This window comes from Saimiri boliviensis, chromosome 12, assembly GCF_048565385.1.
Source record: "Saimiri boliviensis isolate mSaiBol1 chromosome 12, mSaiBol1.pri, whole genome shotgun sequence".
Classification (NCBI taxonomy): Eukaryota; Metazoa; Chordata; class Mammalia; order Primates; family Cebidae; genus Saimiri; species Saimiri boliviensis.
The window spans coordinates 96784714-96928333 of NC_133460.1; the positions used below are offsets into that span (position 1 = coordinate 96784714).

Genomic DNA, 143620 nt, shown 5'->3' on the forward strand with positions numbered 1-143620 from the left:
GAAAACACTCAGAGTTCACATGAGAACACTACGGACATGTCCTTCCAGCCTGAGGATACCAACCTCAAATGAATACCCTTTAGGGCAGCAAGTCTTCATAGAGTACTTACTGTGTCCAGGCACCGTGCCGAGCAATTTGCATGCCTTATTTCATTCTATCTTTGCAAAAGTCATAGGTGATGAGAAGCCCCATTTTACAGATTTGAAAACTGTAGGCTTAGAATGGTCAAGTTACAAACCCAAGAGAACACCATTGGAAATGTGACAGAGCCATGACCTCTAATTTCAGAACCTGTGATCTTAGTTACATCTGATGTAATCCAGGGCTGATGACAATAATGTATGTTATCTAGGGGTGACCTATTCCTACTAGCCTTTCCTCTTTGGATTTGTCAAGTAGAGCTGAGCATAGAAACAAAAGGCTTTCCTGGTACTTTGCCCTGATCAGGGAAAATAAGCCATGTCTATGCTAGTAGATATACATCTCATTTAATATTCTGAGTAACACTGTGTCATAGATATTAGTATATCCTTTCAGGACAGGAGGAAACTAAAACTCCCAGAAGCTAAATAAATCTGCCCAACAACACACAACTGGTAATGACCGAGGTGGGTTTTGGATTCCAGGCAGACAGCAGAGTCCAACTGCCCAGGCTTCTCCTATCACATCTCACAGTATCTTGCTAGCACCCATCAGACAGTTCTGCTGGGAGAGTAGAAAGACGTCTATATCCACTGCAATCCTGTCCATGAGTGACCCCTTCCCTGCTAAGTCAGAGATAAGATGACACTGTTGACCTGCCTGGGCCAAAGTTGGTTGAAAAGAGATGTATCTGTAGAATCCTCTTGAAACGGGAACAAGTACTCCAACCCACGTTAAAAGGCAATACTGAGGCCGGATACAGTGGCTCACGTGTATCATCCCAGCACTTTGGGAAGCTGAGGCGGGCAGATCCCTTGAGCTCAGGAGTTCGAGACCAGCCTGGCCAACATGATGAAACCCCATCTCTACCAAAACTACAAAAATTAGCCAGGTGTGGTGGTGTGTGCCTGTAATCCCAGCTACTCTGGAAGTTGAGCCAGGAGAATCACTTGAACCTGGGAAGGAGAGGTTGCTGTGAACTGAGATCACACCACTGCACTCCAGCCCGGGTGACAGAGTGAGACTCAGTCCGAATTTTAAAAAATAAACAAATAACAAGCAATACTGAATTGCCAGTGATGAATAATCATTTATGTCACATCGAAGCCCTTCCTTATACAGTTGGGCTGTTGCACTCTTCTGTGGCTTGACTTACCTGCCAAGCATTCTGATCATGCATTTTTCCTCCCCTCCATCTCACAGTTCCATCTCTGCACTCTCCTCCCATCGTTCCTCAGGGAACAAAACTACCTGAAGTGCATGCATCTTCCCAGGGCCTGGTCCAGTATACCACAGGGGCTCAATAAATGTTTACTAAAAAAGAGGGAGAAAGAAACATAGAGAGTCAGTGCTAAGCTCCAGGAAAGAGGAACTCAGAAAATTCACATATATTTTCGAGATTCAAGTGTCTTTTTTTTTTTTGAGACAGGGTCTTGCTCTGTTACCCAGGCTGGAGAGCAGTGGTGCAATCTTGGCTCATTGCAACCTCTGCCTCCTGGGTGCAAGTGATTCTCCTGCCTCAGCCTCCCAAGTAGCTGGGACTGCAGGCACATACCACCACGCCTAGCTAATAAACTGTCTTTTTTCTGCTCAGAACTGAACTATAGAGAACAGTAGAAACATGCCAGTGTTTCCAGGCCACAATAAACTTGGTCCTACTGTTTAAAAAAATTCTTTTAATATATTCTTTATCTTCTCTCTTTCAGCCCATTTGTTCATCATCTATAAAATATTTTTCATATGTCTTAGACAGTATAGATCTGCCTCCTGTTACATGAATCATAAATCTACAATGAGTCACTTTGAGGTGCATCATCTAAGGAAAGGAAAAGTAACTCATGGGACACATACATGTTACCAGAAAATGTTAGTTGACTTTTCAGGTAATCTGCAGTTTACAAGAACCTTCACATCATTGCCCCCTACTCTGTAAGTTCAGCCCAGAACCACAGCCACCATTTTACAGAGAAGGAAACTGAGTGACAGAAATTGTTAATGGCTTGCCGCATGGCTATTTCCTTCATTCTTTGACACCATCATTATAACCATCCCATCAATTTAAGAATAGGTTTTGAAGTAAAAAGGAAATTTTACTGTATTATATATGCATGTTGCTTATAAGACACCACCCAATGTTTTGAAACATTAAATTATGAGCATTATCAATAATATATCTGGAACCTTCATGGGAGTCACATGTTACCTGTTGTTTTCAGTTGGATCTTGTCAGGTGACTAAGGATTGAATTATAAGAGAGGATTTCTAAGATTCTTCTTCAATGCCGTTGTTCTGGGATACTAATAAAGCTTTAGACAGCTCAAGGGTGTGCAATTAAAAGTTGTTCTTCAGGATGAAGTTCAAGACACTAGCATTTTTTTTTAATTAGAGGGAAAAAATCCTTTAAAATGTTTACACTCACACAAATAGCATATATATATTTAGTTATCAGGTGCAACAATGTTAAACTTGAGTTTTCTTAAGTTCAAAGTTTAGTGCACCTACATACAAAATAAGAAAGCAAGACAAAATAATTAAAGTCATCACCTGGAATTGTGCAGAAATAGTTTACCTCCAATCAAAGTTACTGTGTGTAAAAAGGGGGAAAAAACAACTTTCATTTCAATCTTGGTTGAAACGGTTAAAAAAAAAAACTTTTTCCAACTCTGTAAAGCAAAAGAAATTAGACTCAAGTAACCGAGCTTCCCATCGGATTACTGTGCAAGCCCCCCTTTTATTCCCCCACACAGTGGATAATGCATGCTCATTGTGACTTATCTGGAACTGGTTTCTTTTACATCCTCGGGCTATATAAAGTCAAACTAGGACTGGGGCAGCAGATCTGGGGAGCATCCAGCAGGCAGCCTCCACAGTCCGGAGAGCATGAAACAGTCGGGAACATAAACAACTCCATGTGCCACTGACACTGCCAACGGTATGAGCCCCACTGTTCGCCTCTTAGCGCTAAGAAGAAACAATTAGAAACGACACAACATCGTTGATCTTCCTTGAGAATGTCCCCAGGACTGTGTGTGCCGCTTTGTTCTTCCCTTGATTTTAACCTTTCATTCATGTTTCCGACTTAGAATGATCAAGGCTCAGGCCCTGAAAGGACCAACATTTGACCAGCTTGGTTTGGACACCTGGCAAAGACCAGGTTCTGAGAAGCAACGGTGATGAAGGCCTTTGTCCTGCTGGTCATCTTTGCAGAAGCCTCTGCGAAATCGTGCACGCCAAATAAAGCAGGTATGCCCTCGGCACAGTCCATTTTCCTGGAAGGAAAGTTTCCTGAAGTTTTCTTTTACAAAGCCCAGTGCTCTATGCTTAACTTGTTGTAAAAATACAATAATTTAGCCAAGTAGAAAAGTACTTGAATTCTCCCAATGCCAATCAGACTTTTCCCAAAGGGAGCAAAAATGTATTGGATAAACTTGGACTTTTTTTTTTTTTTAATTAGAGAATCCTTGCTCAATTTCACTCTCTGACTTACTCGCTCTCTCCCTTGTCCCATTTATATATATATGAAACATCTCCCCCTTTTTTTTCCATTTGACTACTGAATTTCTATCCTGTGCCCTAAATCAGTATTTCACAATATTATGCATGAAATTGCCATTTAAAGTGTTTAAGTTATGGGCTCATTTTATGGAGATTTTAATATGTATTTATATATCTCTTATACATTCGATCTGTGGTTTCACAGATATATTCCTTAAAATAAATTTTCAAATGGGCTAATTTTAATTCCGTGTTAAATGCAGTGTAGTCATCAAATAGATGCAGCAAAAACTGTAGGAGTGGCTCTTCAATAACTGAAGTTTGGGGAAAACTTTCATCACAGGTGCTGAAGAATACCAGGGAAGGTGTTTTTCATCAACTGCTTTTGCATGTTCAGGTGTGGCTAGAATCCACTGTTCTATATGTAGACATTAATGTGATTACCATAACTAATTTTAAACTGTATGTGTACTCTGTCCAGATGTCATTCTTGTGTTTTGTTATCCCAAAACCATCATCACCAAGATCCCCGAGTGTCCCTATGGATGGGAAGTTCATCAGCTGGCTCTCGGAGGCCTGTGCTACAATGGGGTCCACGAAGGAGGTTACTACCAATTTGTGATTCCAGATTTATCACCTAAAAACAAGTCCTATTGTGGAACCCAGTCTGAGGTAAGACCACGCCACACAGTGTAGAGTTGCTTAAGGTAAGGCAACTAGACCCAAGAATGAGATGTTTGCCATCCGTCCTTGGAAGTATTCAGAATTTACCAGTTTCCTTTTAAAGGTTAATCCTGATTCCCAAATACCCTGGAATGTTCATGCTATTTAAAATCTTCTCTTCTGCCTAGTTTAGATAACTCTTTTGGCTTGATCCTTATCCTTGTAATTTGTTACCAAAGCCAGCGAAGCTACCTTCTCGTAGAACAAAGTACTTCCCACCTTCAAGTTCTAAGCCTGTGCTCACAGGCTGCCATCCTTCCTGGGTTTGATGAGTGGATGGACGAGCCATTCTCTGCCTGAGACTTCAAAGAGGTGATAAAGAGCATTTAGAAGGGCAGTTTAGGGAGTGACCAATGTGTAACACAATTTCTAACTCGGTCTTGTGCAGTGCCCAGGGTGGGGTATCATAAGGTAATTATTAGGAAACAGACATCCTCTTACCAAGTATCATGTGACAGATGAGAAATCAGACTTTCCAATAAAGTCACTCATTCAGGGTCCCAGTGCCTGTAGGGATGAATCATGAAAGGAGGTTAGGTGCCCAACCCTCCCACCAAGGTCTAGCACTCCTACTACCCTACCTGCCAGAAGGCTGTGCATCTATCCATCTCAGAGGATGAGAGCAAAGAGCTTCCAGGAACAGCTCCTCTTTCTAAAGACTTCACAACGATTCAGTGATTTCTTGGGAAGAGTCATGAGCATGATTAACAAAACATCATGTCTCTGAGTATATCCTGGTGAACTAGAAATCATCTGTGTGGTCTCAGGTGGGTCACTTCTCCAGTAGATGTTCAAGATCCCCTCTAGCTCTAATATTCTGTGATTTTAGAGCCCAAAAAATCAGAGGAAAGAGTCTCAGAAATCACGCTTATAGTCGGAAGAAGGAAAGTGCAAAGAACCAGAAGGGAACATTCTAGAAATTGGAGATGGGCGAAGCATTTATTTAGGATACTTGGACAGGAGAAATGGATGACCAACTCGATCTTGGGAAATAAAGATTCTTGAGCCAGTTCTTTTTGGCCAGAAGCCCAGTGGGCACATAGAGATTTTTAAGCATGCAACATCAACCTAGATTATTTTTAAACATTCTTAGTTGAATAAACTAAGGAAACCTTTACAAAATTATCAGCTCACTCACAAACAAGAAGAGTGGATGCCACTGTCAGTGGAAGACATTCATGTCTCCCCACTAGACTTGTTTCTGAGCCGTCTTCTTCCACTTTTTCCAGAAACTTCATTCCCATCACGGGGACACAGATTCATTCTCACTGTCTCCTTTCTTTGTCCAGTACAAGCCACCTATCTACCACTTCTACAGTCACATCGTTTCCAATGACAGCACAGTGATTGTGAAAAACCAGCCTGTCAACTACTCCTTCTCCTGCACCTACCACTCCACCTACTTGGTGAACCAGGCTGCCTTTGACCAGAGGTAAGTTGTTGTGCAGCATGGAGGGCTGACTGCCTTGTGTGTGTGCTGCAGTCCCTATCAATCAGTGTGTTTCAGTCCTTATGCAAAATTCTCTCCCCTTTTCAGAGTGGCCACTGTTCACGTGAAGAACGGGAGCATGGGCACATTTGAAAGCCAATTGTCTCTCAACTTCTACACTGTAAGTAGTCTCCAGGTTCCCATGACTTCCCTGTGGCCTTTCTAGGAGATGATGGGATGCTTCCTTGGGATTCACTTTCCCCCATGCTCTGTGCAGAGCCCCATTCTTAAATTCAAATTGAACCATAAGCTTCAGTTTAGCATTGAACCTCTTTAAAAACAAAGTATCACAGAAAGTCAGATTCATAGACTGGATAGAAGAGTTGAAAAGTATAAGATAGAACATATAAGACCTACCTTCTGTAAAGCTATAAGACCAATCTTCCTATTTTACAGATGGGAAAATTGAGGCCAGGTCAACAGACAATAAGATAGCCAATATCTGATTCTTAATCAAGTTTAGTTTTCATTACGACCCACTCCAGAGGTTTATATTTAAGATCTAGCCCTTAAAATATTTGGTACAAGGTATTGAGCTTCCTGACTAGAACAGGGCTAAAGAGAAGGATTGGGGTCGGCCTTCGCTCCCTAATTCTTTGGTCTCTGAAGCCTTTCAATTAGTGTTTCCTCCTTGCCTAATTTGGGCAGGCTGCCTATGTTGACATAGAAGTTAAAGGCACACTTTGGTCTCCCTCAAAATAAAGTGCTCCAGAGAAGCTAAATATGCAATGGCCATTTGCCCAGCTGCCCTCCTCTTTAGAAGGGGTGCTTTGTTTCTTCAAACCTGCAGCTTCCATTGAGGACACATGCACACAGAGACACTGTCCCAGCAGGCTAAAGGAAGATGTGGGTAGAAAAACAAACCTTTGCATAGAACATTAGAGCCAGAGGACCTCCTTGGAAGGACATCATGTCCAACCTGTTCACTTCTCAAAGGAGAAAAATCGTACTACCTGTAACTGCATTAACTTTGAACTCTTTAAACTTGCTTAACCTGGGACCTGGAAGCTATTAGGCCTCCTGAACTCAGAAGGTGAGGGCTGAAAGGGATTCTAGAACAACCTAGTCTATTTTACAGATGAGGACCAGAAGCCCAGAGGGAGGAAGGGATTAACCTGAGAGCCCACAGGTAGTTCAGAGCGGTGGCCAGTCTTGAACACAGATCTCCTAGATATGGCCATTTTACTTACTGAGAAGGGAATGAAACTCATTTCAAGGCCCTTTCAAGGCCTTATGTCCAATTCTGTATTCAAAAAGTTGATTCTTTTCATTAAAGAGGGCTTTCCAGATTGTAGAAATTTCAAGATCCCACAAAATCTGCCCCTAGCCACACACCACTGGTGGTTAACTACTAAGAAAAGGAATCCATAAAGCCCTTGACCTATAATCAGGGGGATAAATCCAGCATGAGCCACCAGGGTGATGAAAAGGTGAAGAAACCACTACAGTCACTGATGAAAGCCCTCCGGAGAGGAAAATAGGTTTCCACACACTGTCAGCAGTCTCAGGGGACTCCCTGATGACAGGCTGCCTTTGCTATTGAGTCCCTGTCTGGAAGTGGATAATTGTTATTTTAACCAGATAAAATTATAGATATGATCCCATGAAGGTTTTACAATAGCTGGCAACACAGAGACATCAGGATTGTCAAAAATCATCACTCACCATCAGCCATGTAGAGCTGAGCTTGAGGCATAAACAAAACATCAAGTCTTAGAACTGAAAGGAGTTTCTTTTCTTTAAAAAAAAAAAAAAAAAATTAAGAGACATGTCCTCAGCATCATCCAGGCCATCCTCTGTGCTGGATAGACAGATAACAGGACATTCCCTTTAACAAATATAGAAGTAAGGGTCAAGCCTCCCCTGAGGCCCACCAAGATCCTTCCAGGACAAATGGACCTCAGCAAAGAGGGGACTCTGCTGTCCTAACACGTTGGTACTGATTAATATTCCCACCATGGGCTCAGTTCCCTATGCCTGACCCATGTGGTTGGTATTTTTTTCTCCTCTCCTCTTCCACTTTGAGAGCATTCTTATGTGTTTCTGAAGCAACAACTGCTCCCTGCATATATTTCCATCAAATTACCAGAAAGAGAGCTGTGCCCTAGATAACACAATGGAATCCATGCACTGCTAATTGCTTAGGATTCTGAAAGCTTCAAATGCTGGGCTCTAAAATCACTAGTTCTACTCAGCAGACTTCCTCTTTCTTTTCTCTCCATCCCCCTCCCACTCACTCTGGACAATATCCCATGGTTGGTATTCCTAGTGAAAAGTTATTTTGACCCCCAATGCAAAATAAAGGAAGGTAGTGGGCTTACAGAAATATCCTAGTGCTGTAGTTAGGAAAATGGGTCATCTCAGCAGACCACAAGTTTGAAGCCTTGTTCTATCATTTACTAGCTGTGTGATTTGGGGCAAGTCACTTAAGCTCTCTGGGCTTCTATCTTTGCATTTGTTAAACGGGGATACTAATAGCACTTACCCCAAAGGTTTGTTATAGGATTAAATGAAATAATCTTTAAGAAGCACTTAGCGCAGTACCTGGCACAAGTTAAGTGCCCCAGAAAGTAGCCATTCTCGTCATTGTAGACTTTGGCCCTATTTAAAGTGGAAACTCTGAGGACTTCTGGCATTGTTACCTTTACAAGGCTGAACAGTGATGTCAGTGTGAAGTTATATTGACTTTCATTCCATCAAAACAGTACTGATCATTCCTCTTAGAGAGAGAAAAATGAAAAAGCTTAAGATAGAAAAAAAAAAAATGCAAGCATTAGAGGCCAAAATCATAGACTCCAAGAGTCAGAACAAACCTCGAAGGTAGCGAACCTTGACTTTCCACCCAAAGCCCAAAACCCTTCTATAAGATTGCTGTGGGGCGGCTTCCCCACCTCTTCCAAAGACAATGATACTTGGGCCTTCTCGTTTTAGATCAGCTATCATATCTGACACCCTGAACTCTCGCCCATGTGTCCTGGTTTTGTCTTCTGAAATAATACCATATAATTAGGGGGCTGACAGCCCTTCAAATATCTCCACCTTCTCCAGCCTAAACATTGTGTCACTGCTGGTGCTTCATTCATCACTCTAGTCACTCATCTCTTAATATGATCCAGTTGCTCTGTGCCCCTGTAATAAATAAAGCCCAGAGTTGAAATGTTATATTATAGACTTCGTCAGACCTGTGCAGGCGAGGATGGGTCAGAGGTGACCTTCTAGGTTCTAGAAGACTCTAGGAATGTGTCCTAGGAAAATAACTTTAGGGCAGTTTGGGTTTTTTTTTTCCACCACTGTCTCACATGGAGCTTATAAGCAAAAGCAACTCCGGGATTTTTCCACATGAACTATTGTTAAGCCAGGTGTACTCATCCTTAACTTGGGACACCAGTTAGTTGTGACTCAAACTTTTGGTAAAGTAGTCCCTTCTTACCCACAGTTTTGCTTTCCATGGTTTCAGTTACCCGTGGTAAACTGTGGTCCAAAAATATTAAATGGAAAATTCTGGAAATAAACAATTCATAAGTTTTAAATTGCACACCTATTCTGAGTAGCGTGATGAAATCTTGCACCACTAGCTCTGTTCCTGAAATGTAAATCATCCCTTTGTCTAGAATATCCACTCCATAGCCATCGATGTTATCAGATCAACAACAAAAAAGGCAGCACTTACCCCATAGGTTTGTTATAGGATTAAATGAAATAATCTTAGGATTATATATAGGGTTTGGTACCATCTGCAGTTTCAGGCATCCACTGGGGATCTTGAAACATATCTCCTATGGATAAAGGGGGGTTACTAGATCTGGAATAGGTTTCTAATTTTCACTTTATAGAGGAAATAGAGGAAAAATTATTCCAAGCATTGCCTGAGCTGTCGGTTGAGAATATAGAGAACCCAATCATGAAGTGTTCTATTTCAGAAATTAAATTAATGATGAGAGCTCTGTTCTTCACTTTGTAACAGAATCAGGCAGATTCTTCCATGAGGAGAAGTGTTATTCCAATATTCTAACATTCTTCTGGCTGGTCCCTGACAGAAAGAGTTGGGAGTAATACCTCTGACACATTTGGGGACTACATCAGGGTCCCCATATGAGTTCCCATATTTGAAAATGGCCCCTTGAAATATGACAAATCTCAGAAAATAACAAGGAACATTAAAAACCACTGTAAATCTGCCCCTTCAACCTGCATATTAAGCCAGTGGATCCCTTATTACTAAGAACATTAATACCCAATTATTGTAGCCATTTAAGTGGTGCAGGGGCTGGCAAATGGGAGGAAATAACTGACTTCTGGGTGACTGGATCAGGAAACCCTTGCTGGGCTTCCCGTCAGTAACATAATGTCAGAGGTGCTGGGAAATGAAACAGATTCTGAATCCTCTCAGCAAAGTGCCTGTGTGTTTGACATTTGAGGGGTAAAGTCCGTTTTATTTTATTTTATGTTGATTTGTTATTTTTATTTTAAGTTCTGGGGTACATGTGCAGGATGTGTAGGTTTGTTACATAGGTAAATGTGTGTCATGGTGGTTTGCTGCACATAGCAACCCAACATCTAGGTATTAAGCCCAGCGTGCATTAGCTATTTTTCCTAATGCTCTCCGTCCCCCACCACCACCCACCAATAGGCCACAGTGTATGATGTTCCCCTCCCTGTGTCCATGTGTTCTCATTATTCAGCTTCCACTTATAAGTGAGAACATGTAGCGTTTGGTTTTCTGTTCCTGCGTTAGTTTGCTGAGGATAATGCCTTCGAGCTCCATCCATGTCTTTGCAAAGGACCAGAAAGACCATTTCACCCAGCAAATTACTGGGTATATACCTATAGAATATAAATCATTCTATTACAAAAACACATGCATGCATATGTTCATTGCAACGCTATTCACAGTAGCAAAGCCATGGAATCAACCCAAATGCCCATCAGTGATAAGGTGGATAAAGAAAATGTGGTACATATACACTGTGGAATACTATAAAGTCCATTTTCACTAGACATCCGTGTTGAAATCCCTTTCTCCTGCCACTGTCTACCTCTTGCAGTTCTGCAAATCTCCAGCTCTATGAAACTCAGTCTTTCAAAGAATAACTTGGTCTAAGCTTTACTTTTCTATTACATAAAGTCACAAAGGTTATGTGCATTTTGCACAGGAAGAAACAGGCCTGAAAGGCTGACTTGCCTATAGTGTGTCCCAAGTTAGCAGTGAGAGCTCGGGTTAGCCCAGGATCTTTGCCCTTCCATGGTAACGCTTTTGTCTCTGGAAGCTAATCCAGAGAGCAGTTCAAGATTGTTCCTAGAGTTGAATGAACTCGAGACTCAGAGCATGGAGAAATCAGCCTCCTTTGAATAAGTCAGACAGAAACACTGCTGTTACTTCTAACAGCTTACCCAGAATGTCTTGATGAGAAAGGCAGGCAAACATCACACGTGCCAGACCAGTGATCAGAACCTGCTGATCAGAGTGATCAGAGTATGAGACCCCGTGTTTATTTTTTCTGAGTTTTTGTTGTTGTTGCTGTTTTTGTTTTGTTTGTTTTTGTTTTGTTTCGTTTTGAAACAGAGTCTGACTCTCTCACCCAGGCTGGAGTACAATGGCCCACTGCAAACTCCACCTCCCGGGTTCAAGAGATCTACCTGCCTTAGCCTCCAGAGTAGCTAGGACTACAGGGCCTACAGGTACCTGCCACTGCACTGGCTAATTTTTGTATTTTTAATGGAGATGGGGTTTCGCCATGTTGGCCAGTCTGATCTCGAACTTGTGGCCTCAAGTGATCTGCCCACCTTGGCCTCCCAAAGTGCTGGGACTACAAGTGTGAGCCACAATGCCTGGCTGGCTCCAGTCTTCTTGATCAGCCCCCATAGCTTCTCTAACCTCACCCCCACTTCGCTCCCCACTCTCCACCCTCCTGCCTCGCTTACTTGCTGCACCCACACTGGCCTCATGGCCACACTCCAACCCCATGGCCTTTGTCCTGACTCAAGCATTCTTCTGTGGGTGGCTGCATGGCCCCCTTCCTCACTGTCTCCAAGGCTTGCTCAAATGTCACATCCTCAGTGAGGCCTCCCCAACCATTGTATTTAAAACTGTAACCTGCTCTTCCTCATACTCCTGATCTTCCTTATCCTGCTCTACATGTTTTATGGCTTTTCCAGATAATGTCCTATGGTCTATGGTAACATACTATATCGTTTCCTTACTTACTGTCTGTCTCCCGTTAGAATGCCAGATCGCTGGAGACAGATATCTTTGCTTCGTTCACTAGCAATATCCTGACATAGAGCCCATCCTAATACATAGAACAGTGCTCAACACACAGCAGTTGATCAATATATTGTGGCTGTGATTGTTATTGTTGCTGACGATTGTACTGGGAATCAAATCCTATACTTCCCAAACCATGCTGAAATCTGCTCAGGCAAAAAGTAGAGACGAGTGAGGGCAGAGGGAGGTGTTGTATGTGCTCAGATCCTGTGTCCTTGGGTGATTCCGTATCACACAGTGCCTCAGTATCTCTCTGAATTTCACTTGTTTTTAATTAGTCAAATCTCACTGGAGTAAATGAGACATACAGTGTGTGTCTCATCATGATGAGCAAATCTAGAAGATAACATGATTATATGATGTCCTCATCCCTTCTAAGATGGCATAGAGTCCTAAGAAATAGAGTTTCTCTGGTCTTGGAGGATCACTCTGTGGCCTCATGTGCTTATGTTTTTGGGTTGATTCTCATCCCCATCCCATCCCAATTCATCTGCTCCTGGCAGACCCAGCTGCTCAATTTGAGAGATCATAATGCCCAGTGTCAATTTCCTTCCAAAGAATGCCAAGTTCTCCACCAAGAAAGAAGCTCCCTTTGTCCTGGAGACATCCGAAATCGGTTCAGATCTGTTTGCAGGAGTAGAAGCCAAAGGGTTAAGCATCAGGTAAGTACATTTCCTCCATGTGTGTATGTTTAAATGCAGAGACACAAAAAAAAGACTAGCTAACACACTTCTTAATCATCAGATGTTTCGAGGCATAAGATCCTGTTTCAAAGTGATGACATTTTGTTTTATTTCCAGGTTTAAAGTGGTGTTGAACAGCTGCTGGGCCACTCCCTCTGCTGACTTCATGTATCCCTTGCAGTGGCAGCTGATCAACAAGGGGTAGGTACACTATCCAGAGACAGGGCTGAGCAGTGGAGTTGGGCATTTAGTGGGCTACTTTGCCCTGACTTGGGAAAGCTTGGAAGAAAGAGGTGAAGCCTGCTGGGGTTACATCAGCGACATCCTCTGTGGTTCCAGGCAAAGGACAAATACTAAGAAACATTACATAGTGCATTCTAGGAACCAGATACCGTTCTGAGAGTTTTACCCTATATTAACTCCTTTAAGCCTTACAACAAGGAAGGTAGTGTTACTATCATCCCCATTTTACAGATGAGGATACTGAGGCCCACGAGAGGGTAAGGTCTCATAGTAAATGTGTGTGTGCATGCATGCGTGAATGTGTGTGCATGTGTGTATGTGTGAAAAGGGAAGTGAGCAGGCTGAATTCAAATCCAGTTAGTCTGACAACAGAGCCATCGTAATGATGACTAAATTAAATAATCCATATCAAAAGCTTAACAGATGGTACCTGCTAGATAGTCCAATCATTTTAAATAAGATCATTGCTTTTGTTACTAATTAAGTGGTAACCAGGAGCTTTTAAAATTTGGAGCAAAGCACTGAAGTAGTACTAGAAGCACACCCTAGAAAAGCAATTCTGGAAGTCACACACAGGATGATTTAGAAACATGCATGGAAGGTAGAAAGACCAGATCAGAGACCCTGGCAGCTTTGTGCAAGGGTGATAAGACATGTGCCAAGTGAATGGAAAAAGGTAATAAAAAGGAGGGAAAAGCTTCTAGAGAAATGAGAAAATTTAGGAACAAATCAGATAGGAGGTAGAGGAATGGACAGCACAAGAAATCTGGGGAATAGGGGACAAAGATGGCTTTGTGTTCTTAAATCTGTGGTCTACGAAGCTGATGGAGAGTGTATTTGGCTGTTGGAGAAGGAGGCTTTTGGATGAGGAAATATGGATCCTAGCTGAGTTTACTAATGGACTTGTTAAGCATCAAATGATGATTGTCCAGAAGTACTTAGAATTGTACCTTTGGAAATCAGTGGAGAGGTAGAGCTAGATAAGAGACATGGACATCATCTCCATAATTAGCAGTAAACAAAGAAGAGATCGTTCTCTAAACAAAGTACCTAACAGACCAATGAGCCTGTGTTATCCTCAGAACCCATCAGGCCAAGAAAAAATTAATCCCAAGGATAAAGATAATTAGATAACAAAAGTGGAGCTACTCTGGACTTTTATTTTTATTTAACAAACACTTACACAGCTCGTACAACATACCAAACATTGTTCTAGATAGGTGTTTTACAAACATTAATTTATTTACATGTCATTAAACCCTCTATAACATAGATAGTATAATAATCATTATTTTATAGATGAGGAAACTGAGGCACAGACAGATCCAAAAACTTGCAGCTATGGAGCTAGTAAGGAGAAGATGTGGGATTCAGACTCAGTCCGTGTTGCCTCCTGAGTGACCTGCACAGGACAGGCTGGCCAAAGCACACCTACTCAGCCCAGCAAAGCCTCCTGCAGAGATGACAGCTTAATCTGAGTGTTTACTTCACATCTGTCATTGAATGATTCCCTTTATTTAGCCTCTGTTAGCAATGGTGCAATCAAATGACTTCAGGAATTCTGAAATAACTTATTGACCTATAGGGACCTGAAACTGCTATCTGGCACTGGGAACCTCCCTCAGGCAATGGTCACACCAGGCAAAGGCTTCTGCCGCCCCGGCATCATCTCCCTGCAGGGAGGTCTGGTGCTGTTGTTCCCATCCAGCAGATATACGATGTGGCCGAAAAAGGGATGCCTGTGGCTTTGGGTGGTCTGCACAATTTCCTCAAGCTCTAGTGTACATGCAAACTGCCTAGACTGCCTATTACATATGTAGGTGCACTGCAAACCTGCCAGGTCAGAAGGACTCTGCGGAAACCCAGGGAATCTGCATTTCAACACAGCCAGATGTAAGACATCCTGATACATTTCTATATTCTTCCTTGTTGACATGGCATCTCGAGGTTGGAGATACATGCACAAAGATCAGTGCCAAAGGGGAGAATGGAAAATTCCACTCCCACAATCTCCAGGTAATGTTTGCACACACTGGGACCCTCTGAAAAACCCAGCTTACAAAAGTGCCAGGAGAGATGACAGGAGAGGCGACGGGAGATATGCACGTAGATGCCCCTAAAGCAGCATTCTTATCTCAAAGAGCAATCCCACGTGGGAAAGGAGGCTCCTGCAGAGGGGGCATAAAAGCTTCCTGTGGGCTTCCACCATCTGGATGCAGCTGCCACTCAAGTGGGGGTGCTGCAGCTGGTGCCAAGAAGCAGCAGTGCCAAGGCATCTAGACCTGCCCATGTTTTGCCTCCTCCCCACCCCCTGACAAAGCTCTGCTTACATTATTTTCCACAGGCTGACACCAGGCCTGAGGCACTCTGGCTGCAAAGAGCTATTTTAAGAACTCCCATCTGGAGTTCATACAAGGCTCTCGAGTTTATTGACCAAATGATCCTACAGGAGTCTTGTTTCACAACTTGGAAAATGCCACAGTTTCCTCACTGTTCAGAGCCCACCACCCACAGAACTGGCTCTGACCCCTTGTCCAGATACAAAGGCACAGCCTTCCCTCACTTCACTCTCTCACTCTCACACTTGACTTCCTTAGCTCCTACCGTTAGCTGAGCCCCCCACTGTCTGTTTCTGAGGGAATGGGGGGGAGGATAGAGAACATCATGGAGGTTCCCTGGGGTAACTGGATCACTAGCTGGCACGAGTGCTGAGTTTACAGTACAGGAAGAGAGATGCCTCAGAGTAGCATTAATCTGGGGCCTGCTGGGGTGCTGTTCAGGGGTCTGAAGGTTTTGAAACATAGACCTTTTCCCACAGAGGGACAGACCCTGATACACTTTGTTACCTGCAGATAACAAACCCCTACGATAGTTCTCTCTGTATAGTCCCAAGAATGACTGTGTCTGCTTCTAACACCTAGTTCAAGGAATGGCACTGAGGTAATCAGTCTTTGTTCAGTGAAAAAGTATGTTTGCTGAAACCAGGGTTTCTCAATGTTGACACCTTGACATGTGGGGTGGGACCATTCTCCACTGTGGGGGTTGTGCTGTGCACTGCAGGGTGTTCAGCAACAGCCCCGGTCTCTGCCCACTCACTAGAGGCCAGTACACTTCCCCAATCTGGATGACCAGTGCCAAATGTCCCCTGGGGAACAAAGTGGACCCCCAAGTGAGAATCACTAGCTTAGATAAATGACCATCTGTGTCTTTTTTTCTTTTTGAGATGGAATCTCACTCTGTCTCCCAGGCTGGAGTGCAGTGGTGTGATCTCCCCTCACTGCAACCTCTGCCTCTGGGATTTAAGCAATTCTCCTGCCTCAGTCTCTTGAGTAGCTGGGATTACAGGCACATGCCACCACGCCCAACTCATTTTTGTATTTTTGGTAGAGACAGGGTTTCACCATGTTGGTCAGGCTAGTCTCGAACTCCTGACCTCATGATCCGTCTGCCTCCCAAAGTGCTGAGATTACAGACATGAGCCACCGCGCCTGGCCCAGTGTCATTTTTTTAACTGAATTATTACCTTCGAGACTTTGGAATTTTATACAAATATTGTATTCTCATTATAGAGAATTTGGAAAAATACATAAAAATTAAAAGAAAAAACAAAAATGCCCATAATTTTGCCACTTTGTATCAGCCAGTGTTAATATTTAGACTGTATCCTTCAGTCAGTTTTTTTCTGCGCTTATATTAGAAGTGTGGCCACGTTTTTTACAAAGGTAACTATGTAGATACATATAATTTAAGTAATATTTCTTTCTTTCTTTTTTTTTTTTTTTTTTTTTTGAGACAGAGTCTCACTCTGTTGCCAGGCCCCAGGCTGGAGTGCAGTGGCACAATCTTGGCTCATTGCAACCTCCGCCTCCTGGGTTCAAGCAATTCTTCTGCCTCAGCCTCCCAAGTAGCTGGGACTACAGGCGCACACCACCATACCCAGCTAATTTTTTTATTTTTAGTAGAGACCAGGTTTCACCATGTTGGCCAGGATGGTCTCGATCTCTTGACCTCATGATCCGCCCGCCTCAGCCTCCCAAAGTGCTGGGATTACAGGCTTGAGCCACCACGCCCGGCCACAATAATATTTCTTAAATACAAATTTCGGATGGCAAAACCTCATAATACACACACAGAAATGTGTTGGGTGTGTCTTGAGCTTAGGCAGCTGTGGCAACATTGGCAATGCTGCTCTGGGTGCCATGGCCCCTACCTTGCATGTCCCTCAAGCGCTGGACATATCCCAGTCCTCGGAGGGCTTTCTCTCCTAGGGAGTGTCTTTCTCTGGGACAGAGGTGCAACTTACTAAAAATGTGGCTCCTTACAAGTTGCTCCCCTCCCACTGTACCTTGTCTGTAGAATGGGGACAGTCATACCCATCTCCTAGCTCATCAACCTGACCTCACAGTTGTGAGGGTCAAGTGAGGTGCTGCTAATCCAAATGCCTGGGGAGGTTATAGCAACCTCGGGGAGCCTTGTATGTAAATTGCTCAGCAGCTTTTACTGGAGTTCAAGGAGGTGACAGCTCACTCTTCTTTCCCCATCTGCCTCAGCTGCCCCACGGATGAAACCGTCCTCGTGCATGAGAATGGGAAAGATCACAGGGCAACCTTCCAATTTAATGCTTTCCGGTTCCAGAACATCCCCAAACTCTCCAAGGTGTGGTTACACTGTGAGACGTTCATCTGCGACAGCGAGAAACTCTCCTGCCCAGTGGTGAGCCGCCTCTCTCCAGAAGGACGATGTTACTCAAAGGGCCCCGGTATTGGAGGCACTGTAGTTTGAGTGGGGAAATTAACCAGGCCAGTGCAGCTGCGTGCTGAGAGCATCTGGAGGAGATGGCAGTGGGTATAAGGGCAGACACTTGTTGGGAAAGACACTACGGGTCCTATCCGCCCTGCCCCCACAAGTGTCATCTAAGCTGCTGGGACCTGCTTTTCTCGTCCTTAAGCAGGGTGTAATAAGTAATGATGTCCCTTCCCTTATCAAAGAGCAGTGTAGGTAAATGAAAGTGATCACAGACATGGAAACACTTTGAAGAAGTGAAAAGGGCAAGGGAAATTCAAGGTCTAAGTGGCAGGGACAGGCTGTGAACATAACTCAAAAGGTTGGTGTTTTTAGTCTTGACTGAACAGCCTGAGGGTTCACCTCTGTGACTTCAGAGAGCTGCGGCAGAAATTCCCAACACTGGGCTGTGGCTGATATGATCGTGTGAGAGGAAGGCCTGGAAGGCTGTGCTTTAACAAGCCATCAGTAAAGCTGATGCTCACTCAAGCTGAATCTTAAACTTAGATGCACCGAATCTCAAACTGTTCTCCTTTCTGGTCTCTTTCAACTGGAGACCTCAGTGTTTCCAAAGAGGCTGCTACCTACATAGCCCATAGTAACCAACAAAAATAAGGTCATCATCTCCATGACTATTGATTCATTTGGCCAGAAAATGGTTCTTTATGAGCCCAAATAGAAAAACGAAAAAAACCCAGAGAGTGCAGAGCCAGGGAGAGGAGGGGAGAGACACTGTACAGTTGATCAAAGGATGAGTATTGATGCCACATGTTGAAAAAGAAAATGAACCAGAATACATTTCCAAGTGTCCAAGTCTCTAATTACTGTGCTGAGAGTGATAGTAAGTAAAAGCCTTATCAAAGGAAACCAAGTCAATCCCTTCCACACTCAACGACCTCTTCCAGCAGGATTCCCTCTGGCTCGAAGAGTTAACAAAGTAAACCTTTCTTTTTGTATTCAAGTTGGAGAAGGGATAAAACAGTGTGTCTCTGGGTTATTTTTTTTAAAGGTAGCTAATATCTGTTGATTGTGGAATTTTGATTCCATCCCATTTGTGACCTTTTAAACATCTCTTTCCTTTCTCTTTTCTCCCCTTTGCTCACTCGTCATCCCACATTCCCCGCTCCTCTTCCTCTGCCTCTCTGGGTCATCAGACCTGCGATAAGCGGCAGCGCCTCCTGCGAGACCAGACCGGGGGAGTCCTGGTGGTGGAGCTCTCCCTGCGGAGTAAGCGTCTCTGTTTCCCAAATAGTTGAGTTCACTCTAGGCTGCGTCCACAGGCACAGCCGGTTTGAGCATTTTCACTGAATTGCCAAACCAGTTGTGCCTGTGGGCACAACCTTCACCTGCTCCTGGAGTCTTCCAGCCGGGAGTGGGAACAGCACAAGCCAAATGAAGGAGTTGAGGTTTGTTATTTACTTTACAATTTTTATCTGCACCCTAAATTCAAATACCCACGAGGAATGAGAAAGTGCTGAGCTTCCAAACAGAACTTGCGGTGAACAATAATAATAGAAAATGAGATGTCATGGGGCTGGGTGTGGTGGCTCAAGCCTATAATCCCAGCACTTTGGGAGGCCTAGGTGGGCAGATCACTTGAGGTCAAGAGTTCGAGACCTGCCTGACCAACATGGGAAACACCGTCTCTACTAAAAATATATAATTATCCTGGCTTGGTGGGATACGCCTGTAATCCCAGCTACTGGGGAGGCCAAGACAGGAGAATCACTGGAACCTGGGAGGTGGAGGTTGCAGTGAGCCAAGATCACATATTGTACTCCAGCCTGGGCAACAAGAGCAAAACTCCATCGAAAGAAAAGAAAAGAAGAGAAGAAAGAAGGAAGAAGAGAGAGGAAAGAAAGAAAAGAAAGAAAGAAAGAAAGAAAGAAAGAAAGAAAGAAAGAAAGAAAGAAAGAGAAAGAGAAAGAAGAAAAAAAGAAAGAAATAGAGAAAGAGAGAGAGGGAGGGAGGAAGGAAGGAAGGAAGGAAATTAGATGTCATGAGAATATCATGTGCAAATCAAAAAACCTTTACTGAGTATTCATCACTGTCTGGCCTGGGCAGGGCACTAGGAATAAGTGTGAGCCACGCAGGCCCTGTCCTCACGGGAATTACTGTCTAGCAAGGAGAGAGATGTTAAGACAGTAAGGGAAAGGAAAATTACTGTGAAGCAGGGTGACAGTGGGCTGGTGCCACGGGAGTATAGTTGATCATCACTAATGTGAAAACCCAAAGCCTGTGGGAAGGCGGGAAGCTAGAGCGTCTCTATCTTAGAGGACACTCACCAAGCTATGGCCAAGGGCCAAGGCCCCAGTGACTCCTGGTTTTATGGTCTGCAAAATAAGAACAGTTTTCACATTTTTATGTGGTTCAAGAAAAGAATCAAAACAATATTCATGACACATAAAAATTATATGAAATTCAGGGCCAGGTGCAGTGGCTCACGCCTTTAATCCCAGAACTTTGGGAGGTCGAGGTAAGTGGATCTCCTGAGATCAGGAGTTCAAGACTAGCCTGGCCAACACGGTGAAACCCCGTCCTTACTAAAAATACAAAAGGTAGCCAGGAGTGGTGGTGCGAACCTGTAGTCCCAGCTACTGGAGAGGCTGAGGCCAGAGAATTGCTTGAACCTGGGAGGTGGAGGTTGCAGTGAGCTGAGATCACACCACTACACTCCAGCCTGGGCAACAAGAATGAAACTCCATCTCAAAAAAAAAAGTATATAAAATTCAAATTTCAGTGCCTTTAAAGAAAGTTTTATTAGAACACAGCAACACTCATTCATGAAGATATTGTCTACAGCTGCGCACTGCAACTACAGGGTAGATTGGTGGCAGCAGAGATGGGATGGCCTGCAAAGCTGATAATATTTACTATCTGGTTCTTTCCAGAAAGCTTACCAACCCCTGCCTTGGAGAGAAAGTGTTGTGAGATGAAACTTTGTAAACTCCCAGTATAAACTGTCTGAAAGGCAATGGGGCACCTGATGGTTTAATCAGGGGAGGGTTATGGTTAGGTTTTGCGTTTTGATTGATTGATTGATTGATTGAGACAGAGTTTCAGTCTGTCACCCAGGTTGGAGTACAACGGCATGATCTCAGCTTCAAAGAAGTCTCTTGACTCAGCCTACCAATTAGCTGGGATTACAGGCACGTGCCACCACACCCCATTCATTTTTGTATTTTTGGTAGAGACAGAGTTTCACCATGTTGGCCAGGCTGGTATCAAACTCCCAACCTCAAGTGATTCACCCACCTCGGCCTCCCAAAGTGCTGGGATTACAAAGTGCTCAGCCTCCCAAAGTGCTGGTGGTCGGGTGAGCCACCACACCCAACCAGGGTTTGTGTTTTAGAAACATCACTCTGAGACGTTTCCTTTCCACGATCTTTTCTTAAACTTTCTCCGTTCTCTCTCTTTCCTCACTACAGGCAAGGGATTTTCCAGTCTCTATAGCTTCTCAGGTAAGGAAAAGAGACACTTCTGAGATTTTGTGGGACTGTGCTGCTAAAAGGCAGAGAGTGTTTTAAATGAAGCCTAACTTTGGCCCCAGCAAAATTTTTAAGGATTGAAAATTATACTTTAAAGCACACCTGAGTGGGGCAGACGGGGCGCGATCAAGAGGTCTCCCTCTGACCAGCCCCTGAACTCAGAAGAGAGGGAGAAACGGAAGGTAAATTGGACGAAGCAGAACTGGACCTCACTTCCGCTAGTCTCAGTAAAGCCATCACCAGATGGCTTCCCTTGGATTCTAACATTTGGAGAACAAGATTTTCAGTGATCTGTTCATTCAACAAATATTTGAATTCTTATTATGGTTCTGTCTCTCATTACCTGAGTGACCTTGGCCAATGACCTCACCCCTCCATACCCCAGTTCCCTCTGTGAAATTGGGCTAATGATTGTCCCTATCTACACGGCAAATGTGTTTGCAAATGCAAACTCAGCCAATGAAATTACACAGTAGCACATCTTGGTAACTGGCCACCCCAGTGATCCAGATTTACGTTGTCGACAAAATAAAATGCATAGATATTTAATTTCAACTAAGGGCACTGAACGATGTCCAGCAAACACCCAGTCAGCGTGAGCCATGATTATGATGACTGTACCAGGAAGTGGTCTTGTGGGTACTGCCATGAGCAAGACAGACAAGGCTCCTTAATACGTGTAAAGTATTGGGAGCGATCGGAGATGTGATTTAGAGAGTAGCCAGGGAATCCCCTTAGAGGAAGAAACATTTCAGCTAAGACCCAAGATCTCACCTGAATGATGAGAAGGAAGCAACTACACAAGGAAATGGGGTAAGACAGTTCAATTTATTAATAATCTCGCAGACATAGATTTTGCTCTCATCATTACAGGAAAATCGTGCAAATCAACTTTTAAAACGCCGATCCCAGATTCTCACCTTTTTTAAGTTCTACAGTGAAAGCCCTACAGTGCAATGCACCATCACTGTATTATGAAAGTTCTTATTTCTATCTGTTGGAGGTTTACCGCCTAGGTTATCTGTCAGGTTCTTTATGCTGATAAACGTGAGCTACAGAATCCCCAAGGGATCAACAAAATTGACTTTGTCTAAAATGTGTGGAATTTTATGAAGACCCCTGAGTTGATCCTGTTGCGTTAACTCTTTTGCTGAGTTGGCTTTACCCTTGTAGAACTGTCTCTGAGTGCCATCTCCCTCCCCTTCTGGTCCACAGTTGTTCTGCACCACCTCATCGTGATGTTGGGGATTTGTGCTGTGTTATAGGAGTTAGCCGGGCAGCTCCACTCCTCCACCCACAAACATCCTCAGCGAATGACAAACACGTTTCTTGTGCTGCCAAAAGAACAAACAGAAGAGCAGAGAATAGCACTTTGCCAAATATGCGTTCCAATCATTTCTGTGAATTCGGTGATGGTTTTCTCTTCCTAAGGAAAACTGAGACCACTTCCTGTGGCCCTTAGCTCCCACAGTCCTTCTAAAGCTGGGGAGGAGCCTCCTTTCTCTATACTCAAGTCAGGGTTGCAGTGAATTCCTTTGAAAGCTATTTTAACTTTAAAAGGTTAGCAGATCCAGCCAAGTACTGCTGAGCATTTTGAAGAGAATGTAGGGTGCAACTACAAAGTCAATGCTAAATATAGAACGCACATTAATAGCCGACTTTGCCTCCAAAGGGGCTTTGTCATTGAGGCAGTATCATTCTACCTAAGGACCAGAGCTGAGTCCCCCGGCAGGGGGTTCCAGCCTTTTGATTGATGACGTGGGAGATGACATGGGAATCGGTGAAATACATTAGCTTTGCTCAAACCTAATGATAAAAAGGAAATGGATTCTTGAAAGCCCCTAGTACTGACCTAATGTGTTTCTATTATACAGTTTGTTAAATACAGAAGTATAATATAGGTATAAACTCCTTGTTTTTATAGCTGATATGTACTTCTAAAGTCAGAAGGAAATCACAAATTAAATAGGAATATTTGCAAAAAGAATAACCACAAGAAGAATACGACTCACATTAATTTAACCTAATAATGTGGCATTGCCCCAGTGAAACTGCTGCTGGAAACATGACCATGAAGTGACTCCTATGACACAGGTGCTATGAGTTTGGTGACCCAGTCCTACAAATAAATGCCTTGTGACGCTCAATGCTCACTATTTTTTCTCTGTTTGCTTTACTACAAAGTTTCCATTTATAAGAAATGGTCTGACCTCATTTAGCTTTTACTTAAACATGGAAGCTGACATCTGCGTTTGTCTCTTTCACTTATGATCATTGGAATGAAGCCCACACACAATCAGAAACGCAAATGCAAAAACAGCCAATGAAACTATGCAGCAGCACATATTGGTAACTGGCCACCTCAGTGATCCAGAATATGCCCATATAAATGATTTACATTGTCAGCAAAATTAAAACTGTATCAACCAATTCTGGTAGAGAATGGGCTGGATTGTGATCAGAAAAGGCAGAGTTCTAAGTTCTTTTCTTAGTTATGTAAAGAGTTAATTTAGTGAGCTTATGATTTGAAAACAACACATCGGTTTGTCTCTCAGTATTTAATATATTTGAGAAGTTTTGCCATCTGCAGTTTGATGATTCTTTTACAACTTGTTTTAGTGAACTCAGAAATTAAACTAGTTATGAAATCTCCGGATACATGAAGTGTATGTTCGTTTAGCAATAGGCTACGGTAAAAGGACTCAATATAGTCTAGACTTGGTCTCTAAGCTGGAGTTCCAACCAGTTTAGAATCTCTTCTTTCTGTAAATTTAGAGTTTTTGTAGTCAGGAGAAACAGAAGATACATTTTATTGGTTCTAGTAGAAAACTCTTAAATAGCATATGCATAGCCATATTCAAATCCTTGGCTGTCAGAATAAACCAATGTGGTATTAGTTTTGCTGTATTTTATCATGGTGTTTTATGATCTTGTACATCTACCTGGTGCTGTGGAATAAATAAAATGCCTTCAAATAAATAACCTATGACCACAGTTTACAGTGTTAATACATCATGTTGATAGCCAATTCCTCAATTCTCCCAGGGCTCTCTATAGCTTGAGCGTCTCAGACTTGCATATATGCCACAGACTTTTAATAATTCTATCCTACATCTACATGTGAAAATCTCCAGTACTGGGTTTCTGGTGCAAGGAGGTAAAGCCAGTCTGTATGATTAACCTTTTGAGGAAAAGGACTCTTGGGTCAGCCCTGACTATAAAGCCCTCATGTCTCTCAACAGCGACTGGATGTGTTTCGACTTGTCTAACAGCCTCATGATGTTTCATTACCCTTCTTGTATCATAACTTCTCCTTTGAGAAAATAAGAGAAAGTACTCACAGAACAATCTCTTGTAAATTTTCATTAGTTCTAAACATAATAGGAACATTAAGAAAAAGAAGAAATGTCATTCTATCCTAGGTATCCTTAGTTGATATAGAAAAAGTACTGAATATAGATTAAGGAAAGTGCTTTTATCAAAATTCTTAGTTGTGATCCATAAAGACATGCTCCCTCCCTCTCTCTCTCTCTCTCTCTCACCAGGTACATGTGTGTGTGTGTGTGTGTGTGTGTGTGTATGGGGGTGTGCACATATATGTATATATGTGCATGTATGTGCACGTGGATGTCTGTGTATGCGCACATGTGTGTGTATGTTTTTGGATGTATGTGTGTCTAGAGGCCAAATGTTTATGTTATCATGTTCAATGAGAGAGGCAGAACAAATAAATCTGTTGAACATAACTTATGTAAGCACATGGGCTAAGGCTGGAAGAAAAACATACACACACACACACACACACACACACATTACAAATACATGATAATAATAGACAACTGCCTTATCTGGCTCCATTCCTTCATCTGTGTATTATTTTCTAATGTTCTTTTAATGTCACAGTAACGAATCGCTTAGTTACTGCTATGATTTTGTATATAGCTCTATTAGTCCTTAATACTGCTTTGCTAATATTTATGCTTTCTTCTCCCTGACTAGACTGCAAGCTAAAGATCAAGGGAAAGTTCATATTCTCTTGTGTACCCCAGAGTGGCACAGAGGAAGTGCTTAATAAATGCACTCCTTGGATTAAAGGAATGTTCATGTGAATAGATGAATGGCTGGATGGAAGAATGGATGGACAGATGGATGGACGGATGGATGGACAGACGGACGGACGAACGGATGGATGGATGGATGGATGGATGGACAGACGGACAGACGGACGGACAGACGGACGGACGGACGGACGGACGGACGGATGGATGGATGGACAGACGGACAGACGGACGGACAGATGGACGGACGGATGGATGGAGGGACGGATGGACGGATGGACGGACGGATGGACAGATGGATGGATGGATGGATGGAGACTACCCCAGCTCCCTAGGAGGCCTCATAGTAGAGGTGGCCTTGTTTTCCTTCATGGTTGAACAAGGTGTTTGGGATCCAGAGCCATTATTTCAAACAAGAAAAGAAGTTATGGGGAATGAGAAGATAAATTTGGCCTACTATCTCCATGTTAAAGTAGCAGAAGAAAGCTTTCCCCTCCTCTTCACATAAATGCCTTCTACCTCCTCTCCTTCTAAGCATCGGTCTAAAGCCTTTGGTCCTCCTCAGTGCTGAAGGCCTCTGGGGAGGAGTGAAGCCTACCACAATGAAAACAGAATTGTCATATAGAAAACGGAGCCTGTGGTAGATGTAGAATTCAGTCATCCCTCTCTAGGCAGAAGAAAATACTGCTACTGGAAATGCTTAGGAGCTCAATGAAGACTGGATTATTTGGGAGTGGAAATGCTTTTGTGTCCCTCTTCCTAAAGAAAGGCAAGAATTCCACCAAACCTTTTATATAATTTGTGTCAAAAGCCTTCAATAAAACAAAAAGTAGTTTATTTCCCATACAGGTCTCAAAATTATCTCCACAAAGGCAGCTCAGAGGCTTGGCAAGAAAGAAGCAATTCCCGGTCTCATTTGTTTTCGCTCCTATGACCATGGGAAGTTCAACAGGAAAAGGTCTCAAACATATTATTTCATTCAAATGGCTCTGCCAGATTCAGTAGCAGCCACACGAAAGATATCTGGATGTGAGGTGTTACAAGAGATGAAGAAAGAAGTACTATAAATGCATTAGTGGTTCAGTAAATCTATTAAAAGATCCACTCAAACAACATGGAATCCTATTCATTATGTAGAAGGGAAAACCATCATAACCAGAATGGATGGGTTCATCTTTGTCTACTGGAACTTTTTTAAAATTAAACTCTTCACAAATGACTGAGAAATTCTATTTAAAATTCAGGGCTTGCCTGCCGGAGTTTTTGCTCAGTGAGCAGGAAAGAAATTAGGCCATACATTGGGAAGAGGACGTTATGCATTTGGGAGCTGCCTGGCTCACAGTAACTCAGGGCTCAGAACCAGGCTTTCCCATAACTGCAGAGGGCCTAGCTGCTTGCAATAGCAATAGCCTCCGCCCTGTTGGATTTCAGAGGCTGTTCATGCCTTTAGAGCATTTTCTCCCAGAACACATTCTCAGATAGGGGCTCCTATCTCCTTGCAGGCTGATTAGCTGATAAGGAAAATAAGCACCAAAGGTTTAGAGAGCAGGCACCTTGCACAGGAAAGACAGGCTCATCCTCTCCACTTTCCCCTCCTGCAGAATGAAACTGGGGGTCACTACAAATTCATGAGTTAATGGGCTGTAAATACCTGGCAGCTAGGGCAGTCGCACAGGGCTGGGAGCCACAGGCTACAGGAAATGAGTTCACCGTCTTCAGCTCCTCCAAGTCTGCATTTGCTGGAGGCACAGGCTGGGAGCAAACACAGGGGTTGGAAGAGGAGGCTGGCTAGACGGCTCCCCCTAGTGGGAGACTCTTTCAATGCCCCGGAAACACCCCTCTTAAATGGGATACTGACTGCGTCCCAAAGAAGGGTCGGCAAAGACTTTCCTGTGACTCCACAAACATCTTGAAAGAAAATAGTCACCTCACAATATCTCTGGGACTTTGGCTTCTTCCTCAGCAAATTCGGGGAGTGGGAGAGTGAAGCCTTCTTTACCTTTTAACCAGAAAGCTGTTTTCTCTCCTTTGCCCTGTGGGAGACGGAAGGCGGCCCTGGGGCATCACTGGCAGGGTTGGGTGGGGCTGGAGGGCTGCCTGCAATGCAGGGCCTCTGGGCACACGTCTGAGGTCTGGCTGGCTGGCTGGGACTTTGGGCTTTGCTGATAAGCCTGTATGGACAGGCAGCAATATCCTAGGGGGTGGCAGTCCATGGAGACTAAAGCTTGTTGCAAAGAAAATCTTTTAAAAATAATAATAAGGCGAGGTGCTATATCTGACGTCTATAATCCCAGCACTTTGGGAGGCCAAGGCAGGCGGATCACCTGAGGTGACCAACATGGTGAAACTCTGTCTCTACTAAAAATTCCAAAAATTAGCTGGGCAGGGTGGTGGGCACCTGTAATCCCAGCCACTCGGGAGGCTGAGGCAGAGAATTGCTTGAACCCAGGAGGTGGAGGTTGCAGTGAGTCGAAATGGCAGCACTGTGCTGGGCAATGATATCAAAACTCTGTCTCAATAATAATAATAAAAGCTATTGCACCCAGTATGAGTGGGGCACCCAGCGAAGCACCTCACATACCTGTCCACATTTACTCCTCACATCCACCCTTCAAGGACGGTATTATCACCACCCCCATTTTGCAGATGACAAAAACAAGCCCTCAAACTCAGGCAGCAGGTCAGTAGCAAGAATGAGGTCCAAGCTATGTTTAAATGCTGCCTTCTAGGAAAGTCTTCCTGTTACTGAAGTCAGTTGATTGAATACAGAATGCCAAGGCCAGGCTAAGCAAAACTGGGGAGTTGATGCCACTGCCTTCCCTTCGACTTCTTTATCTGGACTGGGGCATTCAAGAGGACACTAGGGGACCATTCGTTACAAAAAAAAAAAAAAAAAAGAAAGAAAGAAAGAAAAAGAAAAAGAAAAAGAAAAGCATCACTTAAAGGGTTGGTTTAGGTGGGAGTTCAGATGCTCTCTGTTGAAGATTCCACATTTGCTCATTCGAGGGAACTTCTTCCTTCAGAGAAGGAAGAAGATCTGGCAGTCATGAGCGCCTCCAGAGAAACCTTAGGGGTCTCCATGGATCACTCCATGGAGATGCTTCCATCCCACTAAGTTCCTCGTCATCTCTATCAGAGACCCAAACAGGGCAGGTGGGGCAGAGTTGACCTGGTCTCACCTTGACCAGAATGGTGCCTCTTTTTGACAAGCTGTACCCTCCCCATGCTTGCAGTGCTCTGAGAGCCGTGAATCCGGAGAGCTGCCATAAACCAGTCACTGCTTAGTTACCAGCTTGTCAATGGAGTGTTAGTGGGGTAGGGGCTGCTTTGGAGAGGGAAGCTACATGGCTCGAATTCTCTGATCACCAGGACTTTTCATTAAGCAAATTACAGACAACTTCTCCGAAGTCTGAAACTCTGAGACTGGAATTCTCAACCATTCTGGCATTGCTCCGACACTGCTGAGTCCTGCTCAAAACCTTAGTATGTTCAGAAGGGAACAGAAGGCAGAACTTATTTAGCATACAAGGTAATCACCATGGAGGGTGGTTTACTGGCTCCTTAGCTAGGACATTATACTGAAAACGGTGTTTGTAACCGGAAGTCCAATTAGAATCAGATCTAGATCCTTTATAAGCAGTTCTACCTTCAAAGTTTGTCCTAAAAACATGTACTTACAAGCTAAGAGAGAGGTTTAAAATTCTTGTTTGAAGGCCAGATGTGATGGCTCATGCCTGTAATCCCAACACTTTGGGAGGCTGAGGCAGGCAGATCACCTGAGGTCAGGGGTTCAGGACTAGCCTGGCCAACATGGTGAAACCCAGACTCTACTAAAAATACAAAAATTAGCTGGGCATGGTGGTGGGTGCGTGTAATCCCAGCTACTGGGGAGGGTGAGGCAAGAGAATCACTTAACTTGGAAGGCAGAGATTGCTGTGAGCCAAGATGATGCCATTGCACTCCAGCCTGGGCAACGAAAACAAAACTCCATCTCAAAAAAAAAAAGTTCTTATTTGAGACTCTGTTAACTTAGACAACAAATGTGTTTTCATATATTATGGGAAATTTACAAATTCAAAACAATGTTAATCTAATTTTTTTTTTGAAACTTACATCACTGAGTAATTCTTTTTTTAACATGTCTCAAACTGATAAACAGCATACAAGAGTCTGTCAATGGTCATTGCAATAAAATTACTAAAAGCAAAAGAATGTGAAATTCCCTGGAGGTCCTGGCTAGAGATTTCCTCCTTACCACCAAGAATACACTCTACCTCAGGAAAGGGCAGATTACCATCTATGGGCCAAATGCAGCCTACCACTTGTGTTTGCAAATAAAGTTTTATTGGAAGATGGCCGTGCCCATTGATTGACATATTGTCTATTGCTGCTTTTGAGCTATGAGAGCAGTTAAGTAGTTGCAACAAAGACCCTATGGCCCCTGAAGCCTGAAATATTTACTGTGTGGCCCTATATAGAAAAGGTTTTCCAGGCCAGGTGCAGTGGCTCACGGCTGTAATCCCAGCACTTTAAGGAGTCAAAGTGGCTGGATCGTTTGAGGTCAGGAGTTCAAGACCAGCCTGACCAACATGGTGAAACCCAGTCTTACTAAAAATACACACACACACAAAAGTTAGCCAGGTGTGGTGGTGCACACCTGTAATCCCAACTACTCTGGAGACTGAGGCAGGAGAATCGCTTGAACCCAGGAGGCAGAGATTGCAGTGAACTGAAATCACACCACTGCCCTCCTGCCTGGATGACATGGTGAGACTTCACCACAAAAAAAAAAAAAAAAAAAAAAAAAAAGTTTTCCAACTGCTACTCCTCATTTAAATGATTTTATCATATGTGCATGTGATTGTTTAGAATGGAAAGTCATAGAAGCGAGGAGGCCACATGTATTTGCATGGTTCTAACAAGAGCACAGTGCAAAACCCTGTCTATAAAGCGTGTGATCAGCGTTGTCTGACGCGGATAATGATCTTATTCTCCAGATGGAAAACAGTAGGCAAAATCCAAATGCATCTTCTAAAAGTATTCCCTGGTCAAAGATCGGGGCCTGGAGGGATAACGAGATTGTATTTACAAAGTGTCGTCAGTGATACCCACGCAAACTGCTGCGTCTCCGAACAGACAGTATCTGGGCATGGTAATTCCCACCACACCAGCCACCACAGGACCTGAAGAATGAAGACCCAAAGACCATAACCACTCTGCATTGCCCAAGGCCGGGCTCCACAATGCTCGGCAAATCAACAAATGCAGTGATCCACCCTCTTGGGGCAAAGTTTGGAAGTAGGTCTTAGGGTTTTCAAAAAGGAAACTGACGGAACCCCCAGACTTCTGGAAAGTGACATCGTCATTAAATGACCATGTCACTCATGAACTAGAGCTGAAAACAAAGCCAACAGCACCACAAAAGTGGGAGCAATTCATTCTGACTGAGGATCAGGTTTTATTTTTGTTGAGCCTGGGAAGATAGGTAGCAAAATGGCTACAAAATTTCCTGGAACAGGTACAGTGTGAAAAAAAGGGACCCTTTGTTCAAAGATTATTAAGAATTTCCAGACAGTGTCAGAAGAGAGTGAAACCAAGCATGGACCACTTCTGCACAGATCACATGCCCATGAGTTGACAGACACAGAGCACATCAAAGGGCATTTGCTGCTGAGGCATGGAGGAAAAATATTCCTGGATTTGGGGCTTTGGTCTCTTTTTTTTTTTTTTTTTTTTTTTTTTGACAGAGTTTTGCTTTGTTGCCCAGGCTGAAATGCAGTGGCATGATGTCGGCTCACTGCAACCTCCACCTCCCAGGTTCAAGCAATGTCTCATGCATCAGCCTCCTAAGTAGCTGGGATTACAGGTGCCCACCACCACGCCCGGCTGGCTTTTTGTATTTTACTAGAGATAGGGTTTCACCATGTTGCCCAGGTTGGTTTCAAATTCCTGAGCTCATGCAATCTGCGCATCTCAGCCTCCCCAAGTGCTAGGATTTCAGGCGTGAGCCATGGCTCCCAGTCCTTACTTTTGGTTCAACAGCTTGAAGCCATTGTGTGTCTTTATTGTTGCCAAGCAATCTGGCTAAATAGAAACACACATGAGAGACAGTTTAATAGCTTGTTTCCCCTAAAGATGTTACCTTCAATGTCCAGGTTCCCAAAAGCCTTGGATCTAGGGGTGGAACCCAGACCTCCCTGCCACCATCCCTGGCCCATGAGGCCATCAGTTTTTCTACCTGTGTGGAGGCCAGTCTGAAGCTTGAGCTTCTCCTTGGGTATGTGGCCAATCTGGAAGCAGATGATGTCACTGAGGAATGGCAGGGACGTGGTGGCAATCTCAGCCACCTGCTGGCTTCCACTGCGGAGAGCGAGTCCACTAGCCACCATGTATGCATCTCCAATGGTCTCAACCTGAAAACAAAGCAACGGAGTGGCCTTTGTTTTCCACGAAGGAGGCCAAGGTAGGGGTGGGGTCAGAAATTAAGGCCCCTCATTTGTCCCCAGCCTTGAGGCCCAGTGTTTGGATGCATCCCGCTCCCTGACCTCCACCCCATGCAAATTCCAGCATTTCTTCAGTTCCTGTTCTCGTCAAGGCTCTTCCACAAAGCCCCTCTCATCTTCCTCCCCAAGCCTCCTTCCCCACAGTCACTGCTTCCTCCTCTGAAATCCGGTAGTAATGGTGGCTATTTCCTCAGCCCAAATTCAGAACCAGCAAGACAGAGAGCAGTGTGCTCATGGAGTCAGCCTTGAAGGATGAGGAGGATTCGTCAAGCGAAGACCATCTCACCCAACCTGAAATGCTCTCACCCCACGCAAGGGCTCTTACACATTTATACATGAGGATGCATTACACATTATACAAAATGTATTCATTCATACATATATATATATATATATATATATATATATATATATATATATATATATAATGTATGTATCTGCCTGTCTATCCTCTTCCCCCTCCATCCGCCTAATAAAATCAGCTTTCAGATCTGTAATTCACAATAGAGAAATAAATGACAAGTAGAAGCTTAAAGTTATAGCCCTTTCCAGATACATTTTCATTTTAACAGAATCCAAAGATGATGTGGTAAAGACTGAATGTCAGGCATTAGCCAGACGGTAAGAATACCTCTGTCCTGGCAACCCCAAAATTACTCAAAATCAACTAGTCCACAAGCCTCACCTGCTTCTGGGTTACCTCTTCCCACCGTGATAATGTCCTTTAGAAATATAAACTAAGTTTTAATATGAGCTCAACTAAAACACAACTGAGAAAGTAATAAGAGGAAAATCCCAGAAGACATCCTCCTAAGCAGGACAGGTTCTGGTTTTGTTGGGTGTGTGTGATCTGCTCATAAAGGTTATCTATACCAGCTGGGTGTGGTGGCTCATGTCTGTAATCCCAGCACTTTGGGAGGCAGAGGTGAGTGAATTACAAGGTCAGGAGTTCGAGACCAGCCTGGCCAACATGGTGAGACCCCCGTCTCTACTAAAAATACAAAAAATTAGCCAGGTGTGGTGGTGGACACCTGTAATCCCAGATACTAGGGAGGCTGAGGCAGGAGAATTGCTTGAACTTAGGAGGTAGAGGTTGCGGTGAGCCAAGATTGTGCCACTGCAATCCAGCCTGGGCAACAAAAGCAAGATTCCACCTCAAAAAAGAAGAAAAAAAGGTTATCTATACCATCCTTTCTTTCATCCTTGAACAGAGGCATCATTTGTGGAGATAAACGTTGAAGATGCGTCACTGAGATATGTGACCATCTGACCACACTGTCCCCCAACCTCGCTGTCCCAGGTCCACAGACAGAGGCAGGGCCCTGGGATTGTGGTCAGAGCTGCTGCACTTGTGGCTGCTCACAGGTATGTATGAGGACAGGCACACGGCGCTGTCCCTGGAGTCATGATCTGACCCCATCTAAAGAGTCAGTACACACAGAAAATGGTCATCATCGCCACCACCACCCAGCAGCCCTGAACAGCCAGATTACTACTGTTTTTTTTTTCGATTTTCCCTATCAAAAATGGTTTTCATTCTAGGTGACCGTGTCCTTCTAGCTCCCAGAGTATCATTAGATAGGTAATTGTTGGTGTCCCCCTTTTAGCCACGAGTCTGGTAATCTAAAATTGGGAGTCTTTCTTCACTCTGAATTGCTAAGGATCAGGACAACGAAGTGAGACCCACACAAGATCCAAGGACAACCTTTGAGGGAGAGTAAACAAGAGCATCTGAAGGAAATAAATATATTCAGGAAAGATGGGAAGGAATTAGCCAGTGGAAGGTCAGTGACTCTTTTTAAAAATTGGGCACAGTGGTTCACACTTGTGATCCCAGCACTTCGGGAGGCCAAGGCAGGGGGATCACAAGGTCAGGAGATCAAGACCATCCTGGCCAACATGGTGAAACCCAACCTCTACTAAAAATACAAAATGGAGAACCAAAAATGGAGCCACAATTAGCTGGGCGTGGTGGCCCATCCCTGTAGTCCCCACTACTTGGGAGGCTAAGGCAAGAGAATTGCTTGAACCTGGGAGGCAGAGGTTGCAGTGAGCTGCGCTCACACCAATGCACTCCAGCCTGGCAACAGAGTGAGACTCCATCTCAAAAAAAAAAAAAAAAAAAAAAAAAAAAAAGTGGCTAGGCATGGTGGCTCATGCCTATAATCCCAGCACTTTGGGAGGGCAGATCACCTGAGGTCAGGAGTTCAAGACCAGCCTGGCCAACATGGTGAAGCCCTGTCTCTACTAAAAATACAAAAATCAGCCAGGCATGGTGGCAAGCACCTGTAATCCCAACTACTTGGGAGGCTGAGGCAGGGGAATCCCTTGAACCCTGGAGGCGGAAGTTGCAGTCACCTGAGATCGAACCACTGCACTCCAGCCTGGGCAACAAAGAGCAAAATTCCATCTAAAATAAATAAATAAATAAATAAATAAATAAAAAATAAAAGTGCTACTGTGAGGTAAAATAATGGAAGGAAACAGAGGAAACTGGTGGTCTTTGACAAGCACATACATCTGTGACTAATCCAGACCTCTTCCAAGAAAGCAAAAGGAAATAAAATATTGAGTTTCTGCCATGAAGTGACATATGCAGAAACAGAGCTTCCTCCTGGCTGATGTCTGGGGTCAGTTCCATCCTCAGTCATGCCCCGGAGACAGCTGGCAAGGAGCACTGTGACCTCACAGCCAGGATGAGGAGTCTCACCTTATACATATCATAAGTTGTGATTGAATCAGCTGTACAGGCCACTGAGGAGCTTGATGGCTTGGAAGGGGGGAGCTGAGCCAACACCGCTTTGTGAATCCAACAACGTCAGAGAAAAAGACTGTCACAGACTCAAACTGTTCTTGTCCCATGGAGCTGCCTGCTAGGAGCTGTTCTCCAGTGAAGCTGAAACCAGAGAAAGGATCATTTTCGAATAGGATCTTATTTATCTCATCTCCTACAGACTCCTGCGAAGTTGTCCTCATTGGTCCTCTTGCTTCAATGGCTAAGCTTTTGGTTAACAACGTTCATTATCTAGAGGAATTCTTTTAACATCCGCTTCTCCACTTGCATTCTCTCTAAAGAGATATTTTAATTGATGGGTATAAATGGTGGGGGAATTAGGGGAAAGGGTCACATAATGCCTTTACAAAAAGGATTTTCTTTATGCATATAAGTTATAAAGTTAGGGTATAAAGACTGTGAAATTGTGGAAGTGAATATAATCATTCACCAATCCACAAATCAATTTTATTTCAGTCAACCAATCTCATTAAAAATCCCTGCCCCCGCTTCTGTGCAAGAAGTGCAGGGGAATTTTAACAGCAAATACTTCTGCCAAGTGTTGAGGGAGTGAACATGTAGAAAAAGAACCAAAAATGGAGCAATATTTGAATGTGAAGCCGCAGGTACATATTATATACTGTGCAGAGATTTTGAATCTACAAATACCGGAGAGGTAGCAAGAAGTCGGACTCGTGAAATGAGGGCGCCATCTAGTGGCTGCTCTCCTGATGCTGCAACCATCACCTTCCACGTGAAAGACGAACTTACAGCCTCGACTCCTATGGATTCAGGAGAGTTTGCCTCTATCTCCCTTTACAGGTGTACCAAACTGCACAAAACATGCTGGACCCGTTTTAGAAGAACCTGACCTCCTCTTAGAAAAGTAATCATGGAAATAATCCCCCTTTGTGGGGCTGCTTAGATGGCAACGATACAGCTTCATCAACGCCCCAGTGTTTCCAAATACCTGGGCACCAACGTGGACAGAAGCTTCTCCACCTTCCTCTTCTCTGCGGTCAGCTGGCTGGTCCTCTCCTGCACCACGTCGTCCAGGTGATTGGCATACACTTCCAGCTTGCTCATCATACTGGCCAGTATGCTCACATGGCTTTAAAAAAAAACAAACAGACATTCATGTTTTCTCCCAAGACCCTTAAGGCCTCAGTGGAACGCAGCTTCCAACTACAGATTCCAGGAAAACATCTCTTGCCTCTAAGGTGTCCTAGTTAAGGGTTGCCCATGGACATTGGGGAAGTGACAATGGCAATACAGCCACATGACAGGACAGAGCCTGCCTTTCACCAGTCCTCTGAGCCTAAGCTGCCTCCTTCATTTCTCTGAGCCTTGCTTTACTCATTTGGAAAATGAAGATAATCATATGGATCTCATAACATTGAGGTCATGTTTTCTAAGTAAAAAGTCAGGATGTATCTTAAGCTTACTTAAGATGTACCATTAGGTTAATTACCTTGATTTAATCATTCCACACAGTATACATATGCTGAAACATCACATGGTATAACATAAATATAAACAATGTTTCACTTATTAATTTTATTTTTTAATTTTTATTTATTTTATTGTATTTTTGAGACAGGGTCTTGCTCTGCCGCCCAGGCTGGAGTGCAGTGACACAATCTCAGCTCACTGCAACCTCTACCTCCCTGGTTCAAGCGATTCTCCTGTCTCAGCCTGCCAAGTAGCTGGGATTACAGACATGCACCATCACGCCTGACTAATTTCTGTATTTTTAGTAGAGACAGAGTTTTACCGTGTTGGTCAGGCTGGTCTCAATCTCCTGACCTCAGGTGATCCACCTGCCTCGGCCTCATTTGTTAATTTTAAAAATAATTTTTAAAAATTTTTAAATGTCTGAGCTGAGAAATGCAGAACACAGGGCTATTGTGTTAAGAATGCATAGCTGAGGCCAGGTGTGGTGGCTCACACCTGTAATCCCAGCACTCTGGGAGGCTAAGGCAGGCAGATCACTTGAGGTCAGGAGTTCAAGACCAGCCTGGTCAACATGGTAAAACCCCGTCTCTACTAAAAATGCAAAAATTAGCCAGGAATAATGGCACATACCTGCAGTCCTAGCTACTCAGAAGTCTGAGGCATGAGAATCACTTGAACCGGGGAGGCAGAGATTGCAGTGAGCCAAGATCACACCACTACACTCCAGCCTGGGTAACAGAGCAAGACCCTGTGTTGAAAAAAAATTGTTTTGTTTAATTTTTATTTTTTTTAAAAAAAGCATAGCTGAAGGTCCAAATTGAGAGTAGACATCTGCCAGGCACAGGGGCTCACACCTGTGATCCTAGCATTTTGGGAGGCCAAGGTGGGCAGATCACGAGGTCAGGAGATCGAGACCATCCTGGCCAACATGTGAAAACCTCTCTCTACTAAAATTGTAAAAATTAGCTGGGCATGGTTGTGGATGCCCATAGTCCTAGCTACTCAGGAGGCTGAGGCTGGCGAATCACTTGAACCCAGGAGGCAGAGGTTGCAGTGAGCCAAGACTGCACCACTGCACTCCAGCCTGGCAATAGAGCAAGACTTCATCTCAAAAAAATAAAAGAGTAGACACCTGACTCCCAGCCTGGGGCTCTTTCTACCAACTCAAGCTACCTCTGACATGGTCATGTCTTCCTATATTCGTGTACTAAAAAATGATACAATTATCCTGGTGTATAGGAAGCTGCTATTGAGAAAGTTGTTGGAGAGGCTTGCATAATTGAAGTTATACCTACTAGGAGTGGTGAGTAATTTGTATCGCATAGTCCAGTCCAAATTGATTAGCTTAACTCTTGGAATGCTGATTTGAAAAAGATTCTGAAGCCATGTCAAAAACGAGGCAGTGATGGAGCTGAGGGACTGTCAGTGGGCTGGGCTCAGTCTGGGAATATTTGTGTATTTGCTTGATGCCAAAGTCAGATGCACTCAGATTTCGAGTTACCCTTTTTGGATTAATCTCACCTCTGTCTTATTTCGCCAGAAATTAAAACTGGAATCTGGTCTAAAAGCGATTGCATATCCTTACAATAGGCTCCTGACTCAAAAAGTCTCCAGGTAATAACGTAATGATCTAAAGATGAGATACACCACTGGGGAGAGGCTGGAAATGGTAGGCAAGGGAAGAAAACAAAATGAAGAGCAAAAGTGGGCTGAATTTACTGAAACTCACACTCACGTGCCTGCACACACATGCTGGTATCCTCTCTCCAAGCAGCCCGAGCTGCTACATGTTACAATCACCCCAGGAGCTTTGAAACCCTGCCACTGAGGCAGCACCCCAAACCAATGGTATCAGAATCTCAGGCTGAGATCCAAGCATCCACCATTAAGAGACAACGCAGCAAAAACAAATAAGCTGGAAAATAACCTTTGTAAGTGGACAACTGAACAGCATTTATCATGAATTTTAAACATATTTATCTCCTCAATTTAATGGCTAGAAATCGAGCCGGAAGAAACATTCACCCACGTGTGCAAAGATACAGAGCTGAGCATTGCAGCACCTTCCAAAATGTGTATCAAGGTACCATTTATGGCATATTCTCACAATGAACAATTTTGTAGCCCTTAAGAAAGAATGGGGCAAATACGTATGTAGGAATATGAGGTAAGAGGTGCACAGGCAAAGGGAACAGTACACACAAAGGGTCTGCGGTAGAAATCTGTCTTTTTTTTTTTTTTTTTTTTTTTGGAGACAGATGCTGGCTCTGTTGGCCAAGCTGGAGTGCAGTGGCACAATCTCGGTTCACTGCAACCTCCCACTCCCGGGTTCAAGCAATTCTTCCGCCTCAGCCTCCCAAGTAGCTGGGACTACAAACGTGCCACCAAGCCTGGCTAAATTTTTTTTGTATTTTCAGTAGAGATGGGATTTCACTGTATTGGCCACCTGTTCTCAAACTCCTAACCTCGTGATCCGCCCACTTCGGCCTCCCAAAGTGCTGGGATTACAAGTGTGAGCTACCGCATCCAGCCAAAAATGTGTCAAAAGTAAACGCCTTACTCATTAAGCAGTTTCTCCCTGTTCTCCCTACCCCCAACCACTGGTAACTACTGCCAACCTGCATTCTGTCTCTATGAATTTGTCTATGTTGGAGACACATGAAGTCGTCCAGTGTGACCGAAAGGAGTGAATCATAAGAGATGGCATTAGGGGGTGCAGTGGGCTGAATCGTGGGTCCTAAGGAAGATGTCCCCAGAATCTACAAACGTTTCCTTATTTAAGAATGGGTATATATACCAGATATGCAAATATAATTAAGTTAAGGATCTCGGGTTGAGGAGATCATCTGCAATTATACGGGTGGGCCCTAAGTCCAAGGACAAATGTCCTCATAAGCGGCACAGCCAGGATAAGTAAACAGAGGAGGAGGCAATGTGAAGATGAGCCAGAGGCTGGGGCCATGTGGCCACAAACCCAGGAATGCTGGGGCAGCCACCAGCAGCAGGAAGAGACAGAGTGTGGAACTTTCCCTAGAGGTTTTGGAGGGAGCAGAGCATGGACAACGCCCTGACCTTAGGCATCTGACCTCTAGAACTGCCAGAGAATAAACGTCAGTGTTTCAAGCCACCAAACTTGTGGTCACTGTTATGGCCCCCTAGAAAACTAATTCAGAAGGCCACAGAGTTTACATGGTTTCAAGGCCTTCAGTGGTCTTGTCGGCCATGAGAAGGACTCAGTTTTTACTCCCCAGCTGGGAAGCCAGGGGAGGATTCTGATAGAAAAGTGACATAATCTGCCTTCTTTTCTAACAGGATCCCTCTGGCTGCTGTAATACAATAAGTTATATAATTTGGGGTCCCTGGATTTTTTTGGTAACCAAAATGCAATTCATTTTCTAATTTTAAAAAAGATTATGGTTTTTTATTTTTCTTCAATTTTTTTTCTGTATCTGCTTACTAGGGAAAGAGCATGAATGTTCAGTAAAAACAATGGCATAAATTGTAAATTAATAAAACAATTTTAAAAATCAGCATTTCAAAGCTAGCCCACACGACCAAAACCTCCCAGGCAGGCTCTCCTGCTTTACCATCCAGTGCCTCATGGAGGTCATCAAAGGGCCCATGGTCCCAGGGGTGGATCAGCTCCCTCATCAGAATGGCGAAGCTGTAAACATATCCTTGTGTGGTACCTGCCCAGGGCACCTCCGAGAGCCGCAGCAGCTCTGAGGCCATCCAGTTGAGCTCTGCAAAGCAATGGGATGTCCACACAGAGTGAGGGTGCTGCTGGGCAAAACTGGAAAAGGCACTCCTTCATCCTTAGGGGCACAGGAGAAAGGAAGGCATCCAGCCCCAAGCCGTCAGTGATTTGAAGAGCAAACAGGGATCCATGTGTGTGAATATGGAGAAAATTAGCAGAAAGGATGTGCACTAACATGTTACGGGTGGTTTACTTGAGACTGTAAAATTATAGCTGGTTTTCACATTCACGTTCCTCCTCTGTATTGCCTTTATTTTTAAAAACAATTGTGGTATGACTCATAGAAGATAAAATTAACCATTTTAGACCGGACGCAGTTCACGCCTGTAATCCCAGCACTTTGGGAGGCCAAAGCAGGAGGATGGATTGAGGTCAGGAGTTCAAGACCAACCTGGCCAACATGGTGAAACCCTGTCTCTACTCAAAATCCAAAAATTAGCTGGGTGTGGTGGTGAATGCCTATAATCCCAGATACTTGGGAGGCTGAGGCAGGAGAATCCCTTGAACCCAGAAGGCAGAGGTTGCAGTGAGCCAAGATTGCACCACTGCACTCCAGTCTGGGCAACAGGGTGAGACTCCATCTCAAAAAAAAAAAAAATTAACCATTTAAAAATGAACAATTTGGTGGCAGTTAGCATATTCACAATTGCAATTAATAAAACATTAAGAACCCAGCATTTCAAAGCTAGTTGTGCAACCACCACCTCTATCTAGCTCTGAAACATTTCCATCTCTCTGAAGTAAACTCCTTACTCAGTAAGCACCTTCTCCCCGTTCTCCCGACCTGAAAACCCTGGTAACCACCAGTGTTTTTGTTTTGTTTTGTTTTGTTTTTTCAATTACTAAACGTTTAAAATATATTTCTAAACAGAATGGGCCAACTCAGTAACAGTAACTGCTGATCTCCATAGCAGAGTAACCCGCAAAGACAGAACTGATTTTTTTTCCCATAATCGGGTGAAAAATATACAACTTGCTTTTAAACCAAAACCACAATTTCTGCAGTTTAAAATGTTTCACTGCTAATATAGCCCTGGTAGAAATTACGTAGTTTTTTTCTTTAAAAAAAAATTTTTTTAATTTCCTAAGACACTAAATGATCAATCTGGAATGTTGATTCTGAGCACAAAACAGCTCAGTTAACCTAAAAAATAAAGAAAAAATTTCCATCACCTGTCTCAGTAGGGCATTCTGTCTCTATAGATTTATCTATCTATTCTAGATATTTTACACATTTACTTTTTCTGCAGTAAAGTCTATAGGCTTATGTCATTTTTGGTCATAATCATTAAAAGAAAATATATATATTAGAGGATGTGGAAGGGGAACCAGGACAGCTGCTAGCAGGTCTTCAAAATTTCTCCTTGGCCAGGTGAGATGGCTCGCCCCTGTAATCCCAACACTTTGGGAAGCCAAGGAGAGTAAATCACTTGAGGTCAGGAGTTCAAGACCGGCCTGGCCAACATGATGAAACCCTGTCTCTATTAAAATTACAAAAATTAGTCAGGCGTGGTGGTGCATGCCTGTAATCCCAGCTACATCAGGTTGCAATGAGCCAAGATTGCACCACTGCACTCCAGCCTGGGCAACTGAGTGAGACTCTGTCTCAAAATTAATTAATTAATAAAAACAAAATTTCTCCCCTTCTTTTTTTCTTTTTTTTTTTTTTTTTTTTTTTTTTGTTTTTGAGACAGGGTCTCTAAAAGCTGGAGTGCAGTGGCACAATCCACAGCTCATTGCAGCCTCGACGTCCCAGGCTCAAGTGATCCTCCCACCTCAGCCTCACGTAAGTATAGATGGGGGTGGTCTGACTATGTTGCCCAGGCTAGTTGCAAACTCCTGGACTGAAGCAATCCTCCTACCTTGGCCTCCCAAAGTGCTGGGATTTCAGGCATAAGCCACCACTCCATCCCCCTTGTCTTTCTATAAGACATCATCCTACTCTGTGTCACAGAAAACTCCCAAATTGACACAAAAAAGCTGCTGGTGATATGCTGTTCCAGCAAAAAGGGGATTGGGGCTGAAAATGTTGGGCTCAAGAGAGCCCAGGATGCATGCAGAGATAAGAATCCAAAGCAGTCAATTAATTGGGCAGGTAGGAAGAGTCTTCGAACCCCACTTGGCTCATGTGGAAGAAAAATCGGCCTTGAGGCAGTGGTTTTGTCTTCAGATGCGCGGCAGAATCACTTGGGAGCATTTAAAAACCAATGTAGACGCCAACATCCCTCCTTCAGATATGTTGATTCAGTTGAGAGTTGGTTGGGACTGGTGGGACCAGGCACCTAAAAGACAGAGAACTATGGAACTGGATTATCTCTAAAATGCCTGCAGGCCTATGTTCTAAGCTGAGAACACAGGATGAATGTGGGAAGGGACAAGGAGAACTAAAGAGTGGGCAATAGTTGCTCCAGGGGGCCCAGCTGAGCCAGGACAAGAACAAGTCTCCAAACCCGGAAATCACCCCACAAACTCAAGCCATCTTGCAGAGACTTCTTTTTTTTCTCATTCTCCTCAGGTGAAAAGAAGAGCTGTATATCATCAGCTCCAGAGGAAGGCCCACCTGTGGATACCTGTACAGATGAGCAGCAGGAAGCAAAGATGGAGCAAGGACCCTCTAACTCTGCTGCCCAGAGCTAGTGGGTACAAGATCACCCAAAGGTTACCTGAGTGGTCGGTCATTGTCTCATCATGTGTTCTATGCGTCCGGCTGTACTTGAGTTCCCACAGCCCGAATCCCGACACCTGCAGCTGACCATCCTCCAGGCAGTTGGAAGGTTTCAGGTTGCCATGGGAACCCAGGGGGCTCCTGTGGAGGAACAGTATGCCCCACAAGGGTGACAATGAGCAAATGAGGCAGAGCAGGTGCTGAGGACACTGCTAGAAGGAACCGAGGCAGAGAGACAGGTGGACAGAAACACAGAGAGGCCTGGGGCAGAGGATGTGCCCATCTCTGTGTTCATCTGTTCAGGAGCCACCAGTATAGCCCCTTGTCCCTGGAGTCAACTGGGGCAGGACACCCAAAATGGGGAAAACCATTTCCAGCTCCTTAGCTTGAAGCCAAGAAGACCCAGCCAGCTTAAAAGAAATACTGTACTAGTGATCAGGCTAGAAGGAGTAAACCTGGAGTGTTAAATCACTCCCAAGAAGTCAGGACCAGAGCTGAGATATAAACCCAGGTGGCATTGGCTTGGAAGCCCTGCTTCTTCTAAACCTCTAGATTTTCCTGTTTCCTGTGCCCTGGGTGATGGGAGAGGAAAAGGGGAAGAGGGAAGAAGGAGGGTCAAAGCACATACTCCTCCAGCACAATTAACCCCAATGTGTAATTACAGTTACACAATCTAGCTGAGAAGGGCAGTGAAGTCCCGCGTGGGAGTGGCTATGAGGAGGTCCAAGGAGGAATTAGGTGGGGGGAACATCCTGAACAGAGGAGTGCACCCAGGGACAGGGGCTTGGGCCTCTTGGGCAGCAGCGATGTAAGAGTTAGAAAGAGGCTGGGCACTGTGACTCACGCCACGATCCCAGCACTTTGGGAGGCCGAGGTGGGTGGATCACTTTTTGGTCTTCTTGGCTTCACGCTAAGGAGCTGGAAATGGTTTTCCCCATTTTGGGTGTCCCTGCCCCAGTTCACTGCAGAGATAAAGAGCTATACTGGTGGCTCCTGAACAAATGAACACAGAGACGGGCACGTCCCCTGTCCCAGGCCTGTCTGTGTTTCTGTCCACCTGTCAGGAATTCAAGACCAGCCTGACCAATATGGCGAAACCCCATCTTTACTAAAAATACAAAAATTAGCTGGGCGTGGTGGCGGCCTCCTGGGTGATAGGTGAGGAAAAGCCCCTTGGGAGGCCGAGGCAGGAGAATCCCTTGAACCTGGGAGGGGGAGGTTGCAGTGAGCCGAGATCGCGCCACTGCACTCCAGCCTGGACCACAGAGCGAGACTCCATCTCAAAAAAAAGAAAAAAGTTAGAAAGAAATTATTTAGACAGTTAATGACGGTATGGGAGTCCTCGGTAAGGTTTTCCTTTAAATAAAAAGTAGCCCCCAATCATTTTCTTTTCTAACAAAGAGCAGCCTGTAAAAGCGAGCTGCAGACTTAGAAAGGCAAGCTAGATTTGGAATGATTTCCATATGATATTTACATTTTAAAAAGGCAAGCTAGAAGCTTGCATGGGTGAATGCCTGCAGCTGTGCTAATAGGAAAGAGGCCACCTGGGACTAGGGATGTTCAAAATGGCAGTTCCATCATCCCTTTTCTTTGTAAACCACGTGTACAGTAAGGAGCAGGCAATATGGCACCCGACAGCCAAAGCCACTATTTAAATAACAGAAGATTAGGGTGGGGCAGCCAGCTTCCTTATTCTTATGTAAACATCACACCTGGTCCAACCAATCTTTGGGCCCTATGTAAATCAGACACCACCTCCTCAAGTTAGTCTATAAAATCTGGTGCACATCACTGTGGGCAGGAAGCCCCTGGGATGGGGCGGGTAGGATAGGGGGGTCCTCTCTCTATGAGAGGGCTATTCTCCTTTCTTTTTGTTTTGCCTGTTACACCTCTGCTCCTAAACTGTCTTTTTGTTAGGACGGATTTCCTTGGCATATTCACCCCAGACGACAACCAGCTTCACCAGCACAGGGATGCCCCTCTTCCTCCAGCAGGGCTGTCAAGGCCGAGTCACTATCCCACCTGAGCCAGAGCCGTGAGGACAATATTGCTTGTGAAATATGGGACAGGGGCTGGGCATGGTGGCTCATGCCTGTAATCCCAGCATTCTGGGAGGCCGAGGCAGACAGATCACTTGAGGCCAGGAGTTTAACCAGGCTGGCCAACACGATGAAACCCCGTCTCTACTAAAAATACAAAAATTAGCTGGGCATGGTGGCGGGTGCCTGTAATCCCAGCTACACGGGAGGCTAAGGCACGAGAATCGCTTGAACGCAAGTTGCAGCGAGCCTAGATCTTGACACTGCACTCCAACCTGGGCAGTAGAGTGAGACTCCATCTCAAAAAAACAAATAACAGCAACAAAAATGAAACATGGGATAATACAGAAAACATCCAGGAGAATGGATACATACCCCCACCCCTGCCCCAATCACTCTCCACCCCCTACCCCATGTTTCTTTTTCAAAGCGCCTTGTTTTTAGATGGTAATGTGGAATCTCATTTTGAAATTCAACTCAAGTGGACCTGGAGGGGCCTGGTTGGGACTGCATCTGGGACTTCCCCAGGGAGGCTCCAACAGGCTAAGGTCCAAGCTTGAAAGAGGGTGAGATCTGTGTCTAATTCAGAGTTCTCTCTGATTCCAGCAGAAGACCTCTCCATTCGACAGAACTGTCCCTGAAACACGCAAGACTCTTCTTTCCCCCTGCCATTGCTGGTGCCAGGCCTACCCCTGGCATGAGATATTTTACAGTCAACAATTTTACATTCTAGGATTTTAGCAGAGCTCCTTCCATTAGGGTGAAAACAACATGCTTCGGGACGCTTGGAATCCTGGGTGTGCAATCTTCTCCAAGAGATGGCATGCAGGTCCTTATTTTTATTTTCTATCTTGATGGAAATGTATGATTTTTATGTATATTGTCAGAGAACAAATAGAGCTGTGAAAGGATTCATTATTTATGTGCCAGACTTTATGCACTTTTTGCAGCTCTGAGGCAGGAATAACACAGGAGAACAGAAAATTCCAGGGCAGTTACACATGACTAGCGAAAAGGAATTGAGATAGCTGCACAAGCTGTTATTTTCAGGGCCGATAAGACCCTGGAAAGAACAGGGTGTGAGCCAAGCAGGCTAAGACCAACTGGACCCAACATGGTACTGGATTTGACCTGGGATGTGGTGGCTCATTTCTCATTATAAGCTCATTAACATACTATGTCACACACCCATCAGTGCTACCACAGTTCCGGGAATAAGCATATTTGGTGTAAAAATGGGTAGCACTGCAGTTCCCAGAAAGCTCCACCTTTTCCCAGGAATCCACACTAATATTCTACCCCTTGGTTAAAGAAACCCATGAAGGTAGAAGCAGCTCCAAACTCCATTGTTCGACTCTCTCGAGTACGCCCGCACTCCCCTATCTTAAGTGTGTACTTTTCACCTTGCAGTAAATCTCCATACTTTAACTATTTTCTGATTTATCCTTGAATTCCTTCTCACGACGGTGTTAAGGGCTTGCACAATGGCTGGGATCGAGGTCCCTCCAGCGTCTGGGGACTTCCCTAGCCCGCCAGTATCAGTTCAATCATCTGTCTGTTAGCTACATTTCTTTCCCTACTGGAAATTCCTGCGTGGCAGACAGGACTCCCACCGCTGGGCCCCCTATCTGTACTCCCTGGTAGTTAGCACAGAGGAAATGTCACGGAAGAGCAAACACGGTCTTCGGAGACAGACTGGATACAGCTCCCAATCTGTATCTTACCAGCTGGGCAGGTGACTTCACCTCACTAAGCCTCACATTTTTCCTCTTGGAAATGGAGATGATATTATTCCAATATTACTACTATTAAAGTTAAAAATGAATTAATAATGAAGTTAATTGTTAATTATTGAGCTTGCTGTCCAATAGCCACATGAGTATTTTTAAACTTTTAGCAGCAGTGTTATAAACCAAACAGGTGAAATGTATTTTATAATGTTTTATTTAACCCAATGTATTGAAAAATCTTTTTTCAGCAAATAATCGACATGACTATATTAGCAAGTTTTTTGTTTTTTTTTTTTTGGCTAAGTTTACAAAATCCAGTATAAACTTTATAGCAGTTCTCAAAATGAATTAGCTACAATTCCAGTGCTCATTATCTGCATGTGGCTGGTGGCTATCACATTCGGATAGTGCAGACTTACCCCATAGAAGTGTTGAGGAAATTAAAGCAAGAAAATGTACTTTTTTTTTTTTTTTTTTTTTGAAATGGCGTCTTTCCCTGTCGCCCAGGCTGGAGTGCAATGGTGCAATCTCAGCTCACTGCAACCTTCTGCCTCCCGAGTTCAAGCGACTCTCCTGCTTCAGCCTCCTGAGTAGCTGGGATTACAGGCACGCACCACCACGCCCTGCTACTTTTTTGCATCTTTAGTAGAGACAGGGTTTCACTACGTTGACCAATCTAGTCTTGAACTCTTGACCTTGTGATCCACCGGCCTTGGCCACCCAGAGTGCTGGGATTACAGGTGTGAGCCACTGCACCTGGCCCAAAAATGTACTTCTTTTAGTACCAGTAATAGGATTATCTGTGATCGTGGTAATCCTACTGCTACTACTAACAATCAACATTTACTGGATGCCTGTTACAGGGAGGGCATGGCGCCAAGCATTTGACATACATGAGGACTATCCTCATACAACCCTATGAGGCAGGTAATGATGTTATCTTTACACACCCTGAGGCCCCGGGTGGTTAAGGTCACCTGGCCAGTAGGTGGCAGAGTCAGGGTTCAAACCCCAAAGACAACTTCTATGCTGAGCTGTCCTTCATCCTATTAATCCATCAAGACTTCTCTTACTTAGACATGAAGGCCTATTTGTAACTCAAGAGGAGTATTATACTCTCCTTCCCAGGCTCGCCCAACTTGGTTGAACTTTTTGGGGAAAGGACAATAAGCCTCATTTGTCTGTACCTCTTAAGCCCAGAATCGGCCCTGATCCAAATTACGTGCTCAGTCAATATATGTTTTTTGCCTGGAAATGTCTACGGCATTTCAGAGTCTCTCTGGTACCTGACATGGAGGAGGTGCTGATCAAGTAGACATTAAGAGACTTGTTTCAAAAGTACAATTGCCCCCAAGGAGCTTGGCCCAATGCCCAGACCCATGGCAAAGCTCTAAGAGGACAGTGTATGCTCACTAGTCATAGTTCTCTTTCAAAGAACATTGGCAGAGCAATTAACTCAGAAGACCTACCTGTGCCTTGACCTAGCCTATTGCGTTATCAGTGACCCTACATAATTCCAGAATGTGCACACTCTGTCTCGGGAGGTAATGATCCTTCCAGAGCCAAATGTCAAGCTGTCCTCTGTTCTCCTGGCACAGAGTAGAGGGTAGACTGAGTGAGCTAGAGTAGGTGACAACCCCCAGTGAGCTCTTCCCCTTCAAAGCCTCATGCTTACCTGCCATAGTGTTTTTCCAGAGAAACCTGTGGCTTAATGCTTCTTGAAATCTGATGCCTACACTAAAAGGGTCAAATCTGTTATTCATGGCTTGATGAGAACTTACTGACTAGCTTACTCTTCACTTCAATATAAATAATGTCAGCTGTTTTGATTGGGGCAGGAGGCAGATCCTTAGAGTCCAGAATCCTTCTCTGTGCTTGGTGGGAAGGGAAGGGAAAAGTGGGTGAAGGGAAGGAGAGAAGATTCCAGGGTAGAAAAAGACACCATGTCACATCCTCCCAGTTTACAACCACTGCCACTTAAAGATTTTTATATGTACATCTCCAGACTGTTGTTGTTGTTTTTTTTCTTTCTTTCTCTCTCTAGCTAGATTTTTAAGCCATTCAAAGCTAGAAACAAGTCCTATCTTCCTACAAAAGTGGCCAGAGTAGGAAACACTCTTAACAGATGCTCAACAAAATTTTAATGAAATAATAACAGTGGTGGTCCAGGGTTGCCCATGGAGACCCAATCACAGAGACGCTTCTGTTTATTGACCTTGCTTGATAACAACCTGCTGGCTTCCTACTAAAGCCTAGAAAATCAAAGTCTCACAGAGCTATGGGACTCAGCTCCCTAGAAACAAAAAAAGCAATAAAATCTTTATTGAAGGAAAGTCCTCAGACTTCAACGGGACCAACCTCATTCATTCCACCTACGTGGGCGTTGAGGTTCTAGAGAGGGGAAGTGACCTGGCAAAGTCACTCAATAAGTCAATGGGCCATTACTCCAGGAGGGCAGAGCTTGTGTTTCATCATTTTTGTCCTCTCAGCACCCAGGCGAGTCTTCCTCAAAGGAATCTGTCTGTTGATTGATGGTTGGGCTATTGACTAGCAGTAGATCACCATCCTTCACTGTGCTGCCCAGGACTGAGGGGTTTCTTCACCCAACTCACACCTAGGTCATTGGCTTTGTCCCTTCTGGTGGTAAAAGTATAAACAGCAAGCTTAGGAAAGAACAGCTGGATTCAGCGCAGGTGGGAGAGGGCAGCCTCAGGATGCTGGTCCATACTGACATGGCTCGCCCCGCAGCTAGTCTCCTCCCATGCCCACCCACTCCATCCCTCATCACCAGCTGCATGCCTAGGGCATGGCCCTTCAAGACAGTGTCATCTTGGGCTTTGGATCCAGCTGCCACCTCTCAGCATTTCCATTGCCTTCCTGGCAACAGGCAGGAATCGGTCTCTCTTTAACTCCCTCTGAATGACCCCTCCCCAGCCCCTAACGGGCTTCTAGATGTGAGACTGACTGACTTCTCCCTGTGGCAAAACACAAAAGGAAGCTCTAGTGCTTCCCACTGAGAGGCCGAATGGAACGTGGTTAAGGGTGTAGGACTTGAAAATGGCTGGGTTTGAATCCTGACTCTACTATTTCATAGCTGTGAGACTTCAGGAAGATCATGTGAACTTTCTGCGCTTTGTGTTTTTTTAATCTGTAAAATAGAAATAACAATAGATCTACCCTGTTTTTGTGAGAATTCAATAAATTAATATCTACACAATACTGGAAAGTGTCTGGCCCAAAGTAGGCACTATATATATTTTAGCTGTTACTATTATTTTCTTCTTTTCGTAGCCACCATGGCCCCCTGTGCCAAAGCAAAGATTCTACCTCCTCAGATCAACATCTCTGGCCCACCTTTTAGGTCAGCAGCTTTGTGGTTAATGTGTCATCCGCATTTCCTGGGGAAACATATCTGAGGCTAGAGAGCAGAAAAGAATATCAGGAATTGTCTTCCCCAGTCCAATTTACAATCTAGTAATGAGATCCTCTTTGTGATAGAAAGTACTACACTACAATGTAAATACTCTGCTCTTTTCTCATTGGGTAAGCTTAGCATCCATTCCAACTTTAGTGTAAAATACTTTCCTCTCTATATATTTATTTGCAATCAGGGAAAAGGAAAAGAAAGGAAAATCAAATAGAAGTGATAGATTTTAGAGCTGGAATCACTTTGAAGAGGAGATCTGAAGAGGGCCAACATCTTCAAGAAAAATTGCAGTTTAATTTAATTAGAGACAGAGCAACTCAAAAACACTATCATATTTATTTTTTGATAAGTTTATGCTATACTCACATTGACTATGTCATATGCAAATGAGAGTTTGAATATCCAATCCATTTCATAATCCGAGTTTCTCAAAACATCCTGAAAACACAGTTATTCAGAAGATTCCTAGTGACTGAACCTGAAACACAGTGAGCTTTAATGATTGAACAGATTTGACTCTAATACAGCTTATATTTTTGGCCAGTACTAATACAATGTAAGGTAGGAGACATTAAACCTAATAACGGGAAATATTCCAAGGATATGCCATAACCTGACTCAATATTGAGAATTCATGCAGTCTTGAGTTTTGCAAACGCTTCCTTGTTCCTGACATAAAGCTGTCACTACATTCCGTAGTAGGATGGGCCCAGGAACACAGTTCAAGAGTAGCCATGACATCTTAAGAGAAGAAACCAAGCTCAGTTTCCCCCCAAAACAAAATAAACCAGACACTTGGCTAATTTGATTCACAGAAGGTAGCCTGACAAGGTAATTTAGGTCCTGCAATTAGACCAGAGAGGAACTGTGCTTGGATGAATAGCAGAGGGGACAGAGAAACTTCCTTATTATCTATCAGTAATCAAACCGAAGGTGCATTATACTGTTTTGCTTACCTTAAGACTTCCTTTTTTGTAATACTGGGTGACAATGCAGATGTTAGGTGGTTCGGAGCAAATACCAAAGAAGGAAACACTGTTCTCGTGCCTTAATTCACACATCTGGAAATAATCATGGTTACAACAGCTCATGTATAGAGCATGTCTCTATGCCCGGGACCATGCTATGTGCTTTGCATATTTTCAGTCTATTCCTGCAAAGACCTTGTGAGATAAGAATTGCTACAGATATCATTTTACAGATGAAGGAACTGGTGCTGAAAGATAAGGTAAAGTAACTTGAAGATCATGCCTATAAGTGGTGGAGCTGGGGCTAAGCGCAGTGGCTAGCTAAGCACAGTGGCTCACATCTGTAATCCCAGCACTCTGGGAGGCTGAGGCAGGCGTATCATAAGGTCAGGAGTTCAAGACCGGCCTGGCCAATATGGTGACATGCTGTCTCTACTAAAAATACAAAAATTAGCTGGGCATGGTGGCATGCACCTGTACTCCCAGCTACTCAGGAGGCTGAAGCAGAGAGACAGAAGTTGCAGTGAGCCGAGATCATGCCACTGCACTCCAGCCAGGCAACAGAGCAAGACTCCATCTCAAAGAAAAAAAAAAAAAAAAAAAAAAGTGGCAGAGCTGGGAGGTAAACCCAGGAAGTCTGCCTCCAGCAAATAAATCAGAGGAATGATCAATGTCTAACCTCAGCCATGAGGATTAACTCAATCACATCACAGTAAATGGACTCAGCCCTGCTTCCCTGCTTACAGCTGTCAGTGCCAGTGTGGGGCCCACAACAGGTCACAGAGAAGGAGCAGGAAGTCAGACTCATGAACCTGACTCCCTCCAAGGGCCAGGTTCAAGGTTGGTAGGTAGGCAAGCAGCCATCACAGACACAGAAGATGAAGGGCCAGAATAAAGGCCAGGAAGAATGAAGGAGTAAAAAACAGAGGTAGGAGAGGAAGAGGCCAGTGGTCTGAGACTCAAAGCCTGGGCTGTCAAGCCAGGGGAAGAGGTGGGTCACGTTAAGGGAAGCAGCCTCCCATCTCTTCTCCTTTGGAATGGAGAAGAAACTACGTGGATGGCCACGTAGTTTCCCTGAAATCGGAGAAAAAGTAAAATGTTCCTAATTCAGAATGAACTGGAAAAAGCTCCACTTAGGGCTAGGGAGGGGAGCAAGAAGACTGGGAAGAAATCTACCAAGGAGCCGACCAGCAAGCCCCTCACTATCCAAATCAACCCCTTGGGTGGCTCTGTGCGTGGCCAGGCACTGAGCTAGCTGCTCAACATGCAAGATCTCCTTTAACTGGCATCACAGCCCTGCGAGGTCAGTATGATTAGACCATTTCCAGATGAGATTTTTGAAGTTATGTAACTTGCCCAAGTTGCACATTTATAGGTAGTACAGCCAGAGCTTGAAAATTTGACTCCAAGACTGTATGCTTTCTATTATACAATAATGGTCCGTTACATTCAGAGGAAATCATGAGTTACAGTAATAAGCGTAGGTTTGGAGTCAGCTGCCTTATTCGAAGCCCAGTGCTATCACTTACTACCTGAACAACCTTGAGTTGTTTTTAACTTCTCCAATCCTTTATTTTCTCATCTGTAAAATGGGATTAAAAATAACACCAACCTAAAATAAAAGTTGTTTTTTTTTGTTTTTTTTTTAACCCACCAATCTCATAAGGTTGTTCTGAGCATTAAATTAATTAGTTAAAATACTGACCACTGGTAACTCAAGGTCTGGCACATATTAAATTTTCAGTAAATGGCATATTTTATTTGTATTGTCTATGGAGTCTGCTTTTAGAGAGTCACTTAGTCACCATGAAAACGTATCATAATGTGGTAAGAACTGGAGAGAAGACATAGAATCTGGACACAAGAGAAGTAAATACAAACCCAAGACCTTTCACGTTTAGTATGAGGGCAATTGCAAAGGACTCAGGGCTGTCATGGGAGTGCCGTGGGGGAAGGAATGCCTGTGGGATGAAGAAAAGGATTCTTGGGAGAGGTGATGTTTAAGCTGAACCAAGAAGGATAAGATTTCACATGGGTTGTTGGGTGGAAGGGGTGACATTGTCGGAAGGTGAAATACACGTGACAAAATTGGCAAGACCAACTGAATGAGCACAAGATTTAAGCCAGAGGGAAAATGATTAGAAAAATAGGTAGGGACTAGGGAGTCAAGAAATGTGAGCCCTTATTAAAGAGTGTGGGCATTATCATGCAGGCAACAGAACTGAGAAATCCCTCGATGGTGTTTGACAGAGGAGAAAGGAGACATTTTCGGAGGGTCAATCAGACAGTGACATTCTACAATGTTGTTACTTCTTTCTTTAAGTGGCCGGTGACCACCACATAGAGTTTTGTATGGATGGTGGTCTCTAAGGTATTTGGTCATATCCCGGGAGGTTTTTGTAGTTTGAAAACTCAAGTAAGCAAACATTTAAAAAATCAAGTTTTGTTGCATAGCGAATGATGTTGCTCTAGTCTTTTCTAACCCCAATTTAGAGCAATGAACAATTCTTCCCTTGCTCAGAGCTTTCTGCCCTTACTCTCTGGGACCCCCGTTTTAAAGAATAAACACAATTTTGTGAGTACTTTTCCCCCAAGGGGACTTGAATTTGGGAAGGGCTGCTAAGTGCAGGCAGCAATCATGGTCTTGGTGTGGGAGGGAGGATGAGAGAGAACAATCGGGAATTCTGTTCCAGGCTGCAGAAGCAGCCACTGTCTACACGGCAGAAGCACCAGCCCCCACTACTGATTCATTCACGCCAAAGTAGCAAAGATGAAATCATCCCCACTCTAGGACTGCGCTGCCCATTAAAGGAGCCACTAGCTACATGGGGCTATTTAAATTATAATTAATTAAAATGAAATAAAATTTAAAATTCAGTTGCCCAGGCATAGTAACGTTTAGTAGCCACAGGAAGCTGGTGGCCACCTTATGGGACGGTGCAGATTTGCAACATTTCCGTCATCACAGAAGGTTGTATTGGACAGAGCTAAGGCTAAACTAGAAGCCAGCTTGGGAATCACATCGAATATTCTTTAAAATGCAGGCTCTTGGGATCCACACCAGACCTACTGACCCAGAATCTACATTTTAACAAGAGCCCCAAGTGATCCGTACGCACGTTAAAGTTTGAGAAGCGCCAGTCTGGAGTCACAAGACCGCCCTGGCTTTTGCTTGGAGAATGTTATCCTATTCAGAATGCCCTGCCTGGCAGAAAGGATGCAGAGAACAGGACAGAGATACACACTAAGACCTACGGGCTGCCACCTGGCCTCAGAAATACCTGATAAAGCCCTGCTGGGGCATAGAAGAGCTCTTCCCGCTGTTGGCTCTTGACAAAAGAACTGAGGTACGCGGAAATCATCACACTAGGTGAGTTACTGTTGCTGCCTCTTGACATGGGTGTGCCTCTCTGGGATGGCTATAAAACAGAAAATGATTTGGTCACTCCCAGTAGCAGGCTAAGTACTGAAGGGAATTCATTCTAAAGATGAGGAAGCTGAGTGCCGAGGTCAGACAGTTAATAAGAGAGTCAGTATTTGGACCCTGATCTTTCTGACCTGCTACATGCATCACTCTAGGATGGCACTGCCCCATCATCCACACTCCGTATGGCATCTGTACCACCACGGAGGTAAAGGTTAAGAGAGAAGGCTCTGAGGTCAGACTGCCCAGATTCAAGATCTGGCTGTGGCACTGAATTAGGTGTGTAGCCTGGGGTTAGAGTCATTTTCTTAAAGAACGTCTAACCAGGTTGTCTCTGTTTCATATCCTCAGTGCCTCTCGACACCTAGAGAGCACCTTCTAAGGACAGGAATCCTGTTTTCAAGGAGAATCTTACCTGGAACCCTAATGTAGAAATGAGGTAGATCAAAGCAGAGCTGCTTTGGTGGAAGAGGGAAGAGTAAAATTCCGAATCCCCAGGGACGTTTGGAGCCGAGTTACTAATGAATTCCAGTCACCTGCTCTTAGCATGTTGAAGCCTCCCTGACTTGGTACCAGCCAAGCTTCCCAGCCCCGAGCATCCCACAACTCATTACATCCTGTGTGACTTCAGTCTTTTTCACCACTTGCAAATCTATACTTTTTCAAATGTCACCTCCTCTCCAAAGCCTTCCAGATGCTGAGACCTTCAGTCCCTCCATCTGCAGGGCTTTTGTCTCACTGTGGAGACACCTCTGACACTTGCCTCCCTCTGGAGGCATGTCATTTGAAGGATATCCCCATGCCTTGTATGATGCTTGGCCTGTAGTTGATAGTCAGGTGCTTGTCCAGCAAATGGACACTATTGTATTAGTCATCAATTGATTAAATGAATTAATGTGGTTTTGAAAATAACTAAATCCGGCTGGGTGCAATGGCTCACACCTGTAATTCCAGCACTTTGGGAGACTGAGGTGGGTGAATCACCTGAGGTCAGGAGTTCAAGACCAGCCTGACCAACATGGTGAAACCTCATCTCTACTAAAAAGAGGGCCTGGTGGCGGGCACCTGTAATATCAGCTTCCAGGGGACTGAGGCAGAAGAATCACTTGAACTTGGGAGGCAGACTGCAGTGAGCTGAGATCATGCCATTGCACTCCAGCCGGGGCGACAAGAGCAAAACTGCTTCTCAAAAAAATAAAAATAAAAAATAAAATAAATCCTCCCAAGGAGACAACTTTAATATCTGAACAGCATCTATAGTTTTTACGCAAAGGGAACTTTAGAGACTGTCAATCATTTGTGAGTATTTAGAAACTGAGTCTTGGGGAGGTAAAATGTCATTCTCAGATTCAGCAAGCAAGTGGGAGGCCTAGAACCAGAACTCAGGCCTGGAGACTCTTCATGAAGTGCCCACTTTATAAATTCATCAGCTTCTTGCTCTTAGAAGCTTCTAGATGAGGTTCCTTCCACAAATCTCCAGCAGTAACCAGGAAAACGGACATCTCGGTTACACGTGGTCTCACCTTGTTCTGGGGGAAGAATGGTGATCTCGTCAAAGCTGATTTGCCACCAGATGTCTTGTTTTGCCTCTACAGTTTTCCCCTCTGTATCCTTAAAATCAGACCTACGATGGCAGCTCCCAAGACAGGAATCAGGATCATCATTGTGAGAGCCACAGCAGGCATGCCTGGAGGGTAGAGGCATATTACCCAGACCTTGCCCAAGAGCAGTAGCAAGTACATCCCTGCCCAGCCGGGCCCTGCCAGGCAGGCTCCTTGAAGGCTCTCCTCCCGTAGGTCTGGGGTAGGACACACGAAATCCACTCTGACTTGTCTTTTCCAGGAATTCTTCCCTGACTACCACCTTAGTTCTCATTGCAATTCACCTCCCCCTGTGTATAGAAACTTCCACTGCAGAGAAATAATAATGATGGCTTCTAACTCTACCACTAGTGTTTATTAAACATTTAACAGTGTGTTCTACTTAGGATTGTTCTCCAGGCATGAACCAATCTAACTCCGGGGCTGGGCTCCTCACCACTGGGGGACACTCCCCTGCTCAGACTCTTTCAACCTCCCTAGAGATGAAGTTCCTGAGACTCAAATCTCAGGAGCCAGTTTCCCTTAGAGCAGTGGTTCTCCACAGGGGAGGCAGGTAATGTTGGCTCCTGGGGGATATTTGGCAATGTCTGGAGACATTTTTCATTGTTGTAAATAGAGGGTTGCTACAGGTATCTAAAGGTAGAGGCCATGGATGCTGCTAAACATCTTATAATATACAGGAACACATAGCTCAAAACACCAGCCTCCCCATATATAAAAATCATCTGGCCCAAAATGTCAGTAGTGCTGCCTGCCATGGAGAGCCCTTCCTATAGAGAGTCTTTTTCTGCTACCTTTTCCAAGCAGCCATACTTACCTGTAAAAGCAGGCTCAGTTTCACAGAGCTCATTATAAAATCCACAGCCAGGTCTGTCTTCAGGAAGGGAGCCATGGGGCCAAGTAATATTGGAGAAATACCTTGTGGGTCTTTAAAAGAAAATAAAGGTCAGTGTCAGCTGCATTTATTCTATTTGACTCTACCTCATGTACAGCAGAGACGACCAAAAAATTCATGTTATTTGCAAAACTCAAGCTTTGGTATCTCAATTCAAACGTCTACAGACCTGTCCACTTTGCCCAATTTATCTAGACTCTTCAAATCCAGCCTTCAGATAACCTCATTCAAGGAAGGCAATGTCTTTTTGTCATTAAAACAGCTTCCTCAATCTTTCGACTGAAACCATGTCTCTTTTGGTTTAAAAGATGACATGCTAAGTCAATGTTGCTGGGACTTTCGCCCGTGTTTGACGTAGACAAATCTTACTATATAGCAGTTTGACATTTCACACCAGAAAACATCTCCTCCTGTGTGGAATGTGTTTGTTTCTACAATACTGAGGACCCAGTTTGCCATGGTTACTTTGTTTCCTGGCCCATTTTGGTCCATTAAGATTCCATAAGAGAAGGTGAGAAAAAAGCCTCAAGTTGGCCAGGTGTGATGGCTCATGCCTGTAATCCCAGCACTTTGGGAGGCCGAGGTGGGTGGATCAGGTGAGGTCAGGAGTTCAAGACCAGCCTGGCCAACATAGTAAAACCCTGTCTCTACTAAAAATACAAAAATTAGCCGGGGTCAGTGGTGCACGCCTATAATACCCGCTACTCAGGAGGCTGAGGCAGGAGAATCGCTTGAACTCAGGTGGTGGTGGTTGCAGTGAGCCGAGATTGTACCATTGCACTCCAGCTGGGGTGACAGAGCGAGACGGTCTAAAAATAAAAATAAAAAGCCTCAAGGTGAATCTGGATTGGAGGTAGTGTAGTGGGAGTGAGTGGAAATTGAATTACATTTTAGGTTTCCTTTCAGTTTTCTCATTGATTTATAGCTGAAAGAAGAAAAACAAAGAGTTTTTTGGTTTGTTTGTTTTTGTTTTTTTAATTTCGCAGGTATTCCTGGGTTCTGGTTGCTGGTGTCCACATGTGCCTGGGAGTCAGGCTGTCTAGGTGAGCCATTTCAGGGACTGCAAACCCATCCCTGTACGGGATACTGTGCTCCACCACCCCCTCAGGGCCCAGGGCCTCTCCCCTAGACCATGGCCAATGGGGCCACTGGTTGGAACATCAGAGGAGAACCGGACCCTGGTGGAGGCACAGTTAGTGGGCTCTCTGCTCTACACTGAAATCTGACACCATCAAGCCATATCCTTAGTCAAGGGAAAAAAGTCATCTTAAAGGCCCAAAGTCTATCTTTATGAGTTCCCAGAGCACCAGACTACTTGGGGGATCCTAGGGACTGGATCCCAAACTGGCCTTCCCAGGGCCCTCCTCTTCCTACATCTCTTTCTGTAGTGTAATCTACACTTGCAGAAATGTCCTGCCGGTACCTGATTACTTTCTGATAACTGTCGTAACGAAGAAAAGGAAGAAAAAGGGCCTCGTTTTCAGATTTCTGTAGGGCATAGGCAGAGTAGTCCGTGTGGCTTTCTCCCTAGGCATCCACAAACACAGGGCTGGTGATTCCTAGAAAGAAGAGATTGTACAAGGTCAGGAGACGGAGAGGAACGCGTGGCTCAAAATGCCAGCCTGCCTCAACCCAAATCAGCAGAATCCCCTTCCCCAGCAGCCGTGAAAAACCAGACAGGGTTTTTGCCATTTCAGGGACTCTGAGACAGGGTCAACGGGGATGAGTAAAGGGAAGAAGATAGTTCAGAGATGGCATCCTGGTAGGGCTAAAGGGCCACAGTGAGCAGGCAGATGTATTTCCTTAAGTCCACACTGGGGAAGCCCATCCAGCACTTAAAAAAAAAAAAAAAAGTTTGTTTCCAGTTAATTTCACTTAAAACCTCAGATTTGTGCTTCCCTTGAACAATCAGATGTGACATCATGGCAGCAGTTGTCTGGGGCTGAGGGACAGCTGCTTCCTGCAGTTCCTGCCATCTTTCTCCCCTGATCCCACCCACCTCATGTCTTCATGCTGCCAGGCGCTAGGACACAAGTTTGCAATCTCTGTTCTCAGGGCAGCCCCTTCCCTCCTGGTCTTGGTGCAGAGGCTTTGCCGGGTGCTCAGTCCTGGCCTGCTGTGCTCTTTGTTCTTTCTTAGTATGTGCTTAACTCCACTCCTGAAGGAATGCGTCAGAGATCTTGGAAGCACGGCTGCTTCACACCCCAAGCTAGTGCAGAGGCTCTGACAGAGGACCTGTTGCTGATTTTGTCCCACTGGGGACAGGACACAAAATTACTGCTTATAGGGCACCTAATAAGTGCCAGGCACTGCAGGTGGTATTGACTTCCCATGTCTAATCCCAATTCCCTTCAGAGGGGGCACCATAATCTGCTCCCAACAGGCAAAGCTTGGAGGCATGAACTCTTCAATTCTTCCTTCGAGGGCCAGGAAGAGGCGCAGCTGGTACTCAAACCCAGGTCTATCAGGCCGCAAGTGCTATGTTCTTTCCAGCAGGCCACACTGTCTTTCTGCGTACACAGGTGTGGGCATCCCGTATGTGGGTATTAAGTACAGCACCGTCCTGAGGTTTGCCCAGGAAAGGCCAGAGTTCCTGCAACAACCAGGACCACTGCTTTCAGTGTGCATTGTGTTCACTGAGCCAAAGCTGGTGGGGGTAGGGGGTCTGCTCCCTAACTTGGCCTCCTGGAGGACGCTCTCCTTCTGAAATGGTGCAAAAGCCCTTCAGTACTGGCCAGTGGAATGGATGCCACCATGTGGCAGAAAGGAACACCGGAAGCAGAGGCAAATACTCCAATTCTGCCAAGGTCTGCCCTGCAGCCCATAAGGGAACAGAAGCCAATTGGGAAGGGGTGAGGAGGGCCCTTTGGTCACGAGTCCCTGAAAGGGGTCCACGAGCCCCAGAACCAAAGTGGGATGACTCAGGCTCATAAAGGGCCTCACTGCTCTTCACACCCTCCCCTCATTCCAGCATGAAGAATTCCTAAAACAACAGGGAAGAGGAAATGAATTCATCTGGCAGAGGGGATTAACCTGAGAGCAGAAAGAAGGATCCTCCCCTTGGAACCCCTACCTTTTTTAAGCAAATGCTTTAGGGTCTGAAAGGAGAGGTAGAAGGAGGTGAATATTTCTACTTACAAAAGGTATTAATAGGGTAAACATGACCTGCTTCTATGAAAACTCCAAAGAGCAGGCCTTGACTGCTGTCTTTAAATTTTCAGACAAATTTTAAGTATCATTTATTGAGTGATAAGCCAAAGCAAGGATAAAAATATTGACCATTTGGCCAGGCACAGTGGCTCACATCTATAATCCCAGCACCAAGGTGGAAGGCACCCTTGAGCCCAGGAGTTCAAGACCAATCTGGGTGACAGAGCAAGAACCTGTCCCCCCAAACAAAATGGAGAAGAAAAGAAGAAGAAGAAGAGGAAGAGGAATAAAAAGAAGAAGCTACTATTTAGTGAGCAAATACTATGTGCTAGGTGCATGTCATATTCTCATTACTCCTATGTTACAGGACAGCAAAGAACATGAGCCCTGGAGAAGGCAAGCTTTATTTTGAATCCTGGCTTCACCACCTAATAACTTTGTGATCTTAGATGCAGCTATTATTATTTCTGTATGTGGTAGCATGTGTTATCCCTATCTTACAAGTGAGAAATCTAAAACAAGAAAGATCAAAGCAGTTGGTCAGCTCTGAGGGTGATTTCAAAGCAGTTCACTCCCCAGCCTATACTCATCCCCACCAGGAAAGCAAGAGTGAGTCTACAACCCATCTTTAGAAGTCTGTGGTGCCAGGGCCCCCATCACAGAGGCTGCGGATGGGAAGTGACCCCGGGAGGCGCATCTCATATTCCTGAGTTTTATCCTTGATGGACTCAGTGAATGGCATTGCGGTGGAGACTTCCCAGGGGGAAAGGGGATAAGGTGCCCAGCAGCCTCTTCTCCTGGTCTGGGCAGGCTCTGGGCAGAAGGATAAGTGAGCTGTGGGAGCTGGGAGGTCTTAACCTCAACCACCCTTAAGGAAGGAAGACTGGAATCTGCACCAGAAAGATGAATTCTGGAGTTCAGTGCAAGGCAGGCCCTAAAAGAGGCTTTTAAATACACGTCCAAGATCTCAAAGCTCCCACAGGCCAGAGCCACAGGTCTGGGTTTAGAACACCCCCCAGCAGTAAGCCACCTACCCTGCACCATGATCTGACTGGAACCCTTCAGAGGGTTCACCAGCTGCCACCCATCCTGGAAGTCGCCTCCAGCCTTTATCATCTGCTTCACAGTCTCAGCATAGAGCAGGACGGTGTCGTGAAGGTAGGCAGAGAATGGGCTCCCCTTCAATAAGACAAGCAAAGCTGGGTCTCAAGAGATTCATGGCGTCTTGAGTCACCATCCAGCACTGAGTTAGGAGGAATCTCTCTTCATCCATCTGACGATGGCACACAGCACGTTCTTCCTTCATCCCACGGAGCAGAGGCCCCAGCACATGCCTGACCTGTGCTATGATACCCAGACATCACAGGCCTCATTGTCCCTCTGAATGCCTTGTTTCCCACTTAGATCTCCTGATCCTTCAGGAACGCTCTTCAGGTGGGAGGGAGTATGGTTTCAGGGAAAGAGGGTACATTTTGAAACTAGACCAGCTCAGCTTCCTACTGGCTATGAGTCCCGGGGTAATTTCTATAGACTCTCGGAATCTCAGCTCATTTGTTTATAAAATGGTGATAGGCCAGGAGCAGTGGCTCACACCTATAATCCCAGCATTTGGGGAAGCCAAGGCGGGCAGATCACAAGGTCACAGTTCGAGACCAGCCTGTCCAACATAGGGAAACCCTGTCTCCACTAAAAATACAAATATTAGCCAGGAATGGTGGCGGGTACCTGTAGCCCCAGCTACTCAGGAGGCTGAGCAGGAGAATCGCTTGAAGCCAGGAGGTGGAGGTTGCAGTGAGCCGAGATTGTGCTACTATACTGCAGCCTAGGCAACAGAGCAAGATTCTGTCTAAAAAAAAAAAAAAAAAAAATGCGGATAAAACAGCTGTCTGGTTGAATGTGACAATAATTAAGTGAGGCATAATAGGTAAACTATCCATTGCAGTCTCAGGAAGACCTTCTATTGGTCAGTCAAGGAACATACAAGTGCCTATTAAGTGCCAGGTACTGTTCTCCCACAGTACCAGGTTCAAAGCCGACACTTAGTAGATCAAATATTCTTCCATTTGATTATCTTGTCTTGTATGTTGGTATCCACAATCGGCCCCCTGATTTCTAATCAAGCTCCTTGTCTTCAGTAGCCTGTGGTCACCTGAGGGCTTCAGCTTGGCCCCACACTGGAAGTAGCTCCAGCTCTGGACAAAAGTCCGCCTTCAAAAAATTCTCTGTGAGAGCCAGATACTCTGCCTCCTCATCACACACATACTGGGATGAGCACAGGTGGACCCTCTCTCCTGACCATCTCCTCCCTGTTCCAGCCCATCTGGCCCTGACCTGTCCTAGCCACACATCTCTGACCACTCCATCCTGGGTCAAGGTCCTGGCATCCTCCTGGGAAAGGAAATTGTCATGGTCTGGGTACTCATTAATATCTGTTCTGCACCAGGCACAATGGCTCACGCCTGTAATTCTAGCATTTTGGAAGACCAAAGCAGAAGGATTCCTTGAGCCCAGGAGTTCAAGAGCTGCCTTGACAAAATAGGGAAATCACATCTCTACAAAAACAAAACAAAACAAAACAAAACATTTGTTTTAATTATCATCTCTACAAAAAAAAAAAAAAAAAAAAAAAAAATTTGTGGTGGCATGTGTCTGTGTTTCCAGCTACTTGGAAGGCTGAAGTGGGAGGATTGCTTGAGCCCAGGAAGAGGACGCAGTGAGTGCAATTGCACCACTACACTCTAACCTGGGTAACAGCACAAGACCTTCCCTCAAAAGAAGAAAGTCTCTGCTTCGCTACTTCCACGCACAGTGTTACTAAATACACAGTAAAACAGCCTGGCCTGGAAGGTAGATGCCATTATCAGTCCCAGTTCACAGATGAAGAAGACCGAGGTGTAAGGAGGTGAAGCCATTCACTACAAGGTCAGTTAGCAAACAGCAGCAGTAGGATGGGAGTATAGCCTCTGCTCCAAAGACCAATGGCCTTTCACCCAGTCACCTCTGGGTGAATTTCACAAGACAGCATACATTTCACAAGAGAGCATAAAATTGCTGTTTATTTTGGGCGTGGAAGATGAGGAAATGCATGTGTGTGTGCACCTGCATGTGTGTCAAGGGGGTAGGGGGAGATGGGGAGAAATAAGAGAGAAAAATACAAAAGCTAAGCACAAATGTGATCAAAGAAGGGGAGGTGGGAGCCTGAGCTGGAAGACTCAGCATCAGACCTGCTCCTCCAAGGAGATGGTGCTGCGGAAGGGTGGCCTCTCCATGTTCGGTAGACTTGTTTCCAAAAGCCTTCGTCTCCGCGGCCTTTTCCGTAGGCACTGAGGGCAACGAGAAGCACTGACCCATACACCCTGGGGAAGCGTGTCATTTTCTGATTTGTCGGTACTTCCTTCCAAAAACGGTCCTAAAAAGTAATGGAATACATGTTGTTATTCCATACGAAATGCCTTGGCAAGGGAACTGCATGTAAGGCAATGTTTAATTTGCACCACTACATTCTATGTTTTTTCATTCAAGAAGTATTTATTAGTAGGTGCTAGGCAAGATACAAAGATGACTCAGACACAGATCCTGCCCATAAGGAGCTTACAGTCTAATTGTGGAGAGAAAGCACATACGTGGGATACATGGTCAGAGCTATGTTTCAGTAAGATGAATTGAACATTGGGTATAAAGTAGGCTGGAGAAAGAAGGGGTTAAGTGAAGCTGAGCGGCTACTGTGATTACATAGGTGAGGAAGAAAGATGTGAAAGATCTGGTAGAACTGACAGGACTTAGCTGGAGACTGGATGTGGGAAATGACGAAAGTGGAAGCAGATGACTCAGACTTTAGCATGGATGATGTCATGAACTGAAAGAAGGAACAAGTTTTTTGCAAATCAATGAAAATTTCATATAAAATTCTTTTGCATAGAAACAAACTGCCTAGGATATACTAGGCACAATCAGAAAGAGATGGCTAATTACCCAGACCAATAACGGAAGCACCTCAAAATGGCCAGTGACTTCCTCCCCTTCTATGTCCATCCCTCAAAATTTCCCAACAATTTCCTCCAGAGTATAGTGCCTAATATTGATTAAATTCAAGAACCACTACATTCTAATCCTTGGAAACAGAGTGATTCCAGAAGGCCTGCAATACAAGGTCCACATTCTCTAGCTGGCATAGAAACAGTAGAAGGAAAGCCACAAATAAAAAAAATTAAAATGTACCTGATGCATACAGCAGCTAAGATCCAGAAAGCTTACCTATTATCAATGATTGCAAAAAGTTGAAGAGATAGGGATTTGAAAAGATTCTTGCTTTTTTTTTTAACTTGTGGCTTAAGTATTGTTATCATCATCATAATCTATATTATTACTATTATGAATAGTATATACTCATACATATGTGTGTGTGCATGTATACATACATACAATGATATCACACACACACACTCACACACACACACACACACACACACACATATATATATATATATATATATATATATATATATATATATATATGGTGATATCATACCATAATGTTCTGCAGCTTGAATTTTTTCCACCTAAACCTATACTGGGAATACTTTTGTAAAATAGATTTATGCTATTCTTTCGTAAAGCAGCATGAATTCAATCTCATGGACGCTGCTATATTCTTAGTTCTATCTTCTTTCTGCCACTACACGCCAGTTGGAACTGGATCATCAAGGTGTGGGGAGAAAGCCACAGGGAGCTGAAAAGTTTCCCTGCCAATATTGAATGTAGTCCATCCTCTCCTCTCCTCATCTGCCTGAAGGCAGAGACGAGGGGAAAGGTGAAGAGAGAGGCAGGTGGTTACAATAGAAATCTAAGGTAAGAGAGTGTTCTGGAAAGTCTGGTATGCATTTAGAATTCCAGCTGACCAGCCAAAGAAATCTGAGACGCTTTTGTGGATCTGAAAGACTTCATTGTGAAGAAAGAAAAATCTGGGACATTACTATATATCTTCCTTCACTCGCTTTTGTCCTGTTTCAGCTTCCTGTGATCATATTTTTTAAAAGTTCATTTTAGAAAGATAAAACTGCTAGAAAAATAATGCAGTGTGACCATAGGAAAAGGCAGGTGGCTTTTGCAGATGCCTGCTGTGTAATATGCTTACAAGCACAGATACAGTAGCCCGTGAGGCAGACACCACACGTATTATTTCCATGCATCAGTGCCCTTGATGAGAAGTAGAAAAGGAACCCAGCCCACCTGGGTTTGAATGCTAACTCTCCCTCACACCAGTTGGATGGCCTTGGGCAAGTTTTTGTACCCTCTGAACCTCAGTTTCCTCTTCAGTAAAGTGAGGATGATAAAAGCATCTACCTCATAGGGTGGTTGAGAGCTGAAATAAGCTTTAATGTATTAAGTACTCACAGTGGGGTCCAGCACTCCATAAACCCTCCAGAAGGCAGAGCTGTGTGAGGTGAGCTCAGAGTCTGAAAGGCCCAGTCTAGAAGACCAGCTATGCCACTTGGGAGCTCTGAGATCTTAGGCAAGTTACCTTAGTTATTTAAGCCTTGGCTTTCCTATGTGTACATTGGAATGCTGATAATATCTACCTTCCAAGGCTGCTGGAAATACCAAGTACAAAATTTACAGGCATATAAATAATGCATGTAATAACTGGCTCGCAAAGCCATTGAGAATATTAAGTGCAATCATGTATGTAAAATGTGTAACTTGGTCCTCATAGTAAGCACATGATATTTTTAGCCGTTCTCATCATTATCAAAAGAATCAGACCACCTAAGAAGTGCCTCATTGGATTAGTATGTTAGTCTTCCCAGCCTTTTGTTAGAGTTTCCACAGGGACACAGGGAGGTGGCTGTGGAAGAAAGAAGTGAGAGCCACCTGTGTCTGAGAGTCCCTGGGGAAGGTCTCAGCTACCTGGTAGAAATGATAGTTCTTCCTCAACCAGTGTTTGCCGACATGGAGTACAGCGGACCAGGCCCTCAAGCCAGCTGGCCTAGTTCAAGGCCTGTTTCAGTCTTTCACTAGCAGAAGAACTCTGGGTAAGTTCTTATAGCTCAGTCTGAGTCTCCCAGTTTTAAGATGGGGATGCAAGAGTGCCTACCTCCTAGGGTTGTAGTCAGTACTCGGTGAACTAATACATCCGAGTCATAGCCAAGTGCTCCATGCTTGCTACCTCTTACTACCAGAGCCATAGAGTGTCAATAGTACCCACCTCCAACTGCCGCAAAATGATGAAAACAAATTCTCCAGCATTGAGTCCTAGGTTCTCTGCAGGCAGCAGAATAATTTTTGCATCCTCTGAGCTGCAGATTAAGATGATAACTATAAGAATGAAAAGCAGAGTAGGCCAGTTGCACATGCTCGTGTGTGTGTGTGTGTGTGTGCGCGCGCGCGCTCTCACGCATGCTCTCTCTCTCTCTCTCTCTCTCTCTCTCTGAATCTAGCCTAGAGCCACTCCAAATGAGACATGAGCTTTTTCTTTCCTTGGGTACACTTTGGGAAACAGGAATGCCTAAACTAGTCCCCGAGTTTTTAAAGAAGCGAAAAGTTTTTCCATGCATCAGTGCCCTTGATGAGAAGTAGAAAAGGAGCCCAGCCCACCTGGGTTTGAATGCTTACTCTCCCTCACACCAGTTGGATGGCCTTGGGCAAGTTTTTGCACCTCTCTGAACCTCAGTTTCTTCTTCAGTAAAGTGAGGATGATAAAAACATCTACCCCACAGGGTGGTTGAGAGCTGAAATAAGCTTTAGTATATTAAGTACTCACAGTGGGGTCCAGCACTCCATAAACCCTCCAGAAGGCAGAGCTGTGTGGGGTGAGCTCAGAGTCTGAAAGGCTCAGTCTGGAAGACCAGCTTTTACTTAAAGTTTTTACTTCTTTAAAAACTCAGGGACTAGTTTAGGCATTCATGTTTCCCAAAGCATGCCATGTACAAACTAGTAGCTATAGCATTGAGGTCTTTGCTGCAGCCTCCCCACAGTGTACAAGTCAAAAAAGTTTGAGATCACTTCTGTGCTCTAGGTTGTTTTGTTTTGTTTTGTTTTGTTTTGTTTTGTTTTGTTTTGTTTTGTCTTGTTTTTGGCTCAAAAGTTAGAACAGCAGGCCTGGCTTGTGACTTGTCAGCCACACATCAGTTAAGAGGACCTCACAGAGGACCTAGACTCAAGTGCGTTTGGACCTTCCGCGTGATGCTGGCAGTGGGCAGGAGTAGGCCATGGCACGTCTCTGCCATTTAATCACATCACCATTCATTTTGAGAATATATAAATGAAGTAGTGGGTTTTATTTTTTATTTGTGATTTGTTTATTTTTGAGATAGAGTCTCACTCTTTTGGCCGGGCTGAATAGAGTACAGTGGCACGATCTCAGCTCACTGCAACCTCTGCCGCCCGAGTTCAAGCAATTCTCATGTCTCAGCCTCCCAAATAGCTAGGATTACAAGCATGCACCACCACACCTAGCTAATTTTTGTATTTTTAGTAGACAGAGCATTTCACCATGTTGACCAGACTGGTCTCCAGCTCCTGGCCTCAAGTGATCTGCCCACCTGAGCCTCCCAAAGTGCTGGGATTACAGGCATAAACCACCATGCCCAGCCTCTATATTATTAATTTTCTGCCTTGTTTCTATCTGCTTTTTACACTCATAGAAAAGTGAAGGTTGTCTTTTTTTTTTTTTTCAAATAATCTGCTTGTCCCATTTTTCTCTCCAAATAAAAGCAACAGAAGACTCTTCTACTTACCCCTGGCAATTGATGATATGCTCCAAAGATGCTCTTGAAGAAGGGCCAGATTACTGTTGGTGTATCTCATGCTGGCCCTGATGATAAAATGGGATTTGAGTTCATTCTCCGCAACCCTCCACAATTTATCCACTTCATTCCAGGAGGAAGCCCCAGAGTAGCCTCCAGACATCCTAATGTGTTTCCAGCCCAGGTACTGGAGACTTTTTCGGGAGCACGTCACCAATGTCCGGCTTAGGTGACACAGGTTTCACACAGGTGTCACACAGTCTTGTGTTTTGTCCAACAAAGTCAAACATGGGGATGTTCCACTCAGAGGCTAGCAAACCGATAACCTTGAAAATAACCCAAAGGATGTCTTTGCATAATTGAGTTTATATACATGAAAACCCCAGCATAAGGCATCTGCATAAACCTCCGATTCTGTGAGTCTATGGGTCATACTGGGCCCTCACTTTTGTAATGTTGATGACACTGCCTTGAATCCAACTTGCAGAGGCAAGGCCTCAGAGAACAAAGATAACAAAAGCAAGCATTTATTGAGCACTTACTATTTGCCAATAAGAGCTAACATATATCATTTCAACTTTCACAACATTTATTATTATTACCCCCTTTGTAAGATACAACAGGAAGACACAGAGATGTGAGTTGCATAGCTAGCAAATAGCGAAGCAGGATTGGAATTCAGGAAATATGGTTCCATGACCCCCACTCATAGCTACTCATTCTCTCTTTCTTTCTTAATTTCTCCCTGATTCATTTTTCATTCATTTTAATGAGGGGCCTATCACATACAAAAAACTTTGGAGACCTTGCTCTTAAAGAAGCTCATGGTTTATTATAAGAACCAAAGTATATTTAAAAAATAGCTCTAAAGTTAAATGTGTTCTTTAAGATTTATAGATAACAGATCTATAGCAATTTAGAGAAGTCAATGATTACTTTTGATTGGGGAATTAGGGGTATGGAGGCAGGGCTGGAGGGATAAAGAAAGGTTCCATGATATTTGATATTAACTCTGAGACAGGTAGCCTTTGAACACATAGAAATGTGTCAGATGGGGAATTCCAGGAGAGATTGACTGAAATTTAAATGTGAACTTAATCCTGCGGCTCCAACTTACAATAGTTCTGCAGTGTTGTTGAGAGGAGACCTGTGCTGCTCCTTTCTGTTTATCTTTTACATCAACACTTTTGACGTGATACCCAAGGACATCAACAAAGCTCATCCCAACAGCCAAACAAACATTAGTCATTCATTTCCCTCATTTTCTTGCTGTAGGTAATGTAGTCTGCCATACTTGATTCTTTCTCACTTACTTTCACCATCACCGATTAATTTATCATACACACCAAAGCCTACTCAAACAATTGATAGTTTTCTATTTAAAACCAAGCATTTGTTTCTTCTTAATTTTCCTGAGCCTTGCAGCTGACAACATGAGAGTGAAAAATAAGAGTCTACACACAACAGTATCAAGTTCAAACAATCAACAAGAGGAGGAACAGGGTAGCTGAATGAACAATTATTGATTTGAAAGGCTTTCTGGCCAGATATGGCGGCTCATGCCTATAATCCCAGCACTTTGGGAGACTGAGATGGGTGGATCACCTGATCAGCCAGGCTGGTCAGGAGTTCGAGACCAGCCTGGCCAACATGGTGAAATCCTGTCTCTATTTAAAATACAAAAATTAGCTGGACATGGTCAGGTATGCCTGTAATCCCAGCTACTCAGGAAGCTGAGGTAGAAGAAATGGCTTGGACTTGGAAGGCAGAGGCTGCAGTGAGTCGAGACTGTGCCACTGCACTCCAGCCTGGACAACAGAGCGATACTTCGCCTCAAAAAAAAAAAAAAAAAAAAAAAAAGAAAGGCTTTATTTAAAGAGAATGTTAACTCTTCTAATTATGTAGTCTAATTGCATCTCAAAAATGGTATTCAAGATCTACATGGTTATTGTTATAATAATGTGATCCTTGTCACGAGATTATTAAAATCTGTACCATCATCTTTAAGGCCACCCCTTCCAATGGAAACTCAGTCAAAGTTTCCAGACGTTATATATACTCTACATCAGCTGCATCTGGGCATGCTGGTCCAAACAGGGCAGAAATCTATTCTCTCTGGAACTGGTTGTTGAAAATAGCAAGAGATCCCTTGGTGCTGCAGGCTGACTTGGTGTAAGTGAACTCCCAGCTGAAATTTCCAAGGTCCACTAGCTCTGAGTTGACCTCGTCCATGGCAATCTGGAGGCCTGCACCCAGCCTTCGCACGCTGAATGGATGGGAGATGTTCCAGGAGGCCTGGAAGACTACAGTGAGTTTAGCAGCCTCAAGACAAGTCACCAGCATACTGGCAAAGAGCATCAGAACTAGTGTTGGGCAGTCAGCATGGCATTCAACCCCTGAACAGAGCCCAGATTCAATTGGAGCCTCAAGACATGGCTTGAGAGCCATGGATGGCATCTAATACCTGTATCACTGCAGAACTGTGAGAGGCTCAGCCTCCTGACTACTCATGCCAGGAACTTATATGACAGTGCAGAATTCCCTCAGAATCACAGCTTGCTTTCTATTCAGTGCCATTAATTAACAGAAACTCTACCTTTTCAGAGCCTGTCTTAATACAATCTAGAAGGAGCAACCTTGCAGGAGGCCAAGGCAGCTAGTCAGCAGGATCCAGTGACATCCCTGACAAACTTCACATTCCCGGGGCAAGTCACATGACCCCTCTGTCCCTCTCCACCAGTAAAATAACAACCATAAAAACTATTCAAATGTAGTCAGATGGCCCGGGCTGGAATTCTGGCTCCATCACATATTAGTTGAGTGACCTAGGACATATTACTTCCCTTTTCTATGCCTTAATCTCTTGTTCTGTAAAACAGGGATAAAACCGTAATGAGGTTTTCCCCAAAGTGACATGGTAAAGATGAAAAGAGATCATACGAGACTAGCTCTTGGCAAAATACTAGGCAAAGACAGCCAGTCCGTCAGTGTTTGATTTGACAATAGCATTGATGATAATGATGATGATGATGAACACAGGAATAATAATAATAATGATCACTTGCTGAATCCATCTTAGAGGAAATTTTTATGAAATAAGTAAGCTTAAGGCTATAAGGTTTACTGACAAGCTAGCACAGTCTGTATCCCTCAGTCAGGCCTTTAAGGCACCACAGATTGGTTATTGATGCATGAATGGTAATCCTCCCTCTCCATAGGTCAGGGCAAGGAGCTGGGGGCAGCTCTTTATGATGATAGGAAGCCATTGCTAGTCCCAGGTAAGACGGCCCAGCTATTAGCCAGGAAAATCCACATGCGTATATATGGTTGAATTCCCACCTCCTACGGGCTTGCTTTCTGATTACTCAGGCAGGGAAGGGTCTGGCATCTCACATTCATCTCAGGATTATGTGAGCACTGTCGACTTGCTATGAGTCCTGATGCTTGATCTAAGAAACACCTACATCAGTCTCTCCTGATGGTTAGAAATGCAGATTCCAGGGCCCCGCTCCAGACCCACTGAACCAGAATGTTTTGGGGTTACTCTGGGAATCCACATTTAACAGGGCCTCATATATCCCTCAGTACACTAAAGTACAAGAACCCCTGGTAGTCTGAAGTGAGGAGTGGGAAAGAATAGCCAATAGCTATTCTCTACTTATCTTCCTTGAGTAGCAGGCCCCCAGGGTGGCACTAAGGAGCCTTAGCTTTGGCCTGTCTCAGAAGGCCATTTCTATCTGAACCCATGGATTATGGGGATTGCTTTTTTCCAAACCAAATTCACCATAACTGCCTCTTCACTGACGTGCAGTCCCTCTCTCTCCTCTGCTCCGACAGCTTGGAGTCAATTTGCAAAATCATCTGAGTCCAAAAACTCTCTGGAACCTCAGCAGACTCCCATGGATCTTTTTTGGGTTAGATGCTAACCAGTGTACATGACCTTGGACAAGTCAGTTAAATCTGTGCCTCAACTTCCTGAATGTCTAAATAAGCACGGTAACACCCCTCCTGAAAGGATGTTATAAAGATACTACGAGATTGTGTAATTACTTAGAATGGTGCCACACATTTATTAGGAAGCAATAAAGGAATGCTGTTAATGGATGTGTCATTGCATACGTCATATCTCAAAACTAGGACGCTGGGAAAAATATGTTCTCTATGCCCTCTGTGTTCCCTCTCCCCCTTCCATATGTCCACTTTCTTTGATTTGTATTCCCACACTGGGTAATTTCCGATTTTTTGTGTACAGATTGACTTTGTCCTGAGAATCTTTGAGCCAGGTGACTCTGTGTGTCCTTTTTTGGATCCTAACATTCAGCACAGTATTAGGCCTCTAGGCATGCAAATTAATACTCATCATAATAAGCATTTTGTATTCCTAAATGCTTACAAGTGGGCATGGTCAAAACCAGGAGAAAATACCAATGATGTTCAGTGTTGTTGAGAGCTTTAGAAACAGATATAGACTGACTGGTAGGAAGTTCATTAACAGCAGATTTTCAGTACGCACCAAGCCTTAAGAATGTGTGCATAGGCTGGGCATGGTGGCTCATACCTGTAATCCAAGCACTTTGGAGGCCAAGGCAGGCGGATCACCTGGGGTCGGGAGTTCAAGACCAGCCTGACCAACATAGTGAAACCCCGTCTTAAAAAAAAAAAAAGAATGTGTGCATATTGGACTCAAAATTCTAATTTGGGGGATTTATTGCCAGAAAAACAAATTTATATGATCAGATTGAACCAGAGTGTTGTTTCTAACAGTCAAAATTTAGACACAGGGTTCATTGTCCAACAGTAAGGACCAGGATAAATAACATGCAGTGAATCCATATGACTGAGTGGCATGCAATCACTCAAAGTATTTTATATGTATTTATTCTCTGAGAAAGATAGCCACAGTATATTGCTAATTGATGAAGTGCACTATACAACAATATATATAGTATTCAGCTTTTTTTTTTTTAAGGAAAGATTACATACAACAAATCACGAAAAGAGGCTCGCTCTCTGTGACAGGAATTATGGGTGGTTTGTCCTTGCTTCGTTTACATTAATTTTCATTTTTTGTTTTAATGCCTTTGCAATAAAAAGAAAAGTGAACATCTTAATTAAAAATAAACCCCACAGAGTTGTACTGCTGGAGGATCAACACAGGTTAAACTCGGGCTGCCTTAATCCCTCAGGTCAGGCACACCCCACACTTACAGACACCTGGCTTACCTCTGTAGGCCCTAATTATTCTCTGCTGAGCTCAGCCCCTTCCATTTCTCCATTGCCATCAGAGACCGAGATGAAGTGGTCCAGGTAATGGCCATCATGAGCTGGAAGATCGTTGCCATAGTTACCAGCCTAATTTGTGTGATGCATTTAATTGGCTGGAATGGAAAAGCCTGAGGTTAAAACCAGGGTGGGGGGGCGGTGGGTGTTGTAAGGACTGTGGCTGCTGGAGGGGACACGCTGTCCTCTACTTTGCTTCCCAGTCCTCCTTCCTTCCTCCTCCTCCTTCCTTCCTTCTTTAGGCCTAGAAGTTACCGTAGGATTGGGAGAGGTCACGTTATTTCACCGGATGGTGCTTTGGAACAGAAGTTGTCTGCTCTTAGCCAGCAGAGGTTCAAAGTGCAACCCCTTCTGCCTGGGGTAACTCTTTGATTCCTTGCTACTTTGTCCCATCTTTGCTTCCTGAAGAGACTATTACCGAGGGAGGGTTCTTTCTGCCTGATTTATGTCTTCCTCAATACTGACCAGCCTAGTCCATAAAATAGACACAAAGCCAGCTGTTCAGCGCCCAAGATCAGATAAGATTAGCTGTATCCAGGATGGTAGCGTCTTAGTCAAACCTCTAGCAAGTGTCTAGCTGCCCTTTCTCCAGCTCCCCCTTTCTCCCTGCCTCCCTTTAGTTTATAAATCAGTGGTCTGATCAAGTTTAGGTGAAAGAAAAGGTTTGGCATGTCTGGGCTCTTGTTCTCCCCCAGAGGAAAGGTGAGAGGCAGAAAAAGGTGGTTGGCCTAAGTGGAATGCAATGCAATGAGCCTGTGATCACACTGGGGGAGGGCAAAGGGAGCCCCTAACGGTGTGTTTCCAGAAAAGGCTTCTGCAAGTCAATAAGCCTACCTGAGCCTCAGTTTCCTTATCTGTGAAATGGGGAAATGGCAGAGAGCAGAGACCTCTGACCTTACCAGCTTCCTGCCCTAAGATACCAAGCCTCCGGTGGATTCCTAACTAATGAAAGACAGTATTCCTTGGGGGCATGCTGGGTGATGGCAGCAAGTTTCTCTTCAGTTTGGGCTTACAGGTTCCTAACGGGAACATTCCTGAAGGTAGAGCACACCCTGTACTCACCATTCCACAAACAATCGGGGCTGTGACCTGTCAGGGTGTGGACTTCCAACTTCCCTGTTGCGTTCTCAGCTCTTACACACAGCTGTGGTGCGGGTTCTGAAGATGCAGCTTCTACTAAGCAAAAGTTTGAGGAGCCAGAGGGAAGCAGAGTTAAGATCAGACTGGGAGATCATGGTTCTTAGGGCTGCAGCAAATTCCCCAGGATACAAATCCTGTCGGTAACCACACACACAGGCACACGCAACTCCTAGAAGGCTGAGGTTGAGGCACAGCCTTGGGTGACTGACAAGAATACTCTGGTCTTGTTCCTGAAAACGTTTGTGTAAAGAGAAGAAAATTCCTCCCTTCTGGGCCCTCCCTGTCTCCTGTGTGCTTCAATCGTCTGCTATTTATCCTATGTGGCTGAAATCGACTTTCTCATACCTGTTCCCTAAAGGAATGAGTCTTCAGCACCTGAGCATATTTGGGGCTTTAAGCAATATTTGAAACAACCAAGTTTTCTCCCAGATATCACTAACATCTCGGGGGTGGCGGGCTAGTCTGGCCGAAATGCCAGATTTCTGAATATTTCTTTTGTGGTCTCTGCTCCTCCTCCTGCCCTCATTGTGCCTTGGCATGAAGAGCGAAAACTTTCAGAGGTCGTGAGGAGGAGAAGCAATGCCTGCCCCAGGTACTCAGTATTCAAAGATACAGAATGACTAACAGTGATGTCATTAATCCCAAAGCCACTTGCCATAAAATTTTAGGTTTGTCAAGACACCTTTGCTGTCGTAGTGTCCCAAACACTGAGCAAATAAAGAATGTGCCCTGGCGGGGCACAGTGGCTCACGCCTGTAATCCCAGCATTTTTGGGAGGCCAAGGCAGGCAGATCACCTGAGGTCAGGAGTTTGAGTCCAGGCTGGACAACATGGTAAAACCGCATCTCTACTAAAAATACAAAAATTAGTCAGGCATAGTGGTGGATGCCTGTAATCCCAGCTACTAGGGAGGCTGAGGCAGGAGAATCACTTGAACCTGGGAGACAGGTTGCAGTGAGCAGAGACCTTGCCACTTCACTGCAGCCTGGGCAACAGAACAAGACTCCATCTAAAAAAATAAAAAAGAAGGTGTCTTAATCCATCTGGTGATGACACACTCTTGACCCATAGAATGTTTCTCCATCTGTGCAAATTGGCGACCTGTGTGGCTCTGGGCTTGGTATCTGGCAGCTTCTTTCTGGTGGCTAGCCATCTAAAGTGAGGCAGGATGTCCCTGACCCCTCCACCCTCTCCAGCTTCTTGTCTGGAGAAACCGGGAGACCTCCTACTTCCTGGCATTTCCTCTCTGCTCCTAGCAAAGGCTCTTGAGCCAGGCTCGTGATGTGGCTCTCCCTAAGCTGTGATCCCAGGGAAGGGAAGCTTGCAAAGTTAAAGGCTTGAAGAAGAGTGAGTGCTGGCATCCCTCCAGGGCATGGCAGCCCCGGCTTCTCCCTCCACCCTCCTGTAGAAGACAGTATTGCAGAATGGTTGTGAGCACAGGTTTTAGAATAAGGGAAAGCTGGCATGCACAAGTTATGTGTTATCTGTACCCAATTCCCTCATTCGTAATTATGCTGACAACCTTATGCAAGGGTTAAATGAAGCAATAGATGTAAAATACACAGCATAGTGCCTGGCATGTAACAACAGCCAGTAAGTGGTGCAGTTTTATGATTAAAGGTCTGTTGCTTTGGGAAAAAGATCATATATTCTGTTGGATGGAGTCTGGGTTGACCCAAAGAAACAAATTGCTGCTGCTGCAGAAACCAGAGGAACAGGTAAAAGATGTGGTGTTGACAGGTTTCTGGAGATATCTGCATTTATCATTGCTTACGTATACGTGCACGTATATATTTAGTTTTCAAGCATTACATGGAATGATGAAGCTCTGGCTGGTTATTGGGGTGGGGGGGATTCTGCCAGAACAATTACAACATGTTCATGCTGCCACTGGATTAACACTACCTTTTGCTTATATTCCATAGGCATGAAGTCAAAGGGCCTTTAGTTTTTTTGTTTTGTTTTGTTTTGTTTTGAGACTGAGTCTCACTCTGTCACCCGGGTTGGAGTGCAGTGGTGTGATCTTGGCTCACTGCAGCCTCCACCTCCCAAGTTCAAGTGATTCTCATGCCTCCGGCCAGACTTTCACAAACTCCTGACCTCAAGTGATCTGCCCAACTTGGCCTCCTAAAGCACTGTGATTACAGGCATTAGCCACAGTGCCTGGCCAAGGCCTTTAGTTTCCAAAAAAATAACATGAGCAACGATAATTTAAAATTTTCTCGTGGACACGTTTAAAAGGGTAAAAAGAGCAGGTAAGATTACTTATCAAGAGTGTCCTAAATATTATAATTTCAACCAATATTGTTTAAATGGACATCATATTTTAAAACTGGATGTATAAATCAGTGGTCTGATCAAGTTTAGGTGAAAGAAAAGGTTTGGCATGTCTGGGCTCTACTTCTCCCCCAGGGAAAAGGTGAGAGGCAGAAAAAGGTGGTTGTCCTAAGTGGAATGCAATGCAGTGAGCCTGTGATCATGTTGGGCGGGGCAAAGGGAGCCCCTATTGATGTGTTCCTGGAAATGGCTTCAGCAAGTCAATAAGCCTGCCTGAGCCTCAGTTTCCTTATCTGTGAAATGGGGAAATGGCAGAGGTCAGAAAGCTTTCTTTCTACCACGTCTGTAAAATTTGGTGTGTGTTTTATACTTAAACACATCTCAATTTAGACTTGCCTCATTTCAAGTGCTCAGTAGCCATATGTGGCTAGTGGTTACAGTATTGAATAGCGCAGGTCTAAACCTTCACTCCAAGCCACATTTCTAATCCCCTGGAAGATAGCAGTGCTTTCTATGGAGTGTTGAAGGTTCTGGGAATTTCATCTTGACACCTCTCTCAATGGCCTTGACCCTGTCCATCTGATCTGATTCTTTAATGCTCTTTGGAAGCACTGGCTGATAAAGGAGCAAGCTGCCTACATCATGACACTGAGAATAATATTTATTCAGCATACTTAAAGCCTGAGATGGGGCTGTTCATGAGCACACCCTGAGGGCTGAGGGGGATCAGTGTCTATTGGCCCTTCCATGTCTCACGCCCCACCCATTGGGGAGCTCAGATCTAAGGCTGAAAGGCAATTTGCTTGCTGTATGTGGTTCAGGAAAGTGGAGGAATGTCTGGGGTCGGGGAGCTTTTTATGTTATCTAGGCAAACACCATGCTTGTCAGCCAAGTGCTCACACTTGGGTAACACTTCCTTCCCATAAAGAATGAGCACGTGTTCTCAAGAGCCTGCAGGCCCAAGCAATTGCTATCAGCAGCTACGGTTAAAAGGAAGAGTTGCCGCCATCGCTGAGCTGTGGGGTCAGTTTCTTCCTCATGCCCTATGAAGCTCCCATGGTGCAGGGTTCACCGCAGGGCTCAGAATGGAGCTGTGAGCCCTCATGGCAGAGCAGACGGCTAAGAAGAAAGAGCTGGGGGTTCGCACAGCTGGGACACGTGGAGCATTGGCCCCTCCGTGGGAGTGAAGCGAGGCTCTGCGTGGGTAATGGGCTCTGTAGCAGGCGGGACGTCGAAGTCGAGGAAGCCCTTCTCAGTGGGGAAGGTAGCTGTTGCTCCGACCTTGGCATCAGGTTTACGTGTCTGGTTTTGGGTCTGGTTTTCCTGGTCTTTCTTTGAGAGACCAGAAAAAATTCCCAAGAGAAACGCATATATAAACACACCAGTTTGCTAGGGGGTCTTGGAACGGATGGTACGCACTCACAGTTATGTGCCTGGGTTCTGGACTCAAGACCACCTGAGCTCAAAATCTGACTCCGAGACTCAGCTAACTGTCAGCTGTGTACCTTGGACAAGTTACTTGGCCTCTCTCCGACATTTCTCTCCTTCCAGATAGCCATAAAAACTTCCATAGGGCTGCTCTGTGATTAAATGAAATAGTACAGACAAAGCTCTTTTTTTTTTTTTTTTTTTTTTTTTTTTTTGAGACAGAGTTTTGTTCTTGTCACCCAGGCTGGAGTATAATGGCATGATCTCAGCTCACTGCAACCTCTGCCTTCCGGGTTCAAGCAATTCTCCTGCCTCAGCCTTCCAAGTAGCTGAGATTACAGGCACCTGCCACCATACCTAGCTAATTTTTTTGTATTTTTAGTAGAGACGGATTTCACTGTGTTGGCCAGGCTGGTCTCGAACTCCTGACCTCAGGCAATCTACCTGCCTCGGCCTCCCAAAGTGCTGGGATTGCAGACATTAGCCACTGTACCCAGCCCAGACAAAGCTCTTAAATGCAGTGCTGCTGCCACGAGGTAGGAGATCAGTCATGTCCACCATCATGAAGGCCTTCTGAGAGGACCTGGCATGAAAGACCTAAATCCCTGCCCTGTAAGCTGTACTTTGAGACTTTGAGTGCCATTAGCCTTTTGAAATATCAGATAAACAGGGGAAAGGGTGGGCATGACATTCCATGACTGATTATGACACCCTAGTTAAGAGTAAAGGGACTTCACTCCTTCCTCCTCATATCTCAGTACAAGGATAAACTTCAGAGTCAACTCTGCCATGTGGGAAACTAAAGGTCAGTGCATTACAGCTCTATTTCTGCCCACTGCATGCCATCACAACCTCTGCTCTGCTATTCAGCTAACTCTAGGAAGGGACATCTCACCTCTTTCTTTGTGATTCATCATTGATAAGTTAACATGAATAGATTCAGCCTGTATAGCTCTAGGTCTTTGCTTCTCTTTCCTCTTGAGTCATGTTGTTTGACTTGAAAAAAACTTGATGTAGGGGTCAAAACAGGCTAAGATCCTTCCTAAATAAGTGTTTCCCATGCCTCACATGTCCCAGCTACTGCAGATATCACATGCTTTCCCTTTTCTCTCTGGTCCTCACATTTCTTCTTTGCCCTCACCAAAAATGCTTATGGTAAGCATTATTTTGTGGCTGTTCCATCATCTGAATCCAATGAAATATTCTAAAACAAAAGATCTAGAGGCTTAAGATGAATCTTCTGGATTCTGAGGTCAGAGGTTATATTAAAAGGAGAAATCTGGGTCTGGGCATGGTGGTTCAGATACATAATCCCAGCACTTTGGGAGGCCGAGGCAGGTGGATCACCTGAGGTCAGGAGTTCGAGACCAGCCTGGCCAATATGGTGAAACCCCGTCTCTCCTAAAAATACAACAACAAAATAAAACTAGCTAGCTGTGAAAGCAGGTGCCTGTAATCCCAGCTACTCAAAAGGCTGAGGTAGGAGAATGGCTTGAACCCAGAAGGCAGAGGTTGCAGTGAGCCAAGATCATGCCACTGCACTTCAGCCTGGGCAACAGAGCAAGACCCTGTCTCAAAAAAAGAAAAAAAAGGAACAATTCCACTTTCCTTTATAAGGACTTCATTAGGTTCAGAGGTCTCTGGGATCTGGATATATTCACTTAGACCTTAAAGTAACATTTGGTGCCCTGCCTGACTCCTCTCAACCTGCTATAAAATCTGCTTTGCAGCTAACCAGCTGTGCTTCCTGAAGGCAGCTTTTCTGAGACAAGCTGCAAATCAATTGGCTTCCCAAAATCAACTGAAATTATCAAACTATAACACTTGCCTCCTTTCCCCAATCCCCTCCCCACCCCCACCGCCACCATCATCACTCTGTTACCAAGCTATAGGATCTCAGGAAAAGATGTCATTTATCTGAGCTTCTATTTTTCTCGTCTGTACAAATTATAACTACCTTTCAGGTGTATTGTAAGGGTCAAATGAAGTGTTCGTCACAATACCTGGCTCCCAACAGCCACTGGAAGTTTGGTTGTTGAAAGTATTGTTCCCACTCAGACCTCATAGGTTTTTGCTAAGAGGCAAGCTAGAAGCATTTTTAAAAGTGGGAGGAGCTATGTAAATACATGATGGCACTATGTAAAGTTAGTCTGCTTATATTATCTGTTTTTCTCTGCTTTCTAAGACATGGGGGCAGGGCGGGCACAGTGGCTCCCACCTGTTATTCTAACGCTTTGGGAAGCCAAGGTGGGCTGATCACTTGAGGTCAGGAGTTTGAGACCAGCCTGGCCAACATGGTGAAACCCCGTCTCTACTAAAAATAAAAATAAATTAGCCAGGTGTGGTAGCAGGCGCCTGTAGTCCCAGCCACTCAGGAGGCTGAGGTGAAAGAATTGCTTGAACCAGAAAGGTGGAGGTTACAGTGAGCCAAGATCATGCCATTGCACTCTAGACTGGGCAACAGAGTAAGACTTCATCTCAAAAATAAAATAAAATAAAATAAAACACAGAGAAAGCCTGGTTTCTGTTTCTGAAGAGTTGCCAGCCTCTGCCATTAAAGATACAATGGCTGTTTCCAGGCTGTGCTACAAAACTCTGGAATGTTGGACTCTAGTATTCCAGAACTGTTGTACATGTGTGGTTCCTTTGGCCCTAGGAACAGGGCGGGAGTGTATACAAACAGATCCAACAGCGTTGGGTGAGTATGTCAGCATTGTAGCTGTGGGGCAGACTCCTCACCCTGAGACCTTGCCTATGAATGACCTTAAAAGTGAAAGTCTGTGCTTTTTAGGGGCTGCAGGGTGCCCAAGCTTAAATGGGTATGGCTGTAAGGAGGGGAGGGAGTGATTGAACATGTTTCAAAAAAGCTTATCTAACATGTTTTTGAAGAGAGAGGCTGTAGGAAGCAATGGTTTGTCAAGAGATGTTGTAGCCTGCTTGGGCACTGGAGACCTGGTTTCTGGGCTTATCTTTTTCATTAGTCACTGCATAACCTTAGCCAGCTGCTTCACTTTTTGGCATTTCAGGTACCCTCACAAGTAAAATGACTGTTGTTAGATCAGCTGATGTCCCCCACACATCCACGCTGACACTCACCTGTGCTGTCCAGCTTTGCTTTATATTTACCTAAAGAAGTGTGACCGTGACTGCCGACACCTCCTGCTGTGGCCAGAGCCTGCTCTGAGACTTGGCCTGCAGGCTGCTCTTGAAGACTGCCTCTCTCCCGGAACGTGCTGAGTTCCATTCTGTGTCAAGTTTTCCCCACAGCTCCAGGCTCACCATGGCCAGGATTACCGCAAATGCAGTCCCTTGTGACATTTCAGTAGCTGAGCCCTTGGAAGCCAGGATAGCTGCTTGAAGCAGAGATGCTCCTAATGTGGTCCAAGTGTGGTCTCCAGACAAGCAGCATCCACATCACCTGGAATTGTTAGAAATGCAGATTCTTGGGCCCCAGATCAGACCTATGGAATCAGAAATTCTAGCCAGAAATCTATGTTGTAACTAACAAGCCCTCCATGGGGATTGTGATGCTGACGTTTAGGAACCACTGGCTTGGAGTGTCTTGCTCTCTGGTAAGTGTGGTGTCAAAGGAGTTCAGTGGTTTGCTACTTCACACAGCGGGCACTAGTCCAATCAAGTCGTACTCATACCCTCAGTCCCCATTGAACTGTGTCTTCTTTAGCCACTTCTTAGAAGTCCTTTTCTTTCATGTACTAACGAGGAACTAAGACTCTGTAGCAAAAAAAAAAAAAAAAAAAAAAAAGTGACCTTCAAGAGCTAATGAACAGGCTGAGTGCCGTGGCTCACACCTGTAATCACAGCACCTTGGGAGGCCAAAGCAGGCAGATCACCTGAAGTCAGGAATTTGAGACCTGACCATGTGCCACCATGCCTGGCCATCATATAGTGAAATCCTATCACTACTAAAAAAATACAAAACTTAGCCAGGCATGGTGGCACACTCCTGTAGTCCCAGCTACTCAGGAGGCTGAGGCAGGAGAATCACTTGAACCCAGCTGTTGGAGGTTGTAGTGAGCCGAGATCACACCACTGCACTCCAGCTTGGGGGACAGAACAAAACTGCATCTCTCAAAAAAAAAAAGAGTTAATAAAACAAATTGGGTGCAAAGGCCCATGCCTGTAATCCTAGCATTTTGAGAGGCCGTGGTGCGTGGATGACTTGAGCCCAAGAGCTAGAGACCAGCCTGGGCAACATGGCAAAACCCATCTCTACTAAAACTTTAAAAATTATTGAGCCCTGAAGGTGAAAGTTGCAGTGAGCTGAGATCGTGCCACTGCACTCTAATCTAGCCTGGGTGACAGAGCAAGACCCTGTCTCGGAAAAAGAAATATTCTGTGTGTTGAAGAATCCAGGCCACTGTGACTCAGCAAAGGTGGGTGGCTAGAGAGAAGACTGTCAACTAAATGATGTGGTGGCACTGACCCCTAGTCCCAGCTGCTCAGGAGGCTGAGGTAGGAGGATTACCTGAGCCCAAGAAGTCAAGGCTGCAGTGAGCCATGATGTTGCCACTGCACTCCAGCCTGAGTGACAAGAGTGAGACCCTGTCATAAAAAATAAATAAATAAAAAGGCCAGGTGCAATGGCTCACACCTGTAACTCCAGCACTTTGGGAGGCTAAGGTGGGTGGATCACTTGAGGTCAGAAGTTCAAAACTAGCCTGGCCAACATGGTGAAACCCCACGTCTACTACAATGCAAAAATTAGCCGGGCATGGTGACACACGCCTGTAGTCCTTGCTATAAGATTAAGGAAGGAAAATCGCTTAAACCTGGGAAGCAGAGGTTGCAGCGAGCCGAGATCAAACCACTGCACTCCAGCCTATGCAACAGAGTGAGACTGTCTCAAAAAAAAAAAGTTAATGCCCATGAGACTCTGACCTAAGAAGATTTCTGTTAATATGCTAGTCTCTCCTCCACACAAGAATCAACAGGAAGTGGTATTAGCTTCTGATTTTTATATTGGCCACCTGACCAAATACTGGAAGAAGAAACCTAATGCAGCATTTCCCTGAATTTCTGCAAGCTGGATGCACAGAAAGCTTTCAAGGATCTAAGGTCTGCTGGTAGCTAAACATACACAGATCAATGGGACAGCATAAGGGCCAAGGCACTGCAGGGATTTCTCATGACTTTGAGTCTGGTGCTGTCTTGACCAAGTGATTGTATGATTCCAGGAACCTTCTTGCACCTGAAAAGGCCTCCTTGGCCTCCCCTATACAATAGAGGTCACACACAGTCTCAGGGCTTCTTTCATTTCTACCCATTGTTTTTGTTTAGTAATGATACCTTGCAGTCCTAATGATCTTGGAATCGAGAATGGTGACTAGAGAACTTCAAAATGGAAAGAGAGGCCGGGTACAGTGGCTCACGTCCATAATCCCAGCACTTTGGAAGTCCGAAGCAGGCAGATCACTTGAAGTCAGGAGTTCGAAACCAGTCTGGCCAACATGACAATACCCTGTCTCTGCTAAAAAAAATTTTTTTTAAAAAATTAGCCAGGCATCATGACGTATGCCTATAATCCCAGCTACTCGGGAGGCTGCGGCAGGAGAATTGCTTGAACCCGGAAAGCAGAGGTTGAGGTGAGCTGAGATTCCACTACTGCACTCCAGCCTGGGTGACAGAGTAAGACTCCATCTCCAAAAAAAAAAAAAAAAAAAAACTGGAAACAGAGAGTAGAATTTGGCTGAGCTGCGATGCAGTAGCAATGCTTCTTGTTCGAGTGCCTTGCTAGACCGTGTGTGCTGCAGACTGTGTTCAGGATCCTGAATCTTGAATACAACCCTCCTAGACTAGTGTCTCAGCCTAGACTCTACACTGTAGACTGATTTGGCTTATTTGGTTCTCTTGGAGATGTTCCAATTCTGAAGGGGACAGTGGTCCCTTCTAGAAGACAGCTGATTCCCAAACGCACACCTCTGCTTAGTCTGAATCTTGAGGTTCTAACTTGAGCCAATTGAAGTGGCTTCTCATTTTTCTCTCACTCTGACCCCAAGGAGCCCTTTTTCCTCTAGTGATCTAGACCTTTCTCTTCTTATCACAATCTCAAGGATTGTGTCCCAATGGAAGATGCAAAGCCCTGTCTGCCCCTGCCCCTTCCCCTTCCCCTGAGGCAGAGCTTTATCAAAGGTTTCTCTTGTTAAGCATTCACTTTCTGAGCTGAGGGCTGTCTATTTTTTTTTTTCCTCTTAAGCCCATTGCATAACAATCTCTTGTTTTAATCTTTTGTTGAACACTGCATTTCTCACTGTCAGAGGTTACTACGAGTGTTTGAACAGGTAACGTCTACCTTTGAACTTCTATTGCGACAGGTTCAAAGGTTCCAGGGGAACGTGTTGGCCACTCTCAGGACAGTACTCAGTAGCTTCAGGTGTGTCCCAGTCCCAGGAGTTGCAGAAAGAGTAGAAGTGCCTGAATGCTGCTGAACTAATACAGTCAGCTGCGAGGGGAGCACTTCCTGGACCCAGGAAGTAAGAGCTTTCTTCCAAGGTAAGCTGTGATCATACTACCTGCTCTATATTGAATGTATCTGTGAGATAGTGGGGATGGGGTGGTATTGGGAAAGAAGGTGAGATGTGTTATGCTCAGCCTAAGGCTCTTTTAGAAGATGAAATTACATTTAGTTGAATAATAATCTCAGCTGACTTGTGTGGGAGGCAAAGAAAAAAAAAATCATTCAGAAAGGGAGTGGAGACATAGGAGCTGGGGATGGAATTGGAAGGGAACACCGATTTCACTAAGTGTACTAAAGCACACAAAGCCAGGATGTGAGTCTCCTTCATCTTCCATTAAGAAATCTCTGTCTTGGTGTAGTTCCAAGGACCATCCATCAGCTGCTGAGGGCAGAGAGTTCCATTTGGAAGAGAGAAGGGGAAGGGAATCAGCAGATACTCAGTTAGGTGCTGGGGGCTGTTCTGGGTAGATGATGTTTGCTACTTCATTGGCGTAGCTCATCCTCTGAGGCAGGTGGTGTCATTCCCATTTCACAGATGCATAGTGCATCTCCAGGCTATCAAACAGCATGGCCTAAGCTACATAGCTTGGAAGTGGTGTGGCTAGAATCTGAGTCTTGATCGGTCAGTTTCCACAGCCTGCTCAACAATGCAGAATTCTTGTGGGTTGCCACAACTTCCAGTTACCCCCCGAAATCCTGAGGGTGTCATTCATGTACACAGAGGATTGATAGGAATACAACTCTGATGGACCTTTAGAATGACCCAACCTTCCTGAACTTGAGCATTTTTACTGGAAGAGACCAGTTAAAAAAAATAAAGCCTCATCTTCTCCTAACCCTGAGCCCTGAAGGTAAATAGCGCCCAGTGAATGGCCCAGGGACGTGAGTGTGGCTGAGATGCGACACCCACTCTGCCATCCTCTGCTCTCCTCTGGAGGAAATTGCCTCTTGGGGAGCTGAGCTCCTGAAACTAAGCAAAAGCCAAGTGCTCATCCCGCCATGAGATGGGCCAAAGGATGGAACACCGCAGACTCCCCTGTGTCTTCCAGTCCATCTTTCCCCCATGTTCTAAGGTGGCTCCCCCTTGGCCAAGGGCTCAACTCTGTATTCTCCGAGATTGTGGCAAGGCTCACCCTGGCTTCCTTAGCTGAAGGCTTTTAAGACCTGCTCTGTAGAAAGAACAAACCCTAATCTAGCTCCAGGAAGGAGCCAGGCTCAGGCTAAACTTCCTGTGAGCTCCGGTGAGGGATTGAGGCTGGGGAAAGTGCCACTTAATTCTGAGGAATCTGTGAGGTGGGGAAGGGGTGGGAAAATTTATTACTTCTGTTTCCTGATCTGAGAATGGCAGCTCCAAGGCCCCTCTGTGGCCACAGCCTTAGGCAGATCAAATGAGACTAACACAGGTCCTGGTAACACTGGGGGTGACCCAGGTGGCAGAATCGATTTTTAAGTTAAGTTTTGAAGAGTGAATGTGTCAGAGGGAAAGGAATCGTGCCAATCCATCGGCTCACTGTCCTGTCGTTACTGACTGGCTTGTTTGTGTTCTTGGCTTTGTCAGAACTGCTTCAGGGATGGAGTCAGGCAGCTCTGGGGGCTGGAAAGAGGGGTAGAAGGTCTTTGGGTGGATCTGAGGGCTGAGGTGCCCTCTAGCCAGACATGCCTGTCCTCCGAATCAGTCCAGCAGGGAACAGCGTCGCCTCTGACTCTGTGATGCTGCTGATCTGGGAGGCCTCTCAGTCATTTCAGTTTGTTTTTTCTTTCGTCTTAGTTGAAAGGTGGTTGGCCACAGGAGGATGGGGTGAATTGTGTGAATGAAGCTGGCTCTCCGATCGGCCCTTAGGGGCTGGGGTAAAAGGCTTTGACACTGAGCTCGGGTAGCTTTGGCGGCTTCTCCCCTTCTGCTCAGAACACTTCCACTTTCAGTTGTGGGAAAAAAAAAAAAAAAAAAAGCAAACCAGGAAGTGAAGTCCCCGAGCACGTTAGAAAGCCTGACATGGCCTGATCGGGACAGCTCAGAGCAGGGCAGAACTGGGGACGCTCTGGACCGCCCTTCTGCCTTCATGGACGCTCCGAAGCCACCCTGTCTCTGGAGGAACTGGGAGTGAGGGAAGAAGGGCGGGGAGTCGTGTGCCAGGAAGAACCCGGAGCCAGGAAGCCCCCGTTCTCTAGAAGCACTGAGAGATGCGGCCCCCTCCCAGGGTAAGGGAACCATCCGGGGGTGTTATTCAGCAAGGAGGTCTTGGGGGCATCCTGACCCCCGACCTCTGTGAAGTAATTTAGAATCAAGGGCTGGCTGTGTTCCATGGGCACACCATGCTCTCTCCCTGCTGGTCTCCGGCTTGCCTTCAGACCCCGTGTCAGGAGGGGCAATGGGAAGGAGGGATATGGGGCACGCATGGGCCACACTTCTCCTGCCTCTCTTGAGGGAGGTGAACTACAACAGAGACCTCTTTTTATGGGTCTGAGCTCCCCTGAGATGGGCTGGGGGTTTGCCCTCAATTTTTATATTGGACAAGACTGATGAATGAAACCGATGGGGTGGGAGAGACAGGTGAATGAGCTGGATGTATTTTAGGGAGTAGGGCCACTGGTTAAGCCTCAGGTGCTGCTTAATTCCTAAGTACTTCCTTCCCAGTGCCCCCTCCCTGAGGGTCCTAAGGTAAACTTCAAAGACCCTCAGGGAGTCAGTACTAGAATGGGACTTTACTGCTGGGGCTTGGTGCCTTCTGAGATATTGACCATTTTTTGGTGGTCTGAAAGGTAGAATTGAATCTACAGCTTCAATGTGCAGGGGATTGGTATTCTATATCAGAGGCAGGATCTTAAAAAATGACATTAAGGCAGGCCGCAGTGGCTCATGCCTGTAATCTCAGCACTCTAGGAGGCCAAGGCAGGTGGATCACCTAAAGTCAGGAGTTAGAGACCATCCTGGCCAATGTGGTACCCGTCTCTATTAAAAATACAAAAATTAGCCAGGCGTGGTAGTGCATGCCTGTAATCCCAGGAACTCAGGAAGCTGAGGCAGGAGAGTTGCTTGAACCTGGGAGGCAGAGGTTGCAGTGAGCTGAGATCATGCCACTGCACTCCAGCCTGGGCAACAGAGTGAGACTTTGTCTCAAAAACAACAAACAACAATTAAAAATTAGCTTAAAAAAAAAATCAAGGGAGTAATTGGGTTTTGCTTTTTTGGTTTTTTTATTTTTTTTTAATACGGAGTCTCACTCTGTCACTCAGGCTGGAGTGTAGTGGCGTGATCTTGGCTCACTGCAACCTCTGCCTCCAGGTTCAAGTGATTCTCCTGCCTCAGCAACCTGAGTAGCTGGGATTACAGGCACGCGCCACCATGCCCAGCTAATTTTTATATTGTTAATAGAGATGGGGTTTCACCATGGTGGCCAGGATGGTTTAGATCCCTTGATCTTGTGATCTGCTGGCCTCTACCTCCCAAAGTGCTGGGATTACAGGTGTGAACCACCACACCCAGCTGGAGTAATTGTTTTGTTTATTTCTCCCTCCATATTCTGATATGGAGTCACACTGTGGTGGTCCCCTCTGATTGATCAGTATTCAAGGTACACACAGGACATGTCTTGAAAGAGACATGGTGTAAATTTTGTGGGCAGCTCTTGTGTATTTGGCATAATAAAAGGAACGAAAACCTAAATAAAACAAGAAGTATAAGTGGAAATGCTTATAGAACAGGCAGGTAATATAGGGAAGTAAAGTAGATGGTGTGTGATAAGATGTTAATTTAGAAAAATTCAGAGTAGGCATACCCCAGGTAAATGCATTCAAATTTAATTATTTTTTTAAAAAACCACATGGCCAGCCTCGGTGGCTCAGACCTGTAATCCCAGCACTTTGGGAAGCCCAGCCATGCAGACCACGAAGTCAAAAGATAAAGACCATCTGGCCAACGTGGTGAAATCCCATCTCTACTAAAAATATAAAACTTAGCCAGCGTGGCGGTACAGGCCTGTAGTCCCAGCTACTCAGGAGGCTCAGGCAGGTGAATTGCTTGAACCTGGGAGGTGGAGGTTGCAGCGAGCCGAGATCGCACCACCACACTCCAGCCTAGGTGACAGAGCAAAACTCCGTCTCAAAAACCACACAAAAAAACCCACCTTTTAATCCAGACCAAATAGAATGGTTCAGCCAAGCATTTGGCTAGATCCTGGCCTAAAATAGTCTCTCCCAGGCTATATTATAATTTCTTGAGGGCAAAGACACCCACAACAATATCTGTGTGTCATTACATACCTAAGCGTCCCACATACAGTGAGACCACAGATACTGCAAGGAGACTGGAGGTGGAGGAAGGAGAGAGGAATTAATGGAAAGAGGGAAGATCCTGCAAATAGTAGGTACTCTTTTTTTTTTTTTGGAGAAGAAGTCTTGCTCTGTAACCCAGGCTCCCAGGCTGAAGTGTAGTGGCGAGATCGCAACTCACTGCAACCTTCGCCTTCCTGGTTCAAGTGATTCTCCTGCCTTAGCCTCCCAAGTAGCTGGGATTACAGGCATGCGCCACCCCGCCCGACTGATTTTTGTATTTTTAGTAGAGACAGAGTTTCACCATGTTGGCCAAGGTGATCTGGTCTAGAACTCCTGACCTCAAGTGATCTGCCTGCCTGGGCCTCCCAAAGTGCTGGGATTACAGGTATGAGCCAGCGCACCTGGCCTACAGGATTTGCCAGCTTCTTAGAAGCCAGAAATACAGTGTCTGCTCCTGTCCATCTCTCCTCAGTGGATGAGCAGACCCTCAGGTGGAGTGCAGCCAGAGCTGACTCTTGTGCCTGGCAGCACTTGGCAAGAGTGAGGCAACCCCAGCAGCCGCGAGTGCAGCCACCATTGCTTATCACGTTCTGCTGGAAATGTATCTGGGTCTGTTTCTCCCCTGTATGTCCACACATCCTGAGGTCAGAAAGGAACTCTCTCACCAGCTCTTCCCCCTGGCACAGGGCCCTGACCCTTCCTAGATTCTCAACTCACTGTTTGAATAAATATATGAGATTTGGTGTTTAGAAGGTCAGACAGCCCATGCACTGCTGTGCTCAGGTTATAATATATCAGCTTTCTTTAGGGGAGCTGGTAGATTACCCAGTCTTCATGGGTCATTCTATTCTAAGAGTTGTGAGATTGTGAGTGGCTGAAGTTGAGGATGTGGGGGCTGGGGGACAACAAGGTCAGAGACAGGCCATGGCTCCTACAACTAGAAGCATTCTGTTTAAATAGAAATGAGGGCTTGTTGGCCAAGAGCAGTGGCTCACGCCTGTAATCCCAGCACTTGGGGAGGCTGAGACAGGCAGATCACCTGAGGTCAGGAGACTGAAACCAGCCTTGCCAACATGGTGAAACTGCATCTCTACTAAAAATACAGAAATTCACTGGGCGTGGTGACAGCCCCCTGTAATCCCAGCTACTGGAGAGGCTGAGGCATGAGAATCACTTGAACCTGGGAGGCAGAGGTTGCAGTGAGCTGAGATCGTGCCACTGCACTCCAGCCTGGGCAACAAGAGTAAAACTCCATCTCGAAAAAAAAAAAAAAAAGAAAGAAAGAAAAATAAAAATGACAGCTTGTTAAGACCTTTGCCCAGAAGTGGAGGGGCAGTAATCACACAAGACCGTGATCATCTCTTCTCTTTTGGGATGTCTCATAATAGAATCTGATATTGGCAGGGATGTGAAAACTGAGGAAAAGGGAACTAGACTTGATTGAGGACTTCCCATGTGCCTGACAGAATACCGGCAGTTCTACACACAGCATCCCTTTAAGTAGCATTTTGCACCTGCTGCTTCTGTGTGCAGTGGTGGGAACTGATGCTCAGTGGCTTTAAGTAACTGCCCCAGGGCCACACACGTAGTGAGGAACTGTTGCTGTGATACCTGGAGGGGCGTGGCCTTGAAGGTTTGTCCCTGGAAATGATACCATTGGCAATAAAGCTCATGGTCTGTGCTCTGAACCTGTTGACCCCTGGTTGGGACAGCAGTGCAAGGGCTGAGTCTTCAGAGAACCGAGGCAGGAAGGCCTCTTTCCCAACCTCACCTCACCCTGGCACAGGTGACAGGGTCCGAGCACTTTGTCCGGCCTATCTTTCTACAGACCCCGTTATCAGATGCAGCAGACTTCTGATACTGCTTCCTCTTGCTCTCATAATTCACTTGGTCAGCAGCAGGCCTGGGATACCCTTTGGGGCTGTTACTGACAAAAGTTGTCCCAGGGTCGGGATTTGGACTGTGACTTGCTTAAAGCCCAGTGGTGAATCAAGGTTGATTCTATCAACCTGAGCTCCTGTGAGATTTGTCATTTCTGGGGTCACACCCTGTGGGTGACTCAACTATCCTACACTATCTGAATAAACCCACTTCAGAGGCCCTTGGTATTTGACTTAACATAAGTTCTTCTGATAAATGCTGCTCAGTTCAACTGGCCAAGGCCCGGCCCTACCCAGGCTTGATGGAGTGTGTGAAGGAAATGACTCCAGTGGGGCAGTCTCAGCACTGGACCCCACATACCATCTCATTCATCCTTGGAGACTTTTTTCTTTCTTTTTCCCCTTTTAACTAAAGATAGACCCTCCACCTCCAGCAGAAATCCCTCTTCACCATTTCCCTCCCCTAAATATCCCATTTGTCCCACTTTACTGCCTCTAGCACACCTGGGCATTCCCCTTCTCTCCTTCCACTTGACTCCATCCCATCTAATGCGATGATTGGTCTCTCCATGAAGAAAGTAGATAGAGAGACACAGACAACAGTTGAGAAAGATGGTTGGTGGCAGGGCCACTGGCTGGAATCATAGTTGAGGTCTTACTAGACATCATTGGTATAATTGTCATCCTTTTTTTTTTTTTTAAGACGGAGTCTTTGCCACTCTGCACACCCAGGCTGGAGTGCAGTAGCAGGATCATGGCTCACTACAACCTCGACCTCCCAAGCTCAAGCAATCCACTCACCTCATTGTCCTGAGTAGGTGGGACAACAGGCATGCCCAGCTAAATTTTTTATTTTTTGTAAAGATGGGGCCCCACTATGTTTCCCAGGCTAGTCTCGAACTCCTGACCTCAAACGATCCTCCAGCCTCAGCCTCCAAAAGTGCTGAGATTATAGGGATGGGCCATCATGTCTGTGCCAGACCATTATCTGTGCCCCTGGAAAAGAGACAATTTGGCAATAAAGCCAGGGTATCGAGGATCACACATCTTCGAGGCCCTAATGTTCCATACAGCCATCTAAATGTGCTCCAGTCTGCACTGCCGCCTTCCTCCTTCAAACTCACGAGCTCACTGCACACACTAAAGCATTCTGTAAGAGTTTCTAAGATCTGGTAGACTCATAAATACCCAGATAGCAGGAACTGTATCTGCCAAGTGTTTGTCCCTCAGCACATGGCACAGAGCTGAACATGCAGTTTCACAATCTTTGTTTTCTTTACTGAGAGTATACGTATAGGCTGAGTACCATAGCTCACATCTATAATCCCAGCACTTTGGGAGGCTGAGGCAGGTGGATCACTTGGGGTTGGAGTTCGAGACCAGCCTGGCCAACATGGTGAAATCCCCCTCTACTAAAAATACAAAAATTAGCCAGATGTGACAATGCACACTTGTTGTAATCCCAGCTATTCAGGAGGCTGAGGCAGGAGGATCATTTGAGCCTGGGAGGTGGAGATTGCAGTGAGCTGAGATCATGCCACTGCACTCCAGGCTGGGTGACAGAGTGAGACTCTGTCTCAAAAAAAAAAAAAAGAAATGTATAGATAAGTTAAAAGTACTGAGGATAAATGTCTCTCTTCCACACACACACTTCTTCAGCTCACCAAGTGCTACCAAAGCTGGGGTACGTACCATAGAGTAACACTCTCAAAAGCATCCTGACTACCTGGGGAACTGGCTTTATCCTCTACTGGACCAGAAGCTCTGAGCATGCTTTTCTGCACTAAACACACTGCCTAGCACATAGTAGGTGCGTGAATACCCAAATGCACTCATGATGAGGGAAACTTGACCTCACTCAGGTTGGGCTGCTTAGCATTGCTCTGCTCGTGGCATGAAGCCCCTGGCTGTGGCTCGGCTGAGGAAGATTTCGCTGACCCTGTCCCACCCTGTGCATAGGAGCACGTTCTGTTCCTTGTGGGATTGAACACTGCACATTTTCCTTCAGCAGACTCTCGCTAATTACCTTTCTCTCAAATCTTGCCGACGATGAGCAAAAGGCAAAGGTGGCTTGGTAACAGCAGCTTCCCACAGTGTCTCAGGTGCCTCGCTAGGTGTAGTGGAATCCACAGGTTCAGATGGTCACTCCGTGCAGAAGTGCTCACAGCATAGGGAGGCCTGTTGACACACAGATGTCCGCTGAGTCACAGGAAGCCTCACTGGGACCCAAACCCGAGGAAAGGACTAATTCTACTCCACCTCTCATAACCCTTCTGAGCTCTGGCTCCGGCAGCTTTTGCTGTACAATTCAGCAGCAAAGATTTCACCAGTGGATGTGCTTCGAATGCCCCAATGATTTATTTATGGTATGGCTTGCCTGTGGTTCCAGACATCTGTCTCAAGCCTAGACTCTTACCCTTTCTCTGCCAGCTGTCTTATGCATTGGGGCTCTCAGATGCAGTCTAGCAATTGGGCTTGGAAGAGAGATATGAGAGGTTATTATCACTTACCTTTAAAAAATTATTTAAGCGATCGAATCGAATCTTTCCATGATGTGGAAACTACTACTTAGCCACCACCTGGTGTTTCAATAGGGCTCCCTTTGGTAATGCTGTTTCCCTGCTCTGTACACCACATCTCTGCGGAGATGGTAAGAAGGAACTTCCCTGCTGGGTGCCATGGCTCATGCCTGTAACCCCAGAAATTTAGGAGTCTGAGGCAGGTGCATTATTTGAGCCCAGGAGTTCAATGCCAGCCTGGGCAACTTAGGGAGACCCCATCTCTACAAAAAACTTAAAAATTAGCTAAGTGTGGTGGTGCACACCTGTGGCCTCAAATACTTGGAAGGCTGAGGTGGGAGGATCATTTACGCCTGCGAAGTCAAGGCTGCAGTGAGCTGAGACTGGGAGGTTGGGGCTGCAGTGAACTGTGATAACGCCACTGCATTCCAGCCTGAACAACAAAGTGAGACTCTGTCCCAAAATAAATACATAAATAGGTATAATAAGGCCCTTCCCAACCACCTTGGGCCATGGCTATTGTAAGACAGTGGCCTGAGTATTCAGGTACTGGTGAGTGTCTGAGAAGTTATCAGCATGCTATAGGTCAGGATCTCAGACCATTCTTCCTTCTCAGCTACTTGGAATAAATATTGAAAGACACACTTTCAGAGCCCATCTGGCCCTGTGACAGTTTCCACCTTTGCTCTGGTTTCTTATCAACTAGAAAAATGATGAAAAAGGTTTCCACCCCCAGAGCTGCTGTCTGGCCAGATTACACGGTGGCTGAGAAGCATTTTACACAACATGAGGACTTGGAAGAGGCTGTGTGTCAAATGTAATTTTGGTAGTAGGAGAGTCACGCTTGCAGAAACAAAGCTGAGGTGCATGCTTAGGAGCACTCACGTGAAACGCTACCAACCAAGTTGGTAAAACGTTTCTAAAATGGAGCTGTAGTACTTTTCTAAAATGGAGCAATTCATTTTGTCTTTCATTTTTTTTTAAGCATGTGTATTTCAGAGGAAATAATACAAAGCAAATGTTACCTTCTCAGTGAGACTATTCTAAACCCCCCTAATTAAAATTCATCCCCCAGCCAGGCACGGTGGCTCATGCCTATAATCCTAGCACTTTAGGAGGCTGAGGCAGGTGGATCACTTGAGACCAGGAGTTCAAGACCAGCCTGGCCAACATGGCAAAACCCTGTCTCTACTAAAAATACAAAAATTAGCCGGGCAAGGTGGTGGGCACCTGTAATCCAAGCTACTTTGGAGGCTGAGGTATGAGACTTGTTTGAACCCAAGAGGTGGAGGTTGCAGTGAGCCGAAGTGGTGCCACTGCACTCCAGCCTGGGCAACACAGCCTGACTCTGTCTCAAAAAAAAAAAAAAATAATAATCCCCCTGCTGTACCCCCAATTCTCTTTCCCTGCTCTTGTTGTTGAGGTTTTTATTGTTCCATAATACCTTATAATCTAGGTATTTCTCAGGCTTGTTGTCAAACTCCCCATGATAATGCAGTTTCATGAGGGCAGGCTTTTCCCTGCTACAACCACAGCACCTGGAAAAACACCACATTTATAGCCAGGCCCTCCAATAGCTTTTGAATGAATGAAGGAGTAGCCAAGACTTTCAAGGAATCCAGTTATGATGTCTCCTCTTCCATCTGTCTTCTTCTTGTTTTATATTTTCTTTCTGAGACAGGGTCTTGCTCTGTTGCCCCGGCTGGAGTGCAGTAGGGCAATTACAGCTCACCACAGCCTAGACCTCAAGTGACCTCCCACCTCCAACTCTCAAGTAGCTGGGACTACAGGCAGACACCACCACATCAGGCTAAGTTTTGTACTTTTTGTACAGTCAGGGCCTCACCGTGTTCCCCAGACTCGTCTTGAACTCCTGGGCTCAAGCACTGCACCTACCTCAGCCTCCCAAAATACTGGGATTATGGGCGTGAGCCACTGCACCCAAGCTCGCCCCTCTTTTTCTATGAGGGTGATCTTTTCAGAAACATAAATGCACAGATAATTCATTGCAACTGAGAAGATAATGTACACACTGTCCAAATATTGTTTTCTTTCTCTCTCTCTGGCGGTACATCATGAGCTCTTTTCATGTCGGTACCTACAAATCAACTTTCTTTTTAAAAATGCCCGCCCAGAATTCCATTGTGTGGAAGTACTGTAATTGGTTTCATTATTCTCCTGTCAAGGAAGGCTTTCCTAGACTTCTGGATTAGAAACAGTTCTATAGCTTTAATGATGATAAATATAATAGTTAATTCACAAACCTACGTGACGGGCATGGTTCTGAGCACTTTATACATCCATTAACTCTCTCAATCGTGGTGATAGCTTTAGAAGGGAGATACCATTATTGTGATTTTATAAACGAGAAACCACAGAGGATTAAATTATCTGCCCCAGGTCGCAAAGAAAATAACCAAGCAGAGCTTGAGCCCGAGTAATCTGAGCCAACATTCTTACCCTGTACTTTACATGTCATTTGTGATGCAGTTTATTGAGCCAATGTCTTTCTACAAGATAAATTGATAGTAGAATTACTAGGTAAAAGGACACACATTTTATGCTGTGGTAGAGGGCAATGGGGACTTAGCTCTAAGAGACAGCACCAAATGTCCGTTTCCACAATGAACGATTTCACCACTGGAATCTGATGCATGGGGAAAGGACATGTCATTTAAATTTGCACTCTTAAGAACTAGAAGCAAAGCTGAATGTCTTGCCCTAATTTTAAGTAACTTGTTTGTTTTGCTGTGGACTTTAGGACATGCTCTCTGCCTTTGTTTTACTGGATTGTATTTTGTTTTTCGTTGATGCCTGGGTTCCTTATTAAAGAAATGAGCTCTCAGCCTGTCTGAGGGGTTTGATACTTTTCCCAATTTAGCTTTTCTCTTTGTCTCTGGTGTCTTTTCTGCAGGGGAAATTTGTGTTTTTATATAACCAAACTTAACAACATTTCTATTTATAGATTTTAGGTATGAGGTCTGTCTTGAGTCTTCCCCATGCCAAATTATAAGAGAAAATTTCTTCATGCCTTTTCACCCCAACTCTTCTTCTTATGGTTTTCATTGCTTTATACTTAAGTCTTTGACCTACCTTCAACTTTTTTTGTTGTAGGAGTGAGAGAGTAGTCAGCTTAATGTATTCTTTCTGAATAGCTAGCCAGTTGTCTCAGTACATTTACTGTAAGTGAAAAACAATCTATTTTGATTTGAAATGCAATTTAGTACATGATAATAGCATCTACTAGGCGTGTCTCAGGGTGATTTTGTAAAATAGATTTGTCTATTCATGACCAATAGAAAACTCCTATAGCTCTTTTTTTTTTTTTCTTTTTGAGACAGAGTCTGGCTCTGTTGCCCAGGCTGGAGTGCAGTGGCGTGATCTCCACTCACTGCAACCTCTGCCTCCTGGGTTCTAGCAGTTCTCCTGCCTCAGCCTTCTGAGTAGCTGAGATTATAGGCACATGCCACCATGCCTGGCTAATTTTTGTATTTTTAGTAGAGATAAGGTTTCATCATGTTGGCCAGGCTGGTCTTGAACTCGTGATCTCAGGTGATTCACCTGCCTCTATCTCCCAAAGTACTAGGATTACAGGTGTGAGCACCTCGCCCGGCCAGAAAACTCCTATAGCTCTATAGTAAGTATTTAAATTTGGTAATGATTACTTCTCTGCCACCTATCCAATTCTTATGCTTTTTCAGAATTGTTTGATTCTTTGTTAAGTTTTATTTTTCAGGATGAACTTTAGAATTAGCATTTTCGTTTTTAAGAAAGTCTTTATTAGGGTTGCATTAAATATATAGATACATTCAAGGAGCTAGAACCCTTGATTTCAGGTATGTCTTTACATTTTTCTAGTCTTCTTACATGGTTCAGGTCTGAACTTTTAAAATATAGGTTTTACGCATTTATTCTTATATATACTATTGTGGATAGTATCTTTTTCATGACTTCTAAATTAGTTATTTGTATAAAATATAGGAAAACTATTAACTTTCTACATACCAATTTTGGTATCTGGCCACCTCTGAATTATCTCAGTAATTATAAAATTGAAAAGTACTAATTGCCTCTTATTTCCTTAGAGTGTTTTTAGAATTTCTCCTCTCAGCTCATTTAAAAAAAAATTTTTTTTTAGATGGGAAATATGACCACAGATTTTTATCTTAGATCTGAATGTTGACCCCTTGGATTGTTCAATCATTTTAAATAGCTTGGGTAGCTGAGAATAAGTTCTCTTGGGGACAGTCTACTGGGCCTTTTCCATATGATGCTTTTCTGTGACTGAGTTTTGTGAAACAGAATCATTGTCTCAAATCATGTCGTCTCTCATTTCCCTAGCAGAAGAAAACTACTTGTGATACAGAAAAGTAAACTAGTTTAAGGAAAGATTTTTGAAAAACGCTTCATCCCAGGGCTGTGAGGAAATTGAGTGAAGGACCTTTCAACAGAACACACATCTGATTCACGTTCACAGCATAGAAAGGAAAAGGTTATCAGATTTTTCCAGGTATGCTCAGGATACGAATGGTTTGTAATGTCATGTTGACCTTTTGTTATTACTTCCGGGTTTGTCTACAAATACTGACTATGTAGTCAGGGACTCAGAGAGAGGTCTCCTAAGTTGAGGGTCACAGGAATGTAGGAAAAATAACTTTGAGGCTAAGTTAGAAATGGAAAGCCCAGCTCAAAAAGCAAAACTTTCATATACGGCCTCCTAAATAACACACAGACAGGGACCTTTGGAATCATTACAAGTTGTAAAGACTTTTGACACAGTCTCTAGGAGAGAGTAGGAAATTCCTAGTATGGAAGAAATGTGTTAACTAATTGGGTGTAAGAACTTGAAGATGCTGGTTTCCTTTTTAATTAGCTTTCTATCACCATAGAATGAGCCCATACATGCAAGAGAACACAGAAATCAATTAAATACAAATTAATGAAGGCAGATTTTTTTTAAAGCTTGTAATTCCAATTTATATCTTATCATTGCACACACACACACAAAATAGTTCTCCAGGCCTAAAAGCAAAGATAATTTCCTTTATTGTCCTTAGATTTCCAGAAACCCAAGGTAACAGATTGATCTTTCTTTCCTTCTTCCTTCCTTCCTTCCTTCTTTCTTTCTTTTTTGACAGGGTCTGGCTTTGTTGTCCAGGCTGGAGTGCAGTGGCACAATCTAAGCTCACTGCAACCTTCATCTCCTGGGCTCAAGCCATCTCCCACCTCAGTCCCCCAAGTAGTTGAGACTAAAGGCTCATGCTACAAGCCATGGCTAATTTTTAAATATTTTTTTGGAGAGATGGAGTTTTACCATGTTGGCCAGTCTGGTCTCAAACTCTTGAGCTCAAGTGATCTGCCAAAAAATCTGATCTGCCCCCCAAAGTGCTAGGATTACAGGCGCTCCTAGCCTAGTATGATTTATTTCTTGGCTGGATTTTCTGCATACTTAACCAATGTAGATAATTTCATTCCAACTCTTCTAAGACTGGAGGAGTAGAGGGATCTTGAATCGTCCTTAATGTGTGTCAGAAATACACCTGTGTCACCATCTACCATCCCTATCCAATACCTTAAAATAAGTATTGATTAGGGAGCAATCCTCTCCAGATTGGCCTGAATGACTTCTTATGATCTGAGATTTGGGAGTTTGAGGGTGGGGTGTTCGTTCTTTGTACTGCAGGGAAAATGCATTAACTGAGAGTATATGGAATAAACAATTGTGACCTGGAATGTGTTTTATTTGCTCACAACCATTTGTTGAAAGTTAATTATGTGCCAGGCATGGTGCAGGCATGAGAGGCACAGCAGTAAACAAAATTTAAATCCCTGTTCCAAAGAGAGCATCAGCTCAGTCAGGACAATGAATAATAAGGAGCTGGGATAATTTTGCAGTGAACAGTGAACATGGAGAAGAGAACACAAAGTCCATGACACTGATTGGAAAGGAAAAGACATTAAATAAGGTGATCAGAAACAGCCTCCGAGAAAGTGACATTTGAGATGATGCCTGACCTATCCACAATATACAACCATTCCAGATCTAGGGAAATGTTCCAGGCAAAGAGAAGAGCAAATACAGAGGCTTTGAGGTGGAAACAGACTTAGGGTAGGGTTTGAATAAGATACACACAGGAAAAATACAATCTTTTAAAAGATAGAGACTATTGTAAGAAAATGACTTTTAGCCAGTAGGGATAGTATGAAAGATTCATAACAATCCCACCCACAAATTAAGAGATCCTTACTGACACCCTCCTGTTTGACTATGGGGGAAAAAAATGGTTGCACTAAGGATTTTGCCCTCTTCTTCCAGATGGCAGATAGTTGACAAAAAATTTAAATATTAGAGTAGAAGGAGCCATTTAGGACATTTATCCAAAGAAAATGAGACTAAATGAAGACATGCCACCCCAAATCCACAAAGGGAAAAAATCCAAAGCTGAACATGGGGTGATCATAACTTGGACACCAAGACTGGTCCAAGAAGTGTGTACAGAGATGTGAAGGCAGAAGGCATGCTTCAGCTATGTTGGGAATAAAACATGTTAGAAGCCAGGAGATGAGTGACTGTGGCTACAGTCATTCATCTACGGGATGGGGGTGGGGTGAGGGGAGGGCCCTGGGGTGGATCAAGGACAAGGATGCTGGACAAATGGGCATCCTGGAGTCTGAGGCCAAAGCATGTCACCATCACCGCATCAAAAAGTGGAGTAAGGTTTTTCACATGGGTCGTCCTGATGCGTAATGTGGCTTGCTCTGTCATTTGTATATTACTCGAAACAGGAAATCCCAGATGCAGCGTGACAGCTCTCTTTCCTCTTTTCTTTACTACTATTGTACTTCTCCCTACCCCAACTGGGAGTGATGTTAAAAGGAAGAGGAAATGCTAATCACACCCACTGCTTGCCGGGGGTTCTGTAGAGTGACTCAACCAGAACTGTAGTTTGAGACACACAGGACACATGACAAAAGGGTGGTGACATTTTTTCCCCCTTGTTTAATTTCAACATACCTGGAAGTGTTAACAGATTCTAACAAAATGGTAACCAGAGCTTCCCACTCCTGTCATGGTTTGGCCCACAGGGCTCACCTTCTCTTAGGCCCTGAGTTTCTTCTACTTAAACTGTGAGAGAGTTACAGGACGTGGTTGCAATTTCTCTCAGTGCTGACCTTGTAAGGTTAAAAATGTTTGAGTGTACTGGGCATTAGAAAGGTGGCTCATGCCTGTAATCCCAGCACTTTGGGAGGGTGAGTTGGGAGGATCACTTGAGCCCAGCAGTTCAGGAGCAGCCTGGACAACATAGTGAGACCCCATCTCTATAAAAAAAATTGTTAATTATAAAAAAAAAAAAAATAAAATGCCTGACAAGATAGTAAAAAGACAACCTACTGAATGGAAGAAAATATTGCAAATCATATCTCTGCTAGGTGTTATGTGTATATATATGACCTAATTGTAAAATGGGCAAAAGACTTGAGTAGACATTTCTTCAAAAAAGAAATACAAATGGCCAAGGAGCAAATAAAAAGATGTTCAACGTCCTTAGTCATTAGAGGAATGCAAATCAAACCCACAATGAGATACCACTTCACACCCATTAGATTGGCTATTTAAACAGGTAAACCAACAAACAAAGATAAAATAGCAGTGGTTAGGGAGAATACGAAGATTGGAACCCTCTTGTGTTACTGGTTGGATACAAAATGATGCAGCTGCTGTAGAAAACATTTTGGTAGCTCCTCGAAAGGTTAAATATAAGATTAACATCTGACTCAGCAATTTCTCTCCTGGATCTATACCCTGAAGAATTGGTAAAATATATTCAAACAAAAACTTGTATAGAAATGTTCATAACAGCTCTGTTCACAATACCAAAAGTAGAAACAACCCAAATATCCATCAGCTGGTAGATAGGTAAGAGTACGGTCTATCCATACAATGGGATAATATGGAACCATAAAAAGAGGCAAAGTACAGACATCCTACAGCATGAATGAATCTTAAACATTATAATACGTCAAAGAAGTCAGGCCGGGAGTTGTGGCTCATGCCTGTAATCCCAGCACTTTGGAAGGCCAAGGCAGGTGGATCACCTGAGGTTGGGAATTAGAGACCAGCCTGACCAACATGGAGAAACCCCATCTCTACTAAAAATACAAAATTAGGGCCAGGCGCGGTGGCTCAAGCCTGTAATCCCAGCACTTTGGGAGGCCGAGGCGGGTGGATCACAAGGTCGAGAGATCGAGACCAACCTGTTCAACATGGTGAAACCCCGTCTCTACTAAAAATACAAAAAATTAGCTGGGCATGGTGGCGCGTGCCTATAATCCCAGCTACTCGGGAGGCTGAGGCAGGAGAATTGCCTGAACCCAGGAGGCGGAGGTTGCGGTGAGCCGAGATCGCACCATTGCACTCCAGCCTGGGTAACAAGAGCGAAACTCCGTCTCAAAAAAAAAAGAAAAAAAAAAGAAAATACAAAATTAGTTGGGCGTGGTAGTGCATGCCTGTAATTGCAGCTACCTGGGAGTCTGAGGCAGGAGAAGCGCTTGAACCCGGGAGGTGGAAATTGCGGAGCCAAGATCGTGCCATTGCACTCCAGCCTGGGCAACAATAGCAAAACTCTGCCTAAAAAAAAAAAAAAAGAATTCAGACACAAATAAGTCACATATATAGTTTTATTTATATGAAATATTTAGAATAGATAAATCCATAGCAACAGAAAGCAGCCTAGTGCTTTCTCTAGAGGCTGGGCAGAGAAGGGAATGGGAAATGATTGCTAGTGGGTACGGGGTTTCCTATTTTGTGGTGATGAAAATGTTTTGTCACTAAATAGACATGACAGTTGCACAACATTGTGAATACAATAAATACTGCCAGAGCATACATTTTAAAATGGTTAATTATACATTATGTAAATTGTATCTCAATTTTTTAAAAAATTGAGAAAGGGATGGGTGCAGTGGCTCATGCCTGTAATCCCAGCACTTTGAGAGGCCAAGACAGGTGGATCACCTGAGGTCAGGAGTTTGAGACTAGCCTGGCCAACATGGTGAAACCCTCATCTCTATTAAAAATACAAAAAATTAGTGGGGTGTGGTGGTGGGCACCTGTAATCCTAGCTACTCAGAAGGCTGATGCATGAGAATCACTTGAACCTGGAAGGTGGAGGCTGCAGTGAGCCGAGATCATGACACTGCACTCCAGCCTGAGTGACAGAGCCAGACTCTGCCTCAAAAAAAAAAAAAAAAAAAAAAATGAGGAAGAAACCATGTGAAATTTTGTGCACCTCCTACTCGAGTGGGATACCTGGTCAGTAAGAGCAAACTAAGTAAGCTATTTCCATTGGCAAATACATACAAGTAAATACTTCCCTTAGTGTCTTCCTCAAATAAAATCCCTTGCCAACATAGGCAAGGTACTTTCATTCTCATGAAACTGTGGCTTTGAAGTGTGTAAATATCTCCCTTGTTTGTAATGAAGTGGTCATTCTCATTTCATTTGTGGGTAATATGACTGAAGTCTGTCTCAAAGGAGTACTCAAACATTAACAGACCGTGATCCACATTCAACTAGGAGATGTGTTCTTGTTTATCCCATGCCAGACTCTTAAAAACTGATGTTAGTTAAAGTTGAAGTTTCACAAAAATGCAGTCTTCTGGGTTATCTAGGGAGGGAGCAGAATTCTGACAATCTGTGGTCCACAGTATTGTTACTATGTGGTAACAATCACCTGAGATCAGCAGCAGGTGCTCCCTTGAGACTCACAGATTCTCTGTCCTTTTTCTCCCATGTGTTACCAGTCAGTTTATTCACTGTCCTTCCTACCATATCACCACAACTGAAGAGAAATTCCATTTTTAGACCCTAAGTGGAAGACATTGTTTGCAAAGTTTCCTATTAAATATAAATGTGCCATCTCGTAGAAGAGGACAAAAATCCTTAGTGCAACCATTTTTTTCCCATAGTTGAACAGGAGGGTGTCGGTAAGGATCTCTTAATTTATGAGTGGGACTGAGGCAGAGGTAAAAAGCCCAGATAAAATATCACCAGTCTGGGGTGGTCATGGTAGCTCATGCCTGTAATCCCAGCAATTTGGGAGGCCACAGTAGGAGGACCGCTTGAGCCCAGGAGTTTTAAACCAGCCTGGGTATCATGGTGAGGCTGTGTCTTCACAAAAAATTAAAGAATTAACTGGGCATGGTGGCACATACCTGTGGTCCTGGTTACTCAGGAGGCTGAGGTGGAAGGATCACTTGAGCCCAGGAGGTTGAGGCTGCAGTGAGTCAGAATTGTCCCACTGCACTCCAGCCTGGGAAACAGTAAGACCCTGTCTAAAAAAAAAATATTAATTATTATTATATATATAATATATATATATAATTTAATTGTTAAAAAATTAACATATATATTAATTTATAGTTGCATAAAAATATTAATTTGGGGCTGGGTGCAGTGGCTTATGTCTATAATCCCAGCACTTTGGGAGGCCAAGGCAGGTGGATCATGAGGTCAGGAGTTCCAGACAGTGTATGTGTATGTGTGTGTATATATATATAAAACCAGTCTTGTCACAATGTCCCAACCTCCAAGGAGTGGTTAGTGGTGGGTTGGATGGGCACTAGATGGGCACAAAAGAGGCACAGGCTTCTACTCCCCTTTGGCACTGCCACCTCCCCTTTCCGTTTCACAATCTTCTCTGAGGCAGATCCTCCTTCTCTGCCTGGGCTTTATGGCTAGCTTTTGAATCTTCTGCATCCTGGAGTGCCACCTCTTCATACAAGTCCAGGTAAGGCTGAATTCCCAAAATCCCAGCTCTCAGAATCCTGCCAGGTGGTCACAATAGCACTTTGTTATGTAACCTGGCACCCATGGGACCTTGCTTTTATTTTGGTTCTGACTTCTTTTTCTCCCCCTGAATGCAATATGGAAAGAACCAAAAAGTTGGAAACTATGATCCCAGTTTCTGGAAGTTCCGTTTTCTCTTCTAAAATGGAAAGGGACTACGAAAGTCAGGTAATAACTAATCGAGGGGCAGAAAGATAAAAAGAGTGGCCCGGGGTTTCTGGTGACTGTTCCTGCCCCCACACAAAATTCCTGCACCTTGTGGCCTTTCTTGGACTAGAGTGAAGTGTGTTTCCCTCATTGAAGAAGGTTGCAGGTGGCAGCTAATGGCAGCTGTCCAAAGCTCTAAGGGCAACTGTGATCTTGATGTGATCCAACTTTTAACTGGGCTTGATTTTATCTTTTCATTTGGAGTGGGCATGTGTGGCCTCATCTCTGAGATATTGTTTCAACAGGCATTGCAGTAAACTTTGAAGAATGCAAAGTCTGAACTTTATTTGCTGTCACCTGTAAGGTGCTGGACAAATTCAGTCCCCTTGAATTCTGTGACTAGAACCTATAAGAAAAGGTGAATTGTTGTTTTATAGATTTTCATAGAGAAGTAGCAATAGGGCATGACGGGCGAATTTGGACAAGTCACTTTATCCCAATGCATCCATTTCCTCTTCTGTGAAATACTACTTTATAGTATTGCTTGACCTCAATTAAACAAACTATGCAAAAAGCCCAGCCCTGTGCCTGGCATACAGTAAGTGCTCATGTGTTTACTGCTAATGTATTCTTGTAATTTAGTTTGAAAGCTATGAAGCAGCAACTTTCCAGGGAAAGATGGTTTCAGCCAGGGTATGTTCCTAGGACCCACCCTAAATTTAGTCTCTCCTATTAGAGTAGTTTGAAGTTGAACTTGACTGAAAACTATAAGAAAGGATGGGTTGGGGGAAGTCTTTGTTACTTTTAATTTCTTGAGATCTCTTCTTGACCCAACTCTTCAGTGCTTACCACTTGCCACCCATTCTCTAGCAGTGTTTCTGTGTAACTGACTAATGTTTGCCTCACAGTAAAATGATTCCTCTGGGATCCCTGGGGGAGAGGATGTTGCGCACAGCAAGCTGTACCGCTGTTGATCTCTGAGACCCTTCCAGTGCTCCAAAGAGTAAAGTAATGAGCAAGACATGTCTAGCCAGCAGGAAATATCCTTCATATAAAATCTTTAATTTCTCAAACCTGTGGCTTCACCTCAACAGAGCTCTTCTGTTTGGTTTAGATGAGGGAAATCCAGCTAGAAGAGTCCTTCCTGACCCGCAGTCTGCCCAGGCAGAGGAGGTACTCTGTGACCACCAGCTTATGTTGTATCTAGCAGGCCGCCTTCTCTTAGGCTTTGTGCACCAATGTTAAAAGGGCAGTCATTTCTCAAAATTGTCTGGGAAATGATTAACTTGCTTCCTTTGATCCTTCTGCTTTGTGTGAGGACAGTCAAGTAGCGGGGGTGGAGACTGTGTTCTATTATTTTCAACAGTGCTAAGTAAACAGAGGGAAAAATTCTGTTACTAGAGAGGTACAAATCTATCTGAGGGATTGAGGCGTGTGTGTGTGTGTGTGTGTGTGTGTGTGTGTGTGTGTGTGTGTCCTTCTGTAAACAAAGAACTATTGAGTATAAAAATATAACCATTTCCTCTAAATTTTCTTGCCCCTGTTTTTTTTTTTTTTATAGGTCTGAATTTCCTGCTGCTATTCACAAAGATGCTTTTTATCTTTAATTTTTTGTTTTCCCCACTCCCGACCCCGGCGTTGATCTGCATCCTGACATTTGGAGCTGCCATCTTCCTGTGGCTGATCACCAGACCTCAACCTGTCTTACCTCTTCTCGATCTGAACAAACAGTCTGTGGGAATTGAGGTAATTTACCAGTCATCCTTTCAGTTTGCAAACCTTCGTTAAACTCAAACTGTAATTTTAATAGAGATAACTCATGAAGGGGATTGGGTGTGGCACAGGAAAGTAAAGCTTTCATGTTATCAATCAGTACGCAATATATAAATTTAAACTTCCATTGCTGGCACATTTTCTTTTGTAGTAAGCAAGGTTGTATGATGTCAGTAATCTAGATTGGAGTTGGCAAACTATAGCCAAGAGCAAAATCCATCGCTGTTTTTTTGTTTGTTTGTTTGTTTTTTGTTTTTGTTTTTGTTTTTGTTTTTTTTGAGACAGAGTTTCACTCTTGTTGCCTAGGCTGGAGTGCAGTGGTGCAATCTCAGCTCACTGCAACCTCTGCCTTCCAGTTTCAAGTGATTCTCCTCCCTCAGCCTTCAGAGTAGTTGGGATTACAAAAGCCTGCCACCATGCCTGGCTAATTTTTGTATTTCAGTAGAGATGGGGTTTCATCATGTTGGATCAGGCTGGTCTCGAACTCCTGACCTCATGATCCACCTGCCTCAGCCTCCCAAAGTGCTGGGATTACAGACATGAGCCACTGCACCCAGACCAAAATTCTTTTTTTATGCAACTGGCAAGTTAAGAATGGTTTTTACTTTTTTAAAGGGATGAGTTAAAACCAAAAACGAGATAGCAAACACAAAGCCTAAAGTGGAACAAAGCCTAAAGTGTTTGCTATCTAGCTCTTTACAGAAATATTTTGACAACCCATGATCTAAATAATAGCATCAGTACATTGGGGACAGGAGAACATTTTCATCAAGATACCCAGTGACTGAGAACGATTAGGTCATTTCCTCTAGTTAAATTCTAGCTTTTAGTTAAATTTATTTTTCTTAAAACTATAAAAATTGAACTGGGCTTACTCTCCTGGCTTTCTTCAATTTCCCCAGCTTCCTGTATCTGTGAGCTCCAAAGATGTTCTCTTCATTTCTCCTGCCTTCTGCTCCCATGGATGTCTTCATCTTTTTTCATCTTCTACCCTCTTCTGAGAAAAAAAAGGATTCCTGTTCCTTCACAAGTCTAACTTCTTCTGTTCTTTTTACAGTTTTCTTTCTCCAGGGTAGAAGAAATCTTACTCCAAGCCACCTCTGCTCTCCAGCTCCTCTCCCACCTGTTAGTACATCTGCATACTCCACGTATGTCTTCCACGACATCTTCCTGTCCTGCTGCATTCCACCATCTCCACTTACTCCTTTCCTTTCCCACCAGAGTTCTTTGAGACTAGTTTGCTTATTGATTTCCTCTTCTGAAATTCAACCTTTTACCATTGATCTGAGCTTTTACCGCTGCCATCTCCTCCAAAGTGCTCTGAATCACTCATAACCTAACTTCTAAATTCAATGACTTCTCTTTCAGCTTTCCTCTCAATTGACTTGAGACTTCCTCCTTGAAACTCCTCCTTTTGACTTTCATAATCTGTTTCAATAAGATTTCTTCCTAATTTCAAGACAGTCTTCCTTTGACACTTGGGTTCTTTCTTCTCCTCATTATAGGATTTTATTCTCGGCGTCTCTTGATTCCTCTGAAGCAGGGGTTGTCAAACATATGGTGTAAAGGCCAGGCAGTCAATGGTATGGAATTTGCAGACCACATGAGCTCTTTGGCAGCTGCTACTCAATTGCTGCTGTTATAGAATGAATACAGTACCAGACGACACATAAACACATGAGTGTGACTGTGTTCTGATAAAACTTTACTTATAAAGGCAAGTGGTAGGCCAGATTCAACCTGCAGATTATAGTCTGCCAAAACATTATCTAAATCTTCACAGCCAAGAAAATACCTCCTCTTATATGACTTGAAAATGTGCCTAAATCTGTGATACTGCAATCTGATTTTCTATTCTGACTTCAGTGATGCTTAAGTAACTTAAGCTCTCCAGGTCTCTCTCTTTATGCATATTTTCTCCCTTCACACACATGCATACATACACACACATGCACACACACACACACACCCCTCCTTTCCTATTCTATTTCAGTTAAATGTATCTCTTCTTATCCAATTGCCAAAGTGAAGAATCTGGAATGTCTTGGATTCTTCCTGCATCCTTGTACCAGACACATAAACAGAAAACAAGACCCTGCCTTCTAGACAAGGAACTTTATTTTTGCTATTTTTTTGTCTTAATGTGGTAGCCCATGGAAATTTTCCGTGATGTTCTAGACTAAGTCAGATCTCTTGTTACAGCCTCGTATGTTCCCCTGTACTTTTATAGCTCTCACTTTGGAAAGTAATTTACATTCTTGAATGCTTATTTAATTGTTGCCTGTTCTTCTCTAGATGAACTTTCATGAGGGTTGGACCATTGGACCATACCTGGAGTGCCTACTGTAGCTCCAGGATCCAGCCCAGAGCCTGATCCTATAGTTCCAGCTGACATTTCTAGATGGATTCCTAGCTATTATCTTTTCCTTGAATATACTGTCTTCTAGCTGCCCACCCAACTCTGCATTGTATTTTTTACCTCTATGCCTTTGCTCAGGCTGTTCCTCCATTCTGGAATTTTCTTTTTTCTCCTTTACCCTGCCCAAATCATATATTTTTGCCAAATGCCTACCGGTCTTCAAAGTCTGTATTGAAATATCATTTCTTCTCTGCAATCTTTCTGCGTAGTACAGAACTGGTTGCTTGAGTCCCTCCACCATAAATCCATTTCCTCAAAATTTATTATAGCACGTACATCATGGTATTATATTTGCAATTTTTCCTTATTACCTCCTCATACTCCAACAGCTCTGGTATGTGAGGTGCCACAGGGCAGCTATTTTGTCTTAACTCACATCTACAGTATTTACAGAGTACCTAGAACACATAGTATGCAATCAGTAGAAGTTTAAACTTGATATGATTAAAAAAAAGATATAAAACTATCCATATCATCTCTCCTCCATATACAGACACAAATGGATGCCAGGAGAGTTACCAAAAACATAACAGCAGCAATCTCTGGGTGGGATTACAGATCGACTTTGTGACTTTATTATTCTCTTTTCTCTTTAGGCTGGAGTAGAGTAGTGTGATCTTGGTTCACTGTAACCTCTGCCTCCTGGGTTCAAACAATTCTCCTATCTCAGCCTCCCAAATAGCTGGGACTACAGGCACCTGCTACCATGCCTGGCTAATTTTTGTATTTTTAGTAGAGACAGGGTTTCACCTTGTTGGTCAGGCTGGTCTCAAACTCCTGACCTCAAGTGATCCACCTGCCTCGTCCTCCCAAAGTGTTGGGATTACAGGCTTGAGCCACCACGCTCTGCCACTTTTCTATTTTCTAAAACGTCTATGATGTGAACATACTATGATTTGGGGATTTCTAAAAATCAACTGAACAGCGAAGAGAACATTCCTGTGACCTCAAAATCAGCATTTATGCCCTCTTTAATTCAACCCTTAAAGGTTTTGGAAAGAGTGCGGGGAGACTTGTACTTGGCTTAAACTTGGTCTTGTTTCTTAGGGAGGAGCGCGGAAGGGTGCTTCCCAGAAGAACAATGACCTAATAAGTTACTACTTCTCAGATGCCAAGACTATGTATGAGGTTTTCCAAAGAGGACTCGCTGTGTCTGGTAAGCCTAATGGTCTGTCCTTGCCTGAAGAAGACAAGGTGGGGTCTGTTGCACATCTCTCCTTCTCTGCCTCACCCCTAAAACTCCAGCTATTTAGAAGCAGTGATTCAAGTAGAATCACAGCATGCAAAATAGAGGAGACATTAGAACACAGTACTGTATCGGGATGGATGCTGGAACCAGTGTCAGACACCAGGTTTGAAATCTGGTTCTTCCATTTTCAGTTTCATAACCTCATGCAAGCCACTTTGCCTCTCTGAATCTGTTTCTCAACACAAGAAGAACATCCCTGCCAAAACTTCTGTTAAAGGGTCGAGATAATAATGCAACACAGTATCTTGGGTAACTCACTAACACGTAGTGCGTTTGTTTAGAAACATGCCTTTCATTAACATAATTCCCTGCATTTACAGATAGACAATCTGAGCCAGGACCAGCAGTCCAGGGCTCCTGATGTCTTACCTTGTCCTTGACTCTGATACCATCCTACTGGCCCATGTTACCACTTCTTTGGACTTTTTTAGAAACATCACTAAATGGGCTTTGCCACGTTCATTTGGAATACATCAAGCCTTAATGTTTATGTCTTATATCATTGAACATAATGGCTGGCACACACAAATTTACTTTTAAAAGCAACTGGTTTATGGCTCTTTCTGTGCCTTTGGTCTTTTGGGTGACATTCTGGCCATGTAAATTTCATCCCTCCCTTCTCTTCTGCATGTTAACTAAGACTAAGCTGATATTACTAGCCAACTCCTGTCAAGTGTTAACTATGCATAGCTACTGCACCTGTATTACTTAATCTTCCCTACACCATAGAGATTAGTTACTATCACTGCCATTTTTAAAGATAAGGACACAGACTCAGAACTTCAAGACCATTACCAAGGTCACAGAACAAGAAAATGTCAGAGCTGACAGGGAAATCTAAGTGTGTCTGTTTGACTAGATTGTTCTATTTTAGGTTAGCTCTTAAATGTTTTATAGAAGTAGTTATTCCTCCAGACAGTGAAAGATTTATTGTAAAGAAAACGTCTATCTGAAGACTCCACCATGGCCTGTACTTAGTATATCTGGCTCCAAGTCAGCATTTACTTATAGACTTCATGCAAATAACAAAGAAAAACAAACCAAACATCAGTTTCTTTACTCCTCTGGCAATTCAAGATAGTATATGTCTAATACAGTATAATTTCCTTTGTTTTTTTTTGTTTTTGTTTTTTTGTTTTTTTTTTTTAAGAGACAGGATCTTGCTCTGTCACCCAGGCTGGAGTGTAGTGGTGTGATGAAATGCAACTCACTAGAACCTCAAACTCCTGGGTTCCAGAAATCCTCCCACATCAGCTTCCCAAGTAGCTAGAACTACAGGCATGTAGTCCATACCTGGCTAATTTCTTAATTTTTTGTAGAGACAAGGTCTCACTACGTTGACCAGGCTAGTCTCAAACTGGTTTCAAGAGATACCCACCTCCCTGACTCCAGCCTCCTAAAGCACTGGGATTACAGGAGTGAGCCCCTATGCCCAACCCTCTGTTTTTAGACTTTTTCTTTATGGAGCATGTGTTGTTATTGTGACTAAAACAAGCCATTTAGCATGCGATAGGTGGCACATGAGATACATAATTTAGAGTATTTTTCAATACTAAATCCTAAAGCGGTATTGTTAAAATGGCTTCTCGCAGAAGCAGGCATGAGAAATCTGGTGTGGCTACTTAATGACAGCAGGGCATGGTGGTGGGTACCTGTAATCCCAGCTGCATGGAAGCCTGAGGCAGGAGAATTGCTTGAATCTGAGAAACAGAGATTGCAGTGAGCCATCGCACCACTGAACTCCAGCCAGGGTGACAGAGAGAGACTCTGTCTCAAAAAAAAAAAAAAAAAAAAAAAAAAAAAGGAAAAGAAAAAAGAAAGAAAAATGACACTCCAGGTCCTGGGGTTGAATACATTATGTTTAGCTACTAGTTTGTTTATCTTGAGACTCACTTGGGACTATTTTCCAAAACTATGTCTTCTGGCTCCACCTTAGTTGCTCTGAATTAAATTTCCAGATAATGAAACCTAAAAATCCTCAGGAAGCTTTGTATTTTTAGCAAAGCTTCCAGGGGATTCTGTACACCAGAGTTGGAATTCTACTTAGTATAGAGTGGCAACTTTGCCAAGAAGTTGTTAATGGATGGGCTTTTTGTACTGGCCACAGCTTAGAACAGAACAGGTCTGAGTTGACTGAATTAATGAAAGGCTAGGCTGTTGCCTGAGCAGGCGTTTGGCTAACAGGCTGAAAGCTGATCAGGTCACAGAGTTTAATGAAACCTGAGTTGCTGCCCCTTTGGGCCAATTATTTGACTTGTTCCTTAGACACCAGCCTCTGCTAGCGTTCTTGTCAATCAACAGGTTATGCAGTATAATTTTTTTCTTTCTCTTTTCTTCTTTTTCTTTCTTTCTTCCTTTTTTTCTTTTTCTTTTTCTTTTTTTCAGACAGGTTCTCACTCTTTTGTCCAGGCTGGAGTGCAGTGGCATGATCTAAGCTCCCTGCAACCTTCACCTCCTGGGCTTAAGCCATCCTCCCACCACAGTTCCTCAAGTAGCTGGGACTACAGTCTCATGCTACCACCTATGGCTAATTTTTATAGTTTTTATAGAGATGGAGTTTTGCCGTGCTGGCCAGGCTAGTGTTGCACTCTTGCACTCAAGTGATCTGCCAATCTCTGCCTCCCAAAGTTCTGGGGTTACATGCGTGAGCCACTGTACCCAGCCCCCAGTATACTTTCTCAGACATTCATCAGCTCTACCATTTGCTGAGTGAGCTTGACCAAGCTGTCTCAGTCCTTCACAATTCTTGGTACAATGAGAATAATAATAGCTGGGAAGACAAGTTAATGTGTCTGGCATGGTGTAAGCATTCAATAAATGGTACTATCGTTAGTGATTAATGTTAGTACAAGTGATCTGATTGGTAGACCACCCAAGGCACACACCGTGGGGGAGCAGGTGGCTTCCACTATCTGACAAAGCCATGCTTCAGGGAAAGTTAGTCTGAAACCTTACTTCTTAGGCTTTCATGCAGCTGTTTCAATTGGAAGCAAAATAACTAATGTTTCCTGTACACAGCCCCCTCATTCATTTTTATATTTCTTTAATCAGAGTGGCTGTCTCTTCCCTGCTTTCCTTCCTTTTTCCTCCCTCACTTAGTCTAGAAGTTCACTCACTTGCCTCTGAATTCCTGGTAACTCTCCGAATACTTCCCTTTGGCAAGACCTGAATTCCTCTTAGCAATTTGGCCAGATCCTCTTTATCAATTTTCCTTCCCTTCTACTTGTCTACTTAAAACAGCCTCCTTCTGGCTTAGACATGAGGGCTTCTCAGACCCTTAATATGTTCTTCAGCCTAATGCCACTACTTCCTTGGCTTGGCTTTAAAAGCTGAGATGACCATTTACTCTTGTGAGTACATATTCCCAAACTTATTTTAAATAAGGCTGAGTAGTTTAGATGTTCAGAAGTTTAATTCTTCTATTGTCAAATATGTGTGTGTGTGCACCTGTGTGAGTGTTTCCGTGTTTTTTACAAGCCTTAATATCTTAGGTGATACTCTTATACAAATGGGCAAAGTACATGAACAAATTAGTCATGAGAGTAAATAAAACCTAACAAGGAAAAAGGTCCCACTTTACTAGCTGTTAAAGAAACTTAGACTACAGTAATAACTTTTCAAATCTATCAAACCTGAGGGAAATTTTTAAAGACACTATTTAGTGGTCTATGAGAGTGTGATAAAACTTGATATAGCAGGAGAAAAGTGAATTGTCACATCTGCTCAAGTAAGCAGTGTGGTGCTATGTATCCAAAGCCTAACTGTTCCGGGCCCCCATTTCCTTCCCTTATTACATTTTAGGGTCTCTATTCTAAGGAAATGTTCTAAATTTAAAATGACCAATAGGGAAATACTTAGCATAATTTAAGGTGTCAGACTTGAAAACAGTCTAAATACCGATGATGAAACAAAGTCAACTATAATAAAACCCCCCATCAACTGGCCATTGAAACCACTACAGAGAAGAAATAATGCATGAAGATACTTACATCACATTGGGAGAAGCAGCAAGGTACCAAAGTATTATATTCATTCCAAACACGGGGAATGACTGTAACTGCAAAACTATGCAAAAGAGCCATAGAATAATATATCGATGTAATAATGGTATTTGGGTGAAGAGATTGATGATTCATATTTCGATTTTTTATATTTTTATTAGCATTCTTTTTATTGTTCAAGATTTCTCAATACAGGCTGTTTGTGTTTACTTGGTCACATTTTGTGTGCTAGCCCCATGTGGATAGCTTTCTCTGAATGTCTATATCACCGTGGAGGTCACATATTCAACACTGAACCAGTTTCGTTTTGTATAGCTTCCTAAATGTTTCGTGTATAGTTTATAAGACTCTTCATCTTTGAGAACCGAGGGCTTTCTGGCTTTGAATTTCCTGGACACATAAGAGAAACTCAGATCCTCATTCGATTTACCCTTTGTGTCTTGCCCTTTCTTCATCTCCTTTTAGCTTCTCTGGTCCAGAGAATTTGCAACTGGAGTTGATTTTCTTTTAATATTATGTTTTTAGACAATGGGCCCTGCTTGGGATACAGAAAACCAAACCAGCCCTACAGATGGCTATCCTACAAACAGGTAAGTTGAGTCCAGTTTTAGACAGATTCTTTCTAATGTAGTATTTTAAACTACAGCGTATTATATTGGTCAGTTTTGGGTCTTGACCTCTTCTCTCCTCTCTCTCTCTCTTCTCTCTCTCTCTCTCTCTCTCTCTCTCTCTCTCTCTCTCTCTCTCTCTCACACCCCATCTCTCTTTTTTGTAGGTGTCTGATAGAGCGGAGTACCTGGGTTCCTATCTCTTGCATAAAGGATATAAACCATCACCAGACCAATTTGTTGGCATCTTTGCTCAGAATAGGCCAGAGGTAACTATGATGAAGCTAACTAAAGGAAATGGGTCAGGGTTAAGCTTAAAAACTTCAGCTATTATTCCCAGTCCAGCATTCTGACACTTGTTAATGCCTTATCAAAGCTATTTTTAAAATTTTCTAATGCTTATTCTGCTTGTAAGAGTTCCAACTCAGAACCTGCCTTATTTCTAGTGAAATGTCTAGCACCCTCACCTAGGTGTTTGGACTTCTCTTATTTCTCAGTCGATCATGTGTCATTTGAAGTCAGTCTGATTGATACATGAGGAAAATAACAAAGCTAGGAGGGACCACCAAATGAGATGTTGAAGATACTGTGGAAAGGATGTATTAGTATTCAAACTGAAACTTGCAATTTGTACTTGAACTAGTAAAATTAAGCCACTTATTGCTATGGAGTCTGGCCATAGCCGTGTTTCCACAGTGAGTTGGAAGCAGATTTTAGACAGTAAGATGATAGAATCAAGCTGATGTCCAAGTTTCAGTTAAGTCATTAGGCCCATTATCTCCAGAGGAAGTCTTTTTATGCTTCATATGCTCACTAGAAATGCAATATATGATACATACAACAGACAAAATACGTGTTCATCAACTGTCTGTGTTATCAGCAAAGCTTCCAGTCAACAGAAGGCATTAGTAGTTAAATTTTGCAGGAGTTAAGTTACATGTGGATCTTACCGCAAGTTCACAAATTGCAAGTCTCAGTTCTAATGCTAAAACAAATACAAAAATATTCACCTATATTTTTAGGTGAATCTACATACTCCATTCTTGTCACACTCAGCCACAATAGAAAAAAAGTTTTCCTTGACTCTAAGTTAGGAACTTAACACCGAATCTGATACAGTTAACCCTTGAACAACATGGGGGTTAGGACCACGAATGCCTATTCAGTAAAAAGATCCACATAAAGCTTAACTCCCTCGAAACTTAACTACTGATAGCCTTCCTTGCTGACAATATAGACAGTTGATTAACATACTTCTTATGTTATATGTATTGTATACTGCATTCTTACAATACAGTAAGCTAGAGAAATGAAAATGCCATCAAGAAAACGATAAGAGAAAATGTATGTACTATTCATTAAGTGGAAATGGATCATTATAAAGGCCTTCATCCGAGTCATTTTACCTCGAGTAGGTTGAGGAGGAGGGCAAGGAGAGGTTGGTCTTGCTGTCTCAGACCTGGCAGCGGTGAAAAAGGTAGAGGGGGTGGAAAAGGAGGCAGGAGGTATGGGCACCCTCGATGGAACTTTTATTAAAAACAATCCACAAGCAGACCCTCATAGTTCAAACCCATGTGTTCAAGGATCAACTGTATGTTAGTCTGCTATTACTGCCATGATCTAATACACAGACCATGTGGCTTAAACAACAGAAATTTATTTTCTCACAGTTCTGGAGTCTGGGAGTCCAAGGTCAGGGTGTCAGCAGGTTTAGCTTCTCCTGAGGTCTCTCTCCGTGACTTGTAGACAGCCACCTTTTTGCTTTGGCTTCACATGGCCTTTTCTCTGTGCACGTGTATCCCTCATGTCCCTTCTTCTTCATTGAAGGAAGGGATTAGGACCCCACCCTTATGACTTTGTTTAACCGTAATTACTTCTTCAAAGCCCTATCTCATATACTGTCACATTGGGGGTTAGGGGTTCAACATGAATTTGGGTTGGGCCAAAGGAGGGGAGACGGAGACAGGATTGATTCCATAACACCCAACTTACACTTAAGGTTCATCACTAGCAGATTCCTAGTCTTTAAGCTTGCTGACATGTTTATACACAACAATGTCATGCTATCTGTATTAGTTCATTATCACACTGCTGTGAAGAAATACCTGAGACTGGGCGATTTATAAAGGAAAGGGATTTAATTGACTCACAGTTCCACAGGGCTGGGGAGGCCTCAAGGAACTTACAGTCATGGCAGAAGGGGAAGCAAGCATGTCCTTTTTCACATGGTGGCAGTAAAGAAAAGAACAAGAGCAAAGCGGGTGGAAAGCCCCTTATAAAATCATCTCATGAGAACTCACTTATTGTCATGAGAACAGTGTATTAGTCTGTTTTTATGCTGTTGATGAAGATATACCCAAGAATGGGAAGAAAAAGAGGTTTAATTGGACTTACAGTTCCACATGGCTGGGGAGGCGTCAGAATCATGACAGGAGGCAAAAGGCACTTCTTACGGCACAGCAGCAAGAGAAATGAGGAAGAAGAAAATGTGGAAATCCCAATAAACCCATCAAATCTCGTGAGACTTATTCGCTATCACGAGAATCGCATGGGAAAAACCAGTTGCCGTGATTCAGTTACCTCCCCTGGGTCCTTCCCACAATACGTGGGAATTCTGGGAGATACATTTCATGTTGAGATTTGAATGGGTACATACCCAAACCATATCAAACAGTATAAGGGTAACCACCCCCATGATTCAATTGCTTCCCACCAGGTACCTCCCACAACACGTGGGGATTATGGGAACTGCAGTTCAAGATGAGATCTGGATGGTGACACAGCCAAACCATATCACTATTCTTTGTTCGTTCATTTCCTTCTTTAAATCCACCTTTACCCCCATAACCAAATCCTGCTAGTCCTCTAAAGTTCTGCCCAGTTTTCATCACTTTCCCATAAGCAGTCTCAAATAGCCTTTGCCTCACCCTTGAGAGTGATCTCTGTCACCCCAAGGCTCTTAGTGTCTTCCATGCCCCTTAGGGATGGAACTTAGCACACTCTGCCTTTGTATTCTGGTCTACCTCTGTATTGTAGTTGTCTCTGTGACTATCTTATCTCCCTTATTTAAATGTACTTTATAGAAGTATTAGCAACTGTTTCTATGGCCCCACAGTGATTTTTTTTTTTTTTACATAAAAGTCAACAAATAAGTAATCCCAGCACTTGGGGAGGCCCAGGCAGACAGATCAGTTGAGCCTAGGAGTTTTATAACAGACTGGGAAACATGGTGAAACATCCATCTCTACAAAAAATACAAAAATTAGCTGGGCATAGTGACATGTACCTATAGTTCCAGCTACTTGGGAGGCTGAAGTGGGAGGATCATTTGATCCTGGAAAATTAAAGCTGCAGTGAGCTATGATCACACCACTGCACTCCAGCCTAGGGGGCAGAGTGAGACACTGTCTCAAAAAAATACAAAACAAGACAAAAAGCCAGATAGTATTTGTTGGCTGAATGATTGAACTAATACTCTTTAATGTGCCCCCCAGTCCTTACTTAAACTTCTCTCTATACAGTGGATCATCTCTGAATTGGCTTGTTACACATACTCTATGGTAGCCGTACCTCTGTATGACACCTTGGGAGCAGAAGCCATCATACATATTGTCAACAAGGGTAAAACTTTGCTATTACATTACGACTTGATTCTTTCTCAATGCTGAGTATTTCTTCAATTTCTGCTTTTTTTTTCTTTTGGTTTAGGCAAATTTGAAATGCTGTGGTCAGAAAACATTCATGTCTTTCTAGTTTGAACACACTGGATAAAAGCCCATAGTGTGAGCTTAATTGATTAAATCACAGTAAAGCTACAGATTTAATATCCTACCTTTGTAAATCCAGTCAGTAGAGTTAATCAGCATGTACCAATGTCCATGATGAGTCTGTAGAAAACAGTTGTCATTGTTAGAGAAACAAGTCCAAGTTTGATGGGCAAGTAACAGCCCTTTCACATACCTGAAGTGTTACTTTCTGTCATGGGACTAGTAGATTAAGTGAGTAGGTCCTTTTACACAGTAAACATCATTTGAAACTTTATGTAAACATGTATAAAAGCAAATGCTAAAATTCAGAATTATAAAATACTTGTTAGCTAAACACCTTATTTGCCTCATCCTTTTTCTTCTATTCCCCTTCTCTCTTCCTCAAAATAAAACAAGTTGATAGAACCACGCCTCAGTAACCTGTTTAGTTGTCTAAATGACTTATTAAGCAGAAGGAATTTCGTAGTTCCTCTAGAAACTGCAAAATATGCTGGCAGCATGCAAGAAAATTACATGCTTCTGTTTCAGTTAAGTTTATTTATCATCAGTGGAATGTTTCAGGTTAAACATTATAAATCTGATTTGCAGGTGTAATCTCCTTTGGATACCCGTTAGCTTTGAAAATTTTTAAAACCTCTTCCTCCTTGCGAGGCAATCAGGTACTTAGCAGAGCAGGAGAATGACCTCTGGTTCTGTTTTGGCTTTCAGCTGATATCTCCACGGTGATCTGTGACACACCTCCAAAGGCATCCATCCTGATAGAGAATGTAGAGAAAGGCTTAACCCCAGGCCTGAAGGTGGTCATCCTTATGGACCCCTTTGATGATGACCTGAAGCAAAGAGGGGAGAAGAGTGGAATTGAGATCTTATCCCTGTTTGATGCTGAGGTATGGGTCTGAAATTTAGCTTGCAGCTCCAATGCTGGTCCAGCACCATGGGCAACTTGCAAGATATCTTCACAAGACGATAGCGCTCTTGTTCTCCAGGGGTGGCACCTGAGGAGTATGCTCTGAGAATAATTTCCACAAGAAAACTTTGAAACTCATGCCAGAAGAGGACAAAGTTCTGTGGCCAGCTGCACAGACTTCTAAGTGAAGAATGTATTAATAGGAGTTTAGTAATAGTTAAAGGACGTGGCTCCTTGGGCCAGACCACCTGGGTTCACATGCCAGCTCCACATCTGTTAGTTAGGCAACCTAGGGAAATCTCTTCTCCCTTTCTCCAGTCCATAAAAATGTGATAAAATAATCCCTACCTCACAAAGGTCTTGTAAAGAGATTAATTCATTTATGTAAAATTATCAGGACAGTGATGGGTATGCAATAAGCTCCGAAATGTTAGCTATTCATTTCATTCAAAAAAAAAATTTAGTTATGGTCCTATCCTAGATGACTGTAACTTTTGAGTACGATGGGAAGTTTGAACACGCATCTGCCCTCTGTAGGTAGATGATTTTCTAGAAAAATTGTATGCTCTTCCCTGGGGCTTCCATCGTTCCTGAATGTTGGCTTCTGGTCCTGATCCAGGTTGGAATTTTGCTCATATTCCCATAGAGATGTTCTCATGGGAAAGGGAGGGAGAGAGCCACATTTATCACAGTATGTCCATCTCACCAACGAATGTCTTTCTTTCTTGATTTTCTGTTCATATAGAACCTAGGCAAAGAGAACTTCAGGAAACCTGTGGTAAGTTTTCTTCTGCCTGCATTTGAGCCTTGTCAGTCAACTGTCAAAGTTTATGGTAGAATAAGCCCTTGTGCTTCCTCTTCCAGCCTCCTAGCCCGGAAGACCTGAGCATCATCTGCTTCACCAGTGGGACCACAGGTCAGTGCCCATGAAGCTGAACCTCAGACCCCTTGTCAGCCAAGAATATGGCTCAAGTTCTCTACCACGGGTAGGCTGGTAAATATTTCCTCCAAAGAACCCTATCCTTAGGGACTCACAACCTAAGGCTTCGAAGTGTGAATTCCCAAATGGAAAAATATAAACGTAAGTCAGTAAACTTCACTTACTACACTGAGAAGTGTTTACATTCAATAGATTTCAGGGGTCTTAAAGATGACATCAGAAAGTCAACTTCCCCCACCCCCACCATCTAACCCACCACTCTCTTGATTTGACACCACTGGAATAGTTTCACTCAATCGAGATAACTCAGTGATGGTTCCCCATAGAGGGTTTCAACCCCGCCCTACATCCACCCATCTGTTAGAATGCTTATTACTTTTTAATGTGGTCCATCATGGTCTACAGTCATATTCATTGTAGTATGCCCAGTTTATAAGGTTTATAACCATATTACTAGATAATATTGGTAGATCTGGAATTCCAAACATAAAAGCAGCACAAGGTGTGGGGCAGAGGGAGCAGGAGGGTTAACTTGAATTTTTCTTTGCAACTGTGCATCCGTCTGAAATCATGGCTGTGCCCTGTATGGTAGCAGAAGACCAATGATGCAGTATGATCTTGGGGGTCATTAATTATTCCTAAACAGAGGCATATACCATCGAAAAGATGCAGTGACAGGAAATACTCTTGGCCTTCTGGAATAGAACTGATCGAATCTAGTTTATTTCAAGGTCAAATGCTACCTATTAACTACATAAAGTATCTTTCCCACCACCTCTTATTTCCTACAGGTGACCCCAAAGGAGCTATGATAACCCATCAAAATATCGTTTCAAATGCTGCTGCCTTTCTCAAATGTGTGGAGGTCAGTGGTCAGCTGAAAAAAAGAGACTCTCATTAAAATGTGAATCTGTCATAAGATTTTTATTTTTGAAGTTAGAACAGGCAGACACACACACACACACCCCACACACACGGGTTACAGGCCTGAGTGTGGACAAACACCAATGTGTTCTTTGTCTAAAGGACTGTACATTTTCAAGCCTTGGTCTTTTAGGATCACTGCAAATTTCTACACTATATGCAGTTCAGGGCATCTCAGATATACACAGTGTACCACCTGTACAACTGTCTATGGTAGTTCTGGGAGGAGGTAGTTTTGAAATCTCCATTGGAAATGAAAGTAGGCATTAATGCAATGTTGCCTCCTCTTGCTTCCCTGATCTGCATAGCATACTTTTGAGGTCACTTCCGATGATGTGACCATATCCTACCTCCCTCTGGCTCATATGTTTGAGAGAGTTGTACAGGTAAGTGTTCTATGTTCCTAGCAGGTATGTGGCAATGGGGTCCTGACTTGCTATCACATGTTAATTATGAAGGCAGCTACACCTATTGCCCTTTCTCTGATGTGAGAGGCACAGGCAAGGAGTTGGCTCATGGGAGCCCCAGTCGTGCCATGACTCCTCACTTCCTGCTTTCCTCTGCTGAATCTGCATGTGTCCAGGGAGGATTGTACTTACTCCTTCCTTCATGGGGGTGTGTGAGTCCAGTGACATCACAGTTAGGGGTTTACTATCTGCCCTTAATTCTGAGCTGAAACAAGACATTGTCTTCTTTTTAAATTTTATTTTGGTTAAAATTTTTGAAAAGATCTAGGATTACAGAAAAGGAGGTTCCCCACAGAGGATCAGGGAAGGAGCATTTGATCCACATAAGGTGTGAGATGCCCCCCTTGGGGGGTTTTGCACCACACCTGAGTGTCTAAGGTGGTGTGGTCAGCATGATGCACACGGAGGAGGTCTGCCCTTCTGTGAGCGGACTCCAGGCTTTTCAAGCTATTTTGAGGCTGATTTGAGAACAGAGAGCAGTGTCAGCCTTTCAAAAACACAGGTAGTATGATTGGGAAGTCCTCTCTCTGTACCCCACTACCCGCAGATGCCTCTGCAACCAGCTCATGGTTGATGCCTACAATGTCAAAATGTAAGATTCAGTTCTTTGGGCTAAAGTGATGATATCTGATTCATAGAAAATGGATCCTAAGAACCCTTACAAAATATTTAACATAATTTATGAAATTGGGCTGGTCTTACAACTGAAGGCAGGGTCTGCTTTAATTGGCAGTGCTTTCTTAGTGCCACATGATGAATGGTGTCTTACAAAGGATGATTATCTTAGACTGTCACACAGACCTGTGGTGGAGCCCGGGAGACCACACGGTCTCAATATCTGTCTTATCTGTCATGCCACCATAACATAAATAAATAAATGGGGGAAGGCTCTCAGAGTCCTAAATCGGGAGGGGCCTGCTGTATAAGAAAAGCGTCTGTGGGCCTCAGCCCACTTCCTGAATTCTTTCCAAGGCAGGCCCCCACTGAAGGGGTCATTTGCCTCTGAGCTCTACAATTTGGATTTGTTTTCAGACTGTTGTGTACTCCTGTGGAGCCAGAGTTGGATTCTTCCAAGGGGATATTCGGTTGCTGTCTGATGACATGAAGACTTTGAAGCCCACAGTGTTTCCCACAGTGCCTCGACTCCTTAACAGGGTCTACGATAAGGTATAACTTTCAGCTGGAGGGACTATCTGTGACGTGCACCAGTGTGAAGAAACTCTATACTACTATGAGATGTATTCCACCTCTACCTCCATCCTCTACAAGTATCTACATAAAGCCATGTTTCCAGGCCCAGCTATGAAAAGCCATTATAAATACAATCCCCTTGGGTGTGGTGGCTCACAACGGTAATCCCAGCACTTTAGGAGGTAAAGGCCAGCAGATTGCCTGAGGTCAGGAGTTCAAGACCAACCTGGCCAACATCGTGAAACCCTGTCTCTACTAAAAATACAAAAATTAGCTGGGTGTGATAGTGGGCTCCTGTAATCCCAACTACTCAGGAGGCTGAGGCATGAGAATTGCATGAACTCGAGAGGCAGAGGTTGCAGTGAGCCAAGATCATACCACTGCACTCCAGCCGGGGCAACAGAGCAAGACTCCATCTCAAAATATAAACAAATAAAAATAAAAATTAAAAATAAATAAGTACAATCCCCTTTTCCTTGGATCAGATGACTTGGACCTGATCTGGAGAAAGAGCTTGACTCAGAGACTTGGGGTGCCCCTCAGGGCTCAGCAGACGTCTTGGGCAGTTGTTTGTCTGCTGAGGTGCCAGGCCCCATGATACACAATTCAGGTGCATTCTCTCACTGAATCCTCACAAAAGCATAATAAATCATACTTACACCTATTATTTCTAACTTATGAGGAAAATGAGCCTCAGAGGTTAAATAACCTGCCCAGAGTCACATCTAATAAAGGGTAGAGCAGAGTCAAGCTTTCACTGGTCATTTTAGCTGTCCTTGATGACCAGCACTGCTCTGTTTCTCACCAGAATGGTGATTTCTGTAATTCTGCCATTCCTCTTGCATTCATTACCTGAGATTCTTCCATAAAACCTGATGAATATTTCCTTATTTCTCTTTATTTATCAATCTTCAGAAGAATGGATTTGTGCCTCAGCAATCTTCAAAAGTAGCCAATGAGATTTTCCCTTTGTATTTTTAGGATTTCATAATTTTCAGCTTTGTCTTTCAAATTTCAGTCTTTTTTTTTTTTTTTTTTTTTTTTTTTGAGACGGAGTCGCACTTTGTCACCCAGGCTAGAGTGCAATGGCATGATCTTGGCTCACTGAAACTTCCACCCCCTGGGTTCAAGTGACCTCTTGCCTCAGCCTCCTGAGAACTAGGACTATAGTTGTGCACCACCTGGCTAATTTTTTTATACTTTTTCAGTAGAGACACGATTTCACCATGTTGGCCAGGCTGGTCTCGAACTCCTGACCTCAAGTGATCCACCTGCCTTGGCCTCCCAAAGTGTCAGTCATTCTTCTTGATGTTCTAATTTCCTCATCTTGGCAGTTGGGAACCCTCATCAAGTTGCTCGTGTGTCCTTTTGATAACACCCCTGTAGCCTCTGTTACCTTCCTTGGTTCCTGGTATAAGATGTCTCAACTTTGTTTTGTATATTTCTCACTCAATTCTTAGATTGTCTGATTGCTTCAAGGAGCCATTGAAACTATTTGAATCCAGGCAATATAGTATCTGATGATTCTCAGGGTGGGATCCCTGAGAAAGTAATGCATGACCATTCTTCACATGCTTTGGAACCCTCCAGTCCTCCCCAACCACCTCCAAGATTCTAACACTTCCTTTCACTCTTAGGACTCTCAGCAGATGCTAAAAGGGCTCCAGTGACAGAGCAGGCAGTGTTCTAGCAGAATTGATAACAATTCCAGCAGTTTCTTTTTTTTTTTTTTTTTATTTGATATGGAGTTTCGCTCTTGTTATCCAGGCTGGAGTGCAATGGCGCGATCTCGGCTCACTGCAACCTCCGCCTCCTGGGTTCAAGCAATTCTCCTGCCTTAGCCTCCTGAGTACTGGGACTACAGGCATGCGCCACCATGCCCAGCTAATTTTTGTATTTTTAGTAGAGACGAGGTTTCACCATGTTGACCAGAATGGTCTCAATCTCTTGACCTCGTGATCCACCCGCCTCGGCCTCCCAAAGTGCTGGGATTACAGGCGTGAGCCACCGCGCCTGGCCTTCCAACAGTTTCTTATCACGCTATGCAATTATTCGATGAGTTGCTGTTATGGTTTTTGTTCATGTTGTTGGACTTTTTTATTTTTCAGAGACAGTTATTGTATTGTATAATACTTAATACACAGTTCACTTCTGGAATGTATTTTTAAAATGAAGGACTTTACTATCACAGGTCTCTAATACTAGCTCTTTGTCAGTGACTTGTTGAGAAGAGGGTGAGTCTTGTGAATGTTGAAGAAAGATAAATCTCTTTTAGCTGAGGGAGGTTTCAGGAATGACAGGAATCATTTGAGCATGGATCTTGGAGAGAGATTATGACATATTGGCACAATGATAATGTTATAGGCATAAGAAGAAACTTATGTCCTGCACAATTTGCTTTAGAAGACAAAAAAATATCACCCCTGCTTGGTTGGAGGCCTAAAAATAGGAGTGTAAACATGGAAGATGGAAGGAGAGGTATTCTTCAAATTTTGAACAAGATAAAAGTCTAAAATGGCCTTGAATCTGACTCCAGTAGGGTGGGATCTTGAAAGCAAGATATGGTGTTCAGGACTGAATTTTGGAAATAAGGGGGTCTCTTTGAGCTGTATATGGGGAAGCTGTCCTTTGGCAGAAGTCTGATTAATGGAGCACTAAGGCCAGAGTCAGGGAGACCAGGGAAATCATGTGAGCTGGAAAAATGGTGTCAGAATTAAGCCCAAAGAGAAGAAATCATTTTAGCAGGAAAGTAGGCAAGTCTGATGGGTTTTGTATGGTGTGGCTAAAGGCACCTTGTATATTGGGAAGGGTGGGAATTTTATCCGAGTTCAGTTATAGAAGCATCACAGAGGAAGTAGAGGAAGACATGATACTTGATTTAACAAATCTGATTCCTAGGCTGGACTTTGACCTGGTAAATCAAAAGCCCTAGAGGTGGTGCCCATTGAGCTGTTTTTTTTTTTTTTTTTAACTAGTACCCCCTTCTCCCCTGCCCCATGCCAAGTGACTGTGTAGGCAGTCCCTCTTTATCTCAATTGTCAAGTTGTTTTCCAAGGACTAAATATTGGGGCAGGAAGCAGGAGGACTGGAGCTCTGCATTAAGTTCACTTCTTTCTAAGCTTGGCCATGATTCTCTGGGCTCATCTATATTCAGCAATCGAGTTCATGAGTGTGAGACCACTTCCTCACGAAGCTCGAACACACTGTTTCTTGCTCACTAATGGCCTTGGTGAGTATCTCCAATAAGTTTCCAACTAAAAGGAGCTATCACCCTGCAGGTACAAAATGAAGCCAAGACACCCTTGAAGAAGTTCTTGCTGAATTTGGCTGTTGCCAGTAAATTCAAGGAAGTTCAAAAGGGTATCATCAGGCATGACAGTTTGTGGGACAAGTTCATCTTTAAAAAGATCCAGGTAGGTTGGGCAGGTCCTGGACGGAGTCAGACAAATCTCTGGGCTGCCTTCTGACTCACAGACCTTGCTTTTCCACTGCTGCTTGGGCGTCACTTTAACTGGAGAGCCTTTTAGACTTTGCGTCCACTGCCTTTTGAAATCTTTCTTGTACTAGTTTATTACTAAGGGGAGTTGGTTTAAAAAAAAAAAAAAAGTCAGACTGAGTGTGGTGGTTCACACCTGTAATTCCAGCACTTTGGGAGGCCGAGGTGGGCAGATCACCTGAGGTCAGGAGTTTATGTATATTTGACTACCTAAAAACTTAACTACTAGTAGACTGCTATTGACTAGAAGCCTCACCAATAATATAATTGATCAACACATATTTTGTATATATATTATGTATCATATTCTTACAATAAAATAAACTAGAAAAAAGAAAATGACCAGCCTGGCCAACATGGTAAAAACCTGTCTCTACTAAAACATGAAAAAACCAGGCATGGTGGTGGGTGCCTCTAATCCCAGTTACATAGGAGGCTGAGGCAGGAGAATCGCTTGAACCTAGGAGGTAGAGGTTGCAGGGAGCTGAGATGGTACCACTGCACTCCAGACTAGGCAATAGGGCCAGACTCTATCTCAAAAAAAAAAAAAAAAAAAAAAAAATTTATTTAGGTTCTAGCATTCTCTCTTACTTTTTTAGGTGGTCTGTTGAGATTATAAGCAATTTGAGGGGGTGAATAATACAAATTATTTGAGAAATATTTAGTTTCTGGTCCCAGCTATGAATACTGATGACAATAATAGCTAATATTTGAAGTGCTCTTCTACAATCCAGACTGCATTCTAAATGCTTTATAAATTAACGTGAGGATTGATGTCAGTTTAATTCTCATAGCAACGCTGGACAGGCTATTATACCCACTCCACAGTGGAGAATAGGTTTTAATACGTCTTCTGTTTCAACTGAACAGGACAGCCTGGGCGGGAGGGTTCGCTTCATGGTCACCGGAGCTGCCCCCATCTCTGCTCCAGTCATGACGTTCTTCCGGGCAGCAATGGGATGTCAGGTAAGCCAAGCCTCTTCTTTGAAAATAGGCTATTTTACTTTTGTGCAAATAAGCTCACTGTCTAAATAAAAATGAAAAAAACTAAAAGGTACCAAAATGAAAGTCACCTAAATTCTCAAAAGCCAGAGAAAATATCCTTCTAATCATCTCTTCAGGCATCTGTGTGCAGAAGCCTTCACATAAATGAAATCGGTGTTCAAAAATACTTGTTAATGTTGCTCCTTGTCAAATAAAGCTCAGCATCGTCTTAATGACTTCACAATAGTTTATTAAATGTCATTGACTCTTGAACAATGTAAGAGTTAGGATTGCCTACTCCCATGCAGTCAGAAATTTATGTATAGTATTTTACTCCCCCAAAACTTAACTATTAGTAGATTACTATTGACTAGAAGCCTTACCAATAATATAATTGATCAATACATATTTTGTATATGTATTATATACTATATTCTTACAATAAAGTAAGCTAGAAAAAAGAAAATGTTATTTAAAAAATCATGAGGAAGAGAAAATATATTTACTATTCATTAAGTAGAAATGGGTCATCACAAAGGTCTTCATCCTCACTGTCCTCATGTTGAGCAGGCTCAGGAGGAAGAGGAGGAGGAGGGGTTGGTCTTGCTCTCTCAGAGGCCACACAGACAGAAGAAAATCCACGTCAGTGGAGCTGTACAGTACAAACCCGTGTGGTGCAAGGGTCAGCAGTACCCAAATAACTAATCTCCTGTTAATGGACACTTGAGTTGCTGATGATATTTTTCACTGTGATAATCAATTAATCATTAATCCAGGATAAGTTCATGCAAGAAGGGATTATTGGGTCAAAGTGTGTGTGTCTGTATGGGTATGTGTGTCTGTATGTGGGTCAAAGTGTGTGTGTGTGTGTGTGTGTGTGTGTGTGTGTGTGTAATAATGTATATTATCAAACTTTCTTCCAGAAAGATATTTTCATACGTTTCTGCAAATATACAAGGCCTTATTTGCCCGTGCTCTTGCCAGTGACAGGCTTCATCAGTCAGTTAAATTTTAGCCAATCATTTAGTCATTTAAATTTTAGGCCAGACGTGGTGGCTCACGCCTGTAATCCCAACACTTTGGGAGGTGAAGTGGGTGGATCACTTGGGGTCAGGAGTTTGAGACTAGCCTAACCAACATAGTGAAACCCTGTCTCTACTCAAAATATAAAAAAATTAGCCTGGTGTGGTTGAGGGCACCTGTAATTCCAGCTACTCAGGAAACTGAGGCAGGAGAATCTCTTGAACCTGGGAGGTGGAGGTTGCAGTGAGTTGAGATTACACCAATACACTCTAGCCTGGGCGACAGAGTGAGACTCCGTGTCTCTCTCTCTCTCTCTGTCTCCCTCTCTCTCTCTCTCTCCCCCCCTCTCTCTCCATATATATATATATATATATATATATATATATATATATATATACACGCACACATATATATATATATTTTAGCCAATCAGATAAATGAAAAATCTTATGACAGTATTGTTTCTTTTATTTACCCCGAACACCTTTCTATTGCTTATTGACATGTATATTTCATCCATGAATTACTCTATTATTTCCGTATAGAAAAAGGAGGCAAAAGATAATGTGGTCTGTTTTTATATTTCTAAGAGTTCTTCATAGAGTAATACAGGTGGAGTAGCTCCCTATTGAAATGCTTGGGACTAGAAGTGTTTTGAATTTTGGATTTGTTTCCAGTTGCATTATAACAATTGAGCATCCTGAATTTGAAAATCCAAAATCTGAAATGCTCCAAAGAGGATTTCCTTTGAACATCATGTTGGTGCTCAAAGGGTTTTGGATTTGGGGACATTTTGGATTTCAAACATTTGGATTAGAATATTCAACCTGTAATATTAACTTTTGTCACTTTGGAAACATTTTTCCTCATCTCATCATTTTTTCCCTGTGTATTGCCATATAAAAATTTCCAGTGTTTTTGTAGTCAAACTAAGTAATCTTTTCTATTTGTAGGTTTTAAATTGCTTAGACAGGACTTCCTAACCCCCAATATTTCATAAGACTGTTTCACCCTTATTTTCTTATCATTTTCCATTTTTTCCATTTAAGTCTCAGTTCCACCTGAAATTTGTCCAGGTGCTTGGCCATGGATATTGTCTCAATTTTCACCCAGATGGATAATTAGTTCATTCATTCAAACAACCTTGCAGAGCATGAACAAAACAGGCATAGACTTTTCCTTACAAGTCCCCTATCTGTGTAATCACAATCAAAAAAGACTCCAAATTGATGCCAAGGTCCTGTAGTCTTTCAAATTAGCATCCTCTTAGCCATTTTTAAGACTGTCCTTTCCTTCAGGACCTAAAACCAATAGATCAGTAGGTCCTGCTGCTAACCTCCTCCCAGAGATGTCCTCTCTAAGCCTTCCTCTCTCTCCCGACTCTGCCTATCACAGGCCACACCCCCCATTCAGTTTTAATTTTTTAAAAATTCTTGAAATACAGCTATGTCTATCCATTTATTTGTGGTCTACAGCTGCTTTAATGCTGTGTTGGCGAAGTCAACCAGATGGCTCACAAAGCTGAAAATATTTACTATCTTGGCCTGTACAGATAAAGTTTGCCAACTCCTGTTTTATATCATAGTGGGAGCTATTTTCCTTAAAAAATACTACTCCCCTTCTTCAGTTCCTTCAGTGATGCTCCATTACTCAGGGTCAAGTTCAATTGCTATTGGGTTGCACATCACTTGGTGAATAACTTACACGTACTTTGGTGTATTTCTGGACTCTTTTGGTTTCTGAGTGGCCAAAAGGCTTGATAGTAAATACTTTGCAGCTCAAGTATGAGTTCAAGGTTTTGGTTATTTTTTCCTTCCCCCCCCCCCCCCCCCGAGACAGAGTCTCACTCTGTTGCCCAGGCTGGAGTGCAATGGCACAATTTCAGCTCACTGTAATCTCCACCTCCTGGATTCAAGCAATTCTCCTGCTTCAGCCTCCCCAGTACCTGGGATTACAGGTACCCATCATCATGCCCAGCTGATTTTTGTTATTGTTGTTGTATATTTTTAGAAACAGGGGTTTCATCATGTTGGCCAGGCTTGTCTGAAACTCCTGACTTCAGGTGATCCACCTGCCTCGGTCTCATAAAGTGCTAGGATTACAGATGTGAGCCCCCACACCCGGCCGAGTTCAAGATTTTAAGATACTATGTGTTCTCGAACACTTGGAGACCTTGCTTTCCTCATGTCTTGTCTGTAGGGCATGGCCAGCTCATGCTTTATCTTGAGTAAGTCTAAAAGTTCTTCTTTGGTTTCCCAGGTGTATGAAGCATATGGTCAAACAGAATGCACAGCTGGCTGTACAATTACATTACCTGGGGACTGGACATCAGGTAAGTCCTCTACCTACTGGGCAGAAGGTGCTACGGTCAGGAGAAAGGTTCTGACTAAACTAGGACTTCGGAGCTTAGATAACTTCAATTCTCTGGACTAATGTGGCAAATGCAAAACTCAAATTTGGGCCCAGGCCTGACTATCCTGGCTAGTCTGCATTGGTGCCTGGTGGTTTTTCAATCTTACTCTTCTAGAGTCAATTCATAAATATCTTAGAAATATGCCTGGAATTATCACCATTCTAGAGTTTCCCAGCTGATTCACTGTGGTGTGTTCTAGGTCACGTTGGAGCACCCCTCGCCTGCAATTATGTGAAGCTGGAAGATGTGGCTGATATGAACTACTTTTCAGTGAATAATGAAGGAGAGGTGGGTAGGTCGTGCCCTGTGGTCAGACAGTCATGGTGAGGAGGTTTAAATCAGAAAGAACACATAATTGTAAGCAAACTTGGATTTGGCTCCTTTGAGATCTTTAGCAGAGAATTAAGGACTCAGATCTGGTGCTCTTCACACCGTAGTGGAAGCCATCAAATGATGGAAGGGGGAACAGGTGTTTCATAAACTGCCCATGCTGGGAGAAGCAGCCTTTGCTGTTGCCACCATTTTGTGTATCTGCTGTACAGATCTGCATCAAGGGTACCAACGTGTTCAAAGGATACCTGAAGGACCCCGAGAAGACACAGGAAGCCCTGGACAGTGATGGCTGGCTTCACACAGGAGACATTGGTCGCTGGCTCCCGGTGGGTATTTCATCATAATGCCTACAAGTCCATGCTAATAGAGTGGGGAGAACAATATGTTTATAGCAAGAAGGGCAGAAATGCAAGTAGGTTAATCAGCTGAGGCAGCTGGAGATGAGGTTTGTACCCTACCTGGCTTATGACTTCCTCACACTATCAAGAGAAGAACTTACAGGATGAGGTGGGTGAATTACCTGAGGTCAGGAGTTTTAGGCCAGACTGGCCAACATGGTGAAACCCCATTTTTACTAAAAATACAAAAATTAGCTGGGTATGGTAGCAGGCACCTGTAATCCCAGCTATTCAGGAGACTGAGGCAGGAGAATTGCTTGAACCCAAGAGGCAGAGGTGGTAGACTGAGATTGTGCCACTGCAGTCCAGCTTGGTGACAGAGACTCTGTCTCAAAAAAAATAGAATATATGCTGAAAGTCAGGAGATTTGTGTTCTAGCTGCAGCTCTTCTATGGACCAACAATACAAAATTCTGAGAAAGTAATTTAATGTGTGAATAGGAGTTACAAAAGCTAAAAAGTCTTCTTTAAAAAAATTTTTTTTTTGTAGAGATGAGGTTTTGCTGAGTAGACCAGGGTAGACTCAAACTCCTAGTCTCAAGCAATCTTCTTGCTTTGACCTCCCAAATTTCTGGGGTTACAGGTATAAGCTACCACACCTGGCCAGAATATTTTTGGTATTTTGATCACAATGTTATAGAAGACACCAAGATGTAGACCAGTTGACGTGTTTTCTTCTTGCTTTATTCCTTATCAAATATGCCACCAGCAGTAAGTCAGTGGTCCTAGCACTGTTTTTTGTTTGTTGTTTGTTTGAGATGGAGTCTTGCTCTGCTGGCCCTGGGTGGAGTGCTGTGACATGATCTCAGATCACTGCAATCTTCACCTCCTGGGTTCCAGCAATTCTCCTGCCTCAGCCTCCTGAGTAGCTGGGATTATAGGCACATGCCACCACACCTGGCTAAGTTTCGTATTTTTAGTAGAGACAGGGTTTCACCAGGTTGGTCAGGCTGGTCTTGAACTACTGACCTCTGGTGATCTGCCCACCTCGGCCTCCCAAACTGCTGGGATTATAAGCATGAGCCACTGCACTTAGCCCTTAGCACTGTTTTTAGACCCAAACTGAAGGTGGGATTCTTGAATAGGTCAGGTAGACCTGGACATCAGAATTGGCCTGGCTCCCCTGCAATGAAATAGAATTTTTCATAGCCAAGGAAAAATGAGGTGACTTCTCTAGGAAAGGAGTAGGGAGAGGTAGTATTCTGCCCCCTTTTTTTTTTCTCTTAACTTTTCTTGAGGCAGAAGTCATGCTTATAATTTTAACACTTTGGGACACCAAGGTGCGAGGATTGTTTGAAGTCAGGAGTTTGAGACTAGCCTGAGCAACATAGCAGGACCCTGTGTCTACCAAAACAAACAAAAACCCAACAAACTGTGGTTCTGTAACTCCATGGGTCCACAACTTTTGCCTCTTATGAGTTTCTTGGCGTAAATATCCTCCCAATTAATTCACAGACATGTCAAAACAGGAAGCAGGATTTCTAAATCAAGTGTTTGCAGAGGTTAGTGTTTGTCTCTGAGTGGCCTTCACAGCCCCTTTCTGTGGAAGATAGAGACTTTTTTTTTTAATCATATCTTGATGATAATTAGCCATAGTTGCTATTAATTTTCCTAAGAAGAAAGGAAATTATTGCAAGGGCAGTGATGGAATTTTCCAAAAGATCTCCCCTCTCAAAAGTTTTGTCTACTGTGTGCTGGAGAAGTGGGAATATAATGAGAACTTAAAATTCCTTTCTTGCTCAATCAATATTTAAGATTTAAGTGAGATTTAAGGAATCTTGACAATGTAACTTTTAAGAACACTGGTCCTAACGATGCATTATATTGATTTGGGTTTGGTAGTGTCTTGCTAACATATTTGTTTCTGTCTAGTAACAGGATTAAATAACACTCTAATAATCCCAGGATGTAAGCACTAGATATATCCCCATACCAGGGTTATAGAAAGCTGCACTTTACTAATCACTTTCAGATAACGAATATTAGGCTGAATTGATGGCTAGTTTCTTGAGTCTGCCTTGTGATCGGTCCAGAGTTGGTTTAGTTAGTCGCCCTACTTAGGGTATTGTCATGTGGATGGTATTTGCCATTTGTCCCAATTCTATGGTTCAAATCCCTAAAGACCTAAGCTCCTCAGACCAATTAGTTCAGAGAAATGAAGCTGCAAATGACCTCTGGTGGCTGGTTGGAGCCCTCTCAGCCCTGTTGCTGTCCTAACAAGCCCAGTAATTGACTTGCTTGATTAGCACAGCGGAGCTGTTTGAGCCTGTGCCTGGATTTAACAAGGAGGAAAACAAAACAGGAAGTCAAGCAGTGGGAGAACTATTAAAATCAAATCAAAAGTCTAAATAAAAGACAACCCCTTCTCCACTGCTGAGAGTTCTGAAAATGAACTAATTGGAAATTAGTGATTGGAAATTGAGAGCTGCTCAATTTCTTCCTTGGATGAGGCATCAATTTGCATAACCCCAGAGGATCCAGGAGACTTTTTCTGAGGCTGCACATTGACTCTCCACATAGATATGCAGTAAAGACAGGTTCTTGCTGCAAGATGCTTCCCTCCCCTTTCCCCAAAGCCAAGGAAGAGAAATGAAAGACGGCTCAAAAGTCTCTGGAAAAATCAGCTTTAGAGAAGAAAGATAACTGTGACTTCACCACTCTCCCCACTGATAGCACTTCTATGGCTCAAAAATACTCATACTTTTATCTGTCTCATATAGAATGGAACTCTGAAGATCATTGACCGTAAAAAGAACATTTTCAAGTTGGCCCAAGGAGAATACATTGCGCCAGAGAAGATAGAAAATATCTACATCAGGAGTAGACCAGTGGCACAAGTTTTTGTACATGGGGAGAGCTTACGGGTAATATATGATTTTAGCAATAGCTTTTTTCAGTCGCAAATCATGCTGGTTCCTGTAGCTACCGGAAATTTGTATAGTTGGGTTCAGAATGAGAAGATCCAAGCTTATGAAACTAAAAAAAAAAAAAAAAAAAAAATGAAGTTATATTCCAAACCTCAAATAAGGCAATTTCAATTACAATTTTTTTGAAACTTTGATGGGCTTTGTACCCAAGTTAGTAGAATTGTTTTAAATGGCTATACTAAAAGGTAGCAATTTAGTATAAAATGACTTTGGGAGGCTGCGGCAGGTAGATCACAAGGTCAGGAGGTTCAAGATCAGCCTGGCCAATATGGTGAAACCCCATCTCTACTAAAAATACAGAAACTACCCAGGCATAGTGGCATGTGCCTATAATCCTAGCTACTTTGGGGGCTGAGGCAGGAGAATTGCTTGAATCCAGGAGGTGGATGTTGCAGTGAGTCAAGATTGCGCCATTGCACTCCAGCCTAGATGACAGAATGAGACTCTGTCTCAGGAAAAAAAAAAAAAGAGCTCCATGTTGCACTTAGTTCCCATTCCATAAGGAGTTCCTTAAAGCTATGTTTAAGTGCAGTATGCATAAAACAACAAACGGTTGCAGTATGTACAAAACAACAATCAAAACTTAGATCAACAAACTGTTGTTTTATACACACCGTGCTTGAACATAACTTTAAGGAACTCCTTATCCCAAAACAACAAACTGTTTTATACACACTGTGCTTAGACATAGCTTTTTGGGGGTAAGGGGAGAGTTGACATAGACAAGGAGAGATGCTTCAAGTTTAATGTTGAATAATCCGATTTGAATAGAACATCTTGGTAAATGAGATATTATGTGGGAAAATGGCATTACAGTGCCATGGATGTTGAAAATAATATGGTGAGAAAAGAACACTAGTCCTGGATTTAAGGTTTTGGGGAAATGACAATTGCAATGACATAATTCTGCTTTATTTAACTACTGGAGGACATTCCTACACGACTTCTCTCATGCCCTTGCACCTTTATTTCCTTTCCATAGTCATCCTTAGTAGGAGTGGTGGTTCCTGACACAGATACACTTCCCTCATTTGCAGCCAAGCTTGGGGTGAAGGGCTCCTTTGAGGAACTGTGCCAAAACCAAGTAAGTATTGCCTAGGAAAGCTTTGTGCACCCCCATGGGCCCATCATGGAGGAGAGGATGCCTTACCAGCTCCGGCATCTGTCACAGGTGGCTCCAGCCCAAAGAGACTGAATAGTTTTATGAGACTTGAAGATAGGATGGAGAGTTTAAAAAATAAAACTCTCGGCCGGGCGCAGTGGCTCATGCCTGTAATCCCGGCACTTTGGGAGGCCGAGGCGGCTGGATCATGAGGTCAGTAGTTCAAGACCAGCCTGGCCAATATGGTGAAATCTCTATTAAAAATACAAAAATTAGCTGGGCATGGTGGCACACCTGTAATTCTAGCTGCTCTGGAGGCTGAGGCAGAGAATTGCTTGGACCCTGGAGGCAGTGAGACGAGACTCACACCACTGCATTCTAGCCTGGGTGACAGAGCGAGACTGTCTCAAAAAGAAATAAGAAAGAAAAAAGAAAACACTCGGTTCTGTTTAAAATAACGTGTTCATTCATCGTGGCAAAAGATTGGAAAATAAGAGAGTAAAAATGCTATTCAGAGAAAACTGTTAACATTTAGATTTGCCTTTTCCTCTTGGTTTTTCTTTAAATATTGGGCATATAACATGCTCGTGCACTGTTTTCTGTTCCTGCGTTTATACTAACGGCTGTGACAAGCACTTCGAGTTGGTTCACGCTTAGCCCTTCAGGCTCTTTTTGAAACGGCCGTGGTTTAAGCAATGTTTTGTATTCTTAGGTTGTAAGAAAAGCCGTTTTAGAAGACATGCAGAAGATTGGGAAAGAAAGCGGCCTTAAATCCTTTGAACAGGTATGTACTACCACTGATTTTATACTGGCCTCTGGCCATATTAGAAAGTTTTGTTTAAAGTTTCCATCGAATGCGGTTTAAATGTATAATACCTAAGGAGTTGATTTGAGATTTTGTGCCATTAACTCCAAAATGACCTTTCGTAGTTACTCGTATGGTCCTTTTTTTTTTTTTTTTTTTCTTTTGTAGTTTACTATCCCTTCTCCCATCTCCCTACTCAGTTCTTTCTCAAATTATATTTGTGGGCACGGGCGTGTGTTACTGTTCTCTTTACCCTCTTGTTGCATCAAGCTCACTTTCTTTACAGAGCACTTAGAGGGCTCTGCAGAGGAGCCCAAATCACTAATGAGCATGGATGTGTGTGTGTTCATCTTCCAGGTCAAGGCCATTTTTCTTCATCCAGAGCCATTTTCCATTGAAAATGGGCTGTTGACACCAACATTGAAAGCAAAGCGGGGAGAGCTTTCCAAATACTTCCGGACCCAAATTGACAGCCTGTATGAGCACATCCAGGATTAGGATAAGGTACTTAAGCCTGGAAAGGGCTTGAGGCAGCCCGCCTGCCCACTCTGCACTGCTTGTGAGAACACGGATTAAAAACTATTCTTACATTTGTTTTGTCTTTCTTCCTGTTTTTTTTTTTTTCCCCTGCTAAACTCTAATACCATAGTCTTTGTTTTATATTGAGAGCTGTGTAATGTGTAAACTTAGTCCCAAAATAAATCAATCCTGTCCTTCCCATCTTAAATACTGCTAATATGAAGGCTTTAGGGCTACGTTACGTGTATCAACATGCCTGTCTTCGAGATCCCACCTCATGTTCAATGTCCCTTCCTCATGATTTCCAACCTTGATACTGTAAGTGACCACAAGTTCAAGGGTTAAAGGGACCCTCTCTGCTTTCTTCCTTGTTGTTTCATGGTAAACATAACTTGCCAAAAGTCTTAATACTTATTGACATCTTCTACTGTTCAAACTAAGAGATTTTTTAATTTTGAAAAACTGCTTAAAATTTATGTGTTCTAGGTGCTCCGCAAAACCACTAAAATTTTAAATAGTTTTAACCTATCACTCATGTCAATCATATCTATGAGACAAATTTCTCCAGTGCTCTTCTGTGTAAACTAAATTATGCACAGAAGGGAAAAGTTTTATCATACCAAACATTTCCTAAACTCTAGTTAGATCTGACTTGGGAGTATTAAAAATTGGGTCTTGGCCAGGCGCAGTGGCTCATGCCTGTAATTCCAGCACTGTGGCAGTAATCCCAGAGGCCAAGGCGGGCAGATCGCTTGAGGTTGGGAGTTCGAGACCAGCTTGGCCAACATGGAGAAACCCCGTCTCTACTAAAAATACAAATTAGCCAGGCGTGGTGGTGCATGCCTGTAATCCCAGCTACTCAGGAGGCTGGGCAGGAGAATCGCTTGAACCCAGGAGACAAAGGTTGCAGTGAGCCAAGATCACACCATTGCACTCCAGCCTGGGCAACAAGAGCAAAACTCTACCTAAAAAAAAAAAAAAAAAAAAAAATGGGTCTATGTCATATTATCCAAAAGGAATGCTGTTAAAAGCATTATTTACAGTAGTAAGTGGAGATTCAATGTGTTCACTACAATTTGCTGCTGAGCTGGAAGCTGTGAGGGAAGTTGACGCTTAGGCCCGGTGAACTTTTCCAGTAAATGAAGCAAGCACTGAATAAAACCCTCCTGGACTGGAAACAAAGATCTATGGGCAAGCAAGACACCCACACAACAGGCTTATCTTCTGTGAAGGAAAAAACTGATCTTCCTCCACCCTCGGATTCCAGTTTCTGCTCTACCTTACCCCCAGATAACACATGTTGCTTTTACTTGTAAAAAGTCTTTAAAATAAATGATTGCAGATACTTACGTTGTGGTGTTTGTTGCCTCACGGACCATAAGAATCAGTCTTAAACAAGAACACCTTAAAAATCAAGTACAGTATCTGTTCTTAAACTTGTCTGCAAAATAGAATTATCTGGGAAGTTTAAAAAGACACCAATGCCTGTGTGCCATTCCAGGGATTCTTATTTAAATGGCTGGATACAGCCTGGGCAGTGGGATTGTTGAAAGATCCCAAGATGATTCTAGTCTGCAGCCAGGTTTGATAACTACTGAAGAAAATAAGTTCGGAAGACCAAACCTTCTTATCCCATAGCTGTGAAGAATAAAACAAATACCAGCTGAGGCTAGGCATGGTGGCTCAAGCCTGTAATCTTAGCACTTTGGGAGGCTGAGGTGGGCAGATCACCTGAGATTAGGATTTCGAGACCAGCCTCACCAACATGGTGAAACCCTGTCTCTACTAAAATAAAATACAAAAATTAGCTGAGTATGGTTGCCCATGCCTGTACTCCAAGCTACTCAAGAGGCTGAGGCAGAATAGCTTGAACCCAGGAGGCGGAGGTTGCAGTGAGCCAAAATCATGCCAGTGCACTCCAGCCTGGGTGGCAGAGTGAGACTCTGTCTCAAAAACAAACAAACAAACAAACAAACAAAAAAACCAACTGAACCACAACTCCAACTGAGCACAACTTATATCCATTCTCTTTTATCATCTTTGCTGTACTCTAAGTAATCTTGAATACTAATAGTATTCTTTTCTGGCCTCCAGCTGAGTTAAAGAGAATGTTCTTGGTCTTTCTAGACTTTGAGGCCAGAGAAGCCAATGAAATGTCTATTCTTAAGTATCTGAAACAAAACGGAAGGCAGGGATTAACATTAATAAGGTCTAGCTCCTGTTATCACTTTAACTTTCTCGTCTTCGCTTCCTTTCCTATTCTCCCCTCCCTCCTTCCAGCTGAACTTCACCCGTTTCCTTCCTGTTTATCCAACGTGTCAGGTACATTTCAGCCTGTTTTGGTTCTTGCTGCTCTCTCTAAAACACAGATATCCCAAAGTACACGACTTGTCCCTTCATCTGCTTCAAATGCCAACTCAAGACTGTCCTACCTTCTTGCTTCACAATAACATGACTTCATCTAACATATATTTTACGTGTGTGTTCCCTGAATTCCCAAGGCCTCTCCCCTTATTCTTAACTATTACAAGCCTGGCCCCCAAAGCTTCATACTCCCTTCTTTGAAAGTTTTCTGAAGTCTAAAGAAATACATTCTTTTTCCTTCTGGCATTTTACTCTTATGCTCAGACAAGCCCAACTGTAAGCATCCAAGCCCACCAGCTTGGATCCTACCACTCATACGAGCTTTGTTTTTTTTACTCAAGTATACATGAGTAGTTTGATATCACTATGTTTATTGTCACAGGATCCTTGGGGTGTCGCTTCACTAGCTGGAATGCTCTGTGGCTGGCAGCCGAAAGTCTAGAGGGGGCCTAGGTGGCAGGGTGCTGGTGTCAGCACCACTCAGAGCTCATGCATACCCAGCCAGGTCCCGACAGCGCCAGGCTTGGCCTCACCTTTGTTCCAGAATGGGTGCCAGGAGCAGGGAGAGGCCAGGCGGTGTGGAGGGGTTTGGGGGTTTCCCTGGGCCCCCTAGAGTGCAGGGATGCCCAGTCTACAGCCACGGCTGGGCAGCTGTAGCCACGCCCAGCTCCCGCCTATTCCCAGCTCCCCCGCAACTTCCCTCAGGCCACCACTGCCATCCACTGCCATCACTATGAGCTCAATATCCCATTAACAGGGTTAATATATTGAAGCAAGTGTGTCATCTCTTAAGAAATGCTTTAAGATGCTAATTTTCCACAGGGCAGCAGAGCAGTTTTTCCATAAGGAATGAAGACGAATCTTTTTAGTCAGCAAAATGAAAAATGCTTTAAGTAAAAACTGATTCTACAGAACATCCATTGATCTTTATTTGATTTGACAAAATTTGCATTATTAAAAGACAGGTAACAAAATTTGAGCTTATACTGAATCTGACAAGTTGAATTCTATAGTATCTAGAATATCATATAAGAAATATCAACTGAGGGAAAAGTAACACATGCAGATGCTCCTGGCAAGGGGGGAACTCTATCTGCAGGTGAGGTCCAGAGTGTATGGTGCATAAGAAAATCCTAGAGAAAATGCCATTCACTTATTCGGGTGAAATGTTTTCCTTCTGAGGGGCAAGAAGAGGTGGTAAAGAGGGGCAAGAATTCAAAGGCATATGCAGAATGGCTTCTCCATTTCAAAACGGTAATAAAAATATTTAAATCATGGCACTAGGGCACCTTTGAGGAAAAGAACATCTTAACCAGAGTAGGCTCATTGCATAATTCTTTAGTAATATATACAATTTTCAAGTAATTAAGCAGACGTAAAGGATAATTTCATTTTGACAGTAGCTATCTATTTTTCTTCTCGCCCTCTGGAGCTTGATCTGTTTCAGAATCACAGGGACACTTTTCCACACATTTTCTAGGGAACCATCCTCTTATTCTTGAAACACCTGAGGGAGAAAATGAAATTGAAGTGAAATAGTCTGATGGATGACAGTGACATTACTGAAAGCAGTAAGTCCTATTGATTCAAATTAATAACCTTTTAGACTTATATTTTCCCCTTCGCTATTATAAGCACATTTTGAAGGGGGTGCGGGGGGAATAAGGTTCCTAACAAGCTAGGAACAGATATTTCCCAAATTCTATGATCCAGAATAGGGACTAATGTGGTTAATGACAGTTCGTAACTAAAGTTGGGGTGAACTTAATATGGGTGTTTACTTATATGTGTATGATCAGCAAAGATGTTTTGGGCACACCATTATACTCCATCTTTTCCAGGGAACTACCTCCTTGTAGCCTTGTAGCCTTTGTGAATTTCCTTTTTAGACTTTTCTTAACATACAAATTTTTTTTTTTTTTTTTTTTTTTTTTTTTGAGATGGAATCTTGCTCTGTCACCTAGGTTGGAGAGCAGTGGCATGATCTCAGCTCACTGCAATCTCTGCCTCCCATCTTCAAATGATTCTCCTGTCTCAGCCTCTGGGGCACCTGGGATTACAGGTGCACACTACCATGCCCGGCTAATTTTTGTATTTTTAGTAGAGACAGGGTTTTACCATGTTGGCCAGGCTAGTCTTGAACTCCTGATCTCAAGTGATCCATCCACCTTGATCTCCCAAAGTCCTGGGATTACAGGCGTGAGTCACCAGGCCTGGCCTAACATATACATTTCTATATCAAGGCTGTCATATGGGGTTGATTTATGATTAACCCCCAATGTTTTTTAAAGAACATCCCAAGCTAATCTTTACTTTTAAAAGGAACAATTCTAAAACTTAAAACACAGAGTTTCAATCTATTGGTTTTTATAATAGCTTAAAAGAAATGCTCATTCAAAGCTGGGGGGCAAATAGTACAGGGGTTTGGTACACATGTGGAGTCCGACTGCTTGGGGTTCAGCCGTAGCTGTATCTGTTTTTAGTGCATGGCTACGGCAAGTTGCTTAGCCTCTCTGTTTCAGTTCCCTCAATTAAATGTAAATGATAGTGTGCACCTCTGAGGTCTTTTCGGGACTTTTACACCTTAAGCGAAGCACTTATACAAATACTTGTCCCATAGTTAAGTATGAGCTGAAATGTTAGCTATCATTAAAAAGGCTTGAAAAACACAAGAGCTCTAGAGATATACATAAGGAACTTCTTTTTGTTGCTTAGCGATGTGCCCTTCTATGCAGTTCCCCCAATGCATTAGGCATGTGATTATTTTATGTAAGTTATTCTTGTAAAATCTGGAATTATTGCTAATAGTCTTGTCCTTTAAACACGCTCTTCCATTTCCATACCTTTTATAAAAGAATCATCAAGAATTTTGTCTCCATACAGCCAGTATCTGAAATATTTAAAAGATTAAAATTAATTTTAGGCTAGATATTAATTTTGTCAAATACAGTACTTCCTATTACTTACCGTAAACCTCTTGTGGCTAAAACAAATTCCCCTTTTTGTAGCTGTATTCGAGGCTCTTCAGTGCAGGGGCTTGTGAAGAAGGTTTTGATTCCCTTATTCAAAGGGCAGCAGGCACCACTATAATCTTCTATTACTTTATAGCGAACCTGTCATCAGGGATCAGAAAAAACCTTTAAATATTCACCCATGATATCTGACTTTTAAGTCTGAACTTCAGTTTTTAAAGGGAGATCCGAAAAATCCAGTGACAAGCCTTCGAGTTCCCATTCTAGGGGAACCTCCCAGTTCCCCATCCACCCAGGTCCCTGGGAAGCAACTGATGTTTCTAGTTCTCAAGGCTTTTCTTACTCCTCATTTCAAGCCCATAACTAAGAATTAAATTTAGAGCAGGGCTGTCTAAACACATTCTGCCATGATGGAAATGTTCTGTATCTTTGGTATCCAGTGCAGCAGCACTTGACACACATAGCTACTGAGCACTTACAATGTGGTTAATGCAAACAAGAAATTGAATCTTTTTTAATTTTAACAAATTTAAATAAAACAGCCACATGTGGCTGGCGGCCATCGTATCCAAAAAAGATAGTTGTAAGGACAGGTTTCACATTAAGGAGCTATATTGAAGATAATTATTTTCCTATGTTGGCAATATAAATTGACTGAATTCCTTCCAACCTCTAGTCTCAACTATTTAAATTAAAAAAAAAAAAAGTTAACTGCATCAAATTTTAACAAATGTATTAAGGAATACTATTTAATAAAAGCGAACAATTGGTTTCTAGTCTAAGTCAATTAAAAGACTATATGGAAGTACACAGCCTAACAAATGAAAAAAAATTATCATTGCAAAAGAAGTACTTACACTCCGGACTCTCTTATCTGCTTTTTGTTTCAACTGTTCTATCTGTTTGAAAGAAATAAAAAGAAAAAATGAAGTCTCTTGTCTCAATGTTAAAAAATAGCCTTTCCTCATCAACTGTCAGAGTGGTATGGCAAACTCCCAATTTTCCAGCATTTCAAGTTGCTGATAATTTAAAGGCCACAGGTTGTTTCAGCAGGGAAATAAGGCCTTATGACTAAGAACCAGGGGCTGAGAGTGAGGTTTTCTTCCTGCTGTTCACTCTGATGTCCTCACCTGTGTATATTCCTAGAGTGCCTACTGTGGCCCAGGGATCAGAGAGTATATTCTCTGACCTCATGAAGTTTCTCAGGTGAAAACACTGAGATTCACTGATTCTGCAGAGACATAGCAGACAAACTACAAATGAATAATGAAGAAGATTTAATAATGAAGTTGAATGAATGAATAAAAGTCATCATTAAAACTTACTTCTTTTTGACATAGCTACTATTAAATAGAACTATATTAGATAGAGTAGGAGAAATAAAGATAATTCATGGTCTCTGTCCTAGAGTCTTGTTAATTACAGATATAAAGAAATAAAAATATGCAACTTCATAAGCTACCCTATAGTAATATATGATTAAATGCTGAATTCAGATGAGTCTACAGGGGTAGGTTAAACTTTATGGAACAGGTAGACTGGAACTAGTCCTAATCATTTTAGATAGAGTGGAGGTCACAGAAGATGGAAAAAATTGTGGGCAAAGCTGGGTGACAGGAATATACAAGGAATTCATGACAGTTGGAAGGTCATTTTCAGCCAGATTTCATAAAACTATGTTAAGGGATCAGGACTTAATCTCACAGGTATAGAGCGTTACGGAGAGATTTAAATAAAGGAAGAAACGTGATACAAGAAGTCCTTTAGGATTATTAGATTCATTTTGACAGAGTGAAAACACTCATATGACTTATTTTACTACGATTATGTCACTTGAGTTGAAGGGGAGTTAAGGGAAAGAAGGTGAGGTAAAAAGGAAGGGCTACTTGAAAAAATATACTCACTGTTAAGCTGTATTGGTGACAGCCTTCTCTTACTGGCCACTCAAGTCCATCTCCTTCAGGGACCCCTGACCACGTAAATACCTGTTTGAAGTTCCTCCATCTACTTCCCATATCATAAGGAAAAACAAAGACTTCATCTAGTTGATAATAATGAATTCGATCTTTAGCCTGTGGGTAACAAAGACGTAAGATGGCAGGTGCCTCTGTCTAAGTGGCCTTCAGTACTATATTATTGAGAACACTTATTTCTCAAGTTTCTAGCATTCAGAAAAATACTTCCTCCCCACTGTAATATTAGTGCACACAGAAGCAACAGGCAACTTCATCACAGTACAGGAAGAAGCTGATATAGAACACCAACTTTGTAC

General features: G+C 43.5%; 4 protein-coding genes across 11 annotated transcripts in view; 2 read left to right on the top strand and 2 right to left on the bottom strand.

Moving 5' to 3' along the window:
* Positions 1 to 2977: 2977 nt before the first annotated feature.
* On the top strand, positions 2978 to 24292 carry TECTB (tectorin beta). Of its 2 annotated transcripts, XM_003922201.4 has the most exons (11): positions 2978 to 3074; positions 3226 to 3385; positions 4119 to 4309; positions 5650 to 5792; positions 5898 to 5970; positions 12673 to 12776; positions 12915 to 12998; positions 17591 to 17753; positions 18977 to 19049; positions 21251 to 21283; positions 22526 to 24292. In XM_003922201.4, the coding sequence occupies exons 2-11, from the start codon at positions 3316 to 3318 to the stop codon at positions 22573 to 22575; spliced, it is 984 nt and encodes a 327-aa protein (XP_003922250.1). In that variant the 5' UTR covers positions 2978 to 3074; positions 3226 to 3315; the 3' UTR covers positions 22576 to 24292. The 2 variants fall into 2 exon arrangements, with proteins under 2 accessions (XP_003922250.1, XP_074239292.1); XM_074383191.1 differs by lacking the exon at positions 2978 to 3074 and having other exon boundaries at positions 3172 to 3385; positions 22526 to 22604.
* A 3078-nt stretch (positions 24293 to 27370) lies between these two features.
* Positions 27371 to 69948, bottom strand: LOC141580521 (guanylate cyclase 2G-like). Its single transcript, XM_074381581.1, is given in 24 exon segments — positions 27371 to 27539; positions 28548 to 28628; positions 30458 to 30551; positions 31607 to 31781; positions 34582 to 34600; positions 34602 to 34645; positions 34647 to 34767; positions 35615 to 35755; positions 38698 to 38836; positions 39687 to 39842; positions 42520 to 42682; positions 50084 to 50155; positions 50674 to 50778; positions 53967 to 54104; positions 55738 to 55907; positions 56528 to 56637; positions 58029 to 58164; positions 60790 to 60934; positions 62980 to 63026; positions 63029 to 63164; positions 65961 to 66070; positions 67492 to 67702; positions 67704 to 67826; positions 69565 to 69948. Coding segments are annotated over 24 exon segments (3189 nt in total).
* Positions 69949 to 83975: 14027 nt separating this feature from the next.
* ACSL5 (acyl-CoA synthetase long chain family member 5) lies at positions 83976 to 136220 on the top strand. 5 transcript variants are annotated; one of them, XM_074382879.1, is made up of 22 exons: positions 83976 to 84135; positions 97113 to 97281; positions 105329 to 105513; positions 109007 to 109115; positions 113735 to 113799; positions 113985 to 114086; positions 117339 to 117438; positions 118293 to 118471; positions 119237 to 119269; positions 119356 to 119407; positions 120223 to 120296; positions 120664 to 120741; positions 121855 to 121989; positions 125292 to 125426; positions 126380 to 126475; positions 129776 to 129848; positions 130129 to 130217; positions 130472 to 130588; positions 133380 to 133523; positions 134569 to 134670; positions 135401 to 135472; positions 135851 to 136220. In XM_074382879.1, the coding sequence occupies exons 3-22, from the start codon at positions 105358 to 105360 to the stop codon at positions 135989 to 135991; spliced, it is 2052 nt and encodes a 683-aa protein (XP_074238980.1). In that variant the 5' UTR covers positions 83976 to 84135; positions 97113 to 97281; positions 105329 to 105357; the 3' UTR covers positions 135992 to 136220. The 5 variants fall into 5 exon arrangements, with proteins under 5 accessions (XP_074238980.1, XP_039320933.1, XP_074238981.1 ...); XM_074382880.1 differs by lacking the exon at positions 83976 to 84135 and adding an exon at positions 86044 to 86299; XM_039464999.2 differs by lacking the exon at positions 97113 to 97281.
* Positions 136221 to 139277: 3057 nt separating this feature from the next.
* Positions 139278 to 143620, bottom strand: part of ZDHHC6 (zDHHC palmitoyltransferase 6) — a 17213-nt gene continuing 12870 nt past the window's right edge. For all 3 annotated transcript variants that reach the window (XM_074382881.1, XM_003922197.4, XM_039465002.2), the window contains 5 exons: positions 143253 to 143420; positions 142206 to 142247; positions 141344 to 141489; positions 141220 to 141266; positions 139278 to 139883 (listed from right to left, as the gene is read on the bottom strand). In XM_074382881.1, coding sequence (XP_074238982.1) covers positions 139780 to 139883; positions 141220 to 141266; positions 141344 to 141489; positions 142206 to 142247; positions 143253 to 143420 — 507 coding nt within the window. In that variant the 3' untranslated portion in view covers positions 139278 to 139779. The remainder of the gene's footprint in view (positions 139884 to 141219; positions 141267 to 141343; positions 141490 to 142205; positions 142248 to 143252; positions 143421 to 143620) is intronic.

What these genes read in the sequence shown, in the direction of transcription:
- TECTB (XM_003922201.4), top strand. Translation starts at nt 3,316, where the DNA reads ATGAAGGCCTTTGTCCTGCTGGTCATCTTTGCAGAAGCCTCTGCGAAA. An exon ending in TGGCAGCTGATCAACAAGGG is followed by an intron (nt 12,999 to 17,590) that starts GTAGGTACACTA and finishes CATCTGCCTCAG; the next exon opens with CTGCCCCACGGATGAAACCG. An exon ending in GGTGGAGCTCTCCCTGCGGA is followed by an intron (nt 19,050 to 21,250) that starts GTAAGCGTCTCT and finishes TCCTCACTACAG; the next exon opens with GCAAGGGATTTTCCAGTCTC.
- ACSL5 (XM_074382879.1), top strand. Translation starts at nt 105,358, where the DNA reads ATGCTTTTTATCTTTAATTTTTTGTTTTCCCCACTCCCGACCCCGGCG. An exon ending in CATACATATTGTCAACAAGG is followed by an intron (nt 117,439 to 118,292) that starts GTAAAACTTTGC and finishes TTTGGCTTTCAG; the next exon opens with CTGATATCTCCACGGTGATC. An exon ending in TATCCCTGTTTGATGCTGAG is followed by an intron (nt 118,472 to 119,236) that starts GTATGGGTCTGA and finishes CTGTTCATATAG; the next exon opens with AACCTAGGCAAAGAGAACTT.